General features: G+C 42.4%; 1 protein-coding gene and 3 pseudogenes across 1 annotated transcript; 1 reads left to right on the forward strand and 3 right to left on the reverse strand.

Annotated features, from left to right (window-relative positions):
- Positions 1-26,009: 26,009 nt before the first annotated feature.
- Positions 26,010-37,088, reverse strand: LOC131413364 (butyrophilin subfamily 2 member A2-like; annotated as a pseudogene).
- A 6,171-nt stretch (positions 37,089-43,259) lies between these two features.
- Positions 43,260-46,966, reverse strand: LOC131413365 (butyrophilin subfamily 3 member A3-like; annotated as a pseudogene).
- A 5,641-nt stretch (positions 46,967-52,607) lies between these two features.
- Positions 52,608-59,426, forward strand: LOC131414036 (butyrophilin subfamily 2 member A2-like; annotated as a pseudogene).
- Positions 59,427-72,864: 13,438 nt separating this feature from the next.
- Positions 72,865-81,434, reverse strand: LOC131414026 (butyrophilin subfamily 3 member A3-like). The gene is given in 11 exon segments (XM_058555068.1): positions 72,865-73,579; positions 75,339-75,365; positions 75,827-75,853; positions 76,748-76,774; positions 76,864-76,879; positions 77,020-77,219; positions 79,052-79,261; positions 79,264-79,332; positions 80,744-80,917; positions 80,920-81,087; positions 81,350-81,434. Coding segments are annotated over 11 exon segments (1,701 nt in total). The 3' UTR covers positions 72,865-72,881.
- Positions 81,435-106,847: the final 25,413 nt, after the last annotated feature.

Genomic DNA, 106,847 nt, shown 5'->3' on the forward strand with positions numbered 1-106,847 from the left:
AGAGACAAGCAACAGTGTGAACGGAAGGAAAACCAGATCCACTCCACCTTTTCAGCACCTCTGAAACTCAGGTCTCAGATCCACGACCACATCATATAATTTTCAGGTTTCCAGAGGCAGTGCTGCCAGTGACTGGTGGGCACATCTTACATTTTTCAGAACATTCTTATTTGGAGTGTTGCAGAGCAGGTTCCTTCACCCTCTGTGCCTTATTTGTGCTACATTTGTGTTCTCATGTGTATTTGTTTCTACTCTGCCTGCAGCATTCTGCATTCTCTGAGCTTAGACTCTGCATAGGCTGTGAATGCTGTTTCTATAAGGTGTCTTTGGGACAAAGTGGTCCTACCTGTGGCCTAGGGCCTCCCAAGACACTTTATTTGCATCTCGAGTCCCTGATTAAAGCTCCTAGGGCTTTTTTTTTTTTTTTTTTTGCTCCTAGGACTTTGATGTGACTTTGGCTGATGGAATTTGATTACAGTCAGAATATAATCAGAATTTAGGCTTTGTGGTAGACATGGCTAGTTGCTTGTGCAATATCTATTCTCTGCTTTTTCTTAGGAATCAAACCCAATTTGGGAGGGTCCTGCAATGTGCTCATTCCCATTAAAGATAGGAGAGACCAAAGGACTAAGGTTGAGCTAATAATATGTAAGTGGAAGTTGTTGGGTCGTTTCTCAAGAGAGGTCCATACGCTTCCTACTTCCTCCTTCCTTTGCCTAGAACATGGTCCTTGGAGCTGGAGTGCAGGGACCATCTCATGCCCATGAGACAATGTTGAGAGTTGAGACGGCAGAGAATAAAGACAGAAAGAGGCTGGGTCACGGATGCATCTCTGAGCTGCCAGACCAGCTCTGGATTGCCGCTCTCTGAATTCATTTTACATGAAAGGAAAACAAACATTTGTTTTGTTGAAGCCAGTGGTACTTCTGGTCTCTGTTATCAGCAGCAAAATACAATTCTTCCCTCCCCACTCCCGACTATCATTGGTTTATCATGAAACTTTTCAAACATAGAACAAAGTTAAAAGACTTTTTCAATGAACATCAAATATACCTACTATCTCAATTCTACAGTAACATTTAATATTCTCAATTTCTTGTAATGTATCCTTATTCTTCTGTTCATCCTCCTATCCATCCTTATTTATTTATTTATTTATTTATTTATTTATTTATTTATTTGCTGCCTTTTATTTTTTATTTATTTGTTTATTTTTTGCTGAGGTAGTTTTGCCCTGAGTTAACATCTCTGCCACTCTTCCTCTATTTTGTTTGTAGGTCACTGCCACAGCACGGCTGTTGATGAATGGTATAGGTCCGTTCCCGAGAACTAAATGCAGGCTGCCAAACTGGAGCACACGAAACTTAACCACTAGGCTGTCAGCCAGCCCCTGGTGCCTTTTTAAGAAAGTTGCAAACATTAATGCACTTTCCCTTGGGTACCTCAACACACCTGCCAAATAGAAGCACACAGTTCTGAAGTACTTGAGGCACCAATGCTGTGTTTGAAACACAAATGTTGTAGTACATTTCAATTATATGTTCTAAAATAATCAGTGGGATATTTTTGTCTGGGGATCTCTAGCTCCTAAATGCCTCATCATCCGCAAAGATACTGACAGTCTGGTCCCAGGTCCTGGCCACTCCTAGTAAGAGTCAGGCTACCTCCAGGAGGCTGTGTCAGCAGGAGGCTCCAGGACTGCCTCTCAGGAACAGCTTGAGACAGGGACAAGCACTGCCTCAGGGCCCTTCTGTCCATTCCCTGGCATCTGCTGAGAGAAGTGCTCTCTTCTCTGCTGATACCACAAGAGAGAATCGATGTTCTGGAGGACCAGTAGGATGTAGGGCCACACAAATCACTTGAAGAAGAGCAGGGATAGAATCCCTTGTGAAGGAAACTGAGGAGAGGCATGGATTTCAGTTCAGAAAGCAAAGAAAATAGGAGAGTGTGCATTACATTACAGAGGGGTGAGAAAGTAAAAATTAGCTCAGAATGTAACAATCTGCCCTGCCAGTCATCAGGCTGGTGTAACAAACATATTTGACAAAGCCAACTGCATAGTAAACAGACAGAATATTTCTCCCCAAGTTATGCTGCAGCTGCAAAGGGGCAAAACAACCCCCTTCTCTGAGTGCTTCTTACTTTCTTACTCACTGAGAAACTTCCTTTTAAAAATTCACAATCTCTCAAAAGCTTTGTTGGTGGAAATCATATCAGTAAAAATGAACCATTCCATTCTTGTCTGAAGAATCCAAGTTACTTTGACACAGAAAAGCAGCCTTGATTTCCAACCTAGATGCTGAACTTCAGATAAGGAGTTTCTGGGCATGCTTTGTATCTCTTAATGTTTGGAGAGAGGTGACTGGGCAGCTCAGCGTCTTCCTCCACTGTGGCCAATATGGGGTCCAGAGGTCCAATCATGTCAAAATGAGCTGCCGCAACACCAGGAGGATCAGACAAGGTGTGGAGGTAGGAGTTGGGGACTGAAACAGACAAGGCTCCTGCCAATGGACAGAATCTCTCTCACTATTTCTCTTATTTCTAGAACAGCCTGAGGGAGTCCATCTGGACCCCAGTGGAGAACCAAATGGATTGTTTACATTTACTGAGAAATTTCAACCCTGCAGTCCAGAGAGAGAGAGACAGAGAGGGGAGACCTACACGAATCCAGTGTGGGCAGCTGGAGGAGAATGAGGGTGAGCAGACATGTGGGGAGGCAGGAGTTTGGGAAAACTGGCCATCTCCAACCCCTCTGGGGCAGCAAGATGACTGGTATCCTGGAGTCTGTCAGGAGCTTCAACCTAGGAGATGAATGGATAGCAGATAACTATGGGTTCTCTAGACACTGTCTCCCCAGTCCTCCCAACAGCTCTTGCCATCTTGGAATGCTCTAGTCATTTGCACCTGAAGCCTTCTCTCTGCTTCTTCCCCAGTGCAGACTTTCAGTCCATGCTGCCATCAGCACCCACCCACTCACTACCTTAAGTTTGGTCAAGATCAATGTATAAAACAAAATGGGCCCTAAAATCCCCAAAGAGACTTAGGAAAAGGGAATTGTGAGGAATAGTATCCATTAATGGGTTGCATATAAATGAACAGATCTTGGAACCACTGCCTTAAAAAGAATCTTCTTTCAAATGCGATAATTTGGTATTTGCTTTTAGCGATGACAACAAAGATAAAGACATGGAGGCAGAGAGGGAGACCAGAGGAATAAACTGGAGGAGAAAAGAGGAAAAGGTGGGAGGAGATGGAACAAGAAAGGGGAGCTGAAGAGTGTTAAAGGGCTTGACCAGTGGAGAGCCTGGGACTAGGCAGGAAGGAGCCAGAGGGAGAGAGGATGCCCTCCTGTCTGCTGGCTCTCTCAGGGGCTGAGAGTAGTTGCAGAGACTGACCCCTGATCTTGGAGGATAAGGCACCAATGAGCCACTGCTGCCCTGTGAGAAAGCTGGTTGTGGCCCAGGGGCAAAAGTTAAAGGCCAGCAGGAGAAGGAAGGGGGAAGTACTCTCAGGAAAGCCTGCCTCCAGGTCCCTGATGTATTTACTTTGGAAAAAAAAAATTTTTCCGGAGAGGTAACAGGTCTGTGGATTTGTGGTCTTTAGCTCAGAGATCAGTATATACATTGATGAGCTGGACTAAATACAGGGACATAGAGTGAATAGGAAGAGCTTCAAGAAAACACTGAAATGAGACACAAGGCCTTGAGCCAGTTAATTCACCTCTCAGAGGCTCAGTTCTTCCATCTCTAAAATGGGAATATTGTTACTAATACCTTCTTTGAAGAGGTATTGTGAGGATTAAATGAGATTAAGCATGCAAAGTGCTTAACATACAGTACGGCCTTAGAAGAGGGTAAATTGTTATTTTATTATTATTTATGTGGGTTGAAAAATTAAAGGCAGGCTGGCAATGCATGTGTGTGATTCAGTTTTCAGGGCCCCAAAGTTGCCTCCCTGAAAGCAATTCATGAAGCCTGGAATTTGTGAAGCCTGCAATTCCTTATTTTGAGCTAAACCTCCTATTGTTATGCAAAAGTAAAAAAAATATGGAAAAATATTATTTTCTTTTTTGGCTGAGGAAGATTGGCCCTGAGCTAACATCTGTTGCCAATCTTCCTCTTTTTTTGCTTGAGGAAGATTAGCCATAAGCTAATGCCTGCACTAATCTTCCTCTATTTTGTGTGTGGGTTGCCAACACAGCATGGCTGACAAGTGGTGTAGGTCCACGCCGTGGATCTAAACCCACGAATCCGAGCCGCCAAGGGAGAGGGCGCTGAACTTAATCACTATGCCATGGGGCGGGCCTCTGGAAAAATGTTTTTAAAAGTAGAAATCATCCATAATGTCACCAACTAATGATAGCCTCTATTCAAATTTTGACAGAATTGATGAAGCTTTTGCATAACTAGAAACACTGTTAATAGCTACATAATATCATACTGTAGGTCCCTATAATTTCCAAGATTGTGGGACATCTTGAGTTTTTTTACCTATTATAAATAGTGTATTTTATACCTAAGTTTTTTTGCACATCTTTGATAACTTCTTGATAAACTTTCTGATAAATTCCCAGAAATATAGTCATCAGGTCAAAGGGTATGAGCATATTGCCAAAGTTCCTTCCTGAAATGTTAAACCTATCACACCATCAACAGAAATCTCCTTCTCACCTAATTCCTGCCAGCATTGAGGGTTATTGTTTCTCATCATCACTAATGAGATGGGTGAAACTGATCAAATTATTATTTTGCTATGCATTTATATGATAGTGAGGCTTATCATTTTTCATATTAACCACTTAATATATCCTGGAAGTGAGCTTTTCAGGCCAATTGCCTTTTTTTTTTTTTCCTAGACAGATTCTGATGTTGTTTCTTATCAACCTGTATGATCTTTTTATGAATTAAAGATGTCAACCTTGTATTATATTGGTGGCCCAAATCCGTCACCACCCCGGTTTGTACTTTGCGCCTTAACTGGGACTCTGATTAAGATCAACAGAAGATAATTGCTCCAGTTGACCCACCAGACTGCCAGGGGAATGACTTTTCCCAAATGTAAATCTGATCCTGTCGTTTTTTGCTTAAAAACCCCTACATGTCTCCTTAGTGACCCCAGGACCAAGTTCAGGCACCTTAATCTGGCCAAGAACATGCTGTAGGATCCAGTGCTCTCCCTGCTTCTGTCCTCTCAGCCTCTTCTCCCTCCCTTCCAATGGCCTGTCCACCCACGGGCAGAATTTGGAAAGAAATGTGGTTGCCTCAACCCACACACCCTTTCAGGCTTTCAGGGAGTAGTGATTGTCCTTCTTCCTAAAACATTCTACTGCTTCTTGTCTGCTTGACAAACTCCTGTTCTTTCCTCAAAAGCTCACTGAAGGGCAACCTCTTCCAGAAGCAGCAGATGCAACCTCACTTCTAGGGCTTCTCTTTCATTCACTTATGGTCCCTCACTGTGACCCCATCCAAGTGCCCTGACCAGAGGGGCTGTAGGAAGCAGCCTCCCAGCACTGCCCAACTCACATGAGAAACACCTTTGAAGTCTTGGGTCTTATCTATAAATTTAAAGTAAATTAAATCACTTTACTTCATTATATATGATATTTATTTAAATATGACTCTGGATAGCCTCTGCCCCTTCCAAGTGAAACCCATTCTCCAGGACATGGGCCAGGTTTATCCTGTGACACAGACAACTTCCCGGTCCCTCTCTGCTGGAGCACATCTGACCTGAGTCCTACTCTGAGAAGCAGATGTGTTTATTTTTGTCTTTTGTTTCCAAGTCTATCTTCCTCTCCTAAACTGAGTTCTTTGAGTTTGTACTCTCTGACTTCTCATCAGCATTTAGACGGAAGCAGAATTTACAGCTTAAATCAAACCAACCAGTTCTTGGCCTTTCTAGTTTGAAATGCTCCTGCCTCATTCTCAAATCTCCTTTGAGTTTAGCTTCTGAAAATATTGTCTACAACTGGTTTCCTCTCCTCAATCCACTGTGATTAGACCACTGCTCCTGCTCTACATTGTCAATAAAATCTCATAGGATATTTTTTGGGGAAAAAAAATAGCTTTTACTTGCAAAGGGAGCTAGACTGAAAAGAAAGGGGCCAGAAAATAGAGAGCAAATGGTATTTAGAACTTAAGCTGTTACGTGGCAGCCACAGTTTTGACTGGGTAAATTCTGACTTATTTTGACAGAAACCAACAGTCTTGGACAATCAAAGGCAGAATCTCCGAATTTTCCAGGCTCAGTCAGGGAACAAAGATTCTAGGTGCCCTGCCTCTCATGGCTCCCATTGTTTGTGTGACACCTCTGTGATGTGGGGCTGCATGAGGAAGTTCCTGCTATTCCCAGGCCCGCTGGAGAATAGAAACACAAACGTTTTCCTCTTAGACATGAAAATCATGTGGGCTGAGGCATGTGATGTGCTCCATATGAGAGCAAATCTAATGACAAAATGTCAGGGCCTCCCCCTCCCCCCTTTTTCACCACACTGGGTTCAAATTCCCCAATACTGTAGACCAGTCAAATCCAACGGTTCCTCTCACCCTCATTTTACTTGACTTTCATCAGCATTTTACTGAAGCAACCACTTCTCCTTTTCTTTTGAAAATTAGATTTTATTCTGTCAAAGCAATCTGTACAAAGAATGTTTTTAAATCCAAATAATATAAAGAACTTTTCAGAAAAGCATCAATCCCACTACCACCCTATCATTCCCTAGAAACAGACTCTTCAAGTGCTTGGCTGTTTTATCCAGTATTTATCTAGATATTTCTCAAGACAATAATGCATTCATGTTGCTATTTCTTGATATATATACTTTTAGATATTACTTTCTGATGTCTATCAATTAAATCAATGATCATTTAATCCTTGTGATAATTTTATATGTCAACTTGGCTAGGCTAAGAGATGGCTAGATCTCTGGTGGAACTTTATTTCCGGGTGTGTCTGTAAGGATGTTTCTGGAAGAGATTAGCATTTGAGTAGGTAGATTGAGTAAAGAAGATTGGCCTCACCAATCCGGGTGGGCATCATCCAATCACTGAGGGCCTGAATAGAACAAAAAGGTGGAGAAAGGGCAAATTTGTTCTCTGCCTGAGCTGTGATATCCATCTTCTCCTGCTTTCAGAAGTGGTGCTCTTGTTTCTCAGGCCTTCGAATTTGGACTGGACCTACACCACCAGTTTTCCTGGGCCTCCAGCTTTCAGAGAGCAGATCATGGGACTTCTCTACCTCCATAATCACACAAGCCAATTCCTCATAATAAGTTTCTTTCTGTATATATCTTATTTGTATATATCTGTTTGTATGTATATATCTGTTTCTCTGGAGAACCCTGACTCATACAGCTCTTTCATTTCATCAATAGAAATATATCACTTTTGTTCAATGTTTCCAATACAATGGTATTGTACCTATACAATGTAGCTATAATTTTATGGAGTCAAGTATCATATAGACTACATTTATTTTTCTGTTCAACTTCTTGTGTTTTTCAGGAATGGAGAAGAAGAGAGTGAACTGGTTCATCTAGTTAACTTTGTTTAGCTTTCTTTGTTCCTATCACAAATTTTTCCCACCTCTCTAACAGTCTCTAAGTACAGTTTCCATGGTCAAACATATCAGATAATTTATTAGTGCTATTACATCTCCTCCCCTCCCCATCCTTCCCAGAGCAGCACTTCTCTAACTTAAGTGAACATATGCTCCACTGGAGGGTCTTATTAAAAATCAGATTCTGATTTAGTAGGTCTGGAGTGGGACCAGAATTCTCCCTGGTGGCTGCTCTTGGTCCACAGGAGCTTTATCCTGATCTTATTCAGAAGGTACAGACAAAGAAGCAGCTGCTGGTTTTACATGAGTTGTGAAGATGCCCCTGAGGGATGGCTCTGGCTCAGGATCTTGGGCTTGGCTCTTTTGCATGTGGCTAAAGCAAGCTAAGACAAAGGACTGGGGTGAATGGACATCATGTATAGTACTGTAGTCTGCGGCTTGCTAGTGAGCTTCGTGGTCAGCTGCTATTTCTTGGGGCACACACTGTCAGCATGCTTGTGATAGTCAGATATGACCTAATGATACGTTGACATTATAATATTATGTATTATAATTATGTATTATAATGTATGACATTATAATATATGTAATTTCCCAATTTACTAAACCTGTGTTAAATTTATGTGCATTGTAGCACAACAGAGTTTGCATATGGGAAGTGTGGGCAGAAAGGAAGTGAAGAGGCCTAGAGAAGGTGGTGATGGATTTCTGTGTAGAAGAAGTGCTAGTGAGGGTGATGGAGGTTACATGTACCCCATGGAGCAAGAGCCTGAGGTCTGGTTGAGTCACATTCTTAGAAATGCTTTTGAAATGGGGAGTTCCTAGAAAAAAGAAGAGGGGCAGACAGGGTACTTATGGGAGCCAATAAAGTGAGTTTGGATTGAGCAAGGGAGAAAAAGGAGGATTTGGGGAAGGGAACAGGGTTGTGTAGACCACTCTGAGTTCTTCCTAGAGGCTACTCCATTGCAGCCTCTCTTCCTGTTACATGGTGGGGCAGAGCCCTCCAAAACAGGGCTACGTTCACCCTCTGGAGGACAAGCTATAGAAAACATGAAAATACAGAGTTTAGAATTATAGGAGGAGACCATGAATTCATTGGTCTGGCTTCACCTTGTTTTCCTCTTATCATAGCTGTCACTATGCTCCCTTATCAGACCTTGTCTTAGTTTGAGTTCCCCCAAAAGCAGATCCTAAGACACAGATTTGCATGCAAGTAATTTCTTTGGGAGGTGATTACAGAAAGCCTTGTTGGGGAAGTGAGGAAATGAGACAGAGAAGAGCCAATAAAGGGTGTGATGGTACAGTTATCCCTTGGTATTTGTGGGGGATTGGTTCTAGGACCCCCGAGGATAACAAAATCCATGGATGCTCAAGTCCTTTATATAAAATGGTGTAGTATTTACATGTAATTTATGCACATCCTCCCACATACTTTAAATCATCTCTAGATCACTTACAGTACCTAATACAATGTAAATGCTATGTAAATAGTTGTTATACTGTATTGTTTAGGGAATAATGACAAGAAAAAAAATCTTTATGTGTTCACTACAGAGGCAACAATCGTGGGCCTTTAGATCTGCAGTTAGTTGAACTGCGGAACCGGTGGATACCGAGGACCGACTGAATTACCTTTGTGGGCACCTGGGACTCAGTCTTGCTAGGGACTTTCTAAGCGATTGTGTGGAACTGGAAACTACCCAATTCAGAATTGTCACTGAGGGATGAGAAAACAGAAGGATTTATCCACAATCCGGATCTACATTGGCTGAGGATCTTCTAGGGTGAATATCAACTGAAAGCGTATGCAGGTGACCACTAAGATAGAAAGAGAGAGAGAGAGAGGAAGGAAGGGGAGGGGAAGGGAAGGAACCAGAGGGGAAGAGAGACTGTGAGTCAGTGAATGTGAGAGATTCAGAAGACATCTCTTTTTCTCCAAAGAAATGAGACATCATGCTAGAATTGTCAGGTATCCTCAGGAGACCTTTTCTGACCTGTTCACTGATCTCCACAGCCAGCCCGTAGCCCCGACCCACTCCATCCACCCCCATACCAACTTCTTTCCTAATTATCAGTTACAGATTAGTATGCCTTCAAGTTACTGTGGGAAGGAGAAATGGGTTAGCTAATCTTATTGTCACATTCCAAGACACCTGTATGTTGAGGCAATTTACACCATCTCTCTTCTCTCCAGCCTCGTCACTAAAATACTGTCAGTATGTTACATTTTTGTGTATCCTGAGGCTTTGAATCCATGGGAGATAGGAGCTCAGAGTCCCAGAGAAATGAAGAGCCACTGACCTGAATACAGTTTTACTTTTTCCATTCTACAGCAACAGAAAGGTTTTATAAGAGAAGCAAATGCTTGTTTACAGAACAATGAGGAGAAACTCCAGAATTCTCCAAGCTCTTTTATGGGTTTTTTTTGGAAAAGAAAGAGCACTAAGCCAATTAAGATTTGAGTTAAAGGTGTGGGAAGGAGGATGGAATGTGTTCACAAAGCATACAATGGAGTGACTGTTCCCTTCTGTGAATACTTGATTACTGAAAAGTTCTCAATAAACTATGAACAAGGAATGCTTTTTGTTTCAGTTTTTCTTCTTAGAAACCTTCAGGAAGTTCCTTTTGGCTTTAGATCCTAAGAGGTTTTGCTGTGTCTGGGGAACTGAAAGTCTGGGGCCAAGTGTAGGGTGGATGGGAGTGAGCACTGGGAGGCTGACAGTGGGTTCTGACTTGCCTATGACCATGCTGAAGGTCACCAGCCAAAGCTCACCTGTAGTCAAAGCAAGTAGAATTTGTTGTTACTTGTTACAGCATCATAGATTCCACACACCATAGGGGGTTGGGAGGTGGGGTGTGTCTCAGTGAGAGGGTGTGGGAGGAACTTATTACAGGATAAGGATTTGAGTTGGGTGGTGTGGGGGAGGTTCAAAGAAGGAAGTGCTCCCTCTGGATCAATGCTGTCAGAAAACAGCGGACTGTTGTACACCTAGATATTCCAATAACTTTTATTAGGAAATGGAGGAACAGACTGGGCTAAAAGTGTAATTGGTAAAGAAGCAGCAATTCCTGCAGTTAGCCAAGAGAGGGAGATGTATAGTCATTTTTGTGGTTTGCATGGTGTTCTTGGTCTATTGTCTGAGCTCCGACAGGATTATAGACAGGATTTGTTTTTGTCTCACTCCATCACAGTCACAGAATGACCTTGTCTATTGTTGGGGTTCTGTGAAATTGCTTATTTTAAGTAGAGAACACTCTAGCAGAAGTCGGGCCTGCTTTTTTCTCTCTCAATCAGAGCCAGCATTTTCCTTCAGATCTAAAGATATTTCGGGTTTTATAACCTTTAGAATCCCTTCCAATTTTGAAAAATCTAAAGTTATATTTCTAGGTTCTAGATTAGGATGACTTCTGACTGGAAGTCATCTTAAAGAGTATGGAATCCAAGCACATGTCTAAGGTTTCAATCCCACAAGGCACAAACACCCCTGACAAGTAGGCTGACAGGGTGTAACTTCCCAGGAATCAAACTCATCCTCCTTCTGTCTATTCCTCCACCACTTTTCATTTCCAAAATAAAAATATTGCTCAAATGGGAAGTCTGAGGCATGCTGCAACCACTGAGCAGAGAATCAGTCTTAGAGGTAAGGGAGCTGAAATAAAATGCCCCAGAAAAGTTTGATGATGGAAGGTAGCAGAATATGCCACCCCAAAATATGCCACTTTGGCATAAAAGTTATTTTGAACTGAAAGCAACTAAGAACCAGCATTTCTTATCAGCCCAGGGAGGCACCAGAGGAATCTGCAAACAGTCTTTACTCCGTTAGTTTCCTCCCACGTTTACCTGCCCACAATTCGCTGCCCTTGGAAGACTAAAACTACTTTCCTTTGTCCTGTCATTTCTCTGCAAATCTAATGTTCTTTGTTGAAGATGCTACATAAGCTGCAGTTCAAAGCCATTGCTTTGAGTTATTCTCCTTTTAAAGTTTCTCCTGCATGATGTGCATTGCACTTGTTAACAAACTATTTGTTTTTCTCTTGTTAATCTCTCTTTTTGTTAGTGTCCCAGCTGAAAACCTAAAATGGGAAGAGGTAAAGTTTTGCCTCTCTTACAATGAGAAACTCCCAGGAAGTTGAGCTTTCCTCCTGATTGCCTGGCGGATTGGGGTAGGGGATGACTCTGGCCCCCTCCCTGTCCCTGTTGCATCTGTGCCCTATCCCATCTTTCCTTCCCACAGCAAAAACAGTGGCTTCAACTCAACTCCGACCTCAGAAAAGATTTGACTCTTTCTGAGAAAGAGAGAGAGAGAAAGAGAGAGAGAGGATATTATGGGAAAGGGCTTGTAAAATAATGAATAAAATTAAACAACTGGAGTAGGCATTTAAATTCCTCCAAACTAATTAAGGTGAGATGGGAAATGAAGAGATGGGGTGGAGGTGGGTGGGATAAGAGGAGGTGAGTATAAAAGGGGAAATAGCAATTTTTCCCTAGAGTCACAACATGTGACATGAAATGACGAAAGGATCCTGACTTTAGTTGGAGATTCTCTTGTCTTCTCAAGATTCACATAGAATAAAGAACAAATTGGCTTCCTTGAAGCCTCCTCTCTCCTTTTGTTAAACTAGCACTTCAAAATCTTTCTTTCCTTCAAGATTATATATGTATGCATTTTTAATGTTCAGCTTCTTTAGAGAGAGATTTTTAGAGCAAGGTTAATAGCTCTATAAACTCTTTCTGTATATGTAGACAACTTTGGCCATGAGGTCACAGCCAGACAGGTGTCCAAAATGGGGACCCTGAAGTTGTAAGAACTCAAAATCAGTTCCACAACTTAGAAGTTACGGAAATTTCTACTGCCTTTTCCTAGCCAAGGTGAGAGTTCCAGATACAGCACAACATACTCCTCAGGAAAAGAAAGTATGTTTGATAGTTATCAAAGTTGCTCCTGTAAATAGGCCTTCTTCATCAAGACTTCAAGATGGTGGTGTGAATGGAAATCTCTCTCCCTTGAAAGTTCTCCACCGTACCTAGGATCTTGGGTCCAATTTGACCAAGGTGCACTACAGCCAGATCCATCCATACATTGGAGCTTTTGCCCAGGACTATGGAGAGAAAAGATACCCTTACTTCTTTAAGAGATTCTCTGTTGGTATCCAAATAAACACAGAGTTACATAATCAATCACAGATGCCTGGATAAACCACGAGTAGGAGAAATTTATTCGCCTATTTCATTATAGAGAGCACCTAGGTGAGCATCTGAGTATCAAAAATGGAACCTTTACACATTTCATCAGAGAAAGACAGAGATGGTGTATAGGGATCTAGGCACTGGGACTTCCTCTGAAGGAACGTTCATACTTGAAGTGGACTTTGAAATATGGGAGAGAGTTTGATGGGTAGATCTGAGAGGTGCTCTTCCGGCCAGTAGGAACAATATGATCAATGGTTTAGGGATGATTAAGTGGTCTAAATTAGGAGCTCTAGAGATGGGAGGGAGCCCTGTGGATGGAAATATTACTAGAAGGCTTTGAGAAGGACATAGAAATTGAGTTGGACCTTGAATGATGGTGTGGTAGATTGAATTACTGACCTCAAGCCTTCATTCCTCCCTGAATATGCATTCTTGATATGGCCTCGTCACGGGCAGAGTATATTTCCCCACACCTTGACTTTGCATTTAGCTACGTGATTTGCTTTGGCCAATGGCATGTGGGTGAAAGTGACAATGTGCCAGTTCCAAGACCTGTTCAGAGGTTTTGCATGTTTCCACTCACTCTTGAACACCATAAACAACTGCCATAAGAAGAACCTGTTCTGGTCAGCCATCTAGTCCTAGAAGGATGGGAAATAAGTGGAACAATTGCCTCAGCCAACTCACAGACCTGTCACGAGAAGCGGAGCTGTTTAGCCACTGCAGCTAGAAGCAGAAAAGCCCAGCGGAGCCCAGGACTAGATCAGCTGATACTCAGATGTATGAACAACAATAAAAGGTTGCTATTTTAAGCCAGTAAATTTTGGGGTGGTTTGTTACTCATCAATAACTACCCAATGTAGAAAATGGTTCCTGGAACTACAGTGCTACCACATTAAAAAACAAAATGTATGGCATTGATTTTGTGATAGGCAGAGGGAGCTAAGGAAATTGTATTAGGAGACTGAAAATGGCAAGGAACCTGTTATGGATGGCTAGAAGAAACTGTAACCTGTGATATGTAGTCTCCAAATATTTGTTCAAATTGATGCCTGCAGAACTTGAGAGATTCAAAACGAATCTAATGAACTTTTGGATTTAGGCAAAGAGATTTCCAGGCAAAATGTTGAAAGTGTGAGTTGGTTGCTTTTAGTTGCAAATGATAACGTACTACAAGAAAGAGATGAGCTCAAAAAAGCAGTGGCAATGTTTAAAGTAGAATTTAGAAGATATACAGAGAGCTCAGAACTTTCTGGGTTGGAAAATGAAACTGTTTTTCAACTATAGCTTCTTCAGACAGCAATTTATTCTCAGATTAAGGTACAGCCTGGGGCAAAGATCAAATCCAGGAGCTGTCAAGTAAGACATGACCTCAGTCTAAAGGCAAAATGAACAATGTATCTGTAACACTCCATTTCAATTTCTCTGAAAGGAAAATGGTAGTGTACTAGACATTTCCTAGGAAGCTTAAGACTGTGGTTCCACAGTAGCTTGATATGCCCAAAATACAACAAATAAGATTTAGAGAAAGAGGCATTTCTCTAAACTAATCAGGGTATTTCTTTTGACACCGGGGTGAACTAAAATCAAATACATAGAGAACTCACAAAGTTTCCAAGAAAGCCATATTAACAAAATGATGTTAGCCTCCGTTAAGAGAGACCAAGACTATTTGGATCTCAAAATTTCTAAAGACCTGAAGCAGACTGAGAAAGTTTCTCGCCACCAAAATGAGTTCATTCTCCAAAGTTGTTTTCAGAAGGATCTGAGGAGGATGATGGAAAATGAAGAAACTCCCAGAGAGTAGAGCCAAATGCTGTGGTGAACAATGGTTGGGCGGCCATTCCCAGAGATCAGAACCACAGCCTAATCAAGGAGCATTCTCTATGCACAGAGTGGGGGTAATAATAATATTTCCCAATAGGATGTTGTTGCATAATTGATGTGCACGGTGAGTACTGTGGGCCCTCTATAATTCCCTCTTGAAAATGGGAGTTACCACGGCAATTTTATCCTTTCTCCACCATTACACCCTGGGAGTGTGTACTTGTGTGGGTAGAGAGATTTTTTTTTTGTTCTTAAGTCTTTATTTGCCTTTTTTGTTCATAAGTCTTAAGAGGAGCTGGATTCAGACGTTGCATAGAACATGAGGTACTGGACTTTAAGAACAATGCCATGATTGGGTGAGACTTTTGGAGATCCTGAGACTGGGATAGAATATATTAATGTTTTTTATGTGTGAAGGATGTAAATAATTGTGGCCTAGAGGCAGACAGTGGCTGATGAATTATTGGTCATCCTTGAATCCACACGTTTGGTCTGACCTCCACATGGGTGGGGTATGTCTCTACCCCTTGACTTTGTGCTTGGTGGTACTTCTCTTGGCCAATGGCATATGGTTAGAAGTGACAATGTGCCAGATCTGAGTCTAGGTCTTGAAAGACCTCATGAGAGTCTCTTTTGATCCTCTTCTGCCTTTGTCATCACCATGAGTAGAAGATGCTCTGGCTTGCTTGCTGGTCCCAGGGGATGATACATTCATGATGAAGAGGTGCCCAGCTGACCCATAAACCTTCAGTGAGAAGTAGAGGAGCCCCACTGAGCTCAGTCTGGATTAGTCAACCACGTCAACTTTCAGCAGTGTGACAATAATACAGGATTACTCTTTAAAGTCACTGAATTTTGCGGTGCTTTACTATTATATGATAGCTACTTGATACTGATGAGTAGGAGTTGGGAAAGGAAAAACTATTTTTTTGCTCTTTTCTCTGGAAGTTCTTGGAGGGAAAAAGAATTATACTTTCTAAGCCTCAGTTTTATCAACTGAAAAATGGAGTTAATAATCTCTGTTTATAAGATTTTTGTGAGAACTCAATGAGAGTGAATGAAAGTGTTGTGTAAACTATTTTTTAAAAGTCACAGAAATTCATTTAAAAATTGCTCACCAGAATGAAGTAATGACATGTGTAAGCGAGGAAAAGTTCTCCTCTACTCTCTCTGGGTTTCTGGCTGGACCTAAGAATTAAACTGACAGAAGACAGATTAACAGGAGAAAAGCATACAAACATTATTGAATTTTTACATGTACATGGGAGCCTTTGTAAGAGAATGAAACTCGAAAAAGTGACCAGAGCAGGAAGCTTTTATACCTTTTAAACAAGGAAACAATAAATTTGTCAAGAATTGACAAGACAGAGGGGTTTGGGTTATGGGTAGTAAATGGTGAAGAATAACAAGGTTTGTTTATACAGCCTTCTGGGCCCTAAATTCCCTGTCTCTGGTGATGAGGAAACTCTCTTCCTTCTGGTACAGGGAGGGTAACTTTATGTTAGATTTATCTCCTGCTTTCAGGCAACAAATGTGAGAGGAGGGAGGTCAGAGTGACCTTCTTGCTTCAGCAGTTTTCTCAAACTCCTTCAGCTTAAGATATTCAATATGCCAAGGTGCCATATTTTGAGGTAACTTGTCTTGAACCCCATCACCAGCTTCTAGGGGCTAGCTGCATCCCTTTGCTTGTAACACATTTCTCTAACTTCAAGGCCAGTATGCTATGCTGTAAATCTTTCTACCTCTGACCTCTGCTTCTGTTATCATGTCTCCTTCTCTGACTCTGACCCTCCTGCTTCTCACTTATAAAGCACCTTGTGATTTCACTGGGTCTACCTGGATAATAGAGGATAACCTCTCCATCTCAAGATCCTTATGTAGATCACGTCTACAAAGTCCTTTTTGCCATGTAAGGTAACATATTCATAGGTTTCAGCAGTTAGGATGTTGACATTTTAGGGGGATTATTAGCCTGTCTACCACAGATGCCAAAATTCATGTGTGAAAATTTGAAGAGTAACAGAATAGCTTCACAGTATCTCCCCACAAGAAACCTACTAATTGCAAAGAGTAAAATAGTAACTTTATGGCCAAGTGTGGTAGACATCATCTTAACCAAGCGATCAAAGTCATAAGGGCCAGTAGAGGGACTAATCAACAGCATGGATCTCTTTATATGATGCACTGAGAAGAAGATCATTTCTGAGGCATTCCTGCGAAAAATTAATAATCTGAATGTAATCATGAGGAAACATCAGACAAACCCAAACTGAGGGACATTCAATAAAATAAGTGGCCTGTACCCTTTAAAAATGCCAATGTGAAATATAAAAAGAGACTTAGGAGTTCTTTCAGAGGAAAGATGACTAAAGAGAAATGACAGCTGAAAGCAATGCATGACCTTGGATATTTTTTTGATATGACTGATATTATTGGGACAATGTGCAAAATCTGAATACGGTGCATAAATTAGGTAATCATAGAATCACATATTTCAAAATCTGTCCGCTTCACCCCACCTCCATTAACATTACCATAAGTCCAAACCTGCATTTGCACCTGAACTTCTGAAATAGTTTCCTAAGTGATCTTCTTTCTTCTCCTCTTGCCCTTGTCAAGGCAAACAACCAATGACCATTCTATAGATAGAAGAGACAAGGTGAAGTTTATTTGAGCCAGGCTGAGGACTAAAATCTGGGAAGACAGTCTCCACAAAGGAAGAAAGCATTCTGGAGAAGCATGGGAGGCCCCAGATGGCCTGTTTTCTGCTGAAGTCTCCTGCCTGTCCCATTCTCAGGGGGGCATGTCCCTTCAACTAGTTAGTTCATTTCCACTTTGGGGCTCCTGTGCTCACTGTTCCCGCTGCTCAGCATGTCTTCACCCAGCTCTCCTGGGGCTGGTTCTTTCTGAGTCCTCAAGTCTCAGAAAATCCATCATTTCCTCGAGGACGCCCTCCCTAAGTTTGCCATATAATGTAGCCCCTCCTCCCATTTCTCTCCATAATGTAACCCTGCTTGTTTCCTTCATGGCACCATACATTGCACATGGTTGACCGATTAAAGATGATAAATTTGTTGAGGGTGAATGAATAAGTAAAGACATGAATACAAGACTGAGTAAAGGAATGTAAGGGCCAAGTTTTACACTATGTTAATGCTCCCATAGTGGCTAGCACAGGATTGGGTTCATGTCTAGTATCAATAAATACTTAAAATATTTGAATTTTGGAAGATTTAAAAGACATCTTAAAGATGAGGCATGATTTATCAAAAAACTATGAATTAAAACTGTATTTTCCTTGAACGAAAAATATCATTTTATCACTGTTATAGACCTCAGTGTATCACTGTGAAATGGGGGTAAGTATATTTGCTGTGAGAATGCAAGGATAGAGCATAAGTGGAAGTGTTTTGTAAACTATAATAAAAGATACACAAACACACTCAAAGTCTTATTTTACAGAATCCTGAAACCCTCAGAAGCTGTAACTTACTTAAGATGAATAGACTCCGTTATCAGCAGCAGTTATTTCCCAACTTGCAGTCTGGTGCTATTAGTTAAAACCGTTCAAATAATATTATAACAACACACCAAAAATAAAAACAACATACACTCATACTCAGTAATAACCAAGTCTTCCATATTATCAAATTAGCTATTTCAGTGTTCCGATGCTTTCCAGAATATGTCCACTTTTAAATGCAGTAATAAAAATTTGAACAGTTTTACAATTGGGTACTGAATTGTGTCAAGTCCAATAAACTACCATTTAAGCCACCCTTTAGATGCATGACTCAATTCCAGGATCCTTTATCCTGGCCCTCAAAATATGTTCTGCAATTTCTGGAGGTTTCTGTTACAATTTCAAGGAGTCCACAAGGTTAGTACTATTTCCATAATAATAATAATGATAATAAGACATTATTTTTAGTGTTTGCTCACATTCACCCACTAGTGTACAGTGAAGTTTTCTACAGCTTGCATGACCTGTGGTACACCAACACTGACTACAGAGGCAGATACGGGGATCTAGCCATCTTCTAGCAAGACAGACATTAGATTATTGTGAAAAGAATGCCACACTTCTAAATAGAGTTTATTTTGCTTTGGAAACAATAGATATTTTTCATAAAACATGTTTTTTTAATTAACCTATAAATGGTTTATTATTGTTATTTTAATATAAATTAATAAATATATTTTTTTTAATTTCTCAGTTTCAATCTCTAATGCCATAAGTGTTGACAGATATAATCCAAATGAGCAAAAGCTCTTTGAGGTCCTCAATAATTTTGCAGTGTCTAAAGGCAGCCTGAGCCAAAAAGCTGGAAACCGTTGCTCCCCCACTGAACCTGAACCTTGTAATCCACTTGGTCCAGTATCCATGTGCTCAGCAGGGACCTGAAACCTTAGGCCACATTCAGTAACTGAATCTTGACTCCTTGTTTATTGTAAGGACACGTGAACCAGACCAGATCCAGATATGTCCTCATCCTTCATCCTTCTTCATCCCATTTGTAGGCCTTATGGGAGATCAAGGTTTGGCCACCCTGAAATCTATCTCTTTACCTTGGTTGTTTTCTCTGAGGACATTTGACCTCTCCCACTAACTGCCTAAAGAATTTGACATAGTAACTCCTTCCTGGAACAGATCTTCTATCTGATGGCTGTAATATAATGTAAAATAGATGTTACAATAGAAAAGGCATCAACAAGCCCGTCTTTGTCTCTCTGGTCACATTCTCTGGATGGCCCTGCAAGGAGTTGCCAGACAGACATTTACATTTATAAGGGAAATCTCCATTTGTAAAGGTATCTCCCTCTCTGTATTGGGAAAAGGGGGGCTGGCCTCATTTCTAGAGACTTATCAATGTGGAAGGTGAGGCCTTAAATCTGCATACTAACCTTACTCTTGTTTACTGTGCTTTAGTGGTAATCTCCTGTAAATGACTCCCCCTCCCAACATCCTCCTTTGTCATTGGCTGAACATGGTATTTAAGACAAGAATTTCTGCTATTGTGTTGAGAAACACAGTGTCTCTGCTTTCTCCCATGTATACATGTTATTAAACTTGGTATTATTTTCTCCTGCTAACCTGTCTTGTTAATTATTTGGCCAGCCATAAGAACCTTAAGGAAAAGCGCAGAGGGAGATTCTCCCTCTCTCCCAACAGTTTTGGCGACGAGGATGGGATGTTAACTGGCTGGCAAGTTGCCTTCTCTGGCTGGAAGAACTGCCTTCTCCCTGGACTACTGCAGATGATGAGATACGGGGACGCCTGACAAAAGCCGGCAAAAAGGTAAGACTTCTTACCATGTCAGCCTCCCGGAATCTCTATCTGCGGGGTCGGCAGAAGGAAGTGGTGAGAATTTTTTCTCTTTCTAAATTTAGATTGTCAGGAGAAAATATTTGGGAAACTAGTTTCTTGTGCTTTTAGTGACTCTGGTAAATTTGGCAGAGTACTCTTGGTTTTGGTCTTGATCCCTTTTCCTCCCAGAGATAGTCTCTGTTTTTCTCTTTTGTCTGTGTCTTTTGTCATAAGAAGGAAATACCATAGGGTAGGACGCAGGCATAGGGCCTATAAGCCTGCTGTCCGGGCCGGCCCCACAGACTGGTGAGTTTGCGGGTCTCACCAGACCGGCGTCTATTTAGACAAACTTTGCTGTGGGTTAATATGCACATAAAGTGAAGGTCATTGCCAAGGGCATCTTGGAAGCCAAAAAGGCCTCAAATTTGGTGGGCACGGGTCGAGCAGTTAAGAGCCATTAGGGCGCTCGCCACTTTCAGAAGACTCCCGTGACAGGATAAGTTGGGTCATGGAACGGGGTAGATGACACAGGTTCCCCGCCAACTGCAAGAAAATGTCCGTGCAACGACGAGGTACTCTGTAAAGCATACAGTCCCCAACCCCGCGGCACCTCCCCCCCAGGTATTATTTTGTCTCCAAGAGATCTAAGGCGTGGCTAAAGCTGTCATTGTGCACATAAGAAAAAACCAGATGAGGATTTTCCTTCTGTCTTGTTCTGTGTCCTGAGAAAACTTGGCTTTGTGACCAGTGAGAATATTCTCCTTGGTCTCCACCATACAGAAGGTGCATTTACCGGGGTGCCCCTTGGTGGCCAGTCGAGTGGACTGGGGTTCCGAACTGTCTCTTTGTCCGGCTATGCCAAGCTCTCAGGGGAGTTTGTCATAAAGGGCCCAGTCCACAAGGGCTTTTGTCGCCTTAATCTTCTTTGCTTGTTAGTGCTGGAAAAATCCCATTCCAGTATCGCCTGCCCGGTGTCACAGATTAGCGGGTCTGTGACTGGAGGCGTCCCACACTATTGTGGGAGACTGGAGACACTGTTTTCACTACACCATCCGTACCGCCTGTGCAATGAAGGTCTTTACTTCCTCTGAATATCTTTGGGAGTGAAATCTATGGATCATGGGGGCTACATCATCTGCGCCCTCACCAGGGATGCCTCTTGCGTCCATGGTAAAGATTTACTCTAAGCGTGGAAAGTTACCTCCGGGTCTTTCCTTAAAAGGGCTTATTGGATCGAGTCACTATTGGAATAAATATACAAATGAAGATCCTACTCGTCAATGGCCAGAAGACGGATCCTTTGAATTGGAAAAACTTCTAAATTGGGGGAAAGAAAAATGTTTTGAGAGCTGTCAAAACATAATTGTTTAATTGGTACCTAAGAAAAGGCCAGAAAAAGGAAGGGAAAAATTTGACTAGCCTTAAGACCCTGACTCAGGTTACAATTGAATTGAGAACATGTAAAAGTGTAAGTGTTGATAAGATTATAAAGGTTGGAATGTTTGAGCTAATTTTATATAAAGAGGTTACATCAACTTTGCCTGAGTATGTTTTAAAATGTCTGGCTGGGAATGCTTCCCTTGTCCAAAATTATAAGACCAAGACCTAGTGATAAAAATATTAACGATAATTATGTTTAGAGGTATAAGAGGTGATGAAATTTACATGAAATTTTGTAGGAAAAAACTGATGTTATTTCTATTACAGAACTGGTTAACAAAAATAGTAATTTAAATGATGACTAATTTTATCTGAAGTCTTATGAAGTCTTGTAGGCAATCTAAATAATTACTGGGAACAAGTAACTTAATAGTTGTGAAAAAGAGGCATGTTGGGTGAACTTTAAACAATAATTATGTGTTACGGTGGTTACAGCTTCCAAACTCTTTTTGGTGACTTAAAACTTTAGAGTTTTGCTAAATTTTATGATAAAAGTTCATTGAGTGTCTAGATCATTTCCAAATAAGATAAGATATTAGACATTGACTGCTAAATGTAGGTTTGTCTACTTTGGCTTTTTTTTATTGCAGGAAAACTAAAAGATGTTTTGGGTCTACTAGTAAACATGTGTTGTGTTTTATTAAAGAGGCTGTACTATAAAGTAACATTTCTAGAAGTTATGAAGTGTTTATAAATTTTCCAAGCCACAACCTACCAATGTAAAAGAAAGTTTATAATTGTTTACTTAGTTTTTATTTACAAATTACAGTTTCTAAAGGTTAAAATTTCTAATTAGTATATGTGATTGAAGCTACTAAAAAATTAAGAAACACATGTCTGTGTACAAGGAAAGTTATAGGTTTGTGGAAGAGGAATTCTGGAAAAGGAGTTTTATGCATGGTCAAGTTGGCTAAGATTAAAATGAATTTAATTAAGTAAATGAGTTTTAATATCAGAAGTAAGCTGGTACAAAATTATAATTTGGTCTTATTTCTCTTAAAGGGATAATTTCTTGAACTTGATAAAGAGGTTATAAAAGATTTTTCTTTACCTTTGAGTAAGTCTACCTAAAAAAAAAGAAAAACCTGTTAAAATAATTTCCTGTGTTCAAAAGACTGAGGTCTCTCTATTGAGGCTTTTTGGACTGTTAATGCTCTGTTTGCTTTGACTTTTTATATTTTTGACAAGCTCCCCAAAATTCGTATCTTAAATAAAGTCTTTTTTTTACTTTTTTTTCTTTGGGAATTTTCAAAGGGCCCTGGAACTTCTCAAAGAAATTTGCTCTCTTCCTATAAGGAGGAAGATACTAAACTTATTAGGCTTATTCAGTATGTTAAATTACATGGAAGGCATTGTCAGACAAGTGATGATAAGCCTGCTTAGGTGGTGGTATGTTCGTAAATGTTATTGATATAAGTGTTGTAAAATTGTATAACATTCCTGAAATTCTGATCTGTCCTGGTTATCAGTCATAATTCTGGTTATTATTATTTTAAAGTGTTGTATGTCAACAAAATTAACCAAATTTCTTTGTCAATTGCCAATTTGAGGTCTTGTTGTTTACAGACATTTCTTTGCTCTAATGCTTTTGCAAAATGTTTCAACTTCAGAAAAATTCATGGAAAGGACTCTGACATTTACGCTGGAGTACAGGTTTCTGACCAACTTTCTGATCATAGAACTGAACTTGGTAAGAAATTACAGAACTCTGATGAAGAGATGACGACTTCATGAAGCTGCTAACAAAAAGATCGAGATCAAGAATGGATTACACAGGACTGAATGAACTGATAAGGATGATAATAATTTTTATGATTTTTCATTTGAAGTATTGTTGAATTTTTAATGTTTTGTTTTTTTCAGATTTAAGGAAAACTTTTTCTCTTTTCTCCTGAGCTAGCTATGACATAAAAACTTGGTAAATGATACTTTTTTTTTTTGTGTGAGGAGATCAGCCCTGTGCTAACATCCGCCAATCCTCCTCTTTTTTTGCCGAGGAAGACGGCCCTGGGCTAACATCCGTGCCCATCCTCCTCCACACTTTATATGGGTCGCCGCCACAGCATGGCTCGCCAAAGCAGTGCGTCGGTGCGCGCCCGGGATCCGAACCAGCGAACCCCGGGCAGCCGCAGCAGAGCGCACGCACCCAACCGCTTGCGCCACCGGGCCGGCCCCAGTAAATGATACTTTTGTAAGTAAAATTGAAATATTTATCTTTTTCTCTCTACCTGATCCCTCGAATTTGGAAATTCTTAGTGAGTATTGTTGTTTTCATGGCAATATAGTTATTTGCATAAGTTCAATAAGAATCTGTTCTCCTTATAACAGGACACAATTGGAAACATTGGTTATATTACCAAGGCTGTGACTGGAACATCATATTTGCGATATAGCCATACAGCTTTTGAGGAATGAAGATTGGACTTTATGGAATAAAGCCACGTGGAAATATTGGCCTGGTACCTTATGTTCCAAGCAGCACTTACCAGGATAAGTAAAGAATGTCACTTATCTGGCAGGTACAAGGAACGTCGAAATATTTTGGGGGAACCTCGGAAGAGAGGCTTTCACCCAAATCTGTAGATATTACAGGAGAAGTATGATGACAAAATCCTTGGCTTGGTTTTCCTGGCCGCGGGAGGCCTTTAAAGTTCAATCTGAGATTCCTTATAAAAAGTTCCAGCAAAGCAGGTTTAAAAGAGCCTATGTGATCAATTGCTATTCTTGCTGTACTTATGTAAATAATTGGGCCAACTTTATTAGAACTAGACTTATTTTACAAACTAGTTAGTCTAAATTTGGCTATCTTTGATAAAAATGAGGATGATTTTAGAGAGAAAAATTATATTTCAGTAAAAACGATAGTATACATTTGCGGATATTAGATCCTAGTTTTGTTAATTCTCTTTTGAGGTGTTTGTTTTATATCTATTGACTGGACTGGATCCTGATTTCTTCTAGTCTCCTAAAATATCTGGCTACAGATCTCCAAACTAACGTTTTTGATTTTTTCCATCATTTTCATTTGAAATCACTGAGAACTGAACCTGCCCTTTATCCTGAGGCCTTACAAACTGAAGCCGATGGACTTGATATAAACCGGAGAGATTACCTGATGACATCATCGGGGACATTTAAACTGCAAAAGATACTTTGATGCTGACATCTAAAAATCTTCTTAACTGGCTGTCCTCTGAACTCAGAAACTGGTTTACAATTTGCTCCAACCATTAACCTTGTTTTCTTTTGTTTCCATAGAAATGCTTCTGTTAAATACTTGATTGCTTACTTACACAAAATATAAAGCCTAACCTTGAGAGCCGACCTGCATCACCACCTTCTAAAATGAACTTAATTAAACTGATCTATTATCGGGACTAAGAAATGCGTTCAGTGAGATGAAATAACCTACCAACTCAGCTTCTGGACTATGAAACTTCTTTAAGTTTCAAAAGGACTGTGAAACTTTTAGTTTCAAAGGCGGGACTGTGGGAGATCAAGATTTGGCCACCCTGAAATCTATCTCTTTACCTTGGTTGTTTTCTCTGAGGACATTTGACCTCCCCCACTAACTGCCTAAAGAATTTGACATAGTAACTCCTTCCTGGAACAGATCTTCTATCTGATGGCTGTAATATAATGTAAAATAGATGTTACAATAGAAAAGGCATCAACAAGCCCGTCTTTGTCTCTCTGGCCACATTCTCTGGATGGCCCTGCAAGGAGTTGCCAGACAGACATTTACATTTATAAGGGAAATCTCCATTTGTAAAGGTATCTCCCTCTCTGTATTGGGAAAAGGGGGGCTGGCCTCATTTCTAGAGACTTATCAATGTGGAAGGTGAGGCCTTAAATCTGCATACTAACCTTACTCTTGTTTACTGTGCTTTAGTGGTAATCTCCGGTAACTGACTCCCCGCCCCCAACATCCTCCTTTGTAGTTGGCTGAACATGGTATCTGAAGATGAGAATTTCTGCTATTGTGTTGAGAAACACAGTGTCCCTGCTTTCTCCCATGTATACATGTTATTAAACTTAGTATTATTTTCTCCTGCTAACCTGTCTTGTTAATTATTTGTCCAGCCATAAGAACCTTAAGGAAAAGGGCAGAGGGAGATTCTCCCTCTCTCCCGACAGCCTGGAGAGCTTTATTGTGTGATCTGGAAATCTTGAGGGTAGGTTGGAAATGGAACCGCAGCTCCTGGGACCCCTAAGCTATAATGGTGGGGCATAACCCCACCACAGTCTTGGCCCCCTCCCACCTCTCTGGTCCTGCGTCCTCTATCTCTGACCTCCATTTGTGGTTTCCCTCTCCGCTATTACATCCTAGTGCATCCTGTTGTCCTTGCCCCAAGTCCACAGCATCTCATGTCAACTCGAGTATCAGACTGACTGTGTCTCTCTGATGTTAAAGTAGGAGGTTTTCTGCCTGTCACTTTCTCACATTTTCTTCTTGGTTGGGAGCCATGTGGAAGCACAAGTTTCCCTGAGACTGGACCCTGCCCAATGGTTACAAGCAAATGAGTTACTAAAGCAACAGTGTAATGAGGTGGAGGTGGGATTGGGGCTTGAAGAGAGGCTCAAGGGGGTCTCTGGAAGAGGTTCTCTTATGTGACTAGAGGGAAGGAGGGCCCATTTTCCTCCATGAAGTGCTGTGCTGTGGTAGTAGAGATGGCCAGGGCTTCTCTACTTGGCTCTGAGACCCGGGAATTGGTCCTGGTGGCTGCAATGGGTCCCTACCCTGTGAAGGATCAGGCCGCCATCAGGCACCGTGACCTCCTAGGCCCCTGTGAACACTGGACAGATAAAGAAGAGGCTGTCATCAGACCACAGCCTGAAAAAGGGTCTCAGAGGTCCGGAGAAGAGCAAACAGGGACAGGTGTAGATGTGCGATCTGTCCCTGATGTCATAGAAAGAGACATCTTCAGCTTCATAGTCCAGGAAGATGCCCACCCAGTAAAGGTGCTCTGTCAGGGGGAGAATCTTCTCAGGAGAGGACAGGGCCTGGTACTGGTTTCCAAACATCTCCAAGGTCCAGAAGCTATTCTGAGGAAATGGTTGGGCCTCCTGTTTCCTCTCGACACTGTCTCAACAAACTCCTACAACCCATACCATCACGTTTTCAACCTCCACCTTGCAGTAATGTTTCCCTGAGGAGAAGCTCTCCAGGCCCAGGACACAAGGCCGACGGTCAAATCTCTCTGGGTTGTAATGAACACTCTGCCTGGAGGGGCCCCGTCTCACTCTTCTCCGGTCCTCTGACAGGAAGAGCTCAGGATGAGCGGTATCTGGTCCAGGACCACATCAGCTTCAGAGGACGTCTCAGGTTTAGGCCTGGGGTCTCAGGAGATTGTGTGATTCCTGGTCCACAGAGAGGTCCCAGAAAGCTGGTGGGAGATCTGCATGCGGCAGCCTTTTCCGTGAAGGCCCCTTGATCCCTTTTTCTATTCAAGACATGTGATCTCCGGGACTCTCTTTAGTTAGAAACTTTCCCACTAGGCTTAAACCATCAAAGAAGCCCTATCCCTCTCCCAGTGAAGCAATTAAGGCCAATTTCTCCCTACACAGGTTCCTGGCAGGTAAAGGGTCCCTTCATCCATCCTCTGTGTTCCACCAGTTTAACCAGATGACAACTGATTTAAACAACAAGCAGGTTGAGGATTTCATTTTCAGTCCTAGGAGGACTTCTCAGTAGCCTTGGCTTCCTGAAGCTCTAGGTTAATATGATAAGACAGAAACCTGCCAGGCTGGCAGAATCTTAAGAAACTTTTTACCCTCAAGGCAGTGTCTCTTCTCTCTTGGTTTAGGGCTTCATATCACCACAGCTATCCAATAACCATAGACAGCTGGTGGTTTTTAGGAGGATGAATAGACCTAGCCTGCCAAGCCAATCCTTACCCCAATTCAGAGATGTTTACTTCTCAGGGGATCAGTGAATTATAATGATTTTTTTATAGTCCCTTGAAAACATCCACCTATTGGAAAGATCTGGATGCTTGTGGGATCCTCAAGGTAACAATAGCACCCCCTCAATGTCAGCAGAACATCATCAAAAATCCAGATTCCTCTTAACTTATTCTGTCTTAAAAGAATCTTCAATAAAAGAGAATACTGAGTGTGAGAGAGCTGCAAATGCAGGGTCCTGGGAGACTTCTGCCCCTTTAGCCACGTGTCCAGCGATCATCCAAACTTCTTTTAAGTAATTTGTTTGTTAAGTCTATCCAATAAATTATACCAAAGACAAAATTAAAGCAATCACTTAAGACTTAGTGCTTCTTGATCAACTTGATTTTTGCCAAGAGGAACAAAAGAAAACTGGTTGCATATTGAAAGGCTCACACAGAAACTTGCAAGTAGGATAAGATCAAAATAACAAGGCAAGTTGGAAAGAAATTCTACAAAACCTTACAGGGGGTTCTATAAGGGCAATCATGAGATAATAGACTTAAGGACAAAACCAACCAGCCTGTTAACGAAACAAAAACCAATAAGCAAACAATTCGCAACAACTCAGTTCAGAGTAGGGCAGGCCAGGCCAGAGTTATGTTTACATGGAAAGAGTAGAGGGTTCCTGCCACATACACACCCACACTGTCAGCTGTGCAGTGCTGCTGTGAACAGAGTCAGGACAACAGGTTGAGAAACACTCTTTTCAGGATATTTTGTATTAATCAGATACAAAGTTGCCCTTCTGAGTAACAAAGATGAGGTCTCCTACCAGCTAATATTTGAGGCCCCTGGAAAGGTCACACTATCTCCAAACCTCACTTACACTGGTCTGATGGACTGAAATACCATTGATTTATGTGTGTCTTGAAGACTTTTCCAATCTTCAAACATTTCTTTTAAAGTGTAATACACTGACTCCAGGAGAGAGGTCATACATTAAAGCCATTATTAATAAACTCCTGGAAATCCCAGTTTAAATTCCACTTCTGTTTTGAAGTCTCACCCAATTCCTCCTGGCTGAATTCTCACTCTTTCTCTGTGGGGCCAACAAGTTTAGTACTTAATCATGCTTTCAGGAAATCATCTATTTACATGTGAGTCATTCTCCCTACAATTAGTATTTGGTGAAAGAGAAACAAGGCAAAATTAATATTTATCAAGGAATGCGATGTCCATCTGTTGTCGTTTGCTGGGAAGTCCTTGTTTATTCCATTCATGCTGGTGCCATGATTGACACTACCTCCCCTCACTCCCCAAAGTGTACAATTTGAATGATCAAGTACATGGTTACCTATCAAGAAGTCATGTGCCAGGTGCTGTGCTGGATAGGATTTCACATCGAATCCTCTCAGTCAGCCCCAGAGGTGCACGGATCACTCCCTCACTGCATTCTGGTTTTGCTCAATTGAGATCTTTTCAGTGAAGCTTTCCCAGACCATTCTGTTTATAATTACATTACCTCCATGCCCCGAGCTCTCTCACACCCTCCCTGCTATCGAATATAAGAGATGGAAAAGCCTGCCCTTGAAAGGCCCATGCATAGATTCACCGGTTCCAGAAACCAATAGAAAATCATCAGAAAGAAAGGTTCACAGTCCTTTGGTAAAAGAGACTCACCTGATAATCTCTGAGCTAATCTCAGAGGGGCAGGAGGCAGCTGTGCCCACCTCCCCAAGGACTGAGACATTGGCAGCAGTCATTATTGTGACCTAGTACAGGTGTGCTGACACAGACATTGGCAGACACCATTGGAGTTTTTTGGCCTATTAGTCTGGTTTTCCCCACCTGTTAGAGCACAGATTTAATCCAGCTCAGCCAGGACAGGCAGCTCACCCTAGGGACTGGCCCCACCCACCAGCAAGGGACCTGTGGGCCTGTGTAGGCAGGATGTGTGGGAGCTCTGCAGCGGGCAAGTGGGTCTGCCTCAGTAAGGCAGGCTCTGCACACAGGGTGGGACTGCGTTGGTGGGGTGTTTGGGCCTGCAGGTGGTAGGGTTTGTTGGCTGCAGCAGACTTGTGCCGCTGGGCATCTCAAAGAGCCAAGCAGGAGATCTGCCCCATCTTCCAATGCCTTAAACCATTGTGTGCTGCCATGCCTGGGGCCAGCCCCACTCAGCTGCAACCCTGAGAGAGGTGACAACAGCCTCACAGGTTGAAGGCCTACAGCAATTGTAAGCCCCTGAGCCACACTGGGGTTCTGACACACTTAACAGAAAACGGCAGGAGGTCTTTGCTGTTAGACCTTGCAGTCAGCCATGCCTAGTCTTGCTGCACCCAATAAAGTGACTAAAGTGACTATAGCAGCTGCACATGGCTGAGCCCTATGACCGGCCAACCAGCGGGTGCCAGCCTAGCCTACCTTTGTGCCTGCAGCAAAAACAACCCTGCCACAACAGAAAGTCACATGTAACCCACACAGAGGACACTCCTGGAACATTTGGAATTGGTGACGAGAGGGAAGCACATTGCTGGGCCCCATAAGGCATCTCTTATATAAGGCATCTTGTCCAAGATTTGGAGATGCAGCTGATCTAACTAATACACAGACACAAGCACAGAGAAGTAGGCAAAGTGAAGAGACAAAGGAATATGTTCCAAATGAGGGAACAGGACAAATCCTCAGAAAAGAAATTAAATGAAACAGAGAAAACCTACCTGGTAAAGAGTACAAACTAATAGTCATCAAGATACTCACTGATCTTGAGAGAGGAATAGATTAACACAGCAAGAACTTCAATAAAGATTTGGAAAATATGGACTAGAACCAATCAGAAAAGAAAAATACAATAATGGAAATGAAAAATTCACTAGAGGGGATCAATAGCAGAGTAGATGATACAGAAGAACGGATCAGTGAGCTGGATAAGAGAGTAAGGGCAATCACCCAAGCTGAACAGAAAAAATAAAAAAGAATTAAAAAGAATGAGGACAGTCTAAGGGACTTCTGGAACAACATCAAGCATACTAACATCTACGTTATAGGTGTCCCAGAAGGAGAAGAGAGAGACAAATGGGCAGAGAACCTATTCAAAGAAACAATAGCTGAAAATTTTCTAACCTAAGGAAGAAAACAGACATCCAGGTACAGGAAGCACAGAGAGCATCAAACAAGATGAACCCAAAGAGGCCCACACCAAGACACATTACAGTTAAAATGTCAAGAATTTAAGAAAAGAGAGAATACTAAAAGCTGCAAGAGAAAGGCAGCAAGTTACATACAAAGGAAACCCCATAAGGCTATGAGCTGAGTTCTCAGCAGAAACCTTACAGGCTAGAATAAAGTGGCACCAAATATTCAAAGTGCTGAAAAGAAAAAACCTACAGCTAAGAATACACTACCCAGCAAGGTTATCATTCAGAATGGAAGGAGAGATAAAGTGTTTTCCAGATAAGCAAAAACTAAAGGACTTTATCACCAATAAACTGGCCTTAAAAGAAATGTAAAAGGGGCTTATTTAAGTGGAAAAGACCATGAATAGGAATAAGAAAATTATCAAAGAAAAAAAAAATCACTGGTAAAGGCAAATGTACAGTAAAGGTAACAAATCAACCACCTATAAAGCAAACATAAAGGTAAAAAGACAAAAGTAATAAAAATATCGATCTCCATAAGAGGTAAGGGATACACACACACAAAAAAAGAAGTTAAATATGATATCATAAATATAAAATTTTGGGGGAGAGGAGTAAAAATGTAGGGCTTTTAGTCAGAGGTCAAACTTAAGAGACCATAAACTTAATATAGATTACTATTTACATGGGTTATTATATATGAACCTCATGGTAATCACAAATCAGAAACCTATAATAAATACATAAAAAATTAAGAGGAAGGAACCCAAACATAATACTAAAGAAAGCCATCAAATCCCAAGGGAAGAGAGCAAGAGAAGAAGAAAGGAACAAAGAAGAACTACTAAAACATCCATAAAAAGGAAACAAACTGGCAATAACTACATACTTATCAATAGCTACTTCAAATGTCAACAGACTAAATGCTCCAATCGAAAGATGCAGAGTGACTGAAAGGATCCTAAATATATATGTTGCATCCAAGAAACACATCAAACCTAAAGACATTCATAAACTGCAGGTGAAGGGATGGAGAAAGATACTCCATGCAAATGGTAATGAAAATAAATATGGGGTAGCAATACATGTATCAGACAAAATAGTCTTTAAAACAAAAACTGTAACAAAAGACAAAGAAGGGCACTACTCAATGATAAAGGGAACAATCCATCAAGAGGACATAAAACTTGTAAATATCTATGCACCCAACATAGGAACACCTAAATATATAAAGCAATTATTAGCAGACATAAAAGGAGAAAGAGACAGTAACACAATAATAGTAGGAGACTTGAACACTCCACTTATGTCAATGGACAGATCATACAAACAGAAGATCAATAAGGAAACATTGGACTTAAATGACACTTTAGACTAGATGGACTTAGTAGCTATATACAGAACATTCCATCCAAAACCTCAGAGTACACATTCTTTTCAAATGCACGTGGAAGATTCTCCAGGATAGATCACATATTAGGCCACAAAAAAAGTCTCAATAATGTTAAGAAGATTGAAATAATACCAAGCATCTTTTCTGACCACAATGGTATGAAACTAGAAATCAACTACATGAAGAAAACCAGAAAAACCACATATTTGTGGAGATTAAAGAAAATACTACTGAACAGCTATTGCATCAACAAAGAAATCAAAAGAGAAATCAAAAAATACCTGGAGACAAGTGAAAATACAACTTGCCAAATATATGGGATACAGCAAAAGCAGTACTAAGAGGGGATTTTACAGCAATATAGGCCTACCTGAAGAAACAAGAAAGATCTTAAACAAACAATCTAACAGTGCACCTAAAGGAACTAAATAAAAAAGACAAACAGAGCCCAAAGTCAGTAGAAGGAAGGAAATAATAAAAAGAGTGGAAATAAATGAAATAGAGAGTAAAAAAAAAAAAAAATAGACAAAATCAATGAAACTAGGAGCTGGTTCTTTGAACAGTTAAAATTGACAAACCTCTAGCTAGACTCAACAAGAAAAAAAGAGAGAAGGCACAAATAAATAAAATCAGAAATGAAAAAGGAGAAATTACAATGGACGTCAAAGAAATACAAAGGATTATAAGACAATACTATGAAAAGCTATTTGCCAACAAATTGGATAAGAGAAAAGAAATGGATAAATTCTTAGAATCATACAAACTTGCAAAACTGAATCAAGAAGAAATAGAGAATTTGAACAGGCCAATCACCAGTAAGGAGGTCGAAGCAGTAATCAAAAACCTCCCAAGAAACAAAACTCCAGGAACAGAAGCTTTCTGTGCAAATTCTCCCAAACATTCAAAGAAGACTTAATACCTATCCTTCTAAAACTATTCCAAAAATTTAAAGAGGAAGGGAAGCTTCCTATCTCATTTTATGAGGCCAACATTATCCTGATAACCAAACCAGACACAGACCACAAAAAAAAAGAAAACTACAGACCAATATTCTTGATGAACATAGATGCAAAAATCCTCAACAAAATACAAGTAAATCAAATGCAACAATACATTTAAAAGATCATACACCATGATCAAGTGGGATTTATCCCAGGGATGCAGGTATGGTTCAACATCTGCAAATCAGTCAATGTGATACACTACATCAACAAAATGAAGAATAAAAATCACATGATCATTGGGGCTGGCCCAGTGGCGTAGTGCTTGGATTCACGCGCTCCACTTCAGCGGCCTGGGATTCACGGGTTTGGTTCCTGGGTGCGGACCTACACACCACTTGTTAAGCCATGCTGTGGCAGCATTCCATATACAAAAAGTGGAGGAAGACTGGCACAAATGTTAGCTCAGGGACAATCTCCCTCAAGCAAAAAAAGAGGAAGATTGACAACAGATGTTAGCTCAGGGCCAATCTTCCTCACCAAAAAAAATAAATAAATAAAAATTCTCATGATCATCTCAATAGATGCAGAGAAAGCATTCAATAAGATACAGCATACATTTATGATAAAAATTCTGAATAGAGTGGGTATAGAAGGAAAGTGCCTCAACATAATAAAGGCCATATATGACAAACCAACAGCTAATATTATACTTAATTGTGAAAAACTGAAAGCTATCCCTTTAAGAACACGAACCAAACAAGGATGTCCACTTTTGCCACTTTTATTTAACATGGTATTGGAAATCCTAGCCAGAGTAATCAGACAAGAAAAATTAATAAGAGGGATCCAAATTGGAAAGGAAGAAGTAAAACTGTCACTATTTGCAGATGACATAATTTTATATATAGAAAACCCTAAAGAATTCACCAAAAAACTATTAGAAATAATAAATGAATGCAGTAAAGTTTCAGGACACAAAACCAACATACAAAAATCAATTTTATTTCTATACACTAACAATGAAATAGCAGAAGGAAAAATTAAGACTACAGTCCCATATAAAATGGCAACAAAAAGAATAACCTATCTAGGAAAAAAATTAACCAAAGAGGTAAAAGACCTGTATACTGACAAGTATAAAACAGTGTTGAAAGAGATAAAAGAAGTCACAAAGAAATGGAAAAATATTCTGTGCTCATGGATTGGAAGAATTAACATAATTAAAATGTCCATGCTATCTAAAGATTCAATGCAATCTCTATCAAAGTCTCAATGACATTTTTCACAGAAATAAAACAAAGAATCCTAAAATTTATATGGAGCAAGAAAAGCCTCCAAAAAGCCAAAGGAAACCTGAGAAAAAAGAACAAAGCTGGAGATATCACACTCCCTGAATTCAAAAAAAAAAAACAAAACTGCAAAGCTATAGTAATCAAAATAACATGGTACCTGCACAAAACAGACCCACAGATCAATGGAACAGAATCCAAAGCCCAGAAATAAACCCACACATCTATAGACAGCTAATTTTTGACAAGGAAATCAGAACATACAATGGAGAAAGGAAAGTCTCTTCAATAAATGTTGTTGGGAAAACTGAACAACCACATGTAAAAAAATGAAAGTAGATCGTTATCTTACACCATACACAAAAATTAATTCAAAATGGATTAAAGATTTGAGTGTAAGACCTGGAACCCTAAAACTTCCAGAAGAAAACATACACGGTATGCTTTTCTACATGGGTCTTAGCAGCATCTTTTTGAATACTATGTTTCACCAGACAAGGGAAACAAAAGAAAAATACACAAATGGGACTACATCAAACTGAAAAGCTTCTGCACAGCAAAGGAAACCATCAACAAAATGAAAAAGCAATCTAACCATTGGGAGAAGATATTTACAAATCGCATATTTGATAAGAGGTTAATAACAAAAATACGTAAAGAAATCATACAACTCAACAACAAACAAACAACCCAATTAAAAAATGGGCAAAGGATATGAACAGACGTTTTTCCAAATAAGATACACAGATGGTCAAAAAGAACATGGAAAGATATTTAACAACACTAATTATTAAGGAAATGCAAATCAAAACTACAATGAGATATCACCTCAAGCAGGTCAGAATGGCTATAATTAACAAGATAAGAAATAACAAATGTTGGAGAGGATGTGGAGGAAAGGGAATTCTCATACACCACTGGTGGGAATGCAAACTGGTATAGCCACTATGGAAAACAGTACGGTGATTTCTCAAAAAATTAAGAATAGAACTACCATATGATCCAGCTATTCCACTCCTGGGTACTTATCCAAAGAACACAAAAACACAAATGCGAAAAGATACTTGCACCCTTATGTTCATTGCAATATTATTCACAATAGCCAAGATTTGGAAACAACCTAAGTGTCCATCAATGGATGAATGGATAAAGAAGATGTGGTGTATATATATGTATATATATACCCACCCACACACAATGGAATACTACTCAGTTCTAAGAAAAAGATGAAATCTTGCCATTTGTTACAACATGGGTGGACTTTGGGGGTATTATGCTAAGCAATATAAGTCAGAGGGAGAAAGTCAAGTACCATATGATTTCACTCACAAGAGGAAGATAAAAACAACAACAACAACAAAAAAACAAATATATACCTACAGAGACTAGATGGGCAGTTACCAGAGGGGAAGGGGGAGAGAGAAGGTGAAAGGTGCAATAGGGCACATGTGTACGGTAACAGATGGTAATTAGTCTTTGGGCGGTGAACATGATGTAGTCTACACAGGAATCGAAATATAAATACGTACACCTGAAACTTATATAATGTTATAACCAAGAAAAGAAAGAAAACAGACCTTGGGTGTAGACTATAGATTGCTCAGGGAAGACGACCACTTACAGCTCATGGAGCAGATTCATATCTTCATTCAATTAATATTTGTGGAGCAACTATTTTGCTCCAGGTTCTGTTCTGAAGATGTGGGTACAGCAGAAGCAAAATAGTGAACAATCCTTTAAGGAAGTTATATTCTAGTGGAAGTGACATAATGATTAGGATAAGTAAAAGGCATCCTACGTAAGGAGGTTATACATGCTGAGGAGAAAAGCAGGGAAGGGGGTGAAAAGGATCAAGGACAGTGTTTGATCCTCACAGTCATGGAAAACCACAGGCTAGAAAGAAAAATGGATTGAAATCATTCGTGAAAATCTTCTCTTTGGACTTGAAAAATTCAAGGAGCATCATATACTATTGATAAGAGTGTATATTGGTACAAACTCTTTGGCAAACAGATTTGTAGTATGTATTAAAGGTGAAAATAAATACTTCTCATTATAAAGCAGTTCTACTCCTAGGAACATGTTTCATTTGGGGATTTTGAGAAGGGGCATGTTATGGACTGAATTCTGTCCCCCAAAATTCATATGTTGAAGACTTACCCTCCAGTACCTCAGAACGTGACTGTATTTGGAGATAGGGCCTTTAAAGACATAATTACGTTAAAATGAGGCTGTTAGAGTGGGCCCTAATCCAATCTGACTGGTGTCCTTATAAGAAGAGGAGACTAGGACACACAGAGAGACAACAGGAATGTGTTCACACAGAGGAAAGGTCATGTGAAGACATAGAGGGAGGACCATTTGAGGACACACTGAGAAGGCAGCCATCTGCAAGGTGGGGAGAGAGGCCTCAGGAGAAACCAAACCTGCTGACAGCTTGAACTTGGGACTTCCAGCCTCCAGAACTGTGAGAAAATAAATTTCTATTGTTTAAGCCACCCAGTCATTCGTATTTGGTTATGGCAGCCCTAGCAAACTAACAAAGGTCAGGAATAGGCAGTTCTATGTGTTGTTCTATGTGTTGATATGAGTAGTGATTATATGGATTATAGTGCATAATAATTCAGTAATCTGTAAATTGATGTTATATGAGATTTTCTGCATGTGTATTGTATTTCACAGTAAAAATGTCTACTTCTAAAACATGTTACTGAGGAACACCCTTAGAGATATCCAAGAACTAAGCATAAGAATAATCTGTAGGGATTCAACACTCTCCCCTGTTCAAGTCTACAGCTGAGTTCTGTGTGTGCTTCTCAACAGTTGATGCCCGCAGCTTAGCAGGGAAAACCCACTCATTTGGCCCTTGGGCAGGAAGAAGCCAATCTCCCCGGTAAAAGGGGATTCTAGGCAAATATCTGCTGGTCCACCATGGGCCTGAGGTTAGGAGAGAAACTTTCCCCAAGAGTCACACTGTGAAAAAGCAAGAGAACAAAATGAAACGATGCACTTGCCACCGTCAGGCACATGGTGGCCTCATAGTAGGATTTGCCTCCTTGGAAATAATAGCAGTAGATGTTGTTTTCATGGGCCGCGACATTGTGGATGATCAGGGCCATGCTCCCCTTACTGATCTCTCCCTTCACAAAGGTTGTTCTTCCTCGGTACTCCTCCATCTGCTCCTCTGTCCTTTCTCACCCGCCCTTATACACAAGCACTGCAGGGAGAACTGAGACCTGAACCACGGCACATCCATGTCCTCAGCATTTTCCTCAGGTGGGTGACAGGTCACAATCTAACATGCTTTGTTCTCCCACCATGACTAGAATGAATTAGCTGGCCCCTGACTGTAAACTGCTCTGTTCCACAAAGGGGTAGAATCAGACAGGGGCCCCAGCTATCAATATCTAAGGCAGAAAAGGAAGTGCATATTCCAGGGCACAGAGAGAATCTTTCTCTATTTCTAACTATTCTCTCAGACATATTCTTTCTAAGGTCACAGTGACTTCCTGGGCTGAGGATTCTGGGGGCCAGTAGCTGTGGCTGGTCAGCAGCAATAGATACCTAGTAGGAGTATCTACTGAGGCTGCTAATTCTTCAAGAACAAAACACTGAGAAGCACACACTGAGCGCCCCCTACTGACTCTGTGCTTACAGAGGTTTTCGTCCATTCCCCAATCTAGCACAGTGCCTGGAGTGGAGGATAAACTTGAGCCTTCCAATGTGGTAGCCACTAGGTAGTTCCAATGGAAATGTGGTGTAGATGGAAAATACACACAATTTTGAATATTTGCAAAAAAATATTAAATATCTCATTGTTAATATTTTACATTAATTAAAATTTAAATAATAATGTTTTGGTTATATGGGTTAAACAAAAGACATTATTAAAATTTATTTCATTTTTTTTTTTTACTTTTTAAAATGTATCTAATTAAAATTCTGAATGCAGCTGGCCTTTGTGGCTCTCATTGCATTTCCACGGGATGCACTGGTATAAATTCAATGAGCATGTGCAGAAGGAAAAGATGAGTAAATACAACTGCAGTACTTCTTCAGACTGCAGTGCTTTGCAGAATGAAGTGTTGATTTTCCTTTCTGAGAAGCTGATAGGAGCTAGCAGCATCGACACTACCTGAGACCAGTGCAAACAAGCTGAGGAGGTGGAAGAGAGAAGGGAGCCTGGCAGGGAGAAACGCAGGGAAGCATCTGGCTCCATAAGTACCATAGAGGAGTCACCCAGGAGGGGCAGGGAGCAGAGACCTAGGGGCACAGACATGGAGAAATCAGCCAAGGAGACTTGGCACCACAGTTCTGATCTAGGCCAAACTTTCCTGTAACCCGTGGTGGTATCATCAGCCTCCCAACTTCTGTCTTGGGCAGCCCGCTGCCTCTCCCGGTTCAGGTATCTTCTGATAGATTAATTCATTAAACATTCCATGGAATAAGCCAACAATACAAGGATCAGGGAGGCAGTTTTCTGCCCTCCTTGGCTTACTTCTCTGGCCAGAAGTGAGTTTCTTCAGTTATCACTTCATGTTTTTCCACACCCTCCCTCCCTTCCCTTCCCTTCCTCCTCCCTGCAAATCAGGCTGTGAGACTCCAGAAAAACCAGTCCTGGAGAGACTCCCCACCAAGAAGCTTCCCCTCTCCTGGTCACCCCACATTTCCCTCCATCATGTTCCCTTCCTCCACTTACTGCATCACCTTGTAGAGCTGTGGAGCTTCCCCTCCCTTTCCTACAGTCTAGAATTAACTTTTGTGGTTTCTTTTCTCCTCTGATGTTCAAATGATGATTTTCCATTTATCCCTCTTCTCTCTAACCTGCTTACGGGCACAGTCACAACCAGAGAACTAACAGTTCTGAAAGCAGAGAAAAAAATTTCTTCCTCTCCCATTAGTCCCAGTGTGCAGGGCTATGGGACCTGGGACCTAGTCCACTCTGTGACCACAAATTCCCAAGATTTACAATGAATAATTTAGAGCCCAGGATTGGCCGCCTGTGGTTCAGCCAGCCAAAGGTATCCCTGAGCCTATTTTCTCACCAGTTACTAGGTAGAATACACAGAAACAGTTTAAGAATGAAAATCACAGAGCTGAGAATAGCCTTTTGAGATGATGTGGCCTTTTTATTTCCTTTTTCTGTTTTCAGAAGGAAGATATTTTTCATTTTTTTTGCAAAACCTTGAGATTCTCTGCAGATTGTGGCATTGCTGCTAACCAGAAGGAGAGGTCTCCTGTGTAGAAGTGTGTGTGGAGTAGAGGATGGGGTTGGGGTAGGGAGGTGATGAGGTAAACATAAGCAATCCTCTTTACAAAGCCAGAAGAATCTTGTTCAAGTTTTTCTGATTGTGGGGGCAGTGGAGAGATAAGGGGGGACACAGGGAGGGGTTGGAGGGTAGAGAAGGAAGCAGGACAGCAGCTGCAGGAGTAGACTGTGGACCATGTCATTCATTCAAAAACCATTGAGGGAGAGATGCTGAGGATACTGAGAGGAAAAACCCCTTTCTCTCAGGGAGGTGGCATTCTAGTGGGGCAGGAAGATGGCAGCAAACAAAGACTTTCCAGTTGGGCTTCATCCTCTGCCAGTATATGGTCCTGTTGAGTCCAACACCCCCCTACACCCACACAATGCTCCCCTCCCATTCCCCACAGAAACCAATCAGGCCATTGCAGAGATTTCTTCTAGAATAATCTTCCTGAGACATATTTCTTTACTTTTACCTCAAGAGCCTAAATGCTTCCCCTGGAGACCTCTAATTCCTTTCTGATCCAATTCAAAACTGTACAATTAACACACTAGCAATGGCTTCATAGGTTCCTCCCAGGACTAGGTTGCTTTTCGGAAGGGACAGAAGAGAGCGTTGTGAGAATCTAAAAGCCTGGCCTGCCCACAGGCTCTTTATGAAGAAAATAAGACCCAGGGATTCTGGGGACATTTGAACCAGAAGTACCCAGTGAAGCCAGGCCTCAACCCCTGTGGTAGCTGACCTGAGCCAGAGAGAAACACATGTGTTCTGAGCATGAGGAGGACTGATTGCCTACAACGTAGCTTAGCAGAAAACAAGGTCTGACTGTGGTGTGCCACTTCAGATCATGACAATCTGAGCCAGTCATTCTCTATCACGATAAACCTTGAGGGTGTGTTCCTTCCTTTGAGTGACCTTCAGTTGTGGGTTCCTTCCAGGTGAGGCCAAGATATCTTGGTGCACAAAAAACATTCCTACACTGTCCTGTTAAAATTCCAAATTATTGACTCATAGAATCAAAGAGTATAGTAAAATGCTTGTGTTAAGTTGCTAATTTTCAGGACTGCAGCAATAGTAACCAGAACATTTACCTTGTCACAAGAGAACAAATTTGTTCACACAACACACAGCATGAATAAATCTGGGACCCAAATGCAGTGGAACCAAAAATGGGAAAGTTGCCCAAACTCTGTCTGTCTTGAACCCTTCTCTCTGCACATCTGCTTTGGTCTAATCTCTCTGTAGATCATCTTCCTTTTGCTTCTCTAGACTACCCTGTGGATGGAAAAAGCCTTCCCATAGCTCCCATGCATACCTGCTACTAACCAGGTATAACTGGTTACATATCACTGAGCCATTCAATCAAAATGTGCAAGGTATTCCCTCCGGCCTAGTCTGGGTCAGAGGTCTACCCTAGATTCAGTCCATGCCAGGTGGTAACAGAGTTATGTTATATGGACATGTATTGGAAGACAGGAAGTCACTATTGCTAAATGGATGAGGGTAGAGGGAGGGCAGAGGTCTTAACAGGCATTCACTATATTCTCAGAGGCAGAGCCTTATAAACAAATGCTGTTGATGCCCATTCCCATAAGACCCTTAGTCCAAATCAATTTACACAGTTTCCTGCAAGGTAACAATTTCTCAGGTGCCTGCCTTTCTTCTTCTCCACCCGAGGGCTTTCTCTAACACCAAGGATGCTTGCTCATTTGCATATAGACAGCCCAAGTGGAAGGGCAGAAGAGTTAACTCCCCCAGGGGCAACTTTCCACCAATAGTGTGTAGGAGTTGTAGAAGAGTGGCCCAGACTCCCCACCCCTGCTACAAGGATTCTGAAGTATAGCCCACAAGTTCACATGGTTTCTCAGAGTGTCCTGAGTGGGACCCAGCCCCGTTGCCCACATGATATCCAACTAATTAACATGCCCTCTATGCCATTTTTCACTTAGTTGGCTTTTCTCCTTCTACTTATTTCCAAACTTGTGTTTCCTGGGAAGACTTCTCAAATAGATTATCTGAACCCAAGTCCTTGACTCAGAGTCAGTTTTTGGAGAACCCAAGCTAAGAGACAGGATTAGGTAGGAATTTCACCACACGTTGTATCCAACAGTGAGAATTATCTTTTCTGGAGAAGTACAGTCTGACATGTATACCTGAGTCTAACAAGTGAAAAAATGGCTACAGACAAATTTTCCAAGAATTCACAGGAATCTCCAATCATGGAGGCCTCTGGTCTACACAGTCCTACCAGGATGGAGGTCTCGTCCTCCTTCATGTGAGCCAGGCTGTGACTATGATAAGTGCAGTGGCTAAATAGTCCATGCCATCATCTCTTCAACCTATGAGTGTGATACATTACATGGCAAAAGGAACCATACAGATGGAATTAAGATTATGGACCCTAAAGTAGGGAGATTTTTCTGGATTCTTAAGAAAATTATCCTGGATTATCTGCGTGTCCTCAGTCTAATCACACGAATTCTTAAAAGTGGAAGGAGGCAGAAGAGTCAATGAGATTCAACAGAAGAAGAACCAGGAGAGATTCAAATATTGTGATGGACTCAAGCTGCTATTACTGCTTTGAACATGGAGGAAGAAGGCCACAAGCCGAGGAATGTGGCAGCCTTTAGAAGCTGGGAATAGCCCTGAGTTTACAGCCAGGAAGAAATGGCAATGTCAGTCCCACAACTGCAAGAAAATGAGTTCTGCCAACCATCTGAATGAGCAAGTAAAGAGATTCTTTCCTAGGGCCTCCAAAGAGGAACACACCCTGCAGATATTTTGATTTTACCTGGTGAGACCCATGTTAGACTTCTGACCTACAGAAATGTGAGATAATATATTTATGATGTTTTAGATCTCAAAGTGTGTGGTAATTTATTATACCAGCAATAGAAAACCAATACAATAGGGATTTTGTGAAATGTTGCAGTGAGGTAAACTGTGACACTGTGATAAATAAACTGTGGGGGCACCCACACATCTATGTTGTAATGAAGTAAACTGTGAAACTGTGGTGAGTAAACCATGGGGTCTTAAAATCTAGGAAAATCTCAATTGAAGAGTGAAGAGTGTTAACAATTTTCTTTAACAATGTAACTTGACAACCACATGCCTGGTTGTGGAGGGGATACAGTGGTGAACAATAATAGTGATGATAATGAAGAGTAGCCTTTCCCCAGTATCTATCAGTCAAAAGGAACATCCTTTAACATCAATGAATGATCAGGTTCGGAAATATCCCTTTCCTGACATGGATTCTACAATGTGATAAAAACACCACTAAAGTTCATCTAGCTTCCTTCCTCCCAAATTCTTATTCCACAGACAATCTTTATGTGTTAAGTTAGTCTTCCTAGAGACCTTCAAAGAAGGAGGATTGGTTCTGGCTCCATGATCACGCATCACATTGACAGAGTGGGTACATGTGCCCATTATTAGTGAAGAGTTTGGCCTCTAGTCCCTTCACATCCTGTGTGATGCGGTCCCTGTGAATTCATTCTCTTGACCACATCCCCCTGCAGACTCAATCCAATGAAGCGCTGGACCTATGGCTCTGACAATCGACCTTGAAAGAACCAAGTGGGATGTGGCCTCTGTAATCACCTAACCTATGGTGATATTTACCCTGGGGTGCTCTGGGAAGGGAACCTCAGGGCTGCACATGGTCCCTTCCCCATAAGGGCAATGGCACTAGAAAAGAAGAAAAGGCTAAGGAGTGGGGGTGGGACAGGGGCCAAACCTCTCCCAGCAGCACAACTTCTGTATGAATTATATAAGTTACTTAACTTGGCTCTGCCTCAGTTTCCACATTCTGGAAATGAGCTCACTTCACGGGATTGTTGTGAGGATTAAATGAGGGAAACTCACTTGAAGCATTTAGCACAACACCCAGTACATTTTAAATTATCTATAAAAATCAGTTATTGTTCAAATACCAGGTGTCATTCACTTCCTGATTCACTTTTGGAAAGTTACTTCACTTTTCTGCATCCCTGTTTCCTTATCAACAGAAAGGAGAAAATAAAATGGTACCAAACTCAACTGTCATATGGAATAATGGAATTAATATTAGTGAAGTGTTTCACACAGTGTGTGCATTTGGTAAGTATTTTATTGTTGTGATGTGTTGCTGTTAAGGAGGAGGCCCTCAACTCCAGGCTGGGCAGGGGGGAGCAAGGATGTTACTTCAGCCTGAGGGTCCCCATTGCCATCAGCAGAGCCCGGGGTCACTGGCGTCTCCAAAGAAAGGTCAGACACTAGGTTAGGAACAAGGGAACTCTGCACTCAGGTCAGTGCTGGGCAAATGGTCAAGGCAGTTAGATCCTGTATCATAATTCTGATAACAGGCCACAGAGGCTCAGAGAAGGAGGTGTGTGGGAAGGTGTAGATATGAGATCCATCCATGGCATTGTAGAATGAGACCTCACCAGTCTCATAGTCCAGGAAAACCCCCACTCTTTGACTAGGGTTGGCAACTGTCAGCTTGGTCTGGGGGTCGGTGAGAGCCCGATAGTCATTCCCATTAGACAGCCCCATAATCCAGAATCCACTCTCAGGTGACATTTTGACCCATTTTTTCCTCTCCACATTCTCCCTACACACCCCAAGATGCCACTCTGTCCTGTCCCCCACCTCCACCTCCCAGAAATGTCTCCCTGATGTGAAGCTCTTACAGCCAAGCACACAGTAACGCCAATAAAATCTCTTAGGGTTGGTGGGCAGATTCTGTCATATGAATCCCCACCACAGGCTCCTCTGGTCCTTAGAAACATGGAAGATACAGTTTGCAGTGTCCAGATCCAGAATCACATCACTGCAAAAAGTTTGGGGATGGGCCATGGAGTTGGCATTGTTCCTACACCTCAGAGCCTCAACTTTCAATACATGGGTCTGGCTGAGAAGGTCTGAATCCAGAGCCTGGTGTCTCCAGCTTGCCCTAATTGTGACCCTCTCAGCAATACAAAAAGAAAGGCCCAGGGTTCTTGTGTTCAGTGGGGTACAGTTCTGAGGGTCAGGGTCTGTCTAACCCAACATCTGGAGTTATCTCCTTTCATCCATCTTTTTCCTACTTCCTTTCCCAAAATGCCTCTGCACACCTGTGCTTTATTGTCACATAGATTTACATTTCAGTCCTTGCTCTACCGCTTATGAGCTGAATAACTTCATTTTCTGCAGTCTCTTTTTCCATAGACCACACTTATATAATACCTTTGAGCATCAATTTCCATATCTGAAAAATGGGGATAAAAATAATAATCTCTAGGGTAGAAATAGACAACACATGTTTTATAGGTAGCCCAGGGCCTGGCATGGAGGAAGTGCCTGATGTTATAATAGCTCCATGCCTTTTCTGTTGGAGTCTTTCTGTGCTCCCAGATCCACTCTCCACCTCTCTCTACCCTCTTCTGCGCCCCAGGAATCTATCCTCTAGACAGCATCACTGAGCTCCCTTGCTTTTGGTTACTTATTGGATTTGGCCAATGGGAAGTACTAGCTGAAGATTCGAAGGAGAAAGGAAAGAGAGGCACAGAATTTATTTCCTCCACTTCCTCCCTGTCAGCGTTAGATGGTGATGCTCTAACAAAGGCATGACTCCTTTCAGGCAGCCCTGTCCTTGAGCTACAGCTTCCTCCGGCCTCCAGTAACTACTCCCTCTCCCTATTCCTTCAAGCCTAGGGGTAGTGACAACTGCCCACTATTGTGAGCCCTGGGGCACTTCACATTCTCTTGTTGTTTTCCCTTAACTCTGCTACCACCTTTGTTAAGAGTTCCTTTTCTAAATCTTCTTCTACCACCCAGTTTGAACATGCCATCTCTCTCGTTGGTTTTTTGACCAAAGCATGTTCATTACCTCATTTAGTCTTTACCTCAACTCTCACATAATAGGAATTATGATCACCTTTTAAAATGAATAGACCAAAGATCAGAAACATTAAGTAACTTGAGGGCACACAGTAGCAAGCGACAGCTTAAGAGTCTTGAAAAAAGCAAAGATCTTTGTTCATTGCCTTCTCTCCTTGGCCATTCCACATTCTCACTCTCCCTATGATATTCGTTCTGCCTCTCCTTTCCCTCAGCTCTACTCTTTATGCCTTTCCCTTCCCATGAAGATCTGTGGAAGCCCAGGAGAGCAATTCACCCTGGTTCTCTGGGCTTTCAGCAGGAAGGCCCTGGAGATGGGCACACCTTTGAGACCAGGACCTCAAGTCACCCCACCTGGAAATCTCTCAGTCATGGGGACTAGTTTTCCCAGAATCTTGAGTTAGAAAAGAAAAAGGGGATATAGGCCCTCAGGTTGTTGTCCTAGGGAACATAGAGTGATTCACTCACCAGGTTGGAAGAAGGCCATCTTCCATTCTGAAAGGCAGGAGACACAGATAAGGAAAAGGCTTTATTTCTGTTCTTCCCTCATCCATTCTCCTCACTAAGCCTTTTCTCTCTCCCTTTCTTCAGCCTCTTCCAATGTCCAGCTTCCCTCATCTACAGCTCTGCTGGATCAGGCATAAAACCTGTCAAAAATGGTGGACTTCTTTCCCTCCATCATGCTGGGGTTGCAGGGGACATGGCCAGGCTTTGCTGGGATGTGGGAATGTGTGTCAGCAGGTGGCGGGGTGGCTGATAACGCCCAAACACTGTGTCTGGAAGGTCTTGTCTGAGGCACCAGAAAAGCAGGGGTGATATCCTCCATAGAAAATGAGCTGCTGGGCTAGATGTCATTATTCCTACTGGGAATGCCAATGGGTCACAGGGAAGAGAAATGGTTTAAATGCTTAATATACATGTGCCAGGAAACTCAGAGAACATCAGGGTCAATCACCATGGTAGGCCTGAGACTTCTCTCCACCTGCAATGGAAGAAAGGTAGAGACATCAGCTGAAACATGTCATTTCTGAGTCATGTCCTTTCTCTTCTTTTACACCAACCTAATCTTTCATTTTGACCGCCACCCCCACCCCCTTCTCCTCCGCCTATTCAATTCTCTCCTCCCCTCTCCTCCTTAACATCAAGTCTGAGAACATCAATTGCATGCTGGTGATACCACAGGCACCATGTAAGTGCTTTCCTAGCTGAGACCCAGTAGGTCTATTTTGTGTGTATCTACACTCCCACACCTGGGTGTAGGTGTTACTGTGTGTACACGTGTCTGTGCATGTGCACTAGAATCCATCTGTCTCAAGCTGTATTATGTCCTGCCTACTTCTGAAAAGAAATGGGCAACTTGAGGAAATTTATGATAGAATTTTTCAAAAGCACCTCTAATAAATCTTTGACAACTGAGCACTGTGGCCACTCCTTTTCTAAAATGCACTTTTCTCCCCTTCCTCTCTGAATTCCTCACTCTGTTAAATCTTACATTGTTTGCTTTCTTCTCAGTAGCCTACAGATTATGTAAATCAACTAGTGAAGTTACCAGCACAGGGAAGGCACTTCATCTAGAGAGTTCCATCACCCTCTTCCTCTTTTCTTTTTAAGCACACCCTGGATGTTCCCTGGTGCCTTGCTGGGCTGAAGAGTCTATGAGCCCCTCATGGAGAGAGATTGAAGGCCCTTTTCTCCATTAAAAAAAACAGGACTCCCCCATCCTTCCCCCAAATCAGCCACCTTTCTTTTTTCCGTCCCTAAAGGGACTGGGGACATTTCTCAGCCCTGGGCGGATTTAAGTATGAAGAAAAGGTGGGGAAATATCCCAGCATAGAGTCTTAGATGTGAATTCAGAGAAAATGTCAGAGCCACTCACTGGCCATAAGCAGGAACTCTCTCTTCTCTGCAATGGAAGAAATGTGACCAGTCATGAAGATGCTTAAAGCAGCAACACCAAGATATGTCCAGGTTCCTGGGGGAATCAGAACTTACTGAATTCATGCAGGAGCTTCTCTGGAAAATAAACAGAAAAAAGAATTATTGTTAAGGGGATCCATCAGGGAGAACCTCTGGAACATAAACTTTACAAATGATTGAGTGAAGGGGTGGGTGCACTGGGTTGGGGAGGGTCAGGTCCTTGGGCTCCCTCCTCTAAACCATCGCAATGGGTTCCCTTCCTGGTCAGATACCTCTTGCCCTTCGTTCCAAATCCTTTTCTGCTTGCTCTCTCTGTTTCTCCTTCTGCAGTCACCACAGGAAGTAACCAGCCCCTGTGAGAAACAGCAGCAAGACATGCAGGGTCCCTGCCAAGGTCCTGATCCAGGGCTGGGCCCTCCAGAAGAAGGGAGTGATCCCGATTTGCGCAGCTCCCAGAGAGGGGGAGGGGTGGCCCTCAGCAGGGAAATCGTAGCTCCTGGGGTTCTCTCAGCCAGTGGGAAACTCCCGCACAGAGGACTCAGAAGAACCACAGGGCTACCATCAACATCTGAGCACACCAGAGAGTGGATAACAAGAGGCAAACGAGAAACCCCCCATGCCACGGACCCAGAGGGCAAAAGAGAGAGCCCGCCGCCTGCCCGCTAACCAGACCCTGCAGCTCAGCCTACCAGACCAGACCAAGCGATCCACGGCAGACCAGATCAAGCGATCTAACCCAACCAATCACAGCAGAAAAACCGCGGCAGAGTGCAGGGGGCTTAGATTACACAGCCCTTTACCACCACACAGTGGTGGCAGGGTGGAAATTGCAACCAGAGATTTCCAGGATGAGGAAAAACAAAGCCAACACAGGAACCACAATGCAAAGATATATGAAATCACCAGACCAGAAGGAAAATGGCAAGCACCCAGAAACCAACCCTGAAGACACAGAAATCCATAATCTAAACGACAGAGATTTCAAAATAGCTATCATAAAAACACTCAACGAAATACAAGACAACACAAACAATTCAATGAGATTAGGAGTTTCTTCACAAAAGAGATTGAAATTATAAAGAAAAACCAATCAGTGCTGATGGAGATGAAGAACACAATGGATGAGATGAAGGAGAATCTGGAATCTTTAAAGAACAGAGCTGACAATATGGAGGAAAGAATTAGCATTTTAGAGGATAGGAATACAGATATGCTCCAGATGGAAGAGGAGAGAGAACTAAAACTAAAAAGAAATGAAGAAAGTCTCCGAGAAATATCTGACTCTATTAGGAAATGTAACATAAGAATTACAGGTATTCCTGAGGGAGAAGAGAGGGAAAGAGGAACAGAGAGCCTATTCCAGGAAATAATAGCTGAGAATTTCCTAAATCTGGGGAAGGAGCAGGAAATACCAGTGAGTGAAGCCAACAGGTCACCTAAATATATTAACAGACAAAGGACCTCTCCACGACACCTAGTGGTAAGGCTAGCCAGAGTCAATGACAAAGAAACAATATTAAGGGCAGCTAGACAAAAACAAAAAATAATGTACAAAGTTTCTCAACAGAAACTTTACAGGCTAGGAGAGACTGGAATGATATATTCAAAATACTGAAAGACATAAACTTTCAGCCAAGAATACTCTATCCAGCAAAAATATCCTTCAAATATGATGGAGAAATAGTAACTCTCCCAGATAAACAAAAGCTAAGGGAGTTCATGGCCACGAGACCTCCACTGCAAGAATACTCAAGAAGGCCCTGAGGCCTGAAAAAAAGATGAGAAAGGGAATACAAAGCTTGGAGCAAGGAGAAAAATAGGTAGATAAACTCAGAAAAATAGTAGATCTTTACCAGAATAGGTTAGCAACCACTTAAATACTAAAATCAAAGATCAAAGGAAGGAATTCACCAAAAATAAATTTAACCTCATCACTGTAAACATACAGCCACAACACAAGATAGAATAAGGTATAACAAGAACGACTTAGAAGGGGAAGAGGAAAGTGATTGAATTGACTTAGTATAAAGAAATAGGAGGCCACCAGATAATGGAATATCTCATACACAATATTTTTTACACAAACCTCAAGGTAACCACTAAACAAATAATCAAAACAAAACCACATATGATAAACAAAGAGAAAACTAGAAGAGCCATAAGACAGAACAACCAAACTGAATTGGCAGTCTGAAACAAATGGGACAAGACACAAAGGAAATGCAAAAGAACTAGAAAATAAGTGACAAAACAGCAACATTAAGCCCTCATATATCAATAATTACCCTAAATGCAAATGGATTGAACTCTCCAATCAAAAGATACAGAGTTGCAGGATGGATTAAAAAGCAAGACCCAACAATATGCTGCCTCCAGGAAACAAATCTGAGCACTAAAGACAAGCACAGGCTCAGAGTGAAAGGATGGAAGACAATACTCCAAGCTAATGGCAAACAAAAGAAAGCAGGTGTTGCCATACTCATATCACACAAAGTAGACTTCAAGATAAAACAGGTTAAGAAAGACAAAGAAGGGAAATATATAATGATAAAAAGGACACTCCACCAAGAAGCCATATCACTTATAAATATATATGCACCCAACATAGGAGCACCAATGTACATAAAGCAACTATTAACAAACCTAAAAGGAGACATTAACAACAACACAATAATAGTAGCGGATCTTAATACCCCACTTACATCAATGGATAGATCATCCAGACAAAAAGTCAATAAAGAAATAGTAGACTTAAATGAAAAACTGCACCAGATGGACCTGGTAGACATATACAGAGCACTCCATCCAAAAACAGCTGACTACACATTCTTCTCAAGTGCACATGGAACATTCTCAAGGATAGACCATACATTGGGAAACAAAGCAAGCCTCAATAAATTTAAGAAGATTGAAATCATAACAAGCATCTTTTCAGACAATAATGCTATGAAACTGGAAATGAACCATGAAAAAAAAAAACTGGGAAAGTCACAAAAATGTGGAGATTAAACAACATGCTACTGAACAACCAATGGATCATTGATGAAATTAAAGGAGAAATCAAAAACTATCTGGAAACAAACGAAAATGAAAATATGCCATACCAAACCATATGGGATGCAGCAAAATCGGTCTTGAGAGGGATACTCATAGCAATACAAACCCACCTTAACAAACAAGAAAAAGCCCAAATAGGCAACCGTAAATTACACCTAACAGAACTAGAAAAAGAAGAACAAACAAAGCCCAAAGTCAGCAGAAGGAGAGAAATAATAAAAATCAGAGCAGAAATAAATGAGATTGAGACCAAAAAAACAGTAGAAAGGATTAATGAAACAAAGAGTTGGTTCTTTGAGAAGATAAACAAAATCGACAAACCCTTAGCCAGGCTTTCTAAGAAAAGAAGAGAAAAGGCTCAAGTAAATAAAATTAGAAATGAAAGAGGAGAAATTACAATGGATACCACGGAAATACAGAGGATTATAAGAATACTATGAGAACTTATATGCCAACCAATTGGACAATCTAGAAAAAATGGATAAATTCTTAGACTCATACAACCTCCCAAAACTGAACCAAGAAGAAATGGAGAATCTGACTAGACCAATCACAAGTAAAGAGATTGAAATAGTAATCAAAAATCTCCCAAAAAATAAAAATCCGGGACCAGATGGCTTCTCCGGTGAATTTTACCAAGCATTCAAAGAAGATTTAATATCCATCCTTCTCAAACTATTCCAAAAAATAGAGGAAGATGGAACACTTCCTATATCATTCTATGAGGCCAACATCACCCTGATACCAAAGCCAGACAAAGACAGTACAAAGAAAGAAAATTACAGGGCAATATTGCTGATGAACATAGATGCAAAAATCCTCAACAAAATATTGGCAAACCGAATACAGCAATGCATTAAAAAGATCATGATCAAGTGGGATTTATAGCAGGGACGCAGGGATGGTTCAACATCAGCAAATCAATCAACGTGATACATCACATCAACCAAACAAAGAATAAAAACCACATGGTCATCTCAATAGACGCAGAGAAGGCATTTGACAAGATAGAACAAATCAATCAATGTGATACACCACATTAACAAAATGAGGAATAACAATCAAATGAATGCCTCAATAGATGTAGAGAAAGCATTTGAGAAGATACATATCTATGTATGATGAAAACTCTCAATAGAATTGGTATAGAAGGAAAGCACCTCAATAACATAAGGACCATATAGGACAAACTCACAGCCGACATCATACTTAACAGTAAAAAACTGAAAGCCATCCCTCTGAGAATAGGAACAAGACAAGGGTGCCCACTTTTTTTTTTTTTTTTTTGTGAGGAGATCAGCCCTGTGCTAACATCTGCCAATCCTCCTCTTTTTTTGCTGAGGAAGACGGCCCTGGGCTAACATCTGTGCCCGTCTTCCTCCACTTTATATGGGACGCCGCCACAGCATGGCTTGCCAAGCAGTGCGTTGGTGCGTGCCCGGGATCCGAACCAGCGAACCCCGGGCCGCCACAGCGGAGCGCGCACACTTAACCGCTTGCGCCACCAGGCCGGCCCCAAGGGTGCCCACTTTTAACACTCCTATTCAACATAGTTCTGGAGGTTTGGCCAAAGAAATTAGGCAATAAAAGGAAAAAAATGTGTCCAAATTGGAAAGGAAGAAATAAAACTCTTTCTGTTTGCGGATGACATCATTCTTTATATAAAAAACCCTGGGGGCAGGCCCAGTGGCATAGCAGTTAAGTGCACGCTCTCTGCTATGGCGGCCCGGGGTTTGGATCCCGGTCGCTCACTGAGACACCGCTTGTCAAACCATGCTGTGGCGGTGTCCCGTATAAAGTGGTGGAAGATGGGCATGGATGTTAGCCCAGGGCCAGTCTTCCCCAGCAAAAAGAGGAGGATTGGCGACAGATGTTAGCTCAGGGCTGATCTTCCTCACAAAAACAAAGAAAAGAAAGAAAGAAAAATTTTCCCCTGCTCTGGTTGTGACTGTGCCCACGAGGAGGTTAAAGAGAAGAGAAATTAGCGGAAAATCATCGCTTGAGCATCCGAGGAGAAAAGAAAATGCAGAAGTTATTTCTAGAAGGTAGGAAAGTGGGGAGAAGTGATACATCTCTGGGGCTCTGGTGGGGCGGTAAACGGAGGAAGAGAACCTGATGGCAGGAAAGGCAGCATCCCTGGGGAGGAGAAGCTTTCTGGTGGGGAATCTCTCCACAACTGGCTTTACCTTGGGTCACAAACCCTGATTTGCAGGGAGGAGGAAGGGAAAGGAGGGAAGGCGTAAAAGAAAGTGACAACTGAAGCAACTCAACTCTAGCCAGAGAAGTGAGCCAACAAGGGCAGAAAAACGCTGTGCTGATCCTTCTACTGTTGACTTATTTCATGGAATGTTTAATGAATCAATCAGTAGGGAGATACCTGAACCAGAAAAAGAAGGGGGCTGCCCAGAACAGAAGTTGGGGAGCTGATGATACCAATATGGGTCACCGGAAAGTTTGACCTAGATTGGAACTGTGTTGCCAAGACCCTTGGCTGATTACTCCTTGTCTGTGCCCCTAGGTCTCTAGTCCCTGCCCCACCTGGATGACTCATCTTTGGCGCTTATGGAGCCAGCTGCTTCCCTGCATTTCTCCCTTCCAGACTCCCTTCTCTTCTTCCACCTCCTCAGCTTGTTTGCACTGGTCTCAGGTATGGTCCATGCCACTAACTCCTATCAGCTTCCCAGAAAGGAAAATCAGCACTTCAGTCTGAAAAACACCGCAGTCTGAAGAAGTACTGAAGTTGTGTTCATTCATGAACTTTGCTTCTGCACATACTCATTGAATTTATACCAGTGCATCCCACGGAAATGCGATGACAGCTACAAAGCCCAGCTGCATACACAATTTTAATTTTTTTGTAGCTACATTTAAAAAGATGAAAATGAAAACAATGAAGCAAATTTTAATAATATAGCTTTTTAACTCCCCAAACCATAATATTACCATTTAAATTTTAATTATTGTAAAAGATTAACAATAAAATACTTAATATTTTTATTCTAAATTTTCAAAATTGTGTGTGTGTATTTTACATTTACAGCACATTGCCATTGGGACTGGCTAGTGGCTATCATGTTGGACAGCTCAAGTTTATACTCCACTCTGGGCACTGTGCTAGATTGGGGAATGGAAGGAAACCTCTGTGAGCACAGGGTCAGTAGGGGGTGTTCAGTGTTTGTTTCTCCATGTTTTGTTCAGGAAGCGTTGCCAGCCTCAGTAGACACTCTTACTAGGTATCTATTGCTGCTCACCAGCCACAGCTACTGGACCCCAGAATCCTCAGCCCAGGAAGCCCCTGTGGCCTTAGAAAGAATACGTCTGAAAGTATATATTAGAAATAAAGAAAGAATCTGTCTGTGCCCTGGAATATGCACTTTCTTTCCTTCCTTAGATATGTGATGGCTGGCACCCCTGTCTGATTTTACACTTTTGTTGAACAGACCAGTTTACTGTCTTGGAGGCAGCTGATCCAATCTTGGCCATTGTGGGAGGAAACAGCATGTTATGCTGCCACCTGTCACCTAAAGAAAGTGCTGAGGACACGGAGTTGTGTGGTTCAGGTCTCAGTTCTCCCCGTAGTGCTTGTGTATAAGAGCTGGCGAAAGAGGACAGAGGAGCGGATGGAGGAGGACCGAGGAAGAACAACCTCTGTGAAGGGAGACATCAGCAAAGGGAGCCTGGCGCTGATCATCCACAACATCACAGCCCATGAAAACGACATCTACTGCTGTTATTTCTAAGAAGGCAAATACTAGGATGAGGCCACCATGTGCTTGATGGTGGCAGAAGCATCCTTTCATTTTGTTCAGTTGCTTTTTGTGTAACTCCTGGGGAAACTTTCTCTCTTAACCTAAGGCCCATGACAGACCAGCAGCTACTTGTCTCAAGTCCGTTTACACAGGGAGGATGGCTTCCTCACTCTCAAGGGTCAAATGAGTGGGTTTGCCCTGCTCAGCTGTGGGCATCACCCCCTGAGAAGCACACACAGAACTCAGCTGTAGGCTTGAACAGGGGAGAATGTTGAATCCCTACAGATTATTCTTATGTTTACTTCTTAGAGATCTCTGAGGGTCTTCCTCAGTAACATGTTTTAGAAGTAGACATTTTTATTGTGAAATATATCACAAACAGAAAATTTAATAAAACATTAATGTACAGATTTCTGAATTATTATGAACTATGATCCGTATATCACAACGCATATCAACAAATAGAACACTGCCTATTCCTTACTTTTGTTAGTTTGTTAGGGTCATGGCCCTGAGGTTAAAAATTTCTTAAGATTCTGCCAGTCTGGTAGGTTTCTGTCCTTATCATATTAACCTAGAGCTTTAGGAAGTCAAGCCTACTGAGAAGTCCTCCCAGAGCTGAAAGTGAAATCCTGAACCTGCTTACTTCAGGTCAGAGTGAACACTCCCATACAGAAGTGAGAACATGAAAACCTCTGGCTGAATGAATCAGTCAGGAAACATTTATTAGGAGGCAGATGCTTGGTACTGTGATGGGGTCTGTAGGTGGAGCAGGAAGAAAAGGGGGATGTAATCCTTTCTCCTTAGAGATCTCACAGTTTATTTGGCATATTGGTCTCCTGTTATTCACCAACGTCAAGGTTTTCTTCCTTCCCTTCTTCCTTCTTTTCCTCCTTCCAATCTTCTTCCTTCCTCCCACTGTTGCTCCTTCACTTTCTTCCTTTCCTTCCTTTCCTCTCTTCACAGAAGAAGCACTGCAGGAATGCATGGAATATGTGTAATCAGTTTCTCTGGGCATTGGACACTTGCTCTTTCCCCTCTTCCCTTGGCTCTCATCATTAAGAGCTGATCTTCTAAGACACTTTGGCTAAAACACCGTTGCCTTTTTATCTCAGCTCTGGTCTCACTCCTCAGGCCTGGGCTCTAAGTCCTTCATTAAAATGAGGGGCCATGAGGATGGGGGCATCTGGCTGGAGTGCATATCTTTAGGGTGGTACCCAGAGCCCCGAGTGGTTTGGAGGAACCCTCATGGTGAGATCACGCCCACCCTGGAGGAGGCTTACATTATGGATGCAGACAGCCTCTTCATGGTCACCACAGCTGTGGTCATCAGGGACTACTCTGTGAGGAACATGTCCCGCTCCATCAACAACACCCTGCTTGGCCAGGAGAAGGAAACTGTGATTTTCATTCCAGGTTAGTTCCCTGCCCTCTGGAGCCTCGTTGAGTGGAGGCAGGATGCTCAGCAGACAGACTGGAGCCTGGAATGGGGATGGGGAGATAGGGGTGTGGGGTGGAAGGGTCCTGGGCCCTGAAGGGCTGGGAGCTGCAGCTAAATTGAGGCCTCTCCCCTTGTCACAAGGGGAAAATCAAATATTCTCAAAACACATAGATAGGAGCCTCTTCTCTGAAGGTAAATCTAATCTTTTTTCTCTATTGTGGTCCTTATCCGCTGCAGCAATTTTTAAAGTTTTAGAAGAATCATAAAAGACAGAGAGTGGTCTGGGCTGGTGTCTGTCTACACCCAGAGGTGCTGCCTGCTGAAGCCTTCCCTTCCTGCCAATAGGATTTCCCAAGGGACAGAGCAGGGAAATTCTCCATCTACAGACGTTCATAAATTCATTACACAAATACTTAACAAGCATCACAAATGTTCAAGTCTCTGTTGGAGAAACCAAAAATAAATCACCGAACAAAATATATATAGATCTCTGTCCTCATGTGGCTCACATTCTAGAGCAGCAGATAGAAATAAATAAATTAAAACAAGAACTGAAATCATTAATTAAAGTGTGGATTATATCATGGTGATGAGTACAGTAGAGGAGGGGTTAAAGAGTGCAATAAGGGAGTTGTAATTATAAAGAGGATGGTCAGGGAAGGCTCCACTAAAAAGATGGCAATTGTCAAGTGAGGAATGAACCATGCAGATATTCAAGGACTGAGCAAGCCAGGTAGCAGGAAGAGCAGATACAAAGGGCTTGAGGTGGGAGCACCGAACAGTTTCAAGGAACACCAAGAGGGAAGTGTGGCTGGAATGGTTGAGTGCAGGGAGAGTACGAGGAGAGAGATTCAGAGAGGCAATAGGTTCAGATCATATAGGGTAATGTGGGCCACAAATTATCTTTGGCTTTTAGTATGAGTGAGATAGGGAACATTGCATGTTTTGAGCAGGAAATAATATAATTTCACTTAGGCTGCTTTGCTCAGGATAGACTGAAGAGGGTGTGGGCAGAAGCAGGAGGAGGGCATTGCAACATTCCAGACAAGAAGGGATGATGGCTTGTCCAATGTGGAGGGCGGTGGCGATCCAGCACGGCTGGTTAACTTTTATTCAGCCTGGTCCTTCTCATGGTGACTCTACGTGTTTCTGCTTTTTGTCTTATGGGTCCCCAGCCCTGGCAATCAGTCTGGGGTGATTCTTTCTCTATGTGGGTTTTCTGAGAGAGAAGCCAACGGAGCAGGAACCTGGGGGAGCTCTTTAGATATTACAGGTCTCCTTTTTCTCACTAAATGGGACTTTTCTGGATCCCTTTTTAGAATTCTTTATGGCCAGCACATCTCCCTGGATGGTGACCCTGGCTGTCCTCATGCCTACTCTGCTCCTCCTCATCACTGGGAGCATCTGTCTTATCAAGAAACTCCACAGGGAAAAAGAGATTCTCTCAGGGGAAAAAGGTTGAAAATGATGAGAAAGAAATTGCACGTAATGACCTGGAGAAAGAACGTGTGAAAAAGAGAAAGAAAATCAAATAGAGGTAAAAGAGTAGGAGGAAAGCTCAATGTCACACAAAGGACACAGCTCTGACAGCTAGAAGCCTGGGAAATGGAGAAAGGAAATGAATAGAGGCAGCAGCAAGGGCTTAGAACTATCAAGTCCTAAGAATTAATCCGTCAGAGCTTGCTTGCTTCCATTCTACAAGTGTTGCATCCATTCATCTGGCTACATGGAGCACTCCGTTGTTCAAAAAAAGTAAACCTAAGTCAGTGCTGATAATCTCCAGCCACCTGATCATCCACTAATTATGTATCTTGATAATTCCCTGATCAGGAGGTAGGGGGGAGAGTTGTATTTACAGAAAGGGCCAGTCCATCGTTTAATATAAACTCAAATTCTCTTAGTTCTTCTATTGAAGACATTCATTTGTTTCTGTTTATTTTTTAAGAGCAACTTCAAAAGGAATTGTGTAAATTTAGCATTTCCTGAACTGCTCCAGGCACAATTTGTACTCCACTTGATTAGCCGTTATCTCATGAAGCTCCCATCTCTGTCTGTCCCGTTGTAGGATGAAGAAGAACCCTCTTACATGCTGGTGAGCACATCTGACATTCCCTGTGTTCCTGAGCACCCTCCCCACTAGCCAACCAACAGGACACATTAGAGGAGATGAACAAGGGGCTCAAAGCTGGTTGGGGGCAAGAGGAGGCTTCATTCACTGGCAGTATCCCACCCAAAGCTGGGTCCCAGCTTTTCTGGGAGGGAATCCCCACAGCTCTCAATTAAGTCTACAGCTTTGTTCCCACCAAACTTTGGTTTTTAGACTATTTCAATCCATGATTACAGAGGTCTACCATACATATTTGACCTCCCTAAAGTTTACATTGTACTAATTGTTGCTCTGTGGATCTTGGATTATTTGAAAGAAGACAATACTAGCTTTGCTATTTATAAACTGGGGTAGGATATAGACTTCACAGTTGAAGAGCCATGTGTGGGAAAGGCAATAAGCTTCCCCAAGCCTGTCTCAGGGGTGCACAGACGGGTACCAGAAATGCCATCCTGCTCCAAGAGAACACTGATACTGTGTGTGTAGCCTGTGAGGGGAGGCGAAGTGGGCAAGTTGGAGAGCAGGGAATAACTGGCCTGGTCCTAATGAGCAGTTTGCATTTTATGATTTGTCACCTTCTGCTCAAAAGTACCAGAGAATCCAGGTGTTACTAGATACCGTGTCACTGGGACCTTTCCTCCTTCCTCTTTTGAATTTCAAAATTGTCACAGACAGACATATCAACTTGGGGAAAGGAGAAAGTCATTTTAACACAAGGAAATGTAGATGGACTAAGTAATAATAACCGCAGATGGGAGAGTCTGCAGACTGTCAGGGTCTGAAGCATCTCTTGTACCCAGAGAGGTCATAGCTGCAGACTTGAGAGCCATGTTGTTAAAGCAAAACTGGATGGAAATAGTTCCCCTTACCTTCTGCCATAAACACCTCTCCGGCAGCAGGTTGAATTTTGGGGACATTGTCCTCCTTTTTTAGCTTTTGAAGGGTGCCTTTCTCAGTCATTTAAACCAGTTGTCACCTCCTTGAACTGGTGAAACACAGAGGACCAGCCCAGGAACCTGTGTAGGGAGAAATTGGCCTTAATTGCATCATTGAGAGAAGAATAGCACCTTTTTGCTGGTTTAAGCCACGTGGGAAAGTTTCTAACTACACAGAGTCCCAGAGATCATATGTCTTGAATAGAAAAGGGGGCAGATCTGAGAATGTTGAGAGAAAGTGGGAGTCACTAATTTCACCTGTTTGTTAAGCTTTCTACATTTCTTAGATCCCCAGTTATCCTCTACCTGAGGCAATGCTCCTGTCACTCAAGAGATAGAAGCGCAGCCTCAGTAATTCTCAGTCTGTGAGCTGCCTGGAACGTGGGATCAAGGGGCCTTCACGGAAAAGGCCGTCACATGGGGGATCTCCCATCACCTTTCTGGGACTTCTCTGGGGACCAGGAATCATACAATCTCCTGAGACTCCAGGCTTAAACCTGAAACTTCCTCTGTAGCTGATGTGGTCTGAGACCTGGACACCGCTCATCCCAAACTCTTCCTGTCAGAGGACCAGAGAAGCATGAGACGGGGTCCCTCCAGGTGGAGTGTGCCTGACAACCCAGAGAGATTTGACTGTTGGCCATGTGTCCTGGGCCTGGAGAGATTCTCCTCAAGGAAACATTACTGGGAGATGGAGGTCAAAAACATGATGATGTGGGCTGTGGGGGTTTGTAGAGGCAGTGTTGAGAGGAAAGAGGAGGCCCTACTGCTTCCTCAGAACGGCTTCTGGACCTTGGAGATGTTTGGAAACCAGTAACACGCCCTGTCCTCTCCTGAGAAGATTCTCCCCCTGACGGAACACCTTCTCTGGGCGGGCATCTTCCTGGACTATGAAGCTGGAGATGTCTCCTTCTACAACATGAGGGACAGATGGTACATCTACACATGTCCCTGTTCACCCTTCTCTGGGCCCCTGAGGCCACTCTTCATTCTGGGGTCTGATGGCAGCCACTTCTTCATCTGCCCAACATTCATAGGGGCCCAGGGGGTCATGATGCCTGAGCTGGCTTGATCCGTCATAGGGCAGAGATCCACTGTAGCCACCAGGACAAATTCTCTGGTCTCAGAGCCAAGTAGAAAAGCCCTGGCCATCTCTCCTATGAGAACACAGCATCTTGAGGAGGAAAGTGGACACTCCTTCCCTCTGATCACATAAGAACACCTCCTCCAGAGGCCCCCTTGACACCCTTTCCAGGCCCCAGCCCTGTGTGTCCCTCATTACAGAGTTCCTTTAGTAACTCATTTGCTTGAAAACATGGGGCTGAGCCTAGTCTCAGGAAACTTGTGCTGCGATATGGCTCCCAACCAAGAAGAATGTATGAGAAAGTGACAGGCAGAAAACCTGCTACTTTAACATCAGAATGGCACATTCAGCCTGACACTCAAGTTGACAGACACTGTGGACTCGGGGTGAGGACAACAAGATGCACTAGGATGTAAGAGGAGAGAGAGAAACCACAAACGGAGGTCAGAGATAGTGGAAGCAGGTCCAGAGAGGTGGTAGGGGATCAAGTATGTGAGCATGGTTAAGCCCCACCATTACAGCCATGGGGTCCCAGGAGCTGGGACCTGGGACCATTTCAAACCCACCACCAACATTTCCATACCAAAAAGTAAAGCTCTACAGGCCTAGAACTGGGATGAAGAAAGATGAAGAATGAGGACACATCTGGATCTGGCCTGTTTCAGGTGTCCCTGCAATAATCAAGGAGTTAGTACTCAGTTATTGACTGTGGCCTAGGGTTTCAGGTCCCAGCTGAGCAGGAGAATACTGGACCAAATGGATCACAAGGTTCAGTTTCAGAGGAGAGAGCAGCAGTTTCCAGCTTTTTGGCCTTTAGACACTTCAAAATTATTGAGGACCCCACAGAAGTTTTCGATATTTGATTTATATCTGTCAATATTTATGGCATTGGAGATTGAAACTGAAACTGTTGTGTGGTGAGTACATGGTGTGTCTGTGTTACTGCACCTGGTCCGGTTTTGCCCACCACCCAGAAAGCCAAACACCAAGATGATGAGATTACAGCAGAGAGAGGGTTTAATCACAAGGCAGCCAAGTGTGGAAATGGGAGAATGAATCTCAAATCCGCTTCCCTGAAAATAGGTACTCAGGGATATTTATGGGGAAGGGGGCAAGGTGGTCTGAAATGATCGGAGGTGAGGAGAGATGAGGTAATTGATGATCTTCGCAAGCATAGTCAGGCTTCATACCTTTTTGTAGGACACAAGTCCACAGAATGGCAGCATTCGCATGACCTGAGGGTGGAGTTCTTGCCGTCAAAAGGTTGCTTATTGGACACAAGTCCACCTGGTGCCAGTTGATTGGTTGGTGGTGACAAGCTGGACTGAAGTGGACAAGGGGTTCAGTTCCTGAAAAAATAGCTCAAACATCCATCACCATTGTGACCCTGGCTTCAATGGGATGTTACTTAAAGGAACCTGGTGGGAGTCAGATAGCATATTGCCTTGACAGCACAGTTAACAATGGGTAAATTTATCATGAAGATTTAAGCCCTCGTCTTCCTTTCTGGTAAGTTTCTAGGTAAGGTCATTCCCCCCTTCTTCCCGGTACAGGGAAGAAGATACCTTTACAAATGGAGATTTTCTTTACAAATGTAAATGTCTCTTATAAAGGGCAACCAGAACTAAGAATGGGCTTAGTCCTGACCCACCCAGATACCTGGAGATGTCTGTGGTAATGGCCTGTTCTGGGGGCAGGACTCCCATCCCAAACTCCTTTGGATAGTTAGTGGGGGTGGGGTCAAAGTGTCATTCAGGCAGAAATATATTTTGAGATGGCCAATTCCGATCCTGCACAGTTACTAGCTGCTTAATCATCAATGGCTAACTGTTTGTAGGTTTCATCTCTTACGTGGTGGGTTCCTGGGGCAGGAGCAAGTGTGGAGGAGGGAAAACAATTAGGAAACAATTGCCATCATCTATGCAACAGATGATGATGCAGGTTTGGACCACGGTGGTAACCATGGAATTACAGAAAGTAAAGGATTTTGGATTGATTCCGAGATAGGACCTGCTGATGGACCAGATGCTGGAGGCAAGAGGAGGACAGAAGCAAGGATGACTTTTAGGTTTTGGTTTGAGCATCTGGGAGGATGGTGGGAGATTAAGAGAAAAGTATTTCAATTGTGTTTCCTCTAGTGGTAGGATTATGTATACTCTATGTGCTTGTGTTCATGTGTGTTTGTGTGTATTTCTGGTTTTCTGTATTTAAAACGTGTTACTTTTGTAATCAGAGCTCTCTCCTATGGTGGATAGGCTCACTGCCCCCATTACCCTTTTGTCAGCCATGAGTTTTTGCAGTCCACACCTTATTGACTTTGGGCTTAGCCCTGTGACTTGTTTGGCCAATGGAAGGTCAGTGAAATAGAGGCTCTAAATATGCTTACATTGGAGAGAAATCAAGATGGTGGTGTAGGTGGACTCTGAACTCACCTCTTCCCATAGACACAGCTAATCTCTTGGAAAAACTACCCCTGAGAGTGAACTGAAAACTGGATAAAAGGAACCCCTAAAACAAACAACAATCCTAATTGAGGTGAAGGAGGCAGAAATTCCCTTCTGGAGAGAAAAAATGCCACCTTCATAAGCTGCAGCACTTCACGGCCACCAGGGAGAAATCCAAAGTTATGCAGCCTTCCTTGGAGGAATGGGGGATGTGAGCCAAGGAGCACTCCCACTACAGGCATTTTTTGGACCCAGCACAACCAAGATGAGTGGCATAATATCTTACTTTGCTTGCTACTAACAACATTGGGGAATACCCCCAGAAACGCTGGTTCACAAAGAAATTAAAGCTGGCTCTTAAAGGTCCCATGCACAAATTCACCCGTTTTGGAAAGCAACCTAAAATCACCAGAAAGAAACACAGTGCACAGTGCTTTGGTGAAAAGAGACTCATCTGATAGGCTCTGAGTGCATCTCAGTGAGCAGTGAGACCTCTCTAGGGACTGGAACATTGGCAGCAGCCATTGTTGTGACCTAGTGTGGGCATGCTGACACAAACACCAGTAGATGCTGTTGGAGTTCTCCCTGTGGCCTGCTAGCCCAGAGTCTGCCCCACCCACTAGACCATGGATTTAATCCAGCTCAGCTAGGGCAGGCAGGCAACTCTAGGGACTAGTCCCATACAACAGCAAGCCCTTGGGCAGCTTGTGGGCCTGCATAGATTGGTGACTGGATCTGCACAGCCTGGCAAGTGGGTCCACCTCTGTGGGGCAGGGCATGCACAGGAGCGGGAGGACAGTGTGGGGCATTGGTGGAGTGTGTGGGGCTCCTGCCTTGGAGAGTCTTGATCGACTTTAGGGGGTCGGGGCACGCACACAGGGCCGGACTGTGTTGAGTGTGTGTGGACCTGTGGGCAGCAGGGCTTGTCAGCTGCAGAAGACTTATGCTTCTCAAAGAGCCACACAGGGGATTGGCCTCACCTTCCAAAGCCTGAAAAAATTGGATTCTCCCATGCCTGAGGCCAGTCCCACCCAGCTGCAATCCTCAGAGAGCTGACAAGAGCTTTATAGGCCAGAGGCTTATAGCAGTTGTAAGCCCCTGTGCCTAACAGCCAGCCACACTGGGCGCCTACTCGCTTAATTAAAAAATTGCAACAGGAATATGCTATTAGACATTGTAGCCAACTGTTCTGGGGCTCTCCACACCTGATAAAGAGACTAAAGGGCCCACACCAACTACACGCAGCCGAGCATTACAACCAGCCAGCCAGGGGGACAGCTCAGCCTCCCTAGGCACCTACAGGAAGAGCAACCCCACCACAACAGAAGGACACATGTAGCCCACACAGGGGTCACTCCTGTAACATTTGGAAGTAGTGACGAGAAGGGAGCACACTCCTGGGCCTCATAAGGCATTGCTTACATAAGGTCACCTCTCCAAGATCAGGAGATGTAACTGACCTACCTAATACTTAGACACAAGCACAGGGAAAGAGGCAAAATGAGGAGGCAAAAGAATATGTTCCAAATAAAGGAACAGGACAAGGAACTTAGTTCCCAGAAAAGGAACTATACAAAAGAGAAATGAGCAACCAACCTGACAGAGTGTTCAAACAAAGAGTGTTAAGGGTGCTCACTGATCTTGGGAGAAGAACAGATGAACTCAGTGAGAACATCAACAAAGAAATGGAAGATAAAAAAAAGAACCAATCAAGAATGAAGAATACAATACTGGAAATGAAAAATTCACTAGAGGGACTCAGAAGCAGAGTAGAGGATATAGAAGAATGGATCAGTGAGCTGGATGAAAGACTAAAAGAAATCACTCAAATTGAACAGGTAAAAGAAAAAAGAATTAAAAACAGTGAGGACAGTCTAAGGGACCTCTAGGACAACATAAAGCACAGCAACATCAGTGTAATAGGTGTCCCAGAAAGAGAAGAGCGAGACAAAGGGGCAGAGAATCTATTTGAAGAAATAATAGCTGAAAACTTGCCTAACCTAAGGAAGGAAACAGAACTCCAGGTACAGGAAGCACAGAGAGCACCAAGCAAGATAAACCCAAAGAGGCCCACACCAAGACACATCATAATTAAAATGTCCAGAATTAAAGATAAAGAGAGAATCCTAAAAGCCGCAAGAGAAAGACAAGTTACATATGAAGGAAACCCCATAAAGCTATCAGTTGACTTCTCAGCAGAAACCTTACAGGCTAGAAGAGAGTGGCATGATATATTTAAAGTGCTAAAAGGAAAAAACCTACAGCCAAGAATACTCTACCAGGCAAAGTTCTCATTCAAAATGGAAGGAGACATAAAAAGTTTCCCAGACAAGCAAAAATTAAAGGAGTTTGTCACCAAGAAATCAGTTCTACAAGAAATGCTAAAGGGACTTATTTAAGGGGGAAAGAGAAGACCACAAATATGAAAAATTATCTATTTCCATGATAAGAGGGTAACAGATACAAATGCACAAAAAAAGAGGTTACATATGATATCAAAAACATAAAATGTGGGAGGAGAGGAGTTAAAGGGTAGAGCTCTCAGATAGAGGTCAAACTAAAGAGACAATCAACTTGATATAGATTGCTATATATGTAGGTTACTGTATATGAACCCCATGGTAACCACAAACCAGAAACCTATAATAAATACACAAAAAACTAAGAGAAAGGAACCCAAACATAATACTAACGAAAGCCATCTAACCAGAAGGGAAGAGGGTAAGAGAAGAAGATAGGAACAGAGAAGAACTACTAAAACACTGAGAAAAAAAGTCAAAAAATGGCAGTAAGTACATACTTATCAATAGCTACTTTAAATGTCAATGGACTAAATGCTCCAATTAAAAGGCATAGGGTGGCTGACTGGATAAAAAAACAAGACTCATATATATGCTGCATACAAGAGACACACTTCAGACCTAAAGACACTCACAAACTGAATGTGAAGGGATGGAAAAAGATATTCCATGCAAATGGCAATGAAAAGAAAGCTGGGGTAGCAATACTCATATCAGAAAAAGTAGACTTTAGAACAAAAACTGTAACAAGAGACAAAGAAGGGCAGTACATAATGAGGAAGGGAACAATCCAACAAGAGGATATAACACTTGTAAATATCTATTATGCACCCAATGTAGGAGCACCTAGATATATAAAACAATTATTAACAGACATAAAACGAGAAATAGACAGTAACAATAATAGCAGGGGACTTTAACACTCCACTTACACCAATGGATAGATCATCCAAATAGAAGATCGATAAGGAAACATTGGCGTTAAATGACACAGTAGAACAGACTAGTAGATATATACAGAACATTCCATCAAAACTGAAGAACACACATTCCTTTCAAACGCACATGGAACTTTTTCCAGGATTGATCACATATTAGGCCGCAAAACAATTCTCCATAAATTTAAGAAGACTGAAATAATACCAAGCATCTTTTCTGATGACAATGGTATGATGAGGTTCTAAAGATTTATGATGAGGTTTTAAACATTTATGGTAAGATGGGAAAGGAATTTTAACACCAGATCTTCCTGAACAATGGACCCCTTGCTTCTGATAAGAGCCTGGCTTTTAAGTTCTGATCGTGCCCTGGTCATTCAGTTCTGTCAGGAGGATCCTTGGTTCCGCGGTCATTTCAGGTCAAGATTTCTTCTTCTGCACATGCTCTGGCTATAAGACTTTTCAAATTTTCTCAAAGGCAATTCTTAATCACAGTGTTAATAAGATGGGGTCAGTTGAACTGGTCCTGAAGGGCCCGTGGTTACATTGTAGCTATACATGAGCAAAGGAAGAGATACAAAGACCAAGGTTAAAGAGGATGGTAGGTGTGGGAGAAGGGGGTTGAGGCTCAGAAGACCTAAGCTCCCACACTCCAACCACCACTAACTGATTCCACACCACTGGGTGCCAGGTTGCTTTACTGGATTGAATAATAAGGAAGATTTTTCTCATTTAACAAGAAGTTCTGAAGTGGGACATGGGGAGGATATGGTGAGGTGGCACTCCACAGCCACCCTCCCTCCTTCTAGTGGTCTTTTCTGTACTGGAGAAGCAGGAAACTACAAACTATATTTCTCATGTTCCATGCAGCTATGACTTGGGAGAGATTTAGTTTCGGCATGTCAGACTAACACATGTGGGAGTGGGAGGATAGAAATGAGGCAGGGGCTGCATTTCTGCAGTTTCGAGTGTTGCTTGGTTTTCCTGTGCAGCATTAGCAGAGTCCTCCGTGACCCATTATTGATTTTGTAGGAGTTGAGAGGCAAGCAGTAAGGCATCTGTTTTGCTGGTGCAGATGGTAGCAGGTGCTTCACAGTTCTGGAGCTGGCAGCAAGCAGGGTTTCCACATTGTGGTGGTTTTCTTGGATGTGGCAGTGTCACTGTAGTCCTGATTACAGAGAGCCAGTAGCTTCCTTGGTGACTCAATTCTGCAGCATAGCATTGGGAGTCAGTTCTGAATGCTCAGTATAGAAAGTACCTTGTAATAAATCCTTTCCTGCTTAGCCAAGCTAAAGTGCATTCTATTCTCTGCAACTGAACCCTGTCCAACTCAGGGGGCAACTTCAGGACATGTCGTCAAGGATCCAGGTTCTTTTCATCTTTATACTTTGCTAGCTTAGCAAGTCAGATTAGCTCTTCTCATGGTCACAAAATGGCTGCAGTTGCCCCTACGATCACATCCAGGCCTAGTAACATCAAACAAAAGAATTTTTTTGTTTTAAATGTCTTGTTTACTGAAGCATCCCCTGAGTCTAGAAAAGTGCCTGTCACATAGCAGGCCAATAATAAATATTTGTCGAATGAATGAATGGATCACTAGAAGCACAAAAGGGCCTGTTTACTTTTCTACTAAGAGGATATAATAGCCTACACTCACCTCAAAATGGAAAGAATGTTTCTTGTAAAGTAAAACACACACACACATAGCACAGGTTGAGTTTTCATATTCTAATAATTTGGCTTCTAACAATGCAACTCAAATTCAGTTAAGAAGAAAGAAAAGAATGTATTATATTATTATAGGGATAGACTGGTATCTTGTGGAACGCAAGAACAGAGTACAGCTGGGCCTCCAGCCAGGGTTGGGGACCCCACAGAGGCAGAGAGGCAGGCAGGCCAGTGGGCCTGGTAGTTGTTGCTGGAGATCACCAGACACTCTTGTCACTCCTAGGCGCTAGTGTCTGCAGGCTGCACAGGCTTGGGCCTTGGGCAACAGTGCACATGGGACAGCAGGTCCTCTGTCTGCTCAGAACTGCACTGCCCCTTGACACTCTGGAGACGGTTCCAACACCCAGAGAGGAGCAGCTGCCTCTGTCTCTGAGAGAACGCTTTCCAACACCCCAGGGATCTAGAACTTTTTTTCTGTAAAGGGCTGGATCTTGTATATTTTTGGCTCTTCAGGCCCCGTGGTCTCTGTCATAACTACTCTTGTAGCAAAGCCACAGATGAATGAACATGGCCATGTCCCAATAAAACCTGATTTATGGGCGCTGAGTCACAAAAATAAGTAAAAGCCCCCTCTTCCTCCTTAGCAGAGGGACTGTGATTTTTGACCAATGACGTCTCCAGCCCCACTTGACTTCTCCTTCCTCCTGGTAAAAATTACTGAGATACCCAGTCACTGAACCACCCCGCTTCCTGACAACACCCAGTCCAGAGCTGATGTCTGATTTCCTTACACCCTCCTGAGAATAACAAGCTTCTCCCAGCTCCCTCTTAGCTGGATGCCCCATGGTTCCTCTAGTGGGCACTCTCCCTGCCACAGCAAGTTAAGTAAACCTAATTGTTTGACCACAGGGGTTTTTCTAGAGGTCTCTGGTCAGTGGTTTTCAACAGTGTCAGTAGCCTCACTTTACAGCAGAGAAAATTAAAGATTAAACTGAAGAGTCCTCAGGGAGTCTGTCCTCTGAGGTAGGATTTCATACAAGAGACTGCCTTACCTGCCTATAAGTAGAAGATGGTCTGGGCTCAATTTAAAAGACACTGTCCGAGAGAGCAAAATGAACTGGCTGCCATGACAAGAACTCACATAGAAAATCCTAGAAGGAATTGGTCCAGAGGGTAAACTCTAATGAGAAGTTTCATTTATAGATTTATTCAAATAATTTTTTTGTAGATGTGATGTAATACTTTGATCATAGCTGGGAGGTGTGTATCAATCAAGTTGCCTGTTGTCAGGTTCTTTCCCCACCCATCCTTTGCTCTGCTCTGTGTCACAAGGAACTACATTTCCCAGGCTCCTTTGCCCTCTGACTCCTGGTTTAGCCAATGGGAAGACTGACAAAAGATTGGCATGCAGAACGAAGGCAGAAGCTGGGATATTTCTCCTCCCTCTCTGCTCCCTGTAGCATTTTCTGCCTCAGCTGCAACCATTCTCTGACTTGAGATCCTCCCTTTGGCATCCCAGCTCCTGCTGCTCATCCCTGGGGCATCCACTGTCACCGTTCCAGCTCCCGCTCTGGGCTCTCATGCCCCCTCTTCCTACTGTCCTTCCATCTGTAGGAGTGATAATGGCTTCTTGCTGTTGCTAATCTCTGGGTTACCCTCCTATGAGTCCCCATCCTGGCAGCCATAAAGCTTCCCTTCTCCCAGGAACCCTGCCTTTCCTGTCATCAGGTTCCCTTCCTCCACTTACCAACCCACCCACACCCCAGATCTGTAGCACATCCCCTCCCTTTCCTACCTTCTAGAATTCACTTTTGTGTTTTCTTTTCTCCTCTGATACTCAAATGGTGATTTTCTTTTTCTCCCTCTTCTCTCTAACCTGCTCATGGGCACAGTCACAACCAGAGACTGAACTGTGTGGAAATCAAAGAAAAACATTTTCTTTGTCTCTCATTAGTCACAGTGTGTGGGGCCGCTGGATCCGGGACCCCGTCCACTCTGTGACCACAAAGTCCCAAGATTTCCAGTGAATGGTTTAGAGCCCAGGCTTGTCCAACTGTGGGTCAGCCAGACAGTGGTGTCCCTGAGCCTACTTTCTCCCAGTGACTAGGTAGAATATACAAAAATCTTGAAGATTTACAATTGCACAGCTGCAAATAGACTTTTGAGATGATCTGGCCTTTTTATTTCCTTTTTCTGTTTTCAGAAGCAAGATACTTTTTTTTGAAAAACCTTGAGATTCCCTGCAGATTGTGGCTTTTCTGCTAGCCAGAAGGAGAGGTCTCCTGTGTAGAAGTGTCTATGGAGTAGAGGATGGGGTTGGGGGTGGGGAGGATATGAGGCAAACAGGAGCAACCCTCTTTCCAAAGCCAGAGGAATCTTGTTCAAGTTGTTCCACTTGTGGCGGGCAGTGGAGAGATAAAGGGAGGCACAGGCAGGGGTTGGAGGGGTAGAGAATGAAGCAGGAAGCAGCTGCAGTAGTAGACTGTAGAACTCGACATTCAGTCAAAAACTATGAGGGAGAGATGCTGAGGATCCTGAGAGGCAAAACCTCTTTCTCTCAGGGAGGTGGCATTCTAGTGGGGGCAGGAAGATGGCAGCAAAGACATGCTAGTTGGGCTTCATCATCTGTTGGTAGATGGATGATTGAATCCAACACACCCCTATGTCCACACATTGCTCCCCTCTCATGCCCCACAGACTCTAATCAGGCCATTGTATACATTTCTTCTGGAATAATCTTCCTGAGACACATTTCTTCACATTTCCTTCAAGAGCCTAAAGCTTCCCCTGGATGCCTCCAATTCCTTTCTGGTTCATTTCAAAACTGTGCAATTAACACACTAGCTATGGCTCCACAGTAGCCTCAAAAGACTGGGTTCCTCTTGAGAAGGGACAGAAGAGAGGGCTGTGAGGGTCTAAGACCCTGGCCTGCCGTTGGCCTCTATCTGAAGAACGTAAGGCTCAGGGGTTCTGGGGAATTTTGTGCCAGAAGAATCCAGGGAAGCCAGGTCTCAACTCCTGTGGTAACTGACTTGAGCCAGAGGGAAACTCATATGCTCTGAGCATGAGGAGGACCCACTGCCCATGAGGTAGCTTAGCAGGAAACTAGGTCCAACCGGGATGAGCCACTTTGAATCATGACAACCTGACCCAATCATTCTCTGTAATGAAAGGAATAAACCTAGAGGGAGTTTTCCTTCCTTTGAGTCACCTCCATGTGTGGATTCCCTCCATGTGAGGACAAGACATCTTGGTTCACAAAAGACGTTCCTACTCTGTCCTGTTCAAATTCAAATTACTGACTCATGGGATCAATGAGCATAGGAAAATGGTTAAGCTGCAAATTTTCAGGGATGCAACAATAGTAAACAATAGTAAACAGTATATTTACCTTGTTACAAGAGAGCAAATTTCACAGAACACACAGCACGAATAAAACTGGGCCCCCAAAATCAGTGGAACAAAGGATGGGAAAATTTCCTAAACTCTCCATCTTGAACCTTTTTCTCTACATGTCTGCTTCACTCTAATTTCCTGTAGGTCACCTTCCTTTTTCTTCTCCAGACCACACTGTGGATGGAAAATGCCTTCCCACAGCTCCCATGCATACCTGCTACTAACCAGGTATAACTGATTACATATCACTGAGCCATTCAATCAAAATATTTAAAGTGTTCCCTCTGGCCTAGTGTGGGTCAGATGTCCATCCCAGATCCAATCCATGTCAGGGGGCAGTAGGGCCACTTGTATGGACATGTGTTGGAAGACAGAATGTTACCATTGCCAAATGGATGCAGTTGGAAGGAGGGCAAACAGGTCATCACAGGCATTCACTACGTTCTCAGAGGCAGAAAGAGATTTCCTGGATTCTAACAAAAAGTATCCTTCATAACTAAGGACTCTAAGATAACCATCCTTATCTAGGAGGACTTAATCTAATCACATGAGGTATTAAAAGTGGAAAAAGGCAGAAGAGTCTGTGGGAGATCAGAATTCCCACCTCAAAATATGTCTCTTCACCTTTATTATTTCAAGAACAAAAGACTCTGAAAGAAACTTTGACCTCCCACCCCACTAATTGCCTAAAAGAATTTAAGATAGAAGGCCTTACCCCAGGACAGGCCATCACCAAAGATAACTCTGGGTATGGATAGACTGGGAGGGTCCTTGCTAAACCCATTCTTATCAAAGCTCTGAAAACCAAGTAAAAGTAGAATTTACCCTTTGTAAGAGACATTTACATTTGAAGGAGAATCTCCATTTGTAAAGGTATCTCCCTCTCTGTACCAGGAAGAAGACAGGATGAACTTATCTCTAGAAATTCTTATCAATTCAGAAGGCAAGGACTTAAATCTGCATACTAACCTTATTCTTGTTTACTGTACTTTTCTGGTAATTTCTCATAGCTGACTCTGCCTACCCCCAACATCCTCTTTTGTCTTTAGCTGGAGATAGTATTTAAGATGAGAACCTCTGCCGTTTTGTTGAGTTACCCCATTTTTCCTGGGTCTCTCCCATGTATACATGTTATAAAGCTTTGTTTGATTTTCTCCTGCTATTCGGTCTCATGTCAATTTAATTTGTAGCCCAGCCAGAAAGGACCCAGAGTGGGTAGAGGATAATCTTCCTCCCCTGCAAGTGAAAGTGATTCAAAGGAAGAAGAATCAAGAGAGATTCAAATTTAAGGGACTCAAGCTGCCATTGCTGCATTGAAGATGGAGGAAGGGGGCCATAGACAAGGAAGGTGGCAGTCTGTAGAAACTGGGACTAGTCCTCAGCTGACAGCCAGCAGGAATGGCAACCTCAGTACTACAACTGCAAGAGACTGAATTCTGCCAACAATCTGAAGGAGCAAGTAAACAGATTATACCCTAGGGCCTCCAGAAAGAAACACAGCCTGAAGACACCTTGATTTTAGCTTGGTGAGACCCATGTTGGACTTCTGACCTACAAAAATGTGACGTAATTAATGTTGTTTTATGTCCCCAAATTTATGGTAATTTATTATGGCAGCAAAAGAAAAGTAATACAATAAGGATTTTGTGAAAATGTTGCCATGAACTAAACTGTGAAACCGTGGTAAATAAATTGTGGTGGCTTAAAAATTTAGAAAGAGCTCAGTTGAAGAATGAAGATTATTAATAAATTTACTTAACAAATGTAACTTGACAACCACATGCCAGGTAGAGGGGATACAGTGGTGAACAAGAACAGTGATGATAATGAAGAGTAGCCTTTCCCCAGTATCCATCAGTTGAAAGGAAAATCCTTAAACATAATGAATGCTCAGTGGTGGAAATATCACTTTCCTAGGCATGGATTCTACAGTGTGACAAAAATACCACTAAAGATCATCTAGCTTCCTTCCTCCCAAATTCTTATTCCACAGACAATCTTTAGGTGTTAAGTTGTGATCCCTAAAGACCTTCCAAGTAGGAGGATTGATTCTGGCTCCATGATCACGCATCACATTGACAAAGTGTGTACACATGTGCCCATTATTAGTGAAGGGTTTGGCCTCTAGTCTCTTCACATCCTGTGTGATGCAGTCCCTGTGAATTCATTCTCTGGACCACATCACCCTGAAGACTCAATCCAATGAAGTCTGGACCTGTGGCTCTGACAATCGACCTTGAAGGGACCAAGTGGGATGTGGCCTCCATAGTCACCTACAAGGATCCCTTCATGAGGGTGTCCTGGGAAAGGTATCTCAAGGCAGCACATGGGGCAATGGGGCTATAAAGAACAACAAGTTAGGGGGTGGGGGTGGCACAGAGGCCCAACATCTCCCAGCAGCACAAGTTTCTGTATGAGTTATATAATTTACTTAACTTGGCCCTTCTTCAGTTTCCACATTCTCTAAATGAGACTACCTCATGGGGTAGTTGTGAGGATTAAATGAGTGAAATTTACTTAAAGCATTTAGAAGAGCACCAGTACATTTTAACTTATCTATAAGTGTTAGTTATTGTTGTTCAAATCCCAGCTGTCGAGCACTTGCTGATTCAACTTTGGAAAGTTAACTCACTTTTCTGCACCCCTGTTTCCTTAACTATAGAAAGGAGACAATAAAGTGGTACCAAACTCAAGTCTCTTATGAAATAATGAAATTAATATTAGTGAAGTGCTTCACACAGTGTGTGCATTTAGTAAGTATTTTATTGTTGTGATGTGTTGCTGTGAAGGAGGAGGCCCTCAGCTCCAGGCTGGGCAGGGAGAAGCAAGGATGTTACTTCAGCTTGAGAATCCCCATTCCCATCAGCGGAGCCCCAGGGCACTGGGGTCTCCAGGCAAAGATCATACACAGTAACAAGGGAACTCTGCACTCAAGTCAGCGCTGGGCAAATGGTCAAAATAGTGGGATCTGATTTCTCAATACCAAAAATAGGCCACAGAGGCTCAGAGAAGTAGGTGTGTGGGAACGTGTAAATATGAGATCCATCCGTGGCATTGTAGAATGAGACCTCACCAGTCTGATAGTCCAGGAAAACCCCCACTCTCTGAGGAGGGTTTGCAATTCTCAAATTTGTCTCGGGGAGAGTGAGAGCCACATAGTCTTTCCCATTAGACAGGCTAATAGTCCAGAATCCATTCTCTGGTGCCATATTAACCCAAAATCCTCTTGCCACGTTCTCCCTACACACACCGACATACCATTCTTTCATGTCCCCCACGTCCACCTCCCAGAAATGTCTCCCTGATGTGAAGCTCTTACAGCCAAGCACACAGAAATGCCAATAAAATCTCCTAGGATTGTATAACACCAACAGTTCTCTCTCTGTCCGCATCAGGCTCCTCTGGTCTTCAGAAACATGGAGGAAGGGGTTTGCTGTGTCCGGATCCAGAATCACATCCGCTGCAAAAAGTTTGGGGACAGGCCATGGGGTCAGCCATGCTCCTAGACCTCAGAGCCTCAGCCTTCAAGACCTGGGTCTGGCTGAGGAGGTCCAAGTCCAGAGCCTGGTGTCCCCAGGCTGCCCTGAATGTGACTCTCTCAGCAATACCAAAAGAAAGGCCTAGGCATCTTGTGTTCAGTGGAATAGAGTGCTGAGGGTCAGGGTCTGCCTAACCTGACATCTCTACCTGGCTCCTTCCTTCCATCTTTTTCCTACTTCCCTCCCCAGAATGACTCTGCCCACCTGTGCTTTATAGTCACATAGATTCGAATTTTAATCCTGGCTCTACCACTCATGAGCTGAATGACTTCCTTTTCTGCACAGTCTCTTTTTCCATAGACCCAAGCTATATAATATCTTGGAGCCTCAATTTCCTTATGTGAAAAATGGGGATAAAAATACTAATCTCTGGGGTATAAATATACAACACATGTTTTATACGTAGCCCAGGGCTGGGCATGGAGGAAGTGCCTGATGTTATAATAGCTCCATGCATTTTTTGTGCTAGAGGCCATGTTGGGGGCTTTCTGTGTTCCCAGAACTTCCCTTCACCTTTCACTACCCTCTTCTGGGCCCCAGGAATCTATCATCTGTGGACTTCATCACTGGGTTCTCCTGCCTCTGGTGACCTGCTGGGTCTGGCCAATGGGAGGTACTAGCTGAAGATTGGAAGGAGAAAGTAAAGACAGGCACAGCATTTATTCCCCCCAACCTCCTCCTTGTCATCATCAGATGGTGATGCTCTAACAAAGGCATGACTCCTCTCAGGCAGCCCTGTCCTTGAGCTACAGCTTCCTCTGGGCTCCAGTAAATGCTCCCTCTCCCTATTCCTTCAAGCCTAGGGGTGATGACAGCTCCCCACTATTGTGAGCCGTGGGGCACTTCACATTCCCTTATTGGTTTCCCTTAACCCCACTCCCACCTTTCTAAAGAGTTCCTTTTCTAAACCTTCTTCCACCACCCAGTTTTAACGTGGCAATTTTTTCTTCTTGGTTTTTTTAATTAATACACATTCATTATCTCATTTAGTCTTTCCCTCAACCCTCACATAATAGGGATTATTATCATCATTTAAAAATGAGGAAACTTGGGCCGACCCCGGGCTTAGCGGTTGGGTGCGCGCGCTCCGCTGCTGGCGGCCCGGGGTTCTGATCCCGGGCGCGCACCGACGCACCGCTTCACCGGCCATGCTGAGGCCGTGTCCCACATACAGCAACTGGAAGGATGTGCAGTTATGACATACAACTATCTACTGGGGCTTTGGGGGAAAAAATAAAAAATTAAAAAAAAAAATGAGGAAACTAAAGTTCAGAAGCATGAAGTAACTCGAGGACACACAACAGCAGGAAATGGCATAAGAAGCTTGGGAACAGCAAAGATCTTTGTACATTGCCTTCCCTCCTTGGTCATTCCACATCCTAACTCTCCCTGCAGTATTAGTTCCCTCTGCCTCTCCTTTCCCTCAGCTCTACCCTTTATGCCTCTTGCTTCCCATGAAGATCTATGGAAGCCCCGGAGAGCAACTCTCCCTGCTTCTCTGGACTCTCAACAGGAAGGCCCTGGAGATGGGAAAACTTTGAGACCAGGACCTCAAGTCACCCACCCAGAACTCTCCCAGTCATGGGGACTTTTCCTCCCAGAATCTCAAGAGTTGAGGAAGAAAAGGGAAATATAGTCCCTCAGGTTGTTGTCCTAGGGAACATACAGTGATTCACTCACCAGATTGGAAGAGGGCCATCTTCCATTCTGAAAGGCAGGAGACACAGATAATAAAAAGGGCATTATTTCTGTTTTTGCCCCCACCCATTCTCCTCACTAAGCCTTTTCTCTCTCCCTTTATTCAGACTCTTCCAATGTCCAGCTTCCTTCATCTAGAGCTCTGCTGGATCAGGCATACAACCCCTCAAAATGGTGGAGTTCCTTCCCTTCATCATGCTGGAGCTGCATGTGACATGGCCAGGTTTTGCTACGGTGTAGTCATGTTTGCCAGCAGGGTGAGGGGTGGCTGAAAATGCCCAGAGCCTGTATCTCAAAAGTCCTCTCTGAGGTGCCAGAAAAGCAGGCATGATCTCCCCAACAGAAAATGAGCCTCTGGGCTAGATCTGATTATTCCTACTGGGAATGCCAATGTGTCACACAGCAGAGAAATGGTTTAAATGCTTAGTACACATTTTCCAGAAAACTCAGAGAACATCAGGGTCACTCACCAGCATAGTCTTGAGCCTTCTCTCCACCTACAGTGGAAGAAAAGTACAGATGTCACCTGAAATTGTCATTTCTGAGTGAATTAATTTCTCTTCTTTTGCACCCATCTAATCTTTCCTTTTGACCGCGATCCCCACCCTTCCTATCTTCTCCCTCTGCCTATTCCATTCTCTCCTCGCCTCTCCTCCTTAATGTCAAGTCTGAGAACATCAATTCCATGCTGATGATACCACAGGCACCATGTAAGTGCTTTCCCAGCTGATACTCAGCAGCTCTATTCTGTATATATCTACACTCCCATATCTGGGGTGCAGGTGTCACGAGTATGTGTGCGTGCACCAGAATCCATCTGTCTCAAGCTGTATTATGTCCTGCCTACTTCTGAAAAGAATTGGGCAACTTAATGAGGAAATTTCAGATAATACTTTCTTAAAAGCAGTTCTAATAAATCTATGACAACTGAGGCATTGTGGCCACTACTTGTTTTAAGAGACAGTTTTCTCTCTCCTTCCTCTCTGATTTTCTCATTCTTTTAAATCTCACATTCTCTGTTTTCTTCTCAGCAGCCAGATTGTGGAAAGCAACTAGTGAGGTTCCCAGCATAGGGAAGGCACTTCATCTAGAGAGTTCCATCCCCCTCCTCCTCCTTTCCTTTCAAGTGCACCCTGGATGTTTCCTGGTGCCTTGCTGGGCTGGAGAGCCTGTGGGCCCCTCCTGGAGAGAGACTGAAGGGCCTTTTCTCCATTAAAAGACACGACTTCCTGTGCTTCACCCCAGTCAGCCACCCTTATTTCTTTCCCTTGGTAAAGGGATCCAGGACATTTCTCAGCCCTGGAAAGAGTCAGTGGTGAGAAAACAGGCTGGGAAATATCCCAGCAGAAAGTCTTGCATGCAAATTCAGCGAAAATGTCAGAGCCACTCACGAGCCATGTACTGGATCCGTCTCCACTCTGCATTGGAGAGAAGGCGAAGAGACTTTAAGATGCTTAAATCAGCAATAGGGAGATATATATGGGTCCCTGGGGGAGTCATAACTTACTGAGTTCATGCTGGAGCTCCTCTGTGAAATGAAGAGGAAAAGAAATTGCTTATACAGGGATGGAGCAGGGAGAACCTCTGGAAAAGAAACCCTACAAATGACCCAGTGCAGGGGTGGGTGCACATTGTAGGGAGGCAGTGAGGTCCTTGGGGGCACCCTCCCTTGAGCCAGTGCCTTAGGTTCCTTCCCTGATTTGATACCTCTTTCCTCTCCTTCCAGATCCTTTTCTGCTTGCTCTCTCTCTTTCTCCTTCTGCTGTTGCCGCAGAAAGTAACCCATCACTGCAAGAATCAGCAGGAAGATGAGCAGTGCCCCAGCAAATGCCGTGATCCATGGCCAGGTCTTCCAGAAGGGGTCTGCAACGGAATGGAGCTTTAGCCTCTCACCCCCAGGGCAGGGATCACAGAGTTGATCTCATGACATCAAATGATCATTCTCCTCCTAAAGTCTCAGGGAACTTTTGGTAAGACTTTGGTAAACCCTTACTATAACATAATTCTGCTCCTTGTCTTGAAATGTCTGCTTCTCACATCTGAATATGGGTTACTTGAGCATCAGAATCAGATGTTTTTTCTAATTTAATTACTTAAAAGTTTCCATTTAGGGGCTGGCCCTGTGGCCTAGTGGTTAAGTCCAGCAAGCTCTGCTTCGGCAGCCCAGGTTTGCTTACTGGGTGTAGACCTACACCACTTGTCAGTGGCCACACTGTGGCAGAGACCCACATACAAAATAGAGGAAGATTGGCATGGCTCTTAGCTCAGGGAGAACGTTCCTCGAGCAAAAGAAGAAGATTGGCAACAGATGTCGGCTCAGGTCAAATCTTCCTCAGCAAAAAAAAAGACACAAAAAAAGGTTACATTTACGTGGTTCAAATATCAAAAAAGTATAAAAAGTGGTCCAAGTCTCCCATCCACTCCCACCTCCCTCCCCCCATTTTTTAGCCTCTCGTTAGTCAGCTTAACATGGCCGCTAAGAATATAAACTTTGGAGCTGGAGGGCTTGCCCTCAAATTCAGGCTCCTCCACTTCACTAGCAATGAGATCTTGGACTAATTGGTTAACTGCTCTGTTCCTTTTGTCCGAATTTATAAAATGGGGTAATAATAGTACTTCATTCATAAGGTTAAAGGATTCAATTAATGCTCGTACAGAGTCTGACACATAATATGTGTTATGCAAGTGTGTATTAAATTAAAACAAAATATATGTATTTTTACTTTATTTATTTATATATATATAAATAAATATATTCTTACTTTTTCTTGTTTACACCAAAGATAGCATTCTATACAAACTGCTCTGCATATGGCTTTTTCTGTTCATCTTGGAGATCCTGCCATATTAGTACAGACAGAATTTCTGTGCTTTCTTTCCCAGCTGAGCAATATTCCATTGCATAACGGTTCTCCATTGACGGACATTTGCACAATTTCTAACTTTTTGCTATTATAATTAATGCTGTAAGAAATAACCTTTTACGTGAGTCATTTCATACATACACAAGTATATCTGTCAGATAAATTCCCAGCAGCGGGATTTTGGATCAATAAATAAGTATTGGAGAAATACTGCCATATGGCCCCAAATAGAGGTTGTGCTAATTTATAGCAAAAATATACAAAATCATATCAACAAATGTCTAAGATTGACTATCTACACTCCTGCCATCAGAATGGGTGATCTACCACCTCAGTTTTGTTTTGTTTTGTTTCATTCCCAATCGCACAAGTCAAAAATATTTAATACACATTCTTCTCTTGGGTGAGATTGGACATCGTGGATATGTGTTATTTCCTTTTCTGTGAACTAACAATTCATGCCCTTTGCTCGTTTCTACTGGGTTGTTTTATATTTTAAGGAGATTAGCTCTCTCTTAAGTATGATTTGTATGTATTTTTTGCCCATTTTGTAATTTGTCTTTGCTTAAGAGCTTGATATTTACCACTTTCCCCCAATTCCCATTGCCTGTCACAGTTTCTGGCAGACAGGAAATGCTCAGTGAATATTTGTGACATAAACAGTTGATGAGGAAAAGAAACATCCCTGGAGTAAGAAGAAGGCTCTGGATCCCTGCTCTGTGCCTTATATTCAGGGCAGAGACCCAAGTCAGCAGCAGAGAATCACACATCCTCCTTCTTTCAATAGCCACAGCTCAGCACAGTACACCTGAGGTTAAGCAGGGTACTGACCTGCAACGGAAATGCTGGTGGTCTTTTCCTGCCTGAGGAGGGGATTTCTGATAATACAGGATACACCTTCCCCAGAGCTGCCTTTAACAATCACAGATGCTATGACTGCATACAGACCCACTCCATCTGCAGCCAAAGGTGCTGCCACAGCTGGCATGTTATCTCCCTTGGCATCTCTCCACTGTATTTGGGGCTGGGGATACCAGCCATAGACATGCACTCCAGATGGATCCCTCCATCCTCATAACCCTTCATTTCAATGTGAAAATCAGAACCCAGTGCTGTGGAAGGGGAAATAATGAGCCTGAATTCTTTGGAGCCTCCTGTACTGATGAGAGTATCAACAGAAATCTCAACAGAAACACTCACATTAGATAATTCAAAGGCTGTTTCATTAAGGAGCTGTTTGCAAATTGTGGTCATGGTGAGGGGAAAATACATGGAACAGAGCAACACCCCAGGGACATGAACAGTGGAGCTGTTACCATCCACCACTAAATGCAAAGGGAGGTAGCTATTTTGAAGACCTCTAAAGAAAGTCCTGTAGAAAGGGCTTTCTTAAGAGGAGCTGTGAGCTTCTTGAAGGAAATGCAGCCAGCTAAAGGTGATCCTGCAAGGAGCAAGCCAGGGGGATAAATTCCTAGACCTCTCTCTTCTCTCTTCCTCCTTCCATCTTCTACTATGGCTCCCCCTTGACCAAACCCAGCCAGAAGCCACAGGGCAAGGGAGTGCCATGAGAAAAAGAAATGCAACCCTTGACATCTGGACATCAGCCTGGTCTCATGTTCTTCTGTTCAACACAAGCAATTTCATGGAACATCAACATCGGACAAGAGCACTTTGTCACTAAGATAGGTCAAAACAAAAATAAGACCACTCAACAATCATGTTTGAATGTAGAGAAAAACACAAAAACTGTTCAAACCACAATCATGACCAAACATTTCCCTATCCTGGCTATGAGCTACTGCTGCTCCTTTCCTGATCACAGCTTTAGTCTCACTGTAGTCTTCCCCCAGGATAAGACTTATTAAGACACTCACCCAGAGAATCATACCCCCAACCTTCCTGACAGCATCCAATCCAGAGCAAAGCCCCACTCCCATAAACCATCCCCCAACTTCCCTAACACAAGCCCAAATTCTACACGAAGTCTTCTGTAACAGACTCTACTGAGACACCCCACTGTTCCCACATGGCATGCATTCCTCCCCTCTACAACAAGTAATGAACAAAATGTGGTGAACTATAGCTGTGTTCCTAGGTGCTTTTGGTGGGAAAACATTGGCAGCACAGATGCTGTCCTGCAGGTCAGCATCCCAGGGCCACAGCTGCGTGTACCTGGAGGAGTGACAGAAGCGGTCAGGAACACAGCTGAACCCAAACTAACATATGCCATCACTGAGGAGATATTTCCTTATACTCTTATCCACGACCTTCCACTTCCCTGCTTAGACCCTGGTGGCCTGCATGAGGGAGTTCTTTACTTGACATTATAGGGTACAGGAGAGATTCTTCCTAGAGGAAAATCTGTGTTTTTCCCAAGGGCCTCAGAGAAACAAAGAGGTAAGGCAGTGCAGGCAGTTCCTAGCTACCAGCCAGGGTGGTCTGAGGTAGATTTGGGGCATGAACTCTGCATCTGCCCCCAGGTCCCAAGGAGGAATGGACTCAGAACAAAACCTGGAGGCTCACCTGCAACCTTCAGCTCCACCATGGCTCTTTCTGAGAAGTTGTCATCTTGGAAATAACACAAGTAGCTTCCTCTGTCAGAGGCTCTGACACCATAAATTCGGAGAATAGCATTTCCTTCAATTATGTCATCTCTTAAAATCGAAGTTCTCCCTCGATACTCTGCTGATTCTCTTCTACTTCCTGCCCGTTTACATACATATATACCACCTGCGTAAGGCTGGATCTCACCCACATCAGGTCCATGGTCTCAGCACTCATCTTTGGGGACAGATGACAGGGCAGATCAGCATATTCACCCACGAGGGCCAGGATGGGACCAGGTGGTCCAACCACAGCAAACTGAGCTGGTCAGTAAAAGGAGAACCTCCATCAGAGGGAGTTGGAATCATGAGGGTACAGAAGGGGGCATCTCAGACAGGGAGGGTGAGGTATGAAAAACCTAGAGAGGAACATGATCCTAATAGAAGTAAAATTTGTCTTAACGACGTGTGCACCTTCAGTCAGTTTGGGCTGGGACTTCCAGGCCTGAGAAGTTATCATATGTTCTGACTGGGCGCTAATAGGTAGTTGTCTGCTTCAGATACATAAAAGCAGGATGTTTCCTACTTGAGCAAGGGGTAAGCAGCTGCACCAAGATGAGGCAGACAAGGAGGTCAAGTGGAGGGAAGTCTAGGGAACTTGCCATTTTCATCTGTGCTGCAGAGAGACTCCAGAAAGAGTTGAGAAGAAGCTATGACCTGAACCTGGAAGATGATGGCAAATTCTACATTAAATCTCCACCTCCCCAGGGCAGACTCAGGGTGACACAGTCACTAGTGTGGTGACTCAAGATCCTCCTCTGCCAAAATGTCTGCTTGGGGGTCTTTTAACTTTGAGTTCAACATGGAAGATCACTCATAAAGATAAGTAATGTTAAATGTACATTTAACATGTAAATAGTATGTATGTAGTGTTATTTGTACATACATTAACCCTAACCTATCAGGAAATCCTTGACTCTACTATCCAAATATGTTCAGAATCCTTCCGCTTTCCAACACTTCCTCTGCTACAGCTTGATCCAAACCTCCACCATCACACTCTGATTAATGCAGGACCCTCCTCTCTGGGTCCTCTGAGTCTACCTGTGTCCTCTATAGTCCATGCTCCACACAAGAGCCAGAATGTTCCTTGACATTCTGACAGAGTGACATCATGACACTCTTCTGGTTAGCACCTTCCAGCGGCTCCCATTTCACTAAGAGTAGATGCTGAAGTCCTCACAGTGGTCAACACGGCCCTCCAAGACATGAACCTCTAACTTCAGATCCCCTAATCTCCTCATTTGATCTAGCCACACTGCCCTTCTTGCTGGTCCTTGAACAGGCCAGTTCAGAAGACCTCGGCACTGACTCTTCCCTCTACCAGGTACGCTCTTCACCCAGATATCCACAAGGCTCACTTCCTCACCTCCTTCAAGTCTTTCCTCTAAAGTCAGTTCCTCCATGAGACCTTCTCTGACCACAGGGTTATAGAAAACTGCTCTCATCCCCCTAAGCCTGCTCTCTTTTCCCCCTTGAATTTTTACAGTCTAACGTATCCTGTGTTTACTGTCTGTCTCCACCGGCTGGAATGGACCTCCACAAAGCAAGGATATTGGCCTATTTAGTTTCCTGATGTGTAAGGCGCCTGTAGAACAGTCTGTGATTCACATGAAACCCTCAGTAAATATTTGTTGAATGAGCGAATAGATGAGGGGTAACATATTAATCCATCAATACTCACTAGCATTTTACATCGGTTTGTGTGATCAGATTAAGTGGTTGCCATCCAACAGGAAGGGAGGTGGAGAGTTGTGAAGACGAGCTTTTCCTCCATAATGACATGCTGTTTTGGTCTGGCTTAGAGAGCAGAGCCTGGACTACTGTGCTCCCACTGGGACTTGCCTATATTAATATAGTTATTCCTATTTTTCAATGAAGTGGTTTCAAGGAGCAAGCATGTCCTGAATATTCACGTAAGAGTGTTACTACTTGGTGTGCCTCAGTGCACTCTTTTCACAACTGTTCTTTGGGGAGAAACATCCCTGGGAAAGAAACTATTCATTTCCGGTCTTCCCATTTCCTGGGTGTTCACCAATGCTACTTGGCAGACGGCCTCTGGGCTCGCCAGCAATGGATAAGTCCTAGTCTTAGTCTTTCCATTGCTAAAGAAGTATCTCTCAGAGGCAGAGATGTAAAAGCTGGCACTCGTAAACAAGGGGAAAATATGTCAAGCTAGGAGCACACAGCAGCCCAACAAAGCTCACACCTGTATGAAGTGCTGAGGTTCTCCCAGCTCAGAAGCAGGGCCCCTGGAACTCCCCACTCCCAGCCCAGTGCTCTCAACTGTACCTTGGCTCAGAATGCACCTCCACCATCTTTTTGTCATCATCTGTGGCATCAGTGTGAACCATTGTGATAAGGGAGGTGTAGGGCCCTCCCCAGATGGCAAGGCTTGATTCTAGCTGTAGTTCTAGCTTGGCTTCCATCCTAACTACCCCAGAGGTGGCTGCATCCCTAGATAGTGGAGAGCCTGAGAGCAGGCCTAGGTGGATTACTCAGAGACAGGACTGAGATCTCTGAACCTAGTCCCCTCCCTTCTCCCTTGGTCTTCTCCCATCATGTATCTGCTCCCTCCAGGAACATGTGAGGTGGAATCAGGTGCTGACAAATTACTTGAGGGTGTGCCTATCTCTGGGGAGCTACACTGCGGACTCCTCTAAGCCCCAACCCACAGCCATCACCAAGTTCAAATCATGTCCCCATCAGACTCTGGTTAAGATCCAGGCATACTCCCTGGCCTGGAGTCAGTCAGAGGCTGAATCCACCACTTTTTAATCAGAAGGCTAGTGAATGGGAGAGCTAGGAATAAGACCAGGTCTCACCCAACTTTTCAGTCATTCATTCAACAAATATTTACTGAGCACACACTATGTACCAGGGCCAATATGTGTTAGGTGTAGGAGCAAAATGGGAGTGGAAACTAGGTAATGGCTCTATGATTCTCAAGCTGTGTGATCTCCGCTCTGTGACAAAATCTATTTGAACTCCAGTCACTTATGAATCAATGTGAAATATGAACTTTAGAATGTGCATAATTGGCCCAGCAATTCCACTTCCAGATATCTGGTCCAGCAAAGCACTTGCATGAGTCCAGAGAGAAGCATGTGTAAGGATGACACTGCAGCATTATTTTTAAAAGCAAAAAAGTGATCGATCACCTAACCTGCCACCCACAGGACACTGGTTAGTTACATAATTACTGGTTAGTTAGTGACAGTTAAGACTAATTTATAGTCACTAACCCAGACAATCAGGACATATTAAGTGAACAAAATGAAAGTTGCAGAACAATAATAATGGTTCTATTAAAAAAAAAACAAAGATATAAGTTTGTATATACATGTTTATGTCATTGCCTTAAAATAGGTCTGAAGGGACACACACTACACTGAGAACTGGGAATTGAGTGAAAGATACTTTTGTCCTTTTCTTCCTATACTTTGAAAATTATTTGAATGTCTTAAATTTGAAATGTTTTCATGTAATACTTGGAAATTAATAACTGTTACAAGTAATTATAGTGCTTACAACTTATTAATTGTTCAGAAAATACCAACTCCTCCAGAACAAGCCAGCATGAGGCCCCAGTCATAGTACCTGCGAGTCCAGGAACTGCCAGGGGACAGGGGAGCAGAAGTCTGTGCAGCTGACACTCCTTCAGACCCATGTCTGAAGCCTGGGCACACCCTCAGACAGAATACTGCCTTTTAGAAGATCTCCTCTTCAAAGTGTTCTCTATGGTGCTAGAGAGAGAACAGTATTATTGTTGTTACTATAGGTAACAACTTCTCTACAGTCCTCAGAGTAGGGAATATATTTTCACTTATTTTTAGGGTATTTATTACTTTTTGTTCCTGATTATAGACAATTTTAAAATGGAGAAATATGTAGGAGAATAATATTTAAATAATCTGTGATGGTAATCGTAAACTTCACCTCATGGGAATGTAAATATTTCTGGAAGTATTTTGGCCATATATATATATATATATATATATATATATATATATATACCAAATGCCTTGGAAATGTTTCATCCTTTGACCCAGAAATTCCACTTTTAGGAATTACTCTTAAAGAAAAGTAATCAGGTGTTAACACAAAGATGTATGTTTAAGTCTGTTCATCACAGTAAAATTTACAATAGCAAAATGTAGATATAATTTAAATATCCAAATTGGATCCAATTTGGTTAAAGGATAAATAAGACTGTTTATTAAAAATACGACTCCTAATGACTGTATGGAAATCCTTTTATGATTGGACAATGTGTTGTTTATCCATCCTCCAACTATTGTATATGTATATGTATGTTGTATATGGAGGTTGGTTCAGATTATTCTATACTATAAATAATTCTGTAATGAACATAGTTACATATAAACCTTTAAGGCACATCTCTTTTTAGAATCTCTTAGAATACATTCCCAGAGATGACCAGGAGAGATTATAAGTCCTTTGCTCCTTTCTGATCTCAGTAAGTTCTTAAGAACATGCAGGTGGCAAGTTTCTTTATTTAGGTTGTCTCCTTCCCATCAGATTTCCCAATGCAGGTCCTTACCTTTTGCATTGTCTTCCACCCTCACCCCCATCCCCTCACCACACACGCAAGCACCAAACCCCTTTCTCTGGGTGAGGACTTCCTTGTACCCACTAGCAGCTTGTTAGCCTCTCTCTTTCCAGCGCTTGTGGCTCCAGCTTTTACCAATTTCCCCCACTTACCCCTGGGCATTCCCATCTGAAAATCACAGCCCATGGAATGAAGGTAATCAATAGTTCTCCATTATAGTTACCAGTCTGCTCTGGAAGAAAGGGAAAAGAAAGAAAGGCTCCTCACTCTGAGAAACAGTAACAGAGCCCCTCTTTGGAAGAATTAGTTTTTTAATTGGCGTCAAGGGGTGCTTCTTATCAGTTGCCAGACAGAAACCAGTGGGGAAGGTTAGAATGAAAATTGAAACTGTATTGGATTGTACATAATGAAGAAATATTATAGCCATAATTCCCACACTGTTTGCATCTCTCTGTGTTTACCTATTTGAATCATTCATGTGTATATATGTATATAATCAGTATTTCATTATATACACCTGTTCCTTGGCTTTTATATCAGAGTAGATTTATCAGCAGAATTGAGCAGAAAAATTACAAGATTTTAATGTGTGAAGAGAGGAAGACGTGCATTAATTACAATAATTACAATGTTTCTGTGACCATTTGCTAACTGTGTACCTGTAGGTGTGCACACGGAGGAGGGCATCTTTCACAGCAGAGCCAAATGGAAGTATGAACGGGAAGAAACCCAGATCCCCTCTACCTTTTTAGCACCTTTGAAAGTCAAGTCTCAGATCCACAACCACAACATATAATGTTCAGGTTTCCAGAGGCAGTGCTGCCAGTGACTGATGGGCACGTCTCACATTTTTCAGAACATTGTTATTTGGAGGGTTGCTGAGCAGCTTCCTTCACCCTCTGTGCCTTATTTGTGCTACATTTGTATTTTTATTTGAATTTGTTTCTACTCTGTCAGCAGAATTCTGTATTCTCTGAGGTTAGTCTCTGTATAGGTTATGAATGCTGTTTCTATAAGGTGTCTTTGGAACAAACTGGACCCACCTGTGGCCTTGGGCCTCCCAAGACACTTTCTTAGAGTCTCAAATCAGTGATTACAGCTCCTAGTGCTTTAATGTGACCTTGGCTGATGGACTTTGATTATATTCCAACTGTTTGAACCTAGGCTCTGTGGTGGACATCGCTGGTTGCTTGTGCCATATCTATTCCCTGCTTCTTCTTAGTAATCAAACCTAGTTTTGAAGGTCCTAACGTGTGCCCATCCCCCTTATAGATAGGATAGTCTATGAGCCAATGATTTGTAGGTGGAAGTTGTGGGGTTGTGTTTCTCAAGAGAGGTCCCTACTCTTCCAACTTCCTCCTTCCTTTTGCCTAGAACATCATCCTTGGAGCTGGAGTGCAAGGACCATTTCATCACCATGAGGCAACCTTGAGAATGGAAGCCACACACTGAAGTGGCAGAGAATAAAGACAGAAGGAGGCTGGGGTGTGGATGCTTCTCTGAGCTGCCAGACCAACTCTGGACTGCTGCCCTCTGAAATCATTTTACATGAAAGGAGATCAAACTCTTGTTTTGTTGAAGCCAGTGATATCTCTGGTCTCTGTCAGCAGCAATAAAATACAGTTCTTCTCTTCCCACCTCCCACTATCAATGGTTTATCATGCAAATTTTCAATGAACACAAATTTACCTACTACCTTGATTCCACAGTAAACTTTATACTATACTTGCTTTACTATAATCTGTCCTTCTGTTTATCCTCATCCTTTTGTATTTATTTATTTATTTCAATCCTTACTTATTTATTTATTTCGTGTCTTTTAAAGTTGCAGATATCAATGCACTTTCCCCTGGATATGTCATACACCCGTCAAGTAGAAGAACACAGTTCTGAAATGCTTCAGGCACCAAGGCTGTGTTTGAAACACAGATGTAGGAGTACCTTTCAGTTATATGTTCTAAAATGATCAGTCAGGTATATTTATCCGGTATTCTCCAGCTCCTAAACACCTCGTCATTCACAACAATATTGACAGTCTGGCGTCAGGTACCTGGCCCCTCCTAGTAAGAGTGAGGCTACCTCCAGGAGGCTGTGTAAGCAGGAGGCCCAGGACTGCCTCTCAGGAACAGCTTGAGACAGGGACAAGCACTGTCTCTGGTCCCTTCTGTCCATTCCTTGAAATCTGCTGAGAGAAGTGCTCTCTTCTCTGCTGATACCACAAGAAGAGCATCGATGTTCTGGAGGACGTGTAGGATGTAGGGCCCCACATATCATTTGAAGAAGAACAGGCATAAAACCAGTTGTGAAGGATGTTGAGGACAGACATGGGGTTGAGTCCAGACACAAAATACAATAGGAGCATGGACATTACATTACAGAGGGGAGAGAAGGTAAAAATTAGCTCAGGGTGTAACAATCTGCCCCATCGGTCATCAGGCTGGTGCAAAAGACATATTTGATGAAGCCAACTACATAGTTAACAGAAATAATATTTCTCCCAAGGTCATGCTACAGCAGCAAAGGGTCAACACAACCTCTTTCTCTGAGTGCTTCCTGTTTTCTTACTCACTGAGAAACTTCCTTTTAAATATTTACAGTCTGGGAGAAGCCGAGATGGTGGCATAGGTGGACTCTGAACTCTCCTCCTCCCAGGACACAGCCGATTTACAACTACTCTTGGAAAAATTACTCCTGAGAGAGAACTGAAAACTGAATAAGAGGAACCCCTGCAACAAATGACAATCCTAATTGAGGTGGAAGAGGCAGAAATTCCCTTCTGGAGAGAAAAAATGCCACCTTCACGAGCCACAGTGCTTCACGGTCGCCTGGGAGCAACCCAAAGGTACACAGCCTTCCCTGGAACAGTGGAGAACCTGAGCCGGGCAGCATTGCCCCTTTGGGCATTTTTTGGACCCAGCACAACCAAGACAAGTGGCATAATATCTGACTTTGCTTGCTACTAACAACACTGCAGAATACCCCCAGAAAAGCTAGTTCACAAAGAAATTAAAGCTAGCTCTTAAGGGGCCCTTGCACAAATTCACCCATTTTGGAAAGCAACCTAAAATCACCAGAAAGAAAGGTGCACAGTCCTTTGGTGAGAAGAGACTCACCTCATAGGCTCTGAGTGCATCTCGGTGAGAGGTGAGACCTCTCCAGGGACTGGAACATTGGCAGCGGCCATTGTTGTGACCTGGTGTGGGTGTGCTGACATAGACTCTGGCAGACACCATTGGACTTCTCCCTGTGGCCTGCCAGCCCAGGGTTTGCCCCACACACTAGAGCATGGATTTAATCCAGCTCAGCCAGGGCAGGCGAGCCCACCCTAGGGATTGGCCCCACCCAACAACAAGCCCTCAGGCAATCTGTGGGCCTGCATAGATTGGTAACTGGATTCTCCAGAGCCTGGCAAGTGGGTCCACCTCTGTGGGGAAGGGAGTTCACAAGGAGCAGGTGGAGAGTGTGGGGCATTGGTGGAGTGTGCGGGGCTCCTGCCTTGGACAGACTGGGTCCACTTCAGGGGCTCAGGGCATGCACACTGGGCAGGACTGTGTTGACTGTGTGTGTGGACCTGTGGGCAGCAGGGCTCGTCAGCTGCAGAAGAATTGTGCTTCTCAAAGAGCCACATAGGAGATTGGCCTCACCTTCAAAAGCCTGAAACAATTGGGTGCTCCCATGCTTGAGGCCAGCCCTACCCAGCTGCAATCCTCAGAGAGCTAATGAGAGCCATATAGGCCAGAGCCTTATAGCAATTGTAAGACCCTGAGACTAACAACCAGCCATGTTGGGGTCCTACTCACTTAATAGAAAAGCTGCAACAGGAATGTGCAATTAGACCTTGCAGCCAACTGTGCTAGGGCTCCCCACAACCGATAAAGAGACTGAAGGGCCCACAACAACTACACGCAGCTGAGCATTACAACCAGTTGGCCAGGGGCATAGCTCAGCCTCCCTGGGCACCTACGGGAAGAGCAATCCCACCACAACAGAAGGACACGCATAGCCCACACAGGGGTCACTACTATAACATTGGGAACTTGTGATGAGAGAGAAACATACTGCAGGACCTCATAAGGCTTCACTTACATAAGTGAAGCTCCAAGTGAACTCTCCAAGTTCAGGAGACATAACTGACCTACCTAATGCTTAGACACAAGCACACGGAGGCAAAAGAATACATTCCAAGTAAAGGAACAGGACAAAACCCCAGGAAAGGAATTAAATGGAACAGAAATGAGCAACCTCCCTGACAGAGAGCTCAAATAAAGAGTGGTAAGGATGCTCACTGATCTTGGGAGAAGAATGGATGAACTCAGTGAGAACGTCAACAAAGAAATGGAAGATATAAAAAAGAACCAATCAGAAATGAAGAATACAATACTGGAAATGAAAAATTCACTGGAGGGACTCAGAAGCAGAGTAGAGGATATAGAAGAATGAATCAGTGAGCTGGATGAAAGACTAGAAGAAATCACCCAAGCTGAACATATAAAAGAAAAAGGAATTAAAAAGAGTGAGGACAGTCTAAGGGACCTCTGGGACAACATCAAGGGCACTAACATCCGTGTTATAGGTGTCCCAGAAGGAGAAGAGTGAGACAAAGGGGCAGAGAATCTATTTGATGAAATAATAGCTGAAAACTTCCCTAGCCTAAGGAAGGAAACAGACATCCAGGTGCAGGAAACACAGAGAGCATCAAACAAGATAAACCCAAAGAGGCCCACACCAAAACACATCATAATTAAAATGTCCAGAATTAAAGATAAAGAGAGAATCTAAAAAGCTACAAAAGATAGACAACAAGTTACATACAAAGGAAACCTCATAAGGCAATCGGCTGACTTCCTAGCAGAAACCTTACAGGCTAGAAGAGAATGGCACATATATTTAAAGTGCTAAAAGGAAAAAACCTACAGCCAAGAAAACTCTACCTGGCAAGGTTATCATTCAAAATGCAAGGAGAGAAAAAAGGTTTCCCAGACAAGAAAAAATTAAAGGAGTTTGTCACCAACAAACCAGTTCTACAAGAAATGCTAAAGGGACTTATTTAAGGGGGAAAGAGAGGACCACAAATAGGAAAAACTATGTATTTCCATGATAAGTGGGTAACGGATACAAACGCACAAAAAAGAGGTTAGATGTGATATCAAAAACACAAAATGTGGGAGGAGGAGAGTTAAAGAGTAGAGCTTTCAGACAGAGGTCAAACTAAAGAGACCATCAACTTAATGTAGATTGCTATATACGTAGGTTACTGTATATGAACCCCATGGTAATCACAAACCAGAAACCTATAATAAATACACAAAAAACTAAGAGAAAGGCACCCAAACTAAGTACATGCTTATTGATAGCTACTTTAAACATCAATGGACTAAACGCCCCAATTAAAAGGCATAGGGTGGTCGATTGGATAAAAAAACATGACCCATATATATGCTGCATACAAGACACACACTTCAGACCTAAAGACACTCACAAACTGAAAGTGAAGGGATGGAAAAAGATACTCCATGCAAATGGCAATGAAAAGAAAGCTGGGGTAGCAATACTCATATCAGACAAAATAGACTTTAAAAAAAAAAACCGTAACAAGAGACAAAGAAGGGCACTACACAATGATCCAGGGAACAATCCAACAAGAGGATATAACACTTGTAAATACCTGTGCACTCAATGTTGGAGCACCTAAATATATAAAGCAATTGTTAACAGACATACAAGGAGGAATAGACAGTAACACAATAATAGTAGGGGACTTTAATACTCCACTTACACCAATGGACAGATGATCCAAACAGAAGATCAATAAGGAAATATTGGCCCTAAATGACACACTAGAACAGATGGACCTAGTAGATATATACAGAGCATTCCATCCAAAAACTGAAGAATACACATTCTTTTCAAATGCACATGGAACATTCACTAGGATTGATCACATATTAGGCCACAAAACAAGTCTCCATAAATTTAAGAAGATTGACATAGCACCAAGCATCTTTTCTGACCACAATGGTATGAAACTAGAATCAACTATAGGAAGAAAATCAGAAAAGCCACAAGTATGAGGAGATTAAACAAAATGCTACTGAACAACAATTGAGTCAATAAAGAAATCAAAGGAGAAATCAAAAAATACCTGGAGACAAATGAAAATGAAAATACGACATGCCAGAATTTATGCGATACAGCAAAAGTGGTTCTAAGACAGAAACTTATAGCAATGCAGGCCTATCTCAGCAAACAAGAAAAATCTCAAATAGAAATCTAACAGTGCACCTAAAGGAAATGGAAAAAGAAGAACAAACAAAGCCCCAAATCAATAGGACAAGGGAAATAATAAAAATCAGAGCAGAAATAAATGAAATAGAGACAGAAAAGACAATAGAAAAAATTAACAAAATCATGAGCTGGTTTTTTGAAAAGGTAAACAAAATTGACAAACCTTTAGCTAGACTTGAACAAAGAAAGACAGAAGGCTCAAATAAATATAATCAGAAATAAAAGAGGAGAAATTACAATGGACACCTCAGAAATACAAAAAATAAGAGAATACTATGAAAAGCTATTTGGCAACAAATTGGACAATCTGGAAGAAATGGATAAATTCTTAGAATCATACAACCTTCCAAAACTGAATCAAGAAGAAATACAGAATTTGAATAGATCAATCAGCAGTAAGGAGATCAAAACAATAATCAAAAATCTCCCCAAAAATAAAAGTCCAGGACCAGACGGCTTCCCTGGTGAATGCTACCAAACAATCAAAGAAGACTTAATACCTATCCTTCTCAAACTCTTCCAAAAAATTGAAGAGGAGGGGAAGCTCCCTAACTCATTATACAAAGCCGACATTATCCTGATACCAAAACCAGACGAGGACAACACACAAAAAAGAAAATTACAGGCCAATATCACTGATGAACACTGATGCAAAAATCCTCAACAAAATACTAGCAAATTGCATACGACAATACATTAAAAAGATTATACACCATGATCAGGTGGGATTTATTCCAAGGATGCAGGGATAGTTCAACATCCACAAAGCAATCAACATGATATACCACATTAATAAAATGAAGAATAAAAATCACATGATCATCTCAATAGATGCAGAGAAAGCATTTGACAAGATACAGCATCCATTTATGATAAAAACTCTGAATAAAATGGGTATAGAAAGAAAGTACCTCAACATAATAAAGGCCATATATGACAAACCCATAGCTAATATCATCCTCAATGGTGAAAAACTGAAAGCCATCCCTCTAAGAACAGGAACCAGACAAGGATGCCCACTGTCACCACTCCTATTTAACATAGTATTGGAAGTCCTAGCCAGAGCAATCAGGCAAGAAAAAGAAATAAAAGGATCCAAATTGGAAAAGAAGTGAAACTGTCACTATTTGCAGATGACGTGATTTTATATATAGAAAACCCTTAAGAATCCACCAAAACAATTTTAGAAGTAATAAATGAATACGGTAAAGTTGCAGGATAAAAAATCAACATACAAAAATCAGTTGCATTTCTATACACTAACAACAAAGCAGCAGAAAGAGAAATTAAGAATATATTCCCATTTACAATTGCAACAAAAAGCATAAAATACCTAGGAATAAACTTAACTAAAGGGGTGAAAGATCTGTATACTGAAAACTATAAAACATTGCTGAAAGAAATTGAAGACACAAAGAAATGGAAAGATATTCTGTGCTCTTGGATTGGAAGAATTAACATAGTTAAGATGTCCATACTTCCCAGAGCAATCCATAGATTCAATGCAATCCCTATCAAAGTTCCAACAATATTTTTCACAGAAATAGAACAAAGAATCCTAAAATTTATATGGAACAACAAAAGACCCCGAATAGCCAAAGGATTCCTGAGAAAAAAGAACAAAGCTGGAGGCATCACACTCCCTGATTTTAAAATATACTACAAAGCTATAGTAACCAAAACAGCATGGTACTGGCACAAAAACAGACTCACAGATCAAGGGAACAGAATCAATAGCCCAGAAATAAACCCACATATTTATGGACAGCTAATTTTTGACAAAGGAGGCAAGAACATACAATGGAGAAAGGAAAGTCTCTTCAACAAATGGTGTTGGGAAAACTGGACAGCCACATGCAAGAAAATGAAAGTAGATCATTATCTTACACCATACACAAAATTAACTCAAAATGGATTACAGACTTGAAGTTAAGACCTGAAACCATGAAACTTCTAGAATAGAACATAGGAAGTATGCTCTTCAACATCAGTCTTAGCAACATATTTTCAAGCACCATGTCTGACTGGGCAAGAGAAACAATAGAAAAAATGAACAAATGGGACTACATCAAACTAAAATGCTTCTGCACAGCAGAGGAAACCATTTACAAAACAAAAAGAAAACCTAGCAATTGGGAGAAGATATTTGCAAACCATATATCTGATAAGGCGTTAATCTCCAAAATATATAAAGAACTCATACATCTCAACAACAAAAAAACTAACAACCCAATTAAAAAATGGGCAAAAGACCTGAACAGACATTTCTCCAAAGAAGTTATACAGGTGGCCAACAGACACATGAAAGCATGTTCAGCATCATTAAATATCAGAGAAATGCAAATCAAAACTACAATGAGATATCACCTCAAGCCCGTCAGAATGGCTAATTAACAAGACAGGAAACAACAAGTGTTGGAGAGGATGTGGAGAGAAGGAAACTCTCACACACTGCTGGTGGGAGTGCAAACTGATGCAGCCACTATGGAAAACAGGATGCAGATTCCTCAAAAAATCAGGGATAGAACTACCATATGATCCAGCTATTCCGCTGCTGGGTATTTATCCAAAGAACATGAAATCACTAATGCATAAAGATACATGCACCCCAGTGTTCATTGCAGCATTATTCACAATAGCCAAGACTTGGAAGCAACGTAAGTGCCCATCAAGGGATGAATGGATGAAGAAGATGTGGTATATATACACAATACTACTCAGCCATAAGAAACAATGAAATCCAGCCATTTGTGACAACATGGATAGACATTGAGGGTATTCTGCTAAGCGAAATAAGCCAGAGGGAAACGGTCTAGTACTGTATGATCCCACTCATAAGTAGAAGACAACAACAACAACAAACAAACACATAGAGACAGAGATTGGATGGGTGGTTACCAGAGGGGAAGTGGGGAGGGAGGAGTGTGAAAGGGATGATTAGGCACATATGTGTAGTGATGGATTGTAATTAGTATTTGCGTGGTGACCATGATGTAATCTATGCAAAAATAGAAGTATATTGATGTATACCTGAAACTTATACAATGTTATAAACCAATGTTACTGCAATAAAAAAAAATAAAATAAAATAGAGTAAAAATAAATAAATAAATATTCACAGTCTACTTTCACTCTTTTACATGTGGTTGTCCAGTTTTCCCAACATGATTTATTGAAGAGACTTTCCTTTCCCCATTGTATGTTCTTGGCTTCTTTTCGAAGATTAGGTGTCCATTATCTTCCACCATACACAAAAATTAACTTAAAATGGATTAAAGACTTGAATGTAAGACCCAAAACCATAAAACTCTTCAAAGAAAACATATACCATATATTCTTTGACATTGGTTTTACAGTATCTTTTCGAATATCCTGTCTACTCAAGAAAGGGAAACAAAAGAAAAAATAAATAAGTGGGACTACATCAGACTAAAATGCTTCTGCAGGGCAAAGAAACCATCAAGAAAACATAAAGACGTCCAGCAACTGGGAGAAAATATTTGCAAATCGTATATCTTACAAGGAGCTATGGTTCAAAATATATAAAGAACTCATACAATTCAACAACAAAAAAATGAACAGAGGATATGCAGAGGCAGTTTTCCAAAGAAAACATACAGATGGCCAATAGGCACTTGAAAAGATGCTCAAAATCACTAATCATTAGGGAAATGCTAATAAAAATTACAATTAGATATCACCTGACACCCATCAGAATGTCTATAATTAAAAAGACAAGAAATAAGTGTTGGAGAGGATGTGGAGAAAAGGGAACCCTCATACACTGTCGGTGGCAATGCAAACTGGTGCAATCGTTGGGGAAAGCAGTATGGAGATTTCTCAAAAAATTAAAAGTAGAAATACCATATGATCCAGCTATTCCACTACTGGGTATTTATCCAAAGAACATGAAGTCAACAATTCAAAATAGCTTCACAATAGCCAATATATGGAAGCAGCCCAAGTTCCCATCAATAGATGAATGGATAAAGACATAGTGTATATATACCATGAAATACTACTCACTTATAAAAAAGACAAAATTGTGCCCTTTGCGACAACATGGATGGACCTTGAGGGTATTATCCTAAGTGAAATAAGTCAGACGGAGAAAGACAAATATCCTGTGATTTCACTGGTATGTGGAAGATAAACAAACACATACATAAAGTGAACAGATCAGTGGTTACTAGTGGAAAAGTGGGTTGGGGGAGGGCCAAAAGGTAAAGGAACACACACGTCTGGTGATGCATAAAAACTAGACTATTGTTGCTGAAATAATTAATTAATTAATTGATTAATTAATTTTAAAAAATACAAAGAAGTGCCTAGCAGGTGAAATGTTATTGGAAATCAACACAGAACAAAAAATTCTGTATTAAATTATTGTATTTAAAAAAAAGATAAGACCGTTTAAAGCTATGCATTTTTATCCAAGAATTATTTTGTAGTTATATCCATAAGTTTTGATGTCATGGTCGCCTTATCTTCAAAGAGTCTGTAACTAAAGTTTTTATGTAGATTTTCATATTTGTTATTAAGGATAATTTACTTTTATTTATTTATTTTGCGCCTGTTTCTGTGTTCCAGAGAATGTTGCTTATACAAGTTCTGGTTTCAGGAATTTATTGAGATTGTGACTTAGTGTATAATAATAATAGTTAATATTTATTAAAAAAATTACTATTTAGATATATATTCAGAAGTTTTTTATATGCAGATTTTATTTAATTCTCACAATAATCTTATGATGTAGGTATGATTATAACCTAATCATACAGATGAAGTCACTGATATTTAGAAAGGTTGAATGACTTACCCAAGATTACACAGTTGTAAGAGCCACTTGTTAAAGCCCAAGATAAAAGCCAAATTGAGGATCAGGCAAATTGGCAATGACCCATGGTACCATGTTATAAAGGGGGTTGTATTAGTTTCCCGTAGCAAAGTGCCGCACACTGAGTGGCTTAAACAACAGAAAGGTATTGTCTCACAGTTCTGGAGGCTAGAAGTCTAAGATCAAGGTGTTTTCAGGGTCAGTTTCTTCTGAGAGATGTGAGAGAAGGGCACGTTCCATGTTTCTCTCCGAGATTTTGGTGGTTTGTGGTCAATCTTTGGCATCCCTTGGCTTGTAGAAGCATCACCTCGATCTCTTCCTTTGTCTTCACATGGCGTTCTCCCTGTGTGCATGTCTCTGTGTGCAAATTTGCCTTTTTTGTAAGAACACCAGTCATCCTGGATTAGGGTCCACCTTAACGACTTCATCTTAACAACTTACATTAGCAACGATCCTTTTTCCAAATAAGGTCACATCCTGAGGTACTGGGGGTTAGGACTTCAATATGTAAATTTGGGGGGGATAAAATTCAGCACATAACAAGTGATAAATCCCCATAGAAATAAATCAAAAATCAGTTTCCAAGTCATTGAGGTTTCCAAGCAGAGCTTCTTAAGTCACTACTGACCTGTAAACTGGTTCTGCTCTGACAGAGTAGACAGAGCTTTGAGAGGGCATTAAAAAGCAGATAAAACTCCTCTCCAGGGTTGAGCTGTCCCGTCTATTTTGTGTGTGTGTGTGTGACAAGCATAGGTAAGTTATTGGATGTGACCACGGGCAGTGCCACTATCTCTGAAATTATCTTTGTGCCTGATGTTAGCAGCAGCAGCTACAATTTTGAAACTAAATGAGGCACAGTGCTATTTATTAATAGCAAATCATTTATTATGTAAAAATAAATTTACACATTTCAGAAGTCCTCCCAAGAAACTATCCAGTCATAATATTATGTGTAAAGATGAAGGCAATAGATACCCAAAGAAATGCATATCTATGTTCCCCAACAACCACGCACTGAAAAGTTTATAATAGCACTATTGCAAATGGGAAACGACTTGAATCCTGTCAACAGAATAATGGGTCAACAGTATGGTGTCCGTCACAAACATAATGATGGGCAAAAGAATCCAGACAAAAAGAGCACATACTGTATGATCCCACTCACCTAAGTATCAAAACAGGGACAAGCAGTTATAGGGTGGAGGGGTGGTTATCCTCGGGAGGATGTGACCGGAAGGGACAGGACGGGGCGGTTCTGGGGTACTGGTAACGTTCTGGTTTTTGATCTGGTTGCTGATTACACGGTATCTTCAGTTTGGGAAAAATCATTGATCTACAACCTTATGACATGGGCATTTTTCTTTCAGTGTATTATACTTCAATGAAAAGTTAAACATAAATGAGAATATTAAATCTATAAAAAATAACTAAAAAATAAACAAACGAAAAGTTAAAATGTGTCAGAAGGGAGTTCATTTGTCACTGATGGGATTATAAACATAGCAGTTAGCTTGGAAACTGAACCATTCAGTGATAATTGATTACAAGGATATGAACCAAATGATACAGACTCTGCTTAGGTTGTGTTTGTTTAGAATAAAAGTGACATTAAGGCAATTTTTTTAAGAAATGAGAAAATTCTTTTAGAATTTACAAATCTCCATAGCATCCCCCAACCAGAAAGACTGTAGAGGGTAATGGGAAGCCACAGAAGGTTTGGGAACTCGGAGGAATGTAATCAGATGTCTGTTTTAGCAAGTTTACTCTGAAAATCTAGACTATGATCAACACTATAATAACTTTTGAAAAGCAGTATGTTGTTTATGCTGGTTGTTTTCCAGATTTCTTGTCTGTTTCCTGATTTATTTTCTGAAGTCTGAAAAGTCTTACGAGGCAAAGGACAGCAGTAGCTCTTGGAGCAAGGGAAGCAGAAACCAAAGAGGGTAGAGTAGATTGTTGGTGAAGCTGTGAAGAGAAGGGCTGTGGTAAACTGAGTCCCAGGGATCTGTGATAAAAGAAGAGAGACAAATTGGTGGAGGCGGTCCATGCTAAGTGGCCCTGGGCTAAGCAGCAGAAAAGACTTGCCCTGAGGGGTGGAGGGAAAGGATCCCCACTCGGGAGGATGGTGGCAGCCTTGAGGAATCAAGGGTGCACAGGAGGAAGAGCAGGCTGATGGGCAAGGATATGGAGTTCAGTTTTGGACACAGGATTTAAAACACTTTGGGGCCTCCATGAGGTGCGAGCCAGAGATATTGGGATTATATGCGTTAAATCCAGATTGTGTAGGAGTGAGCAAGGCCTCAGGGGAAAAAATCAGGATAAAGACATCTATTACATAAGGCGGATAAGATCTTAGATTAAAAACAAAAATTCCAGGTTACTCACCATCCACTTTCTGGGTTTTTCTCCCGCCTGAAGTAGAACAAAGAAACCTCGTGATATAACTGGCACATGAGAAGGTCTCACATTGTTTAGAGATAAGAGGAAAACACAAAACTTCCTGAGCTCTTATGGAGTTTCTCAGCCAAATGACAAGACGTTAATCAGTACTGTCCATAGCAGAGGAGCCAGGTCTACTGGGCAAAGGGGCCTCTGGGAGACCCCTTCCTGGACTGTGTGTGCAGTGAGTCCTGGGAGCTGTCTCAGAACTAGGAACACTAGGGCACAGTCAGGGTCACAGATGAGGAAGGAAATGGAGCAGGGTTGGTGGTAGTGAGTGAGGAAGGACTGCATTAAAAACCTCAATGAAAACATCCCCTGATCCTCTTCAACCTTGTCCTCTCCCTTTCCCTCTGCCCAACCTCCTCTTCCACAGTGTTCTTTGGACCTCATAGCCTTTGTCTTCTGATTGCTTTAGCTTTAGTCTGGCACTCGCACTCTTTCTCCGGATGAAGTTTCCAGAAGAAACCCAGTGCACCTGCCAGGAGAAGTTCCAGAAGAAGCAAGAGGGAAGACTGAGCTGCCACCCAAGGAAAGTGCTTCAAGAAGATCCTGTCTGATCCAGAATTGCTGAGCATTATTCCTGCAGAGAAAAGGAAGAAAGGGCCAAAGACAGCGGGGTGCTGGGGTCCACAGAGGATGCCTGGAGGATTCTATAAGATTCCTGGTCCAGCCCAACGGCAGGGAGGGGCCTGGCTGGGATAGTGACTCTAGCATTGCCCCATTCTCTCCCACTGGCTGGTTTGGAAACCAAGAAACCTTGAGAGTCATTATGAAAAAACAAAAAAATGCCCCTGGGATGTAAATCAGGAAGGGATAAATCACCCCTGAAATAGAGAACTGAAACTGAGATCTGGAGGAATGAGCACAAATTGTTTCATTTTTCTCAAATCAGGGGAGGAGGAGCCTTCTACTGAGAATTACCTAAACACTTTTTACTTCTTTGGCTAAGATGTTTTAAGGGACTTGTCCAAGCTCAGAGATAGTTGGTTTTCTGATTTCTAGCCTAGTGATCTTTCCCAAGCTGTTTCTGCTTAGCTCTGAAAGTCAGATCTGGAGGCTTCCTAGGTGGAAAGAGTCCCTGGTCCCAGGAGTGTGAAGACATGAACTGGCAGTTTTATCTTTGCATTCAGGCAGAGAGGCTTCCTCTCCAAAGGACCATTCCATGCATAGAAGATGAAGGCATCTCCTGGATGCTGCAAGGGCTGGGATCTACGCTGGGACAGGGGACTCCTGGGCACAGGAAAGGAAGGTATCAAAATGGACTGGAGAGGCAGGGTCCGAAGAGGAGGAGGATGTGGTAGGGATAGCGGAAGGCAGGGTTGCAGTCTCACTTCTATGTGCGACGTCTTGCTGTAGGTAGCACTCCTTAAGCTCCATCATTAGTCTCCTTCAAAATCGCATTTAGGCTCAACTCTTTCTCTTCTCCTTTACCTCCTCCTCCCACCTCTTGTTGCTACTAAAGTTTTGAAGTGAGAACCACCATTCCCAAAAATTTCTTCTTCAGCTAAAATAGCTGCCACCCCAACAATGGCATAAACATTCCCACAATTGGCTGCAGGCTGTTCTTCCTAGAACAGTGCGTGTCTCTAGGATATTCTCATTCGGCCCTGTTGCTGCTGTGGGTCTGTGAATGCTAAGACTCTAGGATCCTTGTTGGACTTCCAGTCCAATCCCTGCCACCAAAATTTACATAAATAAAGCAAACACCCAGATCCAGGGTGGCTTAATGACTATTTTCCTCAACATCCCTTAACACAGGCACAGCTCTGGACCTCTCTGATTAAACTTAGTAACTGTTATTCCAACTCACTGCCAGTGTTCTTCATACCTCACATTGTTTTCCCAATCATTGTTATGTGAAAACGTATTTAACAACATTGGAGACAATTGTCATGCCTCCCAAATCTTCATCATCTCCCATTCTTTATCCTGTTGATATTTTCTTCAATTGCATGAGACGCGCTGTGCATATGCAGTTTTAGGCCCCCAAGGCACACACATACACACACACACACACCCGTCCCTCTGTAGAGAATTCTTGAGCCTCTCATCACATTCTCACAGGAAAACTAGAGATTTCTCCAAAATGAAGACGAGCACAGAAGAGGAAAGGAAGAATCTCTCCTTTATTCCTCCCAACTTTGCTCCTTCTTGCAAAAAGATCACACTTCTGAATCCTTGTTGTGCCCTCTCTCCAAGACCCCAATATTAACAGCCAGTAGTTATTCAGTTCTCTCCCTGCTCTAGGGGCTATGTGCATCCTCATGACTCAAGCAAGCCCCCGGGGGTGAGTTTTTGTTTATCCTTCATTGTAGGAAACCTGCAAAGGAGGTATTATGATCCCAATTTATGCAGGAAACTGAGGCTGGATCAAAGTATTCCAGTAGTGAGCAACAATGGCAGGGATGAACTCCACTCTGTCTGACTATGAAGCCTGACCTCTGAACTTTCTCTGATGTGCAGCAGGCCCTGCCCCGATTGCTTTGACCTGTTGTGGCCTCAGCACTGACCCTGGGGAACAGGACCTCAGCTCAAACTTGCACAGGCCCCTGATGACTGCAGCCAGTCAATGAGAACAGGAGAGAAAGCGCCAGCCAGCTGAGAACACGCTACAGTGCAAAGGTCCTTGGCCAAAGCACTGGAGGTCCTTGTCCTTCTCCCTGAGTTTATTTGCGCAAAGAGAGTAACGTGAAAGGGATAATATGGGTTTCTTGTTCTCTTCTGGGCTTTCTGCCATACTTACCTCACACACAATTTTCCCAGCCTAGCTCCCCTTTGTCCTTCTACTTCCTCTGACTTCTAGCACCTCGGGTTGAGTGACGTGAAATACTTTTTTTCTGGAGTTTGTCAGAGTTGTGTCACAGGAGCAGAAGAACCTGGCTCAGATGCTGGACCAGGAGACACCAGGCAGGACGGTGTACAGTAGCCCCCTCTCTCTGCTGCAGAGATGGGCTCAGTTGCAGATCCAGCAAGCACTGCTGCTGAGATGGGAGAAGGGCAGAGCCAGAGCGGCAATGAGACCAGAAATAGGCAGGTGTGTGGAAGTAGCAGAAGCCAGGGTGGAGAGCTTCTGCAGCAAGGATACACAGGAGGCCTAGGAAAGATAGAGCCTTGTCAACAGGAGCCTTCTTGACCCAGGCTGTAAACCAAGAAAGGTTTTATAAGCTTTGTTCTCAAGTTTCTAGGTTGGAGTTTAAAGCAGACAAGTTCATTTAATAAGCATGCCTCATTGTGTGCCAGGTATTGTATGAGAAGCCAGGACTGTGATAAATACAACACAGCTCCTGCTGCCCAGGAATTCACAGCCAAGTCATTCAAACAGCAAATAATTACCATGTACTATGTGCCGAAAATCATTCTAGGTGACACATCTGTGAACTCCCCACTCCTTACAACAACCTTCAGAGGTAAGGCACTGTTACCCTCATCACCACCATCCTCATCATGCTCATTTTACAGATGCAGGAAGTGAGGCAGAAAGAGATCAAGTAACTTGTCATAATTAGAGAAGAGTGACTCTTTCTAGACTTTGAAATCAGGCTATTCGGCCCCAGAGTCTGCTGGGGGCCAAACAGCATTGACTATACTAACAAGGAGCAATGTGTTGGTGCTGTGATAAAGGGAGCCATGGGAGAGGCCAGAGAGACTTCCAGGAGGGGGCAGCCTCTGAAGTGAGAATTGGAGGAAAAGAGACAGAGACTGACAAATACAGATAACACCCAAAATTAAATTTGAATTTCAGATAAAAAACATAATTTCTTTTTTTAAGAATGTGCCAAATATTGCATGGGACAAATTTAAATGGGCATCCTGTATTTTTATTTGCTAAATCTGGCAACACTACCCCTCAGTCAGGAGTTTCCTTGTACAACGACTGCCTGTCAGGGGTTGAGAGTGTGGAGAGGATGAGACTGTAGAGCCAGACAGGGACAGGTCATAGACAGCCTTGGATGCCATGCTTAGCATTTTATACTTTACTCTCATGGAAGGATTTAAAAGGAGAAGGGATTAGAGGCCCAGATTAAATGTGTGCTTTATGAAGATCTGTCTCTGGACAATGTGGAGGAAGGATAGTAAAGGAAACAGGAAGTAGGGAAAATACTGTAACAGTCCAGGGGAGAAATTTCACTGACATGGACAGAGGATGGGGGCCTCAAGCGGAGGGGGCAGTTCCAAGAGGTAGTAAAGAGAAAAAAATAGGGCAGCTTCACCAAGGTGTCACCTGTGCAGTTGCACAGGACTCTGCACTCAGAAGGGCACCGCACAAGGTTTAATGCTCTGCTGTTGCCATCTTGAAATTCTTAATGATTTAATCTTTGAAATTGTGGGTTTTTTAAATTAAGATATAATTGACATATAACATTATATTAGTTCCAGATGTAACAATTAATGATTGGATATTTGTATATACTGCAAAATGATCTCCACAATAAGTCTAGTTAACAGCTATCACCACACATAGTTACAATTTTGTTTTACTTGTGATGAGAACTTTTAAGATCCACTCGCTTAGCAAGTTTCCAACATACAATACAGTATTATTAATTATAGTTACTATGCTGTACATTAAATGCCTAAGACTTATTTATTTTATAACTGGAAGTTTGTACCTTTTGACAATTTTCATCCATTTCACCCACCCTGTAACCCCTGCCTCTGGCAACCACCAATCTGTTCTCTATATCTATGAGTTCAGGGTTTGTTTTTTTTTTTTTAGATTCCACATATAAGTGAGATCATACAGTATTTGTCTTTCTCTGTCTGCCTTATTTTACTTAGCATAATGAGTTACATCCATGTTGTTGCAAAATGGCAAGATTTTCTTCTTTCTCACGGCTGAATAGTACTCCATTGTGTACATATGTATACCATGTTTTCTTTGTCCATTCATCCATTGTATGAGATTCAGGGCCTAGGAAGGCACAAATTTTCCCCAGATACTGTGTAATGTCAGGGAAGAGGGAGAATCCCCCTCCACCCTTTCCCTTAAGGTTCTCATGGCTGGCCAAATAATTAAACAGGCATGTTAGCAGGAGAAAATCAAACAAAGTTTAATAATATGTATACATGGGAAAAACTCAGAAAGAGAAGTGAGCCACTCATCATTCTCACTAAGCTGCTCACTTAAGTATTGTCAGCTAAAGGCGAGGAGGGTGTTGAGGAGCATAGTGCCTTGGCATTTCAGAGGGGAAGAAGACAATTCACATGGAGATGGAAATGCAAATGTTTGTCTGACAACTCTTTTCAGGGCCACCTAGAGAATGTGGCCAGGAGAGACAGAATTTTTGATAAGATGGGCTTGTTGGTGCCTTTCTTATCACAGCATCTATTTTACATTATACTATAGCCATCATATGGTAGTGGCTCCTTCCTGGAACAGGCCTCCTATGTTAAATTCTTTAGGCAGTTTGGAAGGGGAAGGTCAAATGTTCTTCCTGAGTCTTCTGAACCTTTCTTGTCTTCAGCTGAAAATAATCTGCATAGCAGAGTGGCGCATCTTGGGGCGTCTGCCCTGAACACCATCAATAACTTACACACAAAAACCCCACACAAACTGATAAGGTCATGTGCTCTAGGCCTGGGAATATTGATTGGAATGTGAATGTTACAGAATTCCTCTGATGCCACTTTCTTTTTTATTTACTTATTTTTTTTGTGAGGAGGATCAGCCCTGAGCTAACATCCGTGCTAATCTTCCTCTTTTTGCTGAGGAAGACCGGCTCTGAGCTAACATCTATTGCCAATCCTCCACCTTTTTTTTTCCCCAAAGCCTCAGTAGATAGTTGTATGTCTTAGTTGCACATCCTACTAGTCGCTGTATGTGGGACGTGGCCTCAACATGGCCGGAGAAGCGGTGTATTGGTGTGTGCCCAGGATCCGAACCCGGGCAGCCAGTAGTGGAGCGCGCGCACTTAACCGCTAAGCCACGGGGCCAGCCCTGATGCCACCTTCATCAGAGCTATTTAGGGGGGCGGCTACCCAGCTGGAGACAGTGAGGAAACTTTTTGAGATACTACCTCCTTGAAGACATATTGGTATTTCTATATATTTTAGAATGTGGAAGGTATATGTATTGATTAATGTGTTGCTAGGTGGTACAAGGAATATCTTCCAAATTGTTGGAGGCTGACCCCAACAGTAATTGAGTTCTTGCTCACATAAGCATCAGTGTAGTTACTTCAGCCTGGCAGGCAGATTACACCGGTTTGACTCCTTTCATCTGTCTCCCCATCCCTGAGAGCACAGAGTCCTCTGCACCTAGCCAGAATGAAGGAAGAGAAAGTCGCCATCTCCTAAAGGCTTTGGCCCAGAGGGAACACATCTCACCTTCTGCCGATACTCCATTGGTGAGAAACAGTCCCTGGACCCACCTCGATGAAAAGCGTGCTGGGAAATATATTCCCTGGATGGACAACTAATTACCAGTGAGACCTCTATGCTATGGAAGGAAAAACTTGAATTTTGGTAGACAGTTTTCTCAGCCTCAGGAGGGGAAGCTGTTATTCAGACCACATATTAAAAGCAGATCCCACTTTCTGATTACACTGGAAAGATCAAATAAATGATGTAGACAATTTCTACTGGTTTGTTTTTTCTCTTTTCCTTTTTGCTCCTGTGGGGCTATTGTTAGCCAAAAGCAAGGTGCTCTCCAGAAATGTTAGTCTCAGCTCCAGGGATGGTAATTTCTAACTGACAGAGTCAGAGCACCTGTAAAGGCTGCTCCAGGCACTGAATGAAGCACATACCTTTAAAGTCTGTTTCTCTTTGTTTCAAAAATAGACTGTACCTGAGGCCAATTTGTGGAATTGGAAAAGTTTGACTTCAGAATATCCAGTGTCCTCTTGGTACTCAGTTTCAGATGCTCAGAGCCTGCTGATGTTTTAACCCTATCCCTTATCAGAGAAGCTTCTGCAAGGCAAGGCCCTTATCTATTTCACATTAGCATAGCTGAAGGAATGGAGTTAGTGCCTGAAAGACAGGGGTGGGTGCCCAAACAATTGGTTGAATAAAAAGAGAAAGAGAGAGAGAAAATGAAATTATTATTTACATTAAAATCTCATTTGCTCTACTTCTTTTCCATTGCATTTGAAGTCTTTTATTTCTCTTTGTGGACTAAAAGGCTGTCTTCTTCCTTAAATAGGCTTCAGGCCATAGGAAATAGGTTGAAGTCTTTGCTGTGAGGGAGTCTTTCACCCTGGATTATTCTTTACCCAAATCATGCCCTGGAGTTAACCCTGTTTTCAACACTTTCCCTCTGAGGGAGGGAGAGCAAGAGCCCTTCCTCCTCATGTTCCTTCCCCAACTTCATGCTTAGCAAGATAATTAAGCTGCTCTGATGCACAAAATGGGGAAGCTCAGACCTAGCCAAAATATTCCCCCAACTAATCAGTGGCAAGGAGTTACAATTATTATAAAAATAATAATAATGTTAATGACATTTACTCTGTACATGGTGTATGTGTAGTACACAGGTTTCTATCGCAATCGTGCATCAAAACAAATGTTAAACATGTCAGGAAATTACATCAACACTTATTTGTCTCCTTCATGGGTCTGCAGGGTAACTGGAGTGTGGCTAGTCTGGGGTGGGCACTCCTGGGCTTGGTTGACTAGATTGGATTCCTCACTGGAGACTGGTTTCCTGTCAACTCCAGATGTCTCTTTATTCTGAGACCGGGAGCTACAAGACATGTGCTTCTCCCAGTCCTGGCAGATGGCAGAAGCAGAGGAGCCAGGCCAAACCATGCAAGCATAATTTGAGCCTCTATTTCCCTGACATTCCATTGGCCAAACAAGTCAGATGGCCAGGCCCAAAGTCAATGAAGTGTGGCACTACAAAGACTCCTGGCTGACAACAGGAGAACTAGGGGCAGTGAGCCTATCCAC

The sequence above is a fragment of the Diceros bicornis genome, chromosome 14 (assembly GCF_020826845.1).
Source record: "Diceros bicornis minor isolate mBicDic1 chromosome 14, mDicBic1.mat.cur, whole genome shotgun sequence".
Classification (NCBI taxonomy): Eukaryota; Metazoa; Chordata; class Mammalia; order Perissodactyla; family Rhinocerotidae; genus Diceros; species Diceros bicornis.